The 144179-nt window shown below is 37.6% G+C and overlaps 1 protein-coding gene and 1 non-coding gene across 2 annotated transcripts; both read right to left on the reverse strand.

The window, feature by feature from the left end:
- Positions 1 to 20510: 20510 nt before the first annotated feature.
- TRPA1 (transient receptor potential cation channel subfamily A member 1) lies at positions 20511 to 90713 on the reverse strand. Its single transcript, XM_004588111.2, has 27 exons — positions 90442 to 90713; positions 82307 to 82463; positions 80157 to 80332; positions 76862 to 76969; positions 72777 to 72885; positions 72110 to 72255; positions 71013 to 71149; positions 67631 to 67679; positions 64980 to 65079; positions 64281 to 64381; positions 62589 to 62758; positions 62339 to 62503; positions 53962 to 54076; positions 52927 to 53093; positions 51709 to 51802; positions 49311 to 49370; positions 48700 to 48798; positions 38699 to 38769; positions 38027 to 38189; positions 37206 to 37295; positions 32391 to 32560; positions 30892 to 31021; positions 29441 to 29623; positions 26554 to 26622; positions 23741 to 23854; positions 22028 to 22125; positions 20511 to 21423 (listed from the first exon to the last, which is right to left on the reverse strand). Exons 1-27 carry the CDS (start codon positions 90547 to 90549, stop codon positions 21219 to 21221), a joined length of 3354 nt encoding a protein of 1117 aa, XP_004588168.2. The 5' UTR covers positions 90550 to 90713; the 3' UTR covers positions 20511 to 21218.
- Positions 90714 to 118427: 27714 nt separating this feature from the next.
- On the reverse strand, positions 118428 to 118592 carry LOC118757568 (U1 spliceosomal RNA). The gene has a single exon (XR_004995273.2). It is a non-coding gene; the product is annotated as a U1 spliceosomal RNA (small nuclear RNA).
- Between the last annotated feature and the right edge of the window lie 25587 nt (positions 118593 to 144179).

A 144179-nucleotide genomic window follows, 5' to 3' on the forward strand; every position in this document is an offset into this window, starting at 1 on the left:
GAGAATAAGAGTACTATTATCCAAAATTACTGGTTGGGGAAATATAAGAAATTAATACCCTGCAGCTTTAATATTAGTACACATTAGTATTTTCATGTTTTAAAACTTTACAATTTCTCAAGGACATTTGTTCATTTTGTCCTTATCAACATACTTCCTACTCAATAATAAAATAGCTGTTAATATTTATTGAACATTCACTATGTTAGCACAAGTCAACTAAGAAACCAGAGCTTGATTTTTGCCTATTAATATCAGCCTACAAAATATGCATGAGAAATTTTAAATTTATTTCAATTAAAATAACATTCTCCTTTGTCAATACCTGGTTCAAGAAAACTAACATTAAATATTAGTAGCTGGAAACATTTGTGGAAAACAGAGTTGAAAATTATTTTGGTGAAAAATTTGTTTAAACCCATTCATGATGTTATCATCATATGTATTTCCATGAATATTTTGGAAGATCCCTAAATGCATCTTTTATTTCCCTAAGATTGTCACTTTCTTAGAACAATTGTAACTAATGGTTCACATTATGGTTGTGCCTCAGGATCACAGGAGAAACTTCCTAAAACTCCAGGTTAACATTCCAGATTTCTGATCACTAAGGCCAGGTCTCAGAAATCTACATTCCCAGCAAGAAAGTTTCTTAGTTTTTTGGTCCTTGGACAATGTTTGATTTCCTTGATGTTCAGGAACTAAACATTATAATTATGAAGTTAATACATCTCATGTTATATGAATTATGATTCATATAATGGGAAAAGCAAAGGAAAACATACATATATAAACTTATATACACATATATATACAAACAAATTAATAGCAAAATAAGGAAGAAATATCCATGAGAGTTAAACCTCAAGTCTGTCAATAATCACATGGTTATAGTTGATAATCATAACTAGTCTCTTCATCCATTCATTATTCCAGAAGTAAATGGTTTCTTAAAAGCTAAGTAACAGGGCCCGGCAGTGTGGCCTAGCGGCTAAAGTCCTCGCCTTGAAAGCCCCGGGATCCCATATGGGCGCCGGTTCTAATCCCGGCAGCTCCACTTCCCATCCAGCTCCCTGCTTGTGGCCTGGGAAAGCAGTCGAGGACGGCCCAATGCATTGGGACCCTGCACCCACGTGGGAGACCCGGAAGAGGTTCCAGGTTCCCGGCTTCGGATCGACGCTCACCGGCCCGTTGCGGCTCACTTGGGGAGTGAATCATCGGACGGAAGATCTTCCTCTCTGTCTCTCCTCCTCTGTGTATATCTGGCTGTAATAAAATGAATAAATCTTTAAAAAAAAAAGCTAAGTGACAGCATATTCTGTAGGGTCTTTTAAATTACAATTTATTTGATCTTATTTTATTTCAGTAATCAAAAATGTTCATGCAAGATGTCTTCATGTGGACTAGCCTTTTTCCCCTTTCAGGCTGAACATTAAGTTTGATTTTAATAAGAAAATTAATTCAATTATTAGACTGGAAGGAACAACTTGAGACTGTTGTAACTGTAATTAGGGTTGCAAGAATATTGTAGACCTTCTGTGTTTCAGGGAGACAAAGTAGGCATAACCTTGACCCTAGAATCATCCCAGGGGTGAGTTCTGTTCTGATCACTTGTATAACAAGCCTCAGGATGTCTCTAGATCCATTCCACACGTTCCCCCTCAGGTGTTCTCCAATGGGCTACCCTCTTCTGCCAGCATAACCTCAGAATGCATATTCAGGGCCATTTCCATTTCCAAATAAAGACCGGTTTTTCATGTGGAATAAAAAAGCAATCTCTGAAAGAATACAGGCATGTAGTTCCTCAGAGGAGTTTTTTGCCTTTGTTTCAAATGAACGTGGTCAATATAGCATTATTACTTCAAGATATGTACTTGTTAGGAAGGACATGAAGCATTTAGCTTTTCCTCTGCAATATGAGTATCTCCGAGTTGTTTTCACAGCTTAAGGGAGCAAGTGGTTAGTTCAGCAGTTAAGATGCTTATGTCCTGGCTCATAGCTGGGTTTGGTTCTTGGCTTTGGATTGTGCCTTTCATTTTCTGTTAATGTAGACCCTGGCAGACATCAGTAATGGCTTAAGTAATCAAACCCCATATGGAGACACAGATTATATCCCTTGTTCCTGGCCTTGACTGCTACTCAGCCCTGGCTGTTGTAGCCTGTTAACCAGTGAATGAAAGATTTTTTTCTGTCTTCCTATGTGTCTTTCAGTTCCTCTAATGAATTAAAAAAATAATAGTAGTTTAAAATTGCTAACTCTAAAGTTTGCCACATTTTCTAACAAAAGAAATTTTATATTGTAAACATTATTCTCGGCTCTTTACTGTAACCGTAAATTATTTTCTATACTTTGTCATAATTCCTAAAAATACATGTCTGAGGTAAGCAGACATACTGCTTATCATTTAGAGTTCTGAAGCATTAATCTGCAGTTTCTGAGAGTGTTGCAATCCTCACTGTGAAGACCAATAGGGAGCAGGGTTACTCTGTCTTACAGTGCATTCCCAGTTTACAGTTTCCTGTTTATGTGAGGTTAGTCTTGCTAACCTGGACTGGAATCAGACATCAGCCCTTTGCATCCATGAGAGCTGAAGTCCAGAAAACCATCTCTGTTTGTGAAACAAACTGTGTTTACTTTACCCTCTACAGAGTTTAGCCCTGCCTATTTCCTTCATGATGTTTATGCTCCGTTACTCTATTTACATATTTCTTCAAAAATTGATTCTGTGATTGCAGCTGCACATGCTGTGACCTCTTTCCACTGAAAGGCAACATCCTTCCCTGATCTTCACCTCATGCCATTGCTCTTCTACATAACTGCCTCTATTGATCATCCAGTAAAATCTGAAGTCAACCTTAGGGTAACAATGGTTGGGTTATAATATCAAGAAATAGGACAATTCCCTGAAACCCCAAGTTTATGAATCATGATTCATGCCACCAAACCCAAGCTTAGTTAAATTGAAAGAAGTATGTGAGCAACTTGACTAACCTCACAGCTCCTGTGGCCGCTCACCATGACAAGCACAGTCAAGGGCCCCACAAGGCTGACTCACTAGGTTTACACTTCCAGCTATGTGATTGGCAATTAAGTCCCTTACCTTCAAAGTGATTACACAAGAAATGCACATTTTTCATTCCTGAATAGTCTTCCTATTATTAGATATAATGCTATGTGAACTTCAAAAAAATGTAAAGAAAGGGGATAGTATAAGAAGCAGCAAAGGCCGTTTAGTGAGAAATGGAGTTTGCCTCAAAGAACCTTGATGTAACATCAAAATGCTAGGACTCATTTTGAGAATATCTTACAGTCTTATAACTAGATAGATGAATAAGCCAAGGCACAGCAATGGGGTTGGGGTGAGGAATGGGCCAGATGATCTGGAAATTCTAAATACCAGTTGAACAATGACCCTTCTCAGTTTCTGTTTCTGTTCTGATTAAGTTTTAACTCTTGTTATTACAGACATTGGCAGAGTCCTGAGTGTTGCTCTTGTAATCCTCTGCAAGTGCCAACCTTAGAGCTACTGACACTTGGGCTGAATAGTTCTATATTGTAGAATTCTTCCTTGTACTTTGGAGTAAGCTCAGCATTAGCCTCATTAGATGCAAGGGGCATTTCCCATGGATAGAGAGGAAAAGTGACCAGTAGAGAAGACAGCTCCAAGCAGGGAGCTGCAGTGAGCACTTCCCCACAGAATCCAACCTGAAACGCACCAAGGGTCCCCCAAGACAGCTCTGGATGTGTCTGCAAGGGGTACCAGTGTTAGATTGGAGTTGCACAGCCTTTCCTTCCTCCATTCCTCTCCTTGAGGAGCCACAGGCAGCAAGCTGAGTGTGCATTAGGGATGGATGAGGAAATAGAAGAGAAGCAGGTCATGACTCATCCTCTGCAGAGCAGGCTGGGAGAAGAAGGAAGCATGTTAAATTAGGTGAAACCTTTTGGCTTCCAGACTGAACACTTTCTTACTTAACCGTGACCAGAAGAGAAGCAAGTCCATAGAGTCATCTTCATGGTTAGACTTAAGAAGAGTATAAAATTCTTTCAGTCTATAATTTACCTAGTATTTAATATTTCAATAGTCGCCTGGCCAACTTTGAGATCTCCAAACGAAATAAAATGAAAACAAATCCTGAATTTAAATTGTCTGTATGGAATTGAGCAGGAACTCTACAGAAGAGTAACATTCTCCATGATAGAAAAATAACTAGTTTCTGTCCAGAGAAGGCTCAAAGATTGTCCCAGCGCCTTCTTTTCTTGGCTTGCTTTCTAATAAGTAGTTGGATTCTTTGAACACTTACATTCTTGCTGATTTTGCTTATTTTTACTAAAGATTTTAAAACATCTATTATTTTAGAGATAGAGAAAATAAGACACACAGAGAGAGAAAGAGAGACAGAGACAAAGACAGAGAGGGAGAGAGAGAGTAAGAGAGAGAGAGAGAGAGAGATCTCTCATATGCTGATTCACTCCCCAAATGCTTACAATAGCAAGTAGCTGAGGCCAAAGCTGGGGGGCAGGAATTCACTCCAGGTACCCCATAAGCTAGCAGAAATCCAATTACTCAAGCCATTGCCACTACCTCCTGGCATCTATATCAACAGTAAGTCAGTGTCAGGGGCAGAGACAGGTATCAAACCCACACACTCCAATGAAGTCGTCTTAACTAACGTCCTAAATGCTAGGCCAATTGTCTGTTCCTTTGATTTGCTGAGTGACTATCCTATACTTTATGGTCCTGGGACATATTTTTGGTCCACTACTCCCTAGTTGTATTGAGGGAGGAACCATAAAGCTCCTGCATGGCTTGAAACAAGCCTCTTTAAGGACGCATTAATAGGTGGTATTGTAACTCTAGAATAACACCAGGATGTTGAGGGATCTAGATAGAATATTCCATAAAAATTAACTGGGGGAAAGAAGCATATGTATATGCAGAAGGTGAAGAATAAAACAATAGAATGCACAGGAGGAGTCTTTCAATTTACAAAAGTAAGAAAGGGTTTTTTTTTTCTATTGAAAAGTTAAACTGAGGCAGAGCTTATAGACAGTATAAGGTTGAAATATAGAGAAAAGAGCTTTCTAAGAGGTCATATGTAAAAATGCCTGGATAATTTATTCTCAGGAAAATACTAGAGGATATCTTGAATGAGGAAAAAGAAAAATGTGTATGAAATTATTATTGTTGTGGTCAATTCATTTACTGATAGTCCTTTGGGTTCCAGGGGGCTCTAGGGCTGGTCTGGGGCAGCCTTGGCATCTCTGTTCATTGCCATCTTCATTGCCAATTCTTCTTTTCAGTACTGAGAGAAACTCGGTCTCTATTGCTCTTAATATCCAGCTTTAGTTTGCCCAAGAGTGATAGGCAGGACTGCTGAGCAACTGCCTGCCTGCTGAGTTGTTGCCTTTTCTCTGTGCTATTAGATAGTGAATGAAAAAGTGGACTTTCAAAACTCACGTTGCTCTTAGGAGACATCAGTCATGAACATGAACTTCAGCACCTGTTCTCCTTCTGCTTAAGGAAACACTGTTTTGTAGAATTGATGACATCACTACAATTATTTGTAGTGCCAGAGTTTGGGGTTTCTTTGGACCATAAGTCAGGGAAATTCACATGGTGATCTTTGCAATTGATTTCATATTGTAAGGATTATTTATTGAATGAATGAGCCCAGAAAGCTTAATTTTATGTTGTTTTTATTTGTGAGAAATTGTCCAGTTACCGCAGAAGCCTGGAAATGACTTACAACAGTGCCTGATACATAACGTACTAAGTGACCTTTTAAGATCAGCATCATAATGATGAGAATGCTGCTGATGGCCATGTATATCATCCTTAGTGATCATTTTAAATGGTGTTCAAATAAGATGCTATATTATGTCAGATCACAATTTGATGATGATATTTCCTATTTTGATATTATTCTTCTTATTCTGGCTATCACAAATGAAAAGTGGTATCTGTATCTCACAGTTTTTCTGAGTAGACTGTATTTAAAAAGCACTGTTTTTTTCCACTGCACTTATTTTTATAAGTTTGTAATATTACACAATGTTGGTTTTTATTGATGGTGATGTTGAACTTTGCATTTAAAATAGTATTTATCTTTATTGGATAAAGCAATACCATTTAATGAAGACAGGAATGGTAGACAAAATTTTCCCTGTGGAAGTTAGGTATGATGTCTGTGAAAGTGCCCTGGGGTATCTACTCTCACTGATCAGTCCTCAGTTCAAATATTTCTGCTCCAGACAAACGCTATGCTACATGTGGGTGTCCTCTGCCAGTATTTGGGCACAGGTGGCCCAGGAAGTAATCTTTCCTGCTTCAGATCACCAGCGTAAAAGATGGAGCCACACCCACAAAGGATTCCATAACCATGGTTTCACACACTTCACTCCCTTCTCTCTACTGCCATCCCATTGGCAGGTTGGATAGACTCACTGCTCAACGTACCCAGTGGGCCTGCTGCCTGTTTTTAACAGTGGTTTGCTCCAATGGGTGTGGTGGTTCCTAAGGAAGGGTTGGTTTACAACACTAGTTGATTTAAGTGTGTCAGTGCTTCCATCTCAGCATTGATTCCAAACTTGGATGTATCCAAACACAAGCTGGCAGAATTCCTCAAGATTTCACAATTGCTTCTAGGGAGTTAACATGAACAGGCTCTAGCACACACTATGTTATCCACCGTGTAAACATTTGATCATGAAAACCTTCTGGACCGTGACTAGCTTTCTTTTAAACTTGAAGCTCCACAAGGAAAAAAAAATATGCCTGGCTTATTTTCTATGTGCTCCAAAAACTGATAGGTGGCTATTGAATAAGTGGGTGATCCTGGATTAAAAAGAGTTTCTACAAAGGCCTGCAGACTCCCCAGATTTCTGGAACCTGGAAAAGTTGTTGATATTGTGTTTATTTTGAACATCAGACAAGCCAACATGACTCCTCCATTTAGAACACAGGAATATGTTTACATAACCCCTGTCTAGGGGCATTGGGAAGAAATAAGCAGAGCTGACTAAATCAAACCAAGTGTCCCAGCACCTCAAGCCTGTCTCGCCGGCCAATCAACCCAACTGCTGAGTCACCTAACTTCCTTCCCTGTACCCCTCTGCCAATCTGTTCATATATTCTCTCCAGGGTCAGAGGACTCAGGTGGCAGTAGGTCCTGGGGATCTGAGTGTGGGAACCTGGGGAAGTGGTACATAGAGTTCAGTTGTGGGCACAGGATGTTCCTTTGCAGGTGCTCTAGGTCTCGTTGCAAGTGGGAGTGAGGAAACGATTCACTGCCGCCTCCTTGCCATTATTTGCCTTAGAGCACTGGCACTTGGATGGTGACAGGTGCTTCCGCCTTTCAAATTCAGAGTCCAGAATCACTTTTTGCATTCCAGTGCAGGACTGTGATACCAATTTCCTCCGGAAGGCAGCAATGTTCAACCACCTGTGCCCAACCTTTGGGATGGTGGCTTCTATGGCTCCATGGGCACCTTTATTGACTAGCCTGCCATGCACAGACAGCCTATGTTGGAGTTTTGCCTTTCCCCTGGGCTTCAAACCCACAGAAGGAGGTGAGCAGGCAGAATGAGGGTAAATGTTAGTGCTTTTTCCAAATCCTGTGTCCCAGCCTGGAGTGGACCTACGTCTTTCATTCAGCACCTTGGTTCTGAGGAGCAAAATGGTCCCAACTAGAGATCAGTATGCTCAGTGAAACAAGTCAATCTCAAAAGGAAAAATTTCATGTATTCTCTCTGACATGAAGCAACCTTCATATATATAATATATATGACATGTATCATATATGTAATATGAAGCAACATTAACATATATTTTATGTATGTTTATATATATAAATCATCTAGAGAAACTGTTAATGGAGACTACATACCGAGAAGTGAAGATACATTGCAGTATGCATCTCTATGCTCAAACAAAAGACTGACTCAAAATGCTGTTAAATATATCTTAACAACAGGTGTAGAATGTCAGGATATAAATAAATAGCAGAAGGATGGTGTTGTGACTGTTGTTGAAGGGCTATACTATTGTAATAATACAAGGGGAAATTGGAAGGAGGGGTTGGAAATGGGAAAGGTGGGAGGGGAAACCTCTGAGACTAAAGTACTATATCATCTGCTCTGGCCTGGAGGCCCCAGATACTTTGATTTTAACCCCTGTCACATTATTACTAATGTGTTGTGTGACCTGTCAGCTTGTACCTTAGTTCCTGCATCTAAAAACAATCATTCGATTATTAGGGTCCTTTGACATTGGAACCTGCCAAGATTTTTGCTCCTTGAAGTGCTAAAAATTTCACACCCTCTATTCTTAGGATTATTGAACACGTTTAGTGAGCAAGACTAAGATTTTTGAAAACCAATGCAGCATGCTTGTTCACATCTAGTGAAAAAAATAAGGAAGAAGAGGAAAAGAAGAAGGAAGGAAAGCAGAGAAAGGAGAAAGAGAAAGAAAACAAGCTTAAAATATTTGGTATTTTAAGGGACTTCCATATGCAGAGCATTTAACTAGCAACTGATGATAAAAGGGAACTAAATAAAAGGACAGCCCTTAGCTTTCAAGAGCCTAGAAATGCTATGAATGAAACATACGTGAAAAACCTTTATACTAAGGTAGTAATCACAGTGAAAAGTAGGGAAAGTAAGCATAACACTAAAGTTACCCTCAATGAAGTAAAATAACAACAACAACAACAACAACAACAACCATGGCTTTTATACTTTATTTGGTTTGTAGTTACTGTGTTCCAAGTGTATCTCCCTAAAAGCACGTGTAGGATACTTAATCCCCCAAATAATAGTGTAGGAAGATGTGGCACAGTGGAAAGCGAATGGATTAATGTCACTGATCAAAGCGCTTGAGGCTGTGAGCCTGAGAATCCTCTGGAGTGTCTTCTTTTTATGCCATACTGTCTCTGTGGGATGACATAGCAAGAAGGTGCTCGCCAAGTGCGCCTCCCCGGTTTTGTGTTTCCCTTTGTCCTTATAAATTGAGACAATTTATAATGAATTTCTGTTCATTATGAATTGCTATTCATCTTCAGGTGTTCCATTATAGCACACAAAATGGACTAAGACAACAGCTGAAACACTGAAAAGAGGCAGAAGTATATAAGCTGATTCATTAGTTTCTAATCAAAACAGTCTGTTAATGAACCCAAGGTCTGTGTCCAAATAATTATTATCAATCACTGCCATCTAGTGTTAACTAGATGAATGTGCTTTTATTTTCCTATAAAATGTGTTAATTTCAATTCTTTTCCTGTACCCTGTATGTTCAAATTAAAGCAGAACATTTGAACCCTAAACTTCTTCTTTTGTGCTATGATGAGTGTGTCCTGACTCTCAGGATCTTGACTCATTCCCTGCTCAGTCTCCCTAACTCTACCATCATTGGTTCTAGCCCTTTGTCTACAACCTTCATCTTTCGGATATATGCAGTGTCATAGGTCCAGACACCTCAGTTGCTGAGAAGAAAGTCTGTGGAAGAAAAACAAACTCTGTAACTCTCCCAATAAATCAGACAGCTGGCTAGGGAAACTGCTTCTCCATTTCTGCAAGTGAATTTAAACATTTACTTTTGCATGCCTCTTACTTTTACGTTAGAGAAATACTCAAATTTCAAAGGCACTGAGATGATTTTCTAAAAACCAGCAACAAGCTATTTAGGGAAATATCCAGTTGCTTTCATGTTTGTCTTTTAACTATAGTAAATGTATCTCTGGAAATTATATGTCCTTAAAAAGAAAATGAAAAGGCCTTGTTTCAAATGCTGCCTAAATTACTGAGCTGCTCACATAACACTATTATAGTTGCTTTGTGACTACCAAAAAAATCAGTGAAATATTATGTTTAGCTCATGAGGGAACAAAATAAAAAGTAAATGATATATTCCTAATTTTTTATTTACATATTCTGCACTTGTAAAATACTTCAAAAATTATAATTCTATCAAGTTTCATTTTAAGTAAATGCCTAATCCACTCACAGAAGTGAAAGTTTGAAGATAGAGATCATTATTGCTTTGTTCTGAATCTTCCGAAGTAGACTTACATGAAGAGTGAGTCAAGAGCTACTTCCAAAGTATAGGATTAGAAGAATACATCTTGTATTTGTTGGAAATACATTCATTCTGTTCATGGCATTATATTAGAGCAGGAAAACATGCTGTTTTGGCTACTTTATTCTTCTTTCCTTATTTCTGCCTCATATTTTTATGACAAATTATGTATGTCTTTATTTGTGTGGTAGAGTGAGGGATATAGAAAGATATTCGCTTCTCAAACAGTTTCAATAGACAGGGGCCGGGCCAGTTGAAGCTAGGAGCTAGGAACTCAGTGTTGGTTTCCCATGTGAGTGGCAGGAACTTAAGGACTTGAGGAATCATGGATCATCACTGGCTGCCTCCCAGACACATTAGCAAGGAGTTGTTTCAGAAGCAGAGTAACCAAGGACCTAACGAACACTCTAAAGCGGGATGCTGATATCCTCACCAGGGATTTAACCTTCTCCTCCACAATGCTTATACCCTTATTTAGACTTGTTAAGAAAACAATTTTATACTTTCCTCAAAATGGAAATTTTCATCTAGAGTAATCTGAATATATGTCCCTTAAAAACTCATGTTGTGATTTAATTGTCAATAGTAATAAGAGACAGGGCCTTTAAGTGGTGATAAGGCCTTAAGTGTTATATCCTCATATGTGAAACTGGTGCCACTATAAAAAGATGAGTTTTGTACTCTCTTAACTTTCATATTACCCTCTCACCTTCTGCCACATGATAATATGGCAAGAAAACCCTTGCCACATTCTGGCACCATTTTTAAAAAGTTTGTTTGTTTGTTTGTTTATTCCAAGGGCACAGAGTGATAGAAAGAGAGATAGAGAGAGATCTTTCATCTGTTGTTTCACTCCCTAATGACTGCAACAGACAGGGAGTAGAAGAGACTAAAGCTATAGGATCTAGGAACTCCATCTAAGCCTCCCAAATGGATATCAAGGGCCTAAGTACCTGGTCTGGCTTCCACTACTTTCCCAGGTGCATTGACAGGAAGCTGAATGGAAAGTAGAGAAGCCAAGACTGTGTGTTGCTATCTGGGAAGCCAGTGTTGCACCATAATGCCTTTCTTCATGCCGACAGGTTGATCCCACATTGCCCAGCCTTCAGAGTTCCAAGAGGCAAATTTCCATTTTTTATAAATGATTCTGTCTGTGGCATTCAGTCACAGCCAAAGAAGATGGAATTAAGATATCACCTAAACACTCATTTAAAAAAAAATTTACTTTTTTTTTCTTTTTTTTTTTTTTTTTTGGAAAGGAAGAGAGACAGAGAGAAGGATCTTCCATCCAGTGATTCACTCTCCAAGTGGCCACAACTGCCAGAGCTGAGCTGATTTCAAGCCAAGAGCCAAGAGCTTCTTCTGGATCTCCCACATGGGTGCAGGATCCCAAGGCTTTGGGTCATCCTCGACTCCTTCCCCAAGTCATAAGCAGGGAGCTGGATGGGGAGTAGGGCCACTGGGATTAGAATTGGTGCCCATATGGGACCGAGGTGCATGTAAGGTGAGGACTTTAGCAGCTAGGCTACCATGCCTCGCCCCTAAACACTCTTATGGCTTCTGTATTGTAGGACAGATCCTATAGGGTATCAGCAATTTTATAGAAATAGATCTAGTATAAAGGATTGGAACAAATGATTATGGAGTCCAAGGATGCTTCAGACCTGCTATCTACCAGCTGAAGGCCAAGAAAACTGATTAGGGTAGTGCCAGACCAAACCCAAATGCCTGATAACATGGCAGCTGATCGTGTTATATCTTGGCCTGAATCTGAAGGCCCAGTTGGAGGTCTGGTGTCTGAGGCCACAGATAAATGAATGGTCCAGCTCAGAGAGCAGTTTCACCCTTTATCTGCCTTTTTCTTCAATTCAGGCCTGTAATATATTGGGTGGTGCCCTTCCCAAGGCAATCTTCCTTTCTTGGCCTATTGATTCAATTGCTAGTATCCTTTTCACAGACATACCAAGAATAGGCACTGAGGATACACTCCCCATCTCCAAGGTTCCTCCCCTTTCTACTAATCTCCCATCCAGTTTTACAATGGATATGTTTCGTGAACTTTCACAAGTCTCTCATGCTGCCACTGAGGTGTCTCCCAACAATGTAGGCATGGACAGTGTTGGAGAGTTCAACGTTCAACCATCAGTCATTTCACTGTGAGTCTATTCTGTACTGCACGCAAGGAAACATGTTTCTCTTTGTTTCCATCCATGAATATACTAATTCCTGCTACACTTCCATCATGCATCTGTTTAAATACAGAGCCGGTGCACACAGTCCACCACAGGAAGAATAAATAGTGAATCTTTGTCCACATAAAGTTGACAAACATGTAACAAAGGTATTAATGTGATGCTAGGGTGGATAAAAAGAGTGTCAAGAATCTTCATGTAGGAATAGATGCCAGCATGTGTCCCATGTGGCACCACTAAAAGTACAATAAGGACTAAATTATTGTTTCTTTTTTTATTAATTATTAATTATTTTGCATTATGTGACAGTTTCATAGGCTCTGGGGTTCCCCCCCACCCCTAACCATGCCCCTCCCCCATGGTGGACCCCCCCCACCCCGTTGCAGTATTACAGTTCAAATTCAATCAAGATTCTTCCCTTGCAAACAGATGCTAAGCACATAGTCCGGCTGCTCATTGTCCAGATGGAATGTACAGCTTCTTGGGGAGACTATTTAGCTGCGATCGACCCCAAGTGGTTTTAATATTTCTCTAGATATGAATCACTATCAGTCTCGCCACTCCCATTTTGATGAGGTCGTTGTAGAGTTCACTGGTTGACACTGTCCATCATAGAGTCTTCATTCGCCCGGTTTTCGCTGCCAACATATATCTGAGATGGTTGATTGACCCATTCTGTCCATTGTGGAATGTCAGGGCGAGGTTACCGGTACTGGATTTGACTGCAGCGCCCAACCAGCACACGTGAGAACCAGGAGCTGCAGAGCCGGCATCGGAATTTAGGGGCTGGTCCCCTCACCGGACGGCTGCTCCCACTGAAGAGCGTGGGCTGGTTTGGGGACAGACCACACTAGGTAGGGCTGCAACACCTGTGTGCCGCACAGGAACTAGACCAGGGAAAAGTCAGACTGAGCAAATTATCCCATACTGGGGCAAACATAGATCAGAATGGATGAGGGGTAAAAGGACTTGGCCGCTGCACTGGCTGGCGGAAGCTGGCTCTGGGGACTGATTCTGTCAAGTCAAATCGGAACCACGCGAAAAATGCATAAACCGGGACAGTGAACGACCCAGGAGGGAAACAATGGGTTCCCCCCTCCTGGGTCACTGCTCCCGCGGGAGGACATGATAACTTGGAGAGGGGCTGGGGTGGCTAGACAGAGAGGAATGCAACAACATCTGTGGGGGCTGGATGGCAGAGCTGCTTAGTCAGAACTAAGCTTTGAAACCCAGGGACAAGTGCAAGAGCTAGATAGGATGTGGGACAGACTGGACTAGTCTGCTATACACACAGGCGGACCAGGATAGGGGGCGGGCCAGGTGGGGGTTATTGTGGGTCTCCCCGACTAGGCTGCAGCCCCCACTGGCTGACGCAAGTGCCGAGTACGTGCTGGGCAGAACCAACCTAGTCTGCAGCACCCACTGGTTCCAGAGCAACTCCAGTCCGAAAACAAACCAGCCCAGGAATTGCACCTACAAGCTAATTGTGGCGATGACCAGCTGGACTCAGAACCCTAGCCAAGAAAAGATAGATTATTGTTTCTTAAGGGCAGTAGCAATAGCAGTGATGGAAGGGACATTGACAATCTCTGGTGATTACAAATAATCAGTCTCTTACAGATGCTTGATTAATGAATTACATCACAAAATCTTATAATGAAAGGTACAAATGACTAGGAAGTGCAAAAAGGTAAAATTCACAGTTAACATTCCTAGATTTTACATCATTTTACTGTAAATTAAGATAGGAAAGAGCCATAACTTCTATGTGATCACCATTATGTTTTAGCCTCCACCTAGGAGTGAGATCATGTGGCTTTTGTCTTTCACTTCTTGGCTTATTTCACTCAACACAGATTTCATCCTTCCTTCTGGCTAAGTAGTCAACAGTTCCAGTGGGGCAAGTCATATTCAGCTGAAGTCTAGGAGGTGAAGAAGTTAATGAAAGTGAAGAGATGCTTCAAGCATCCCTCAGTTCTCACATAGGCTATGGGAGATCTATTTTTGTCATAAAAATCCGACAGCAGAAGAAAACCAGGCCACATATTGGTTTAAATTTAGTATTTTCTATTTACAAACTTGAATTTTACAGATTTTGAATGTTTAGAAATTCTTCAGTTAGTCAAAATATATGAGTGGTAGAAATTGAGAGGACAAATGGGAAACAGAGAAAGAGGGCGCTCTTTGGTATCATGTGAGAAAGCAACACAACTAAGTGCATTCAGATTATTTTTAAGTGCTCTATAAACCTTCCCATCTCATGGGCACCTAGGTACCTGAACTTTTCTGCTCTGGAAACAGGGTTTTGGCACCTGTGCCACGTTAGAAGCTACTGCTTCCTAGAGTCCCCTTGGCCTAGAAAACTCTTCTCTGCTGGTCTCTTGGCGACTGTGTTTTAATAACCTTTGGAGGTCACACAATTTGTAAGCATAGAGCTGGGATTAGGCTAATGGAGGTGTGATAAGAGTCTCCCACAATAATTCTACCAATGATTCATTTATACCAATTTATAGGTTGACATATTTTGATAACTTACTTAAAGCAAAAAAGCTAATAATTCATGACTTTCTCCTAGATCAAAGCTTTATTGTATAAAGCAATAATATTTTATTTTCCCCAACATTCTTTATTTTTGTCACTCTTGCTAATATGTTTCTATTTATTCTTTGTTTTTACCATGATATTAATTCAAATTGTCCTCTACTAATTAAATTTTCAATCCAAATGAGAATTGTTTTTATTGAAATTTAGTCTTTTTCTAAACTGATAACTTTCCTTTTATTTGTTTGATTTTCTTTATTATGTTTCTGAACTTTTGGGAGTCTTGATATTTTCCTATATTAAATTTTCTTTATCTTTTTCTGTATTACCTGTTTTATTTGTTTTTGTCTATTGTATATATTCATCTTGATATGTATTTTTGTTTAATATATAATCTTGAACAGTTAAGTATTTTAAAAATAAATTGTCTATGCTATATTTCCTGTTTCAACTGCCAGGTATGGATGCTATGTCTTTCATTTGGATAGAATTGACTCCTTGCTAAGAGAAATGATTTAGTATTTGTCACCCCCATTCACCACCTATAACTGAAATACATGAAGGCTTTAAATACTTGCCATGGATCAGTGCTGAAGGTGTCATCTACAGGTACAAAACAGCTGGATTGATTTTTCACAAATTAAACAGTAATAAATTATGAATGGGCCAGTTATCCTTCCATAAATATATGCCTGCAGGCCCCGTGACACAGCACATTCATGTTGTTCCTTTCTGATGTCTTGTAATGTTTGTTACAGTGGTTCATGTTCCATTGCTTGGATTCAGCTATGGTCAGTTAAAAATACAGTTCTCCAGTGCCCACAGGGAGTTCTAAGAAATGTTCCATTTCCATGTGCCAGTCCTGTGTCTTATTGTGCTTGTCTTATCTAGTGGGAATGCCGTATATGTCAGGCAGTGCTCCTCATTACGATGAAAAATGAAACAAAAGCTGCTTTCCCCCCATTACCTTGTTTCCTGAAATAGCTAATGTAAATACCCAAGGCATCAAAGGAACAGAGTGGTTTCTATTTTAATCATGTGGCTTAAAAAGTGCCATAGAAGCACATCAAATCCATCTGGGAACTCAGTGTCACCGTATTATTAAACATGTAGTGCCAAGAGCCCTGTCTAGAGCTGACTCTTGAGCATAGCTACCAATGAAAAAAAGCTTATAGAACTTCATCAAACCTTTGAAAGTTGAAACATGCAAGTCTGATAAAACAAAGAATAAATTGTCATTAAGGAGTTCTTTCAAACCCCAGTTTTCACAATTTTCCCTTAATGACACCCTGGATCTTGCAGTTACTGTGTTTGAGTACAGACCCTGGGTTATCAAAGTTCCTAGGTTTCCAACTTCAGCTCTGAGACTCTGTCAAGTAGAATCTGCATAATCTGGCTACATGATTTTTAAAATCAAGGGTTTGTTAGATGTGTACGGTGTCCATTTCACTTAAATTAAGAGAAATAATTTTCCTGTTTCATTTTTTCCAGCTTATGCAATAACATTTATGTCTGATGGAGTACAGTCATATCAGGTGCATGAATTAATTTATATTTGAGAAATTTTGGAAATAAGCTGGGAGGAAATGCTGTATTATGCTGTGATGACTGAACTTTTAGGATAGTTTGGGTTGGTTCTTAGAAAGAGTTAAAAAAAGAATTCTTTAAATAAATGATTATTCTTCAATATAATTCCAAACAATATACTATTCCCTGTGGGCTTTTATGAAGTGCCCACTTAGTGCAAGAACACTGTTCCAGCATTTTACTAGCACCAGCATATTTATTCTTTCACACACACAACTTTATGAGGTATATACTCTTATAATTTTCATTTCACGTGATTAAGTATCTTGTTTAAGGTTGCACAGATGGGAAGCAGTTAAACTGCCTATTATTCAGGCAACCTTCCATTTACTTATATTATCTGATTTTTATTTTAAAGAACAGAAGAGCTGGATGAAAAGAATATAAAACCCAGAGGCAGAAGACCCGAGTCACATCTAAGTAATGCGGTTCTGAACAAGGTACAGTGTCACAAATTCTTTTTCCTAAAGCAAGAATGAAAATACTAACTAAATAATATGAATAAGCAAATAAAGAAACTAAAGCACCTACTACATACAAGTTTTGAACCAAATAAGTTAAAGTTTGGATTGGTGCCTGATACATTGGATAAGACAAATTGGAGCAGTCTGCTGAACATACTGGCATGCACAGGAACCAGGGCTAGGGACAGGCCTAGTAGGGATTACTGGGAGTCACTTCAACTGGGCTGCAGTTCCTGCTGGTGTACATGAGGACCAAGTGCGTGGTGGGCAGGGTTGGTTGTGCTGCTGCGTCCATTAGTTTGCGTAAAAGATGTGGTTGGGGGCAGAACTGACCCAAATACTGCAACTAGCAGCATGTGCATAGGCTGATGTGGGTAACAGACTCAACTGGACCTAATACTGAAGTACACACAAGTGTCAAGTCTGGGAACACCTCAGATGAGGGTTTGGGGGATTTCTCCTCAACTGGATTGCTGGACTCAGATCTCCAACTATTGGGAGAATCACAGAATCTGCAATCTGACCATGGAATGCATGTGTCACAACTGGGCCTCCTTAGTGGCTAAGACAGAGCAGTTGATGGCATATGCAAAATGCACAAGGAGGATGTGGAGTCCAGTGTGACCTGCAGAGCACATCTGGTACCATAGCAGAGAATAGGGGCAGAACAAATTGGACAACTACCCCAGCCAAGCGTTGACAGCAAATATATGATGAAGTATATCTTCTAAGGGTAACTATGTCAATCAATGAATCTTGGAAGGATTTTCCCATCTTTGGATTAGCAAAATCAACAGCATTTCAGATCTCTCAAAACCACTTGAGCAGAACCCTTGGAGCATGCTCCACATTGAGGACCCTGGAATGACATCAGGCAGCCATTCCCCATCCCTGGGTATTGAGGCAGTTGGGATGCTCAGAGCTGATTCTGTCCTTCTCTCCCCACTTCCTCTAGATATAGGAAGAAGAAAAATAAAATTTGGAAACGATGGTCTCACCCAGTTTTCCCTAATCCTTGACCCTTCCCTTCCTAGTCGGTTCTCCACATAGCATGCATCCTTCTCAACTATCTATACATCATCAAAAACAAAAACAAAATTTAAGAGTAAAATTCCAGTGGCATTTTGGTGGGATGGTGGTATTTTGGTGGGGTAGATTGGTTTATTATATGGCAACTTAAGGTGATATGCATAAAATGACCTTCCTTTTGTGAAGTTTCCTCCATTATTTCTTTCATCAGAGTTTTATAATTTTCATATACATAATATTGACTGTTTTTCAGCTTTTAAAAAGGAATAAAACCCGCCATTTTAAGCAGCACGGATGGCACTGGAGGACAAACAGTACCACATGCTCTCACTAACTGGTAGAAGCAGAAAAGGTGATCATGTAGAAATAGAGAATAGAATAGAGGTCACTAGAGACCACAAGTTGGAAGACTGGAGATGATAGTGAAACTGTATGTAATAGGTGTTCAGACAGGGAGGCAGTACTTTTAGCAGCATAAGAGCAAAGGTATAGTCTGCAACAATTAATTATGCATTTCAAAATAGCTAGAGGAACAAAGATCACAAAGTTTCACAGTACACAGGTACACAGAAATGCTATATTTAGAAAGGTACAAATGCTAATTATTCTAATTCAATGATTAGGTACTGTATACATGCATTGAATTTTTATATTGTACCCAACAAATGAGTACACATAAAATACATAGATAAAAAGTAAAAATGCCTAAAAATGTGGGGCAGAGGAGAATGTGCTATGATGGTTCTGTGGTTAAATCCTCACAGGCCCTTGGATCCCATGTGCGTGCCAGTTCATGTCCCGGCTGCTCCAGCTCCCATCCAACTCCCTGCTTGTGGCCTGGGAAAGCAGTGGAGGATGGCCCAAAGGCCTGGGACCCTGCACCCCCATAGGAGACCCTGAAAAATCTGACTTTGGACCAGCTCAACTACAGCCATTGTAACCAATTGGAGAGTAAATTAACAGACGAAAGATTTTACTCTCTGTCTCTGCTTCTATCTGTAAATTTGACTTTCCAATGATAATAAATAAATCCTTAAAAAAATCTAGAAACAGGTGGGCATTTGGTACAGTGGTTAAGATTCCACATAGGATGTCGATATCTCACACTGGAATCTCTAGGTTTGACCAGTTCCACTCTCAGTTTCCGCATTTTGCTCAAGTGCACTCTGTGAATCAACAAGTGATGCCTTCAGTCGTTTGATTCCTTCCCCACAATGTGGGAGATTCAAATTGAACTCCCAGCGTCTTGCTTTGACCCAACCTCAGGTGTGGTGGACATTTGGAAGTGAAGCATCAGATGTAAAATATCTTCATTTTTTGTCTCTCTTTTTCTGTCTATCTTTCAAATAAAATAATGAAGAAAATTTTAAAGAAATAAGAAAGAAAAGAATATTCAGGGTGCAAGATAATCTAGTTAGACATAAGTTCTGGAAACTCATTAAATGTTTTTTGAAACAGTTGTCTTGATTTGAATGAAGAATATATTATCCAATGCCAGAAAACTTTACTCTTGTGTTTTATTTTAGGAGATTTATATCTGTATCTTATGATTGGGCCTGCAATCCATTTTGAGTAAATTTTTGTATATTTTATAAGATAATGTCCAACCTCATTCTTATGAATGTCAATATCTAGTTTCCCCAGCACTATTTTTGAAGAGATTTTCTTTTCCTTAATAAGTAGTTTTGGCACACCTGCTAAAGAACATTAAGAGTAAATCAAATCAAGGGGCCAAAAGATTAGATTACTTACAAATAAAAGGAAAACGTGCTTAAAGCAGGCATGTGAAGACTCACAGTCCTACCTCAAGAAGACTAACTGGGAAGAGTATTTTAGTTTCAAGTCTAGATCCTAGGGAGCATGCAGGTGCCACTGATATAAACATTCCCCTGTATTGGAACACTAGTTTAAGTCCCAGCTTTTCTGTGTGGGATCCAGCTCCCTGCTAATGTATCAGGGAAAGCATTTAAAAATAACTCAAGTACTTGGGTCCTTGCCACCCAGATGGGCGTCCCAGAAGAACTTGCAGTCTCCTTGGTTCAGCTGGGCTCAGCTAGAAAGTTGCAGGTAGTTAGGGGGGTGAACCAGATGATGGAAATTCTCACTCTTTTACACACATACATTCACACACACACACACACACACATTCGCTCACTTGCTCTCACTTTCAAGTAAAGTTTAAAAAAAATTTTTAAAGACGGACACACAGCAAAACAGTTGAATCTTATTAACTTAATATCCTATGGAAAGAAATTAGAAACAGAAACAACAATATCTATGTGGACAAAAGCATTCAAAACAATATCATTCACATGCAACACAGGGGAATATACATGGCCAAAGACACAATCATTAAAGTAACTAACACCCAGAGGAAATGAGAAACCAGAAACCGGATGAAAGAGGAAGTAAAATAAAACAGGAGGAAGACCTCGCTAAAAGCATTGATGAGGTGTTGATTAAGTTATACTTTGTACTAGAAATCAAGAGAAAACAAAACCTAAGTGATGAAAGCATTTGTGCAAATCTAAAAAAATCTAGATGCAACAGATGGCTCAAGAAATAAACATGGAGCAATGAAGACACAAATTTTACATTTATTGCGACCATCAACAAAATAAGACAGAAATAGCATATTTTCTAGAATAAAGTGAATGCATCCCATAAGGTTTACTTATTGAATTTTAGCTACATGACTTAATGCGGTATCAGGTATACTGAAGCTGGCAAGAAGTGTAGAATTGTTTATTAGTAGAAACAAAGGGCATACTGTGTCATCAATAGATTATACTAACACCAGAAATCTTTCCACGTGAGAGTTCTCAATCTAAGAATTGAGATCATTCTATAAGGAAATATGATTTTTGGAACTGTTGTCTAAGACATTACATATTATACAGTCACCAAGCAGGAATTCAGCATTGATATTTGCATTCTAGCTTAAGATTTACACTTATTACTCCTTATCATTAAAATATATGATCTTGCAATTTAGTTTTCTACGCATTCACAATACTGAAATTATCTTTTATAAATGTAAAATTGAACTTGAATATAGCAACAAAGAAATTACCAATACATACATAACATACATAACACATAATGTTACCAATACATAATGATTGACAACACATAATGAAAGTACCAAAACATGATGCAAGAGAGAGAAAAAGAAAGAATAATTTCCAATCTACCTAGAATGCAGGAACAAGGATTTTCCATGTAGTGACATCAACCAACTTTCTATGTCTGCTTCACTCTTTCCAACTTAAAAACTAGATCCAGCTAGTTTTCCCTGTAAGTTCCATGGCAAGTCTGCATAACTAACACTAAGCATTGTGCATTTTTGTCTTTACTGCTCTCAACACAGAATTCCATTTGCTATTCATTTGCTCCAACTGCTCTCTCTTGAACTTGTCTTGAAAAGAACAATGATTATCTTCATCCTCTGTCTCAGAGATAATTTCCATCTTCTGGATGATAAGCTTAATGAGCTCGTGCTGTTTTTCCAAGAGAGAAGTTAGATCCTTTAGCCTGAAAGAACAGACACATTTCAGGGATTTTTTTTTCAGTTCCTCTTCTAGTTTCAATAATTTTCCCGAGTTATGTTATCCGTTAGGTGCTAATTTCTTTTTGTTTCCAGTTTACATATAATAAACTATTTCACAGAAAGATTAAACAAGTTTTCTAGGATCAGAGGTTTAGTAAATAGTTGAATAGAAGCTTAAACTCAGGTTAACTAGCCTCATGCTTTCATACTTAAACAATATCCACTACCTGATTTTTCCAGGGATCCTAAAAATCTTTCGGAATTTGTATTATGAATTCAGACAGTTCATGAAGAATGAACTTGATGATAATGACCCCAGAAGAAAGCACATCATCACCTTAATTTCATTCATTTAGTCTTAGGAAGGCAAACCAATTGGTCAATAATTATATATATACATATATATGTGTGTGCTATTGAGTCTAAACTATATCCTATAATTCTCAATATGCTGTAACATCTGCCAATACAGTGTGATTTAATATACAATGTAAACAACTAGATACAATATAATAATAATATTATACCATGCATCATTATTTAGGAATTTTAAATTTCTCAAACATAGATAGAAGGAAAACTATATACCGGTATTTCTGCTTCAGTATTTCTATTTCTAAACATTTATCAGTATTTGGCACTTCTTGTCTGGTTTCTTTAGTGCAAAAAATATATTGAAGTATACACTGTGGGATAAAACATAATAGTTACTCAAATTGAATTAAATTCAGGAACTGTTTCTTGGGCAGGTGCCAGCATTCAGCCATTAAGCCAGGTTCTCTAATGCAAACGTCTCTTGCCACAGCCTTCAAGGGGTTTACAACCAACTAGAGGAAAGAGATCTGTAAACAACCACAAAATGAAGCCATACATTTTATAAAAGAAATAGTACATAGGCAGTTAATGTGTCAGATGGTTGTTTAAAAGAGAGCTTAAACAGAATCATTTTTATAAATTCCCATGAAAAACCGCTCATCCTAGGAGGTCATGTTGCAGGCAATATTAGTTAATTTCTAAAAATATTCTCTATCATTATTGAACATAACTGAACCAATCAACATCTGTTACTTTAATAAAATTTTGCTTTAATTTTTTAAAAACAGTAAGTGGACTAGGAAAGACTCAAAGGCATATGTAAAATGATCAAGAAGGAAATAGTTCTGGTAGTGAGGGTAAGAGAATATGCTGATGTGTAAAGGCCACCTGGGAAAGCAAATGGGCCAAATACAGTCTGAGTGGACTTGAGAAAGGGAGCAAGGAGGATGGATGCCAAGGACAGCTCCTGGGTAATTAGCTTGCACAAGAAAAAGAACATGAATGACATGAACTGCAGTGAGAGACTTCAAAGAAGGATTGGATGTTTCTCACACTTTTCTGTAGGAGATGCAGGAGGAGGTGAAATACTGGAGGAATGAAGGTTGGTTTTGAACATGCTAAATTAAAAGCAGGATGATACAGGTCCATGAATGTCAAGTAGGCACAAAAACATACATAGAGACATAGAATGCAAAGGTGAGCACTGAACTAAAAAATTCACCTGTTGAACTCCAGTCTGAAGTAAAAAAAAATTCAGTCATAATAGGGATATGACTGAAATGAAATGTGGAGATATTGTAGATTATGAGTTAGAATAAAGCCCAGCTACTACCTAGGTCAATTTTATCATTTTATGACTGTATAAGGGGAAAGTGTCCTGCCAAACACTCGTGAAGAACAGAGACGGGATAGCCCAGCATGATTCAGTTTAATGTTCAGTACTTCTGACTCTTCATGTGTTCATTCTCCATTATAACACAATGGCCTTGCTCTGTCTTTGCTCACTTTGTATCTTTTTAATAGTGCAAGTGCCCCATGCAAGCATACGCATGCATATGTGTCCTTTATCATATGTTCTACACTCACACTTAGGCACACATATTTGCACAAAATAATATAGGTAGATATAAATAAATGTAAGTGACATATGCCTGGGAAAAACAAAGTAAACCTGTACTTTTAAAAAGGTATTGAAATGGTATGTTTTGTTCACTCACCTACCTGCTCTAATTGGACCATGGTGTGTAGTTAACACAGATTCCATAGACAACCCACCTGAAAGAGGACATTTTGTTTCTCCATCCCCACTGCCTGTCACTTTCACATCATGGACTAATTCTATACATTTTTTAGGCACAAGTATTTATTTCTCACTCAAGTATCAGTCTAAAAGGCTACAAAAGGGCAAACCTAACAGATACACAACACAACACATGGTTATCAAGTAGTATTAAGCTATTTATGTTATTTGCCAATTGTACTTACTGCAAACATGCCCTCACATCTGGGTCTGTTGGGATACACGATGGTGGATTCTTGATCCACTTTGTGTAGGAACCAGACTGGTAGCTTTTTCTCTAAGCTGGTGTGAAGTTCCACCTAAAGTGCATTTTGAATTTATTGGCAAAGTCATTTATTAGTATCTGGGATTCATATACCACAAAGAGGCAATCATTAACACAGTAAAATGAAAACTTAATTCCTATGTCCTGATTTTTATATATAATAGTTAGGCTGATCAGGTTTCCTTAGTCCCTAACTCTGTCAGCTATCCACATCTTTGACAAGCTGATATCCACTGAACACATTCATTTGAAATCAGCAAGCATTTTTTGCTTAAAGAAGTGATTCACTTTAAGTCAACAAAATTTTGCTATTCAGGGTTTGTGATAGCATTGGAGCTGTCACAAAGAAAAAGACAGTCCATAGTGTTGGTGTTATGTTATTGCAAAATATTTTCCACTGAAAAGTCTGAAGGACATGTACACACACCTAGGACAGGAGAGAGGGTGGAGCGCTTGCTTGGAGGAATTCAAATATAAAAAGCAATAAAAGAATGAGAACTAGCGAGTCTGATGGTAATTAACATGTTTTGAATGCTGTAGTCTCAGGTAAAAACTGATTTTCTAAAAGATTCATTTGTTTGAAAAGCAGACTGGCAGAAAGAGAAATACACAGAGAGCAGTATCTTTCCTGCAGTCTCCCCTCATAGCCTCAACAACGAGGCTGCGCCAAGTTGAAGTCAGAAGCCAGGAGCTCTCTCATGGTCTCCCATATGGGTGCAGATGGCCAAGCACCAAGACCACTGTTCACCGCTTTTCTAGGTATATCAGCAGGGAGTTGAATCAGAAGTAAAGCAGTTGATCACCCCAGCATTCACATGGATACTAACATTGCAGGCAGCAGTTTTAACTCCCGCACCACAATATCAGCCCCAAACCAAATGCAATATGATACAACTACCGAATATGCTGAGCATAACTTTTTACTTTCAAACGTCTAACACTTTATTTTATTTACCTTTGAAATTACGTTTAGTTTAATTCTATGTTGTTTGAAACAATTTTTCTGTTGGCTACATTTATTTTTGATCCTTCTACAGTGCTTTGTTATCTATTTAATTGTATTTTCAAAATGAAATTTACATTCTTTTCCATATAATGAGATTTGACTCCTAATTTAAGACTTCTTTTCAATAGATGAACATGTAAGTCATTTAGAGTCATAAATGGTGAGATGGTGAGAGCTCCCCTGACCATGTTGTTTAGAATTGTATCCCACTAACCCCCAAATAACACTCCCCATCTGGTTTCTATGCTATTTTGATTGTACTCACTATTAGTTAATGTAAGGTATATTAGTTCCAGTTTCAAGAATAACTTTGTATTCTTACAATTTGTGTTAACAACAGCAGGTAGCTTTCTTTGCTTTTCTAATAATAATTTTCTTATTCTTCTCCACCCCCTTGACTCTTTGCCTTATCTTTGTCGTATATGTTTATCAGTGGTCACAAGCTATTACTCATTTACTCAAATTTAATTGAGAAGAGATTTATTTATTCAAGCACAGTGTTTGCTGACAGATGAAGGGTATGGTGTACCTTAACCCTGTTCATTGCCTACATAGGAGCTTCCAGATTGCTGCTCCTAAATACAGTCATGAGGGAAGCTGGCAAGAAAATCCCAAGTCCAGTGCGAGTCTGATGAGACCCATTGGAAAAAGCAGCATCTTTACTCTCCCTAACTGGGTGTTCCATGCTGAAGGATTTGTCTTTCTAAACTGTGACAGCGATATAAACGGTTATAGACTATACATTGCTGTCAGTAATGTGGTATGAAGTGCAGATTCCAACTGGCATGATGGCTTCCCAACCAGCTCCCTGTGGCCTGGGAAAGCAGTGAAAGATGGGACCCTAAAAAGCCTTGGAATTCTGCACCCATGAGGGCATCCCAAAAGAAACTCCTGTCTCCTGGCTTCAGATCAGCTCAGTTCTGGTTGTTAAAGCCACTCGGGGAGTGAATCAGTAGACAGAAGATCTTTATCTCTGTCTCTTCTCTCTTTAAATCTGTTTCCAATAAATCAATAAATAAATCTTTTTTAAAGCAATCAAACAATTCCCAGACCCTCCAAATACATCTCCTGTAGGAAGCATCAGTAGTTGTCATAATGAACACATCATTCTTGCTAATATGGGACCCTGGGAGGCGATAGGTGATGGTTTAAAGACCTGGGTCTCTGGCACCCACATGCAAGACTTGGATTGAATTCCAGGTTCCTGGAATTCAGCTTGGCTCAGTCCCAGCTGCTGTTTTGGAAAAGGAGAGAATGAATCAGAGGATAGGAGATATCTCCAGCTGGCTATCTCTGTCAAATCAATTACAATCTTTATTTATTTTTTTTTTTTTTAGGAAAAGAAGCAATTTGGGGAAAAATAAGAGAATAACTTAACAGTTTACTAGTCAACATTGTTGTTTTCTTTTTTTCTGAAAATAAGAGATTTATTTTACTTAGTTAAAAAGTAGATTACAGAGAGAGAGGCCTTGAATCTCAGGGTTTACTGCCTTGTGTCTGTAAGAGCTGGGACTGGGACAGCCTGTATCCAGGAACCAGGACTTGATATTTTGTAACAGAAATGTTACAGAGATCATACAAACAGTACTGGGGTGTTACTCTTCAGTAGTGAGAACACATCTATTTAAATATTATGTTTGCAGAAAATAAAGTGATTCTTCTAAATTCCCCCCACCCCTGGGGATTGAAGATGTTGTAGGTTCAATCGATTTTAAATACACACCCACCTGCATGGCAATTCTCTTCAGTGATGCATGTTTTTGGACCTCAGCAATGTCACCAACTGCCAAACCAATCTAAAATAGGACACAATTTTAATCATTTTGCTTTATTAATCCAAGTACAAATGCATTTAAACTCTGTTTTAGTCTATGAAGGCTGCTTTAACAAAATACCTCACACTAACTAATGTGTAAATAACATAAACATAGGTTCTGGAGACTGAGAATCTGAAGTCATAGAAAGCAGATGTGGTTTCTGGTGAAGTCCAGTTCCTCATACATGATGCCTTTTGTGTTTTTTCACATGACAGAGGACAATAGCAACTCATAAGCAAACATATACCTCTTCCATTTAGACACACAGTGCTGTGCCCTGGATACAAGTTTGGATATAAAATGTCCCCAACAACCTATGTGCTAAAGGCTTTGTCCCTCAGGTAGCACCTGGTTCAGACCAAAATAATGGTGACGAGTTGAACAGATAGTGATTGAGTTGAATTTTGAAAGATTAGAAGGCAATAATTCTGGTTACAGGTTATTCCAGGAAAAAGAAGCATCTTTACAGATATTTCCCAAGTGGTACAATTATGGGAATGGTGGAAAGTTGGGCAAGAGCTAAGAACCAGAACAGAGAGAATATTGTGTACCTTACTGATAGATATAGAATGCATTGAAGCTATCCCAAAGCGACAAATATCATATGTTCTCTCTGATACAAGGCAATCTTTATGCAAAATATAAGATCAATAGCCCTTTCAATACTGTTTTTGCTACATCCCAGGGGGTTGATATTTTTGTTTTTATTTTTTCTTATTAATTTTCTCATTGATTCATAGGTCACACAGTAGCATCATTTACTTCAAGATTTGATTTTTTTAAATTCTTGAGCAACATATTGGTCATTTGGTAGCATGTTATTTAACCTCATGTTGTTATTAATTTTCTATTTTTCTTCCTGTTGCTGAGTTTGTGTTAAGGTTTTTCATTTAAGGGGATGTACAATAACTGTGTGATGGAGACTATCATATCCAGATATGAAGATACAATGCAGTATGCATCTCTACTTTCAAATCAATGAAACTGTTATATATATCCTGACAATTGGATGCTGGACTCTGTGCCATTATCCACATCTACAATGTGAGAATACACTTAAATAACAGAATGATGGACTTATGGCTGATTATAAAGATCTAAACATTTGTAACGATATAGGGAAAATCAGTGGGGAGTGGGGAGCTTGGTGAAGGGGGCAAGGGGAATCCCAGAGCCTATGGAACTGTGTCATAAAACAATTAATTAAATAAATCATAAAATTATATATTAATATATTTATATTTGTGTGATATATTATGTAATATACACACAATATTGTACTAAATGTTATATAAAACACATGGGTATAAGTGTTACATTTATATATTAAATATATATTGTACAATTGCATATAAACTGTATTTATATATTTGTATATATATATATATAATATATTGAAGCTGTTGAAAAATAATACTTATGAGAGCCACTGGTAAGCCAGCTATATGATCAGAACATTACTGTGGGAACTATCTGTAGATAATTAGAGAAATGAGATAAGGTAGAGAATTTCAAGGCTAGTGGGGCAATTTAGATGAGAAACCATCAGAGCACAAGCCAACTCAAAGCAGATAGAAGAGGCAGACAGACTATTATGGAAAGACCTGTAGGAAACAGAGGGGAGGAATCTAGGATGTCTCCTAATTGTCCGAATAAAGCAACTAGGCATTCCTACTGAGAGGAAATAGTTCTTTTGAATGAAAAATGAGATCAGTCTTCGCTCCACTGGGTTTGGCTTTCCTCTAGAACATGCAGTAGAGATGCTCAGGCACTGGGTGTCAACGCTGCAGGTCACTAGCATGGTGTTAACCTGAACTACTGCTACGTCAGACTTCACCTGTTGCTAAATAACCAGCAAAACACAGACAATCAGAAGAGAATAATTATTTGGATTGCATGCCATTCTTTATTATTCCTATTAACATTCTTGTTTTTTCAGGTCATCAATATAAAGCACTAGAGCTATAACAGATAAGTAGATCAGAATACTAGAAAGTCTATATTATTTTCTTGATTTCCAGAAATGATGCCTACTACAGTTTGGTTTGGAGTCACTCAGAATAAGTGTGCTGAGTATATGCATGTACGCATAAAGCTTCATAATGCCAATAATGGCTCTTCAGGGTGCTAGAGTTGAGATGTACTTCTGTTGATCTCAGTCAGGTGCCATGATTCCTGGAGACATAGACTCCTGGAGAGAATCCCATGTGAAAACACCCTCTTATGTCTGCTGCCAAAGGTAGTATGTGAGTATCTTAGATGACCTCTGCATGAGAAGTCCCTCCTTACCTAAATCTTTAGTTAATGAGAAATCAAGGGAGAGATAACACCTCATAGTAGTCTCCAAATAACTAACTTCTGACTTTCTATCCAACCCTAAAGTAAAACACAAACACAAAACAAAACAACAATAAAACTCACCTTCATCTTTAATGTTTCACTCAGGTTCCTAGTTCTTAATCACATTTATCACTCCCACAGCATCATGCTGTATGTATGTTTATTAGGTAACCTCTTGACTAGCTGATAATCACATAAGGACTGAGTATAGGTCTGGTCTGTTACCCACTGTTCCCCAGAACTGCAACAGTACTCAACATTCAGTAACTTCCTAGTATTTGCCAAGTGAATGCATCTTTGCATCATCTAGATCTCTAGCTTGGTATACTCCATTCACTAAACAAAGATTTAATGAATAGATTTTGTAATGGCTCCTCTCTTCTCCCCACTGAAGAATAATTATCATTATTAAATTATCTCAAATGAGCAATTAGAAAATGCAAGATTAATTACTTACAAGTAAATTCATGAGGACAATTGGGACTAACATTGTGAAGGCAATAAGTTGTGCAAAGGACAGAGATGGATATGTCAATTCACTTCTCAAATAGGGCTCAAGGAAGGCATCTCGATAATTGATATCTCCTAATGTCATGCTGAAGGTCTGGATTATAGAAAGCAATGGCGTTTTGAAGGCATCCTGAGAAAAGACAAAGAAAAGACAAAGATGAAATGCAAAGCATGCATTATGGGAAGATGTTTTCTGGAAAGCAACCTATAGTATGTTAAAATTTCATTTTTAGGAAGATTTATACATTTATTTGAAGGTCAGAGTTAAGAAATGGATAGACACACACACCAAGAGGTCTTCCAGCTGCTGGTTCACTCCCCAAATGACCACAAGGGTCTGTGCTGAACCAATCCAAAACCAGAGGCAAGGAGCCTCTTCCAGTTCTCTCAACATGTGTGGCAGGAGCCTAAACATTTGGACAAGCTTCTACTTTTCCCAAGCTGCTAGCAGGGAGTTGAGTCTACAGTGGTGCATCTGGGACATGAACCAGTGCTTGTATGGGATGCCGGCACCTCAGATGGTGACTTAACTTGATATGCCACAATGCGAGTCCCAAGAATTCACTTAAAAACTCACAGGCATCTAACTATTGAAATGCAATAATGTGGCAAAGCTATCCAAAAGGTATTTTCCCATGTATATAACACATCACTGTGCATTAAACGAGAATATTTCAAAGTGTTTGTGGAACAATGGAATTTAAATTATCTAATTTTTATGCAAAAACCTTTGAAATCCATGCATAATTTGTTCATAATTTGTAGTTTATACATGCCATGAAAATATATATAGCTTAAATGTTTCTGAATTTTTAAAACATTTGTGTATTTATTTGGAAGACTGAACGACAGAGAGATCGCTCATCTCATGACTCACTCTTCAGCTGCCTGCATCAGCCATTGTAGGGCCAATCTAAAGCCAGGAACCCAGAACTTCATCCAGGTCTCTTACATGGGTGGCAAAGACCCAAGCACTTGAGGCATCATCTGTTTCCCAGTATTCACAGTAACAGGAAGCTGGATAAGAAGGGACAGGGAGGATTTCAGGACTCCAGCCCAGGCACTGTGATGGGGAAGGTAGGCCTCCTGGGTATGCCACAATGCCTGCATCTGTAGTTCATTGTTTTACATCAAAATAAACTCATACCCTTAATGTCATTCTTTCCCACATACTTTTTGAAGATTCTCAAAGAGAATCTCTTTATAGCAAAAGGTCATTTAGAAAGATACTGTTTTTTCCACAATAAAATTCATTTGAAAGACAAACCAAATTAAAAAAAACTTTAAGTATTCAAGTATTATTAGGCTCCTATAAATTTCTAGTCTGTATATTTAAGTATAAATAAAAATTTCTAATAGTAACAGTGAGAAAATGAACTGTTGGTATGACTGCCTCACCTGTGTACTCAGGAGGACGTAAAAACTGAGTCCAAAAGCCAAAAGGAGGAAGAGCAACACCACTGTAGACCTCAACAAAGTCTTCAGAATTACCTCTAACATCACAATGAAAATTCCACAATACTCAAATCTATAGGATTAAGAGCATAAAATAGTTACTCACTCTTATATTTCCCTCAGTGGCATTATGTATTATGCCTTAAATCAGGTACCAGGATTTACAAATGAACTGAATAAGGGCAATCTTTTAGACATTACATTAATCAAAGTAGGAAAAAAAACACAGCTTCTGAGTAACAAAGAAAATGTTTAAAATGCTTTAAAAACAACTAGAAATAGAAATTGTACGGTACACCAAGTAGAATTGCTCACACACCTACAGACACCTATGGTAGGGCATTTGATTCTTGGGGTCCATTTTTTTCTCTGCTATAATTTTATTTCCCTGCATCCTATGATTTATCCTGAGTGTCTTAATACAAAGTAAATATTTTCCAAATAATATCATGAAAAACAAGAAGAGCTAATGCTTTGCCCCTTAATTAGTCCTCACATTTAATCTAAATGTGGGTCCTTGACCCAGGCTAATTAAACACTCAGGACATTTGTATCCTCTGGCCATGGTTTTGATTGTGACAAGTGAGATGGAGAATGCACAATTGGCATCCAGCAGGTGGAAGGCAGAGATGATGCAATCCATTTTCAAATGCCCAAGACAGATTCTATTCTTCCCCAAAAGGAATTATCTGGCAGAAAATTGCAATAGTGTTAAGGCTAAGAGACTCTCTTATAAACTATGAAGAACCAACTGGCTTGCTTAATAGGAGAACTACAGTTCCTCACAGACTGAGACTGGCTGCTCTACTTTCCATCCACTTCCCTCCTCAAGACTTAGGAAAAGACAGAGAATGCTCTAGGTGCTTGGGCCTCTACCATCAACATGAAAGACCAGGAAGGAACCCCTGGCTCCAAGTTTGGCCCAGCCCAGCTCCCAGCCATTTTAGCCATTTAGCAAGATGGCCAGTGGATGAGAACCTCTCTCTGTTCACTGCTCCCCTGGATGCTTTAGAGTGTTATGCTTGATGCAACCACCCAGTCCTAAACAGGCAAGTATCAAATTTTCCCTGATTTCAGAGCTAATATATAGCGTATATGTATAGGAGCAAAATTTACATTTGAAATTTGATTATTGTTTATAACCCACTGACTCATCTCATAAGGAACAGTGTTTTTCTACTTCTATTTGTTGGCATCTTTAGTCAGTGGAATGTTAAATTCAAGATTATAAAATAAACTGAAAATATGTCATTGCAAAAATTGAAGGAAAATAGGAAGGAAAGGAAGAGTCAGGATGGAAATGACAGAAGGCAGGGAGGGAAGAGGGGAAGTATCATGACCTTCAAACTTTCTATTTAAAATACATGAAATTTATTCCCCTTAAGTAAATTAGAAAATTGAAAGTTCCCAAAGGATGTAGAAATCATTCAAGCAGGCTTTACCTTTGAAGATACATTAAGAAGTTCATCCAATATAAGAATATTGCAATTGCTCCACACTGCCACTGAGCATAGGCTGGGATGCTAACGAACAAGGGCAACACAAAAATCATGCTGGTTGTGTAGATAATCCATTCAACTGCATTACCATAATCCATAAAGTAGTTCTTTTTCTGGGATTGAAAAGAATGAAAAATTGCCACATGTAGAGATCTGTGTCTATGTGTGTATGTATATTCATATATACAGGAACAAATTTTTTCTGACAATATAGCCAACTTGAGACAGATTTAGCCATGGAGGTATCCTGGATTGTCTTCAGTTTCCTTGGGGTCTGGGTCAATGGTAGGGATGGCCTAGGGTCACCTTTTGAACAGTACTATGGCATGCTAATCCCTATAAAAATCCTACAAGCTTCTGGAATTTTCCAGTGGAGTCCACTCCATCTTAAAGCAATGTCTAGAAAACCACATTGATTTAATTCATGAGAAAATTATTACTACAATAAGAACACAGATTTCTCAGGATACCTGTAACCAAATGTGAGCTTAAAATGATTTGAGATCTATACTAAGACTTAGTTAGGAAATGAGAACAGATCACAATGATATTGTTAAAGTGTCAATGTTTTGGTGTTAAATTTTCTATAGATACTATATCTGTATACAAAATTTCCCATGAATATTAAATTTCCCAGAGGGGGATTAAGTATTTCAAATTTTGGATATTAAAATTGCCATGAGGCAGGCAATTTAAATGTCAATCAGAAGTTGTGGAAATCAAATCTAAGAGAGAATTAATTCACCTTTATAGTTCAACTTAAATTCTAATCAGTCCTTTTCAGTTTAGGAAAATGAAAGTAATTACCATAGAGATTAAATAATACTTCCAAATCAAATCATCTATAGTAAAAGCTGAAAAACGCAGCATAATTCTCAGAACTGTGACAATTTAATATACATATATGTATATATACATGCAATACATATGTTGATCATATATATTATGTAGTATTAATATCAAATACAAATTATTTTTCTTATTGTTAAAATTCTTGAATACAAATACCCATGTGTACATATAGTGTAAACAAAATTTAGACAGATGAAATGTTATGTAAAAAATATGTCATATAAAATGAAATTCATAAGAAATGTATGAAAATGTGAATAATAATGGAATAAGGTGCCACATTGAAAAATAACAGATCCATGGCATCTGTTAACCAAAGATAGAACCTACAAATAGTTTACATAATTCTTGGGTTTGTTTTGAACTTGATTAACCCACTTTAAAACAAAATGCAGATTAAAATTCACACTTAAAAAAACTTCCCAAAGTTTATAACTTGAAATTTTGTTCAATAAAGAAATAATTTGAGAGAATCAAGATGATGGAATAAGGTAAGGACATGTTGAAAAAGATGGAGAAATATTAGCTAGGGTGAGGCAGAGATTGCATCACAGTAAATAGCAAAAGGAAGAACAACAGCAGAGGGGTACGTGGAGACTGACAGACACGGGAATACAGCAAGCACAATGGTGTGGTGTTGCAGTGACTGATACCCCAGTAGCATTCAGCAAAAGGTGTTCTGAACTCCACTGGCAGGCAGAACTCCACCAGCAACCAGGTGGGAAGGGACATCTACCGGGAGCTCAAGCAGTGAACCCAAAGAACTGCCCAACCTGCTGTTTTGTTTGGTTTGACCAGGAGCAGAGGCAGAGCAGCAGGTTCCTGACTCACAGTGCAAGAACAGGGTGGATTTCACAGCCCAGTCTATCCCCTGGAGCCATATTGGGTGTCATTTTGTTTAAGAAGGCAAAGGCTATGGAGAGTACTGTGCATGCACTGAGCTGGGAGCGAACACATTTCTGGCTCAGCAAACTGCAACAACATGGCATCCTACAGGTTACACCCAAGACAGTCCGGGTAGCTGTCAGACCTGACAGACATCAGATCAAGAACTTTAGTAGTGGCACATCAGGCACCATTTCATAGAGTGTGGCAAGATTTTAAGACTTCAGGGACAACACTGAGCTGCTCATGTGCTGAACTCGGTAAAAACTCACTAAGCTCAGTGCATTGCACTGGTGCCACAGGAAAATAAAACTGATAATAATGGCATTGTATGGGTCAAAATAGGTCTGTGTGGTCCTCAGACCTAATGGCCAACAGGTTCTGGCAAGATCAGCACCACCAACAAACTAGCTACATAGGACACCTGGTGTCTCCCTAATCCTGGGAACTGCTCCAACCCAAACGGGCAGAAGGGTTGTACGGACAATGGTGCAGCCCCAGCACAATATCACAGGAGGTGGAGACTGGTGAGCAAGGAACTGGAGCTTTGGAGATCATGGTGGAAATCTGACATAAGAAGCCAGACCTGGAACTTGCTGGAAGGAGTGGCACAACTGACTACAAACAGCCATGTATCAAGTGCAATAAGTAAAATCGAACTGTAGACCTGTGGGTGACACAGCTTAGAAACCTGCCCCAAGGAGAAGACGCTGATAACCAGAAGTACAATGACTAAGAGCAAGAGAACAAGGCACAATGAATATCAGTGAAGACTCCCCTGCACCGGAGCAAAAGCCTTTGCCAATCTCAGAGTTCACTGAGGAAGACATCAAGAAAATGGGAAATACAGAATTCAAAACACTTGTTATAAAACATCTTATCAACAACGAGAAGCACATAAATCAGGCATTCAAGGAATTTAAGGAATATGTCACACCGGAAATGAATAAAACGAAAGCTGATGTATCAGAAATGATGAATACAGTGGAGCAAACTTAAAGTACAGTGGAGAGTCTCCACAACAGAATGAAGGAGCAGAAGTAAGAATCTCAGAATTGGAAGATATTTCCTGTCACCAGGGGAAAACAAACAAAAAGTTGGAAGCAGACCTGGATCAGGTTAAAAAAAGATATTCAAGAATTGAAAGACACTGTTAAAAGGCCAAATATAAGAGTTATGGAAGTCCTAGAAGGTGCAGAAAGAGAAGCTGGGATTAAAGGTGTATTCAATGAAATAATAAAGGAAAATTTCCCTAATCTAGAGAAAGAATTGGGAAACAACATCCAGGAGGGGCACAGAACTCCCAACAGGCTTGATCAAAAGTGATCTTCACCATGACACATAATAATCAAGCCCCCTTCAGTAGAACATAAGGAAAAGATCCTTAAATGTGCACATGAAAAAATCAACTGGCATATAAAGGAATGCCAACTAAACTCACAGGAGACCTCTTCAAGGAAACTCTATTTGCCAGAAGAGAATGGAGCGAAATATTCCAGATTCTAAAAGCAAAAATTTGTCAGCCCAGGTTAACATACCCTGCAAAACTTTCCTTTGTCTTTGAAAATGAAATAAAATTCTTCCACAGTAAAGAAAAGTTAAAAGAATATGCTTCTTTCAAATCTGCCCTACAAATGATACTTAACAATGTTCTTCTTGATAGAGAAAAGGAATAGCACCCACCAAAACCAAAGATAAATGTGAAGAACATCTCAGTAAAACAACAACAGAGGACTAAATCAGTGAACAACCCATTGCTAAAACAACATGACTAAATTACCACCCATTCATATTAACCCTAAATGTAAATGGCTTAAACTCATCAATCAAAACAAAACCCATGTATTTTTTGCTTAAGGAGACACATTTCACCAACAAAGATCAGCAGAAATTATATCTCATGGATGCTGATTTTTTCGTTAGTTTCACCCTTCAAAACATTTTCTTCTGAATAAATTCTTCAATGACTTATACATCATACAGTAGCATCATTTTCTTTAAGAAGATTCTTGATTTTCTTTTTCATTTCTTCAGCAACACATTAGTCATTTAGTAGCATGTTATTTAAATTCATGGCATTGTTAATTTCTTTTTTTTCTTCCTGTTGTTGATTTTGTTTTGTTGCTTTTCATTTAAAGGGATTTATAGTAACTGTGTAATGGAGACTATCATATCCAGAAGTGAGGATATAATGTGGTGCGCATCTTTACTTCCAGAGAAAGATGTACTCCCAATGAAACTGTTTACTGCGTCCTGACAATATGATGCTGGGCTCTCTGCCGTTGTCCATGCCCGCAATAATGGATAAGTGACTGTGTATGAGGAACTATACTGTAGTAATGATATAGGGGAACTCAGTGAGGGGGGATGGAATTGGGGAGGAGATGGGAGAAATACCAGGGCCTATAGAAATGTATCATAAAATGATAATAACAAAAAAAGTTTAAAAAAAGAAATAATGGGCTCGGCAGTGTGACCTAGTGGCTAAGGTCCTCGCCTTGATCCCATTTGGCCGCTGGTTCTAATCCCGGCAGCTCCACTTCCTCTCTGTCTCTCCTCCTCTCAGTATATCTGACTTTGTAATAAAAATAAAATAAATCTTTTTTAAAAAAAAGAAATAATTCATGTTGATAAAAGAACTAAGAAAATTTATTTTAAATGGAATCTGGGTTCAGATAAAGTTCTTCATAGACACTTAACATTATCAAATTCATATCTATTATGCTAACAAGATAATTAAATGGATATAAAACAGGGAAGTCATTGGTAACAATCATTTGTAGCCAGTCAGATCCATCTGAGACAGTTAAAATAGAACATTCATTTTTCAGATACATTATGCAGTGACCTGAGTAAAAGCATATAATTTCTGTATGCTGAAACATTTCTTATTATTTCTAATTTGTATCTTAGATATGCTTTATGAACTTACTATAATATTATTTTAAGTAATAGTTTGTCAATTTTTATTCTGAATAGTAAAACATTAAAAATTTTAGAGATACAAAATGTATTATGTACCTGTTGGAAAATTTGGGCCACTTCTTTGCAGTATCCAAATATACTTGTTAAAAAAACTAAAATCATACAAACTTTTATTGGGTATGAGTTCTGAAATAAGAAAATAAAACACCACTTAAATTATTTGATTATTTTCACTATTAGGTGCTTTGCTCTTTTGCTTCAATTCTATGTAATGTCCACATTTAAACAGAGATTGTGATGCCAATTTTATGTAACTTAGTAGAAATAATCATATTTATTCCATGATGTTCTTGTCAAAAGAGGTTCAAAAATTTCTAATTGAGATCTAAATAATCAATGTGTAGACCTGTACATTTCAAAAAATTATAGTAGAATACAGGATAGCAAATGTGTTAAAACTTTCACATTTCATATGTACATTTACATTGTCAATGCAATACCACTATCACCACCTTTTATTTTCACAATTTATTCATCAGCCTATGCAAATGCTCCCTGCCCACTAACCGTCTCTCCCATCCCATGCTCCCCACAGTTCTTAAAAACTGCAAATCTGTTTTCTTACAGGCCTATTGTTAAAGTGTCATGCTTCAACATTCAAGCTAAGATATCATACCATTAATTCCTGTTAAGTTAGTTTTCAAATGTACGTATCAACCAATTTGTTTGCAGTCCTCTTATTCCATAAAATGTTAAGAGAAATTAGCATCAAATAAAAATTCCATAGACTAGTTACTATTATCTTAATCTATACATTTTTGGTTATTATCTTAAAATTTCAGATATATTTACTTAGCTATTCCTAAAGAAAAGAAGTCTGTATAATTTGTTTTTAAAAATTTGAACTTTGAAAATACCGTGGTATCTAGTATTTCTGAATGATCACTAGTTTCATTAATGATTCCGGTTGAGTTAAAAGCCATTCCTGGCTGTATGTTGACAACAAGCATAGTCATGGGTATAAGACCGAGGCAGTAAGATCCAAGATTCATCATATGGGCTCTAAATCCATAAGCAAACCTGCCAAAAATAAACAAAAACATTCATGTGAGTTATCTGTGAAAAATAGATATAATCTCTTTCAGAAATGTGTTTCACTGACTTGGGGGATCAAGAAAATATTTTTAATTCACTTTTTCATTTTCAGAGAAAGAATATCAGCTTTTGAGAAAATCATGACTGAAAGTCAACAAATTAGTGGAAACGGAAAGATTTTAGCCCTAATATCCTGACTCAAAGTTGAATATTCCTCCTTAGAACACAATGCCCAGTGTTGACTAAACAGCAGGCCCCAGGAAACTTTCTTCACGTCTTATACAGATTCCCTCCTACATCACACATATTTAATTGAGCATCACACATAAGCAAAGCCAGCTTTTGATTGTTGCAAAAATTGTTTTGATACATATTTCCTACTCTAAGTTTAAAATGCTACAATATTGAAAACAGAAAAATTAAAAGAATTTTTTTACTAAACTTTTAATGCTTTTAATGTGGATACCATTAAGGAAATACTATTGGATACTCACCATTTCATAAGCAAATATTCTTTACACACAGGATGATTGAGAAGTTCTATACGGTTATGCTGTACCATTACCTGAGAAATAAGGAGAGAAATAAAAAAAATATTAAACTACTGCTTTTATGAGATTTTTCTCCTTCAATAGCTTTACTTTGACATTAGAAAAGTAATTCTTTGAAAAATTTGAGAAATCAAATTAAATGGATTATAAATAAAACAAGCTAAACGGAACTATTTCATATAGTGAAACTATTTGATTCAATGTGCCTCTTTTTTATCTCTAAATAGTAGAAACAACATAAGCTTTTTAATTTTATGCAGGTTTGCAAGAGGAAAGAACAGTAAAGATAAATTATACCTTCATTCTGCACTTGTAGAAACTAAGGATTATCTTTATGAGAGGATTTTAAATAATTGCATATTTATAAAAATTAATCTGCAAATTGTAAATTTTCATAAATATCATTAGAATGTATCTATATAGAATTCATTTTAATTATTGAATAAATGTATTAAGAACTGATATCGAGAAGTTAAAATAGGAAACTAAAGGCATTCTTTTATTCTCAGAGACACCTACTTAAAATGGATTATTTGCCTTTATCACCAATTCAGAACCCAACTCTAAAAATCCTGCCTGCAGTCCAGGTTAGCATAGAGCCAAAATAACTCTAACAAAGACAGCAAGAAAATATATTGCATTTAATTGTCACATCCTCTCCTAACAGGGCACAGTATCATTGGGAGAAAAACTCCAAAGTCCTAGTTTCTCGCTGATAAAGAGAAGAAAGGTACACCTATTATTCCAACTTTTGGAGTTGAATTGAAAGGGAATATTGGGGCCCGGTGGCGTGGCCTAGCAGCTAAAGTCTTCGCCTTGAATGCACCAGGATCCCATATGGGCACTGGTTCTAATCCCCACAGTTCCCCTTCCCATCTAGCTCCCCGCTTGTGGCCTGGGAAAGCATTTGAGGACAGCCCAAAGCTTTGGGACCCTGCACCCGCATGGGAGACCCGGAGGAGGTTCCTGGTTCCTGGCATCGGATTAGTGCAGTACGGGCCGTATCGACTCATTCGAGTAGTGAGTCATCTGACGGAAGATCTTCCTCTCTGTCTCTCCTCCTCTCTGTATATCTAACTTTATAATAAAAATAAATGAATCTTTAAAAAAAAGAAAAAAAGAAAAGGAACATTGATAGGAGCAGCTCCACACATGATTACTGAGAATGAAGTAGATCACCAGGGCCTGAGCCAGCACCGCGAAGGCTGCAGTATCACACACAGACACTAGGTAGTGCTCTAGCATCATCGCATGGTACAGCATCAAAGGAGTCTGAACAGACAAACTTCTCCATTCTACACAGCCATTAAAAAGAATGAAATTCTACATGTGACACTAGAGTAGTTCAAACTGGAGACCATTTTGCTCAGTGAAATAAGCTAGTGCCAAAAGGACTGATACTATATGTTCTTTCAGCCTGCTTGCAAAATGCAAAACAAATATTATATAGGTAAACAAGTATGTATATATATTCTCACTGATGAGCTGTATAATGAAAACTAGCATACCAGAAAGTGAAAATATAGTGCAATTGGCATCTCTACTCATGAATAAAGAATCACTCCTAATGAGACTGTTAAGCATACCTTGGCAATTCAATATTAGATTTTCTATCATTGCCTACACCTGGCATGACATGATACAGGTAAAAAGCAGAATGTTAAACTTGTGACTATTACTAAAGGATTATACTACTGTGATAATATGGAGGCAATGCTAGAAGGGAGAAAAGGACAGGGAAGAAAGAAAAGACCTATACCTACAAAACTGAATCACAGAAAATAACAATGAAACAAAAAGACTTCAATAATATTATATGTACAAGATCCAACAAAATGAATCCCAGCAAAATGCTTGTGATGTTCATAGAACTAGAAGCTAGTATAATTGGTGACAGCCTCTTATACAATGAGTAAAGACTAGGAAACATGATCTTTTTTCTTCAAATGCCAATTTGCAACAAAAGATAATAGGACATTCAAAGATACAGGGAAATATGGCTTATCAAAGAAGCAAAACTGACATCAAACGAGGAGATATAAATATAGATTGCCATAGATTGAAATACCTATTGTAAGGATGCTTGATGAATTACAACAGAACAGAAAATAATCACTAAACAAAATCATGGAAGTTGTACATGAATAAAATGAAAATATTAATAGACATAAACTATGTTGCATAATCAGACAGAAATTCTGGAGCTGAAAAATGAAATAACTGAATTGAAAAACTAACTGGAAGAGTTCAAAACTAAAATTTCCCAGCGAGAAGAATGAGCTTAAAGACACAATATCCATAAGCATCAAATCAGAGCAAACAAGCAGGAAAAAGAAAAAGGAAGGCCTAAAAATAATGGACTCAATCAAGCAGAATAACATATACATTATGGGAGGCTCTAAAGAAAATTAAAAAAAAAAACAGCGATTATATTTGATGAAATAATAGCTGTAAACTTCCCAATCTGAGAAGAGGAATGGAGACACTCATTTAAAAAGCTCAAAAAGTCAATTAGCATAAATTCAATGTGACACATTATAATCAATCTGCCAAAAGTCACCATAAAAGAATATTGAAATCAGAAAGAGAAAAGTAATTCCTCATAGGCAAGGGAATCTCAGTAAAAATATCAATCAATTTCCCAGCACAAACCTAGCATGCTGCAATGGAATATAGTAATACTCATATATTCAAAGTGTGAAAAGAAGAAAATAAAACACCTACCCAAAATATTACAATTGATCAAATTTTTCCTTAAAAATTGGAGAGGGTAGTTCATTGACATAGTGGATAAGCCATTGCTTAAGATACCTACATATTACATTGGAGTCTTGACTCTACTTTCCATACCAGCATCCTGCTTTGGGAGGCAGCAGAAAATGGCTCAAACCGTTGGGTTCTCACCACCACTGGGGAAAGATCCTTATTGAGTTCCTGGATCCTGGACTTCAACCTGACTCAACTGTGGATGCTGAAGGCATTTAAGGGAGCAGACCAATGAAGGGGAAGCTCCCTCCATTTCTGTCTCTGCCTCTCTCTTTGCCTTTCAAATGGGTTTTTAAAATTAAAAATAACTAATGCAAAATAAAAATGAGATTTGCTTTCCAGATAAACAAAAACTATGGTGGTGGGGGGAGGTGCTCAGTACAGCGGGTAAAGTCAGCACTTGGGATGCCCATATTGCATACCAGAGAGCCAGCTTGCGACCCAGCTACTCTGTTTATTATTCAAATTCTTGGTTGTGCCTGGGGAGGCAGAAGATGATGGCGCAAGTACTTGGCTCCCTGCTACCTTATGGGAGATAGAGATGCACTTCCTGGCTCCTGGCTTTAGCTTGGCCCAACCTTAGACAATGTGTGCATTTGAAGAATGAAACAGCAGGTATATGATATCTCTCTCTCGCTCTCTCTCTCTCTTTCTCTCTCTCTCTCTTTCTCTTCTTTCCTTCTCTCTCATTATTCCTCCCACCACCTTCACTTTTTTTAAAACATGAGATTACATCACCACCTCACCTGCTTTAAAGAAAGGATAAAAGGAGTCCTTCAAGTTGAGATAGAGAGCTGCTAAATATAAAAAATGTACAACAGTATATAAAACACTCTACTAAAGGTAAAGATATAGGTAAGTATAGGATTGTAATACAGGCAAATAAATCACGTTTTTAAAAACAGTAAACTTGTTAAACAAGTACATAGAAAGTAATTGTAAATCTATGTTAACATATGTACCATACAAAAAGTGGAATTGTGTCATCAAGAACATCAAGTAGCAGATGGAGGAACTTTTCTAATGAAGTAGTTTCTATAGCAATTAAATTCACATTATCACTCTAAAACAGACTATTAAGTTTAAGATGTTTTATCTAATTTCGATGTTAATCACACAGAAAATATCTACAAAATACACACAAAAGAAAATAAGAAAGAAATTGAAATATGTCACTACAAAAAAGTCAATGAAACCCACAAGAGGAAAAGAAAGCCAAAAGGTAGCAATGTACAGAAAAAAATAAAATACAAATATTTAATCCTTGTCTGTCAGTAACAATTTTAAAGGTAAATCAATTAAATATTTCTGTTAAAATATAAAGTTGAATTGAATGAGGGAAAATAGAATTCAACTATATGCTGTCTTTGGAGATTCACTTTATATATGAAAATACATACAATTGAAAAATGAAAGGATAGAAAAAGATATCTGATGCAAACAGGAATCTAAAGTTTTTTTTTTTATTAGACGAAAAAAAAACTTCTAGGCAAAATTGTCAGAAGAAATATAAAAAGAACATTAAGGACCTGGCACGGTGGCCTAGCAACCGCTGGCCTATGGGCACCGGTTCTAATCCTGGCAGCTCCACTTTCCATCCAGCTCCCTGCTTGTGGTCTGGGAAAGCAGTGCAGGATGGTCCAAAGCCTTGGGACCCTGCACCCACATGGGAGACCTGGAAGAGCTCCTGGCTTTGGATCGATGCAGCTCCTGCTGTTGCAGCCACTTGGGGAGTGAATCATTAGATGGAAGATCTTCCTCTCTATCTCTCCTCCTCTCTCTATATATCTGACTTTGCAATAAAAATAAATAATGAATCTTTAAAAAGAAAGAACATTATATAATAATAAGGTAAATTTATTGTATTTTCTCAAAGGTATAGTCCACAGATCAAATTGAGGGAGAAATAAAAATACAATAGTGGACTTCAATATCCAATTTTCAATTTGAATGGAACAACCAAGGACCATAAATCATTATATAACATTGCTTAGAAAGTAGAAAAAATTACAATTATATGTAAAGAAAAACTTCCTTTGCATGTATTACAGTATTAATTGCTAAAATCTCCCTATTATCCAAATTGATCTATAGAGTCAATGCAGTCTCTATCAAACTCTCAATTTTTTAAAATAGAAAAATATAGTCTAAAAATCACATGGAACCTGAATAAAAACAACCTCCTTTTGAAAAGGAGTAAGTTAAAAGTCTTATACTTTTTGATTTCAAAGTCTATTGCAAACCAAAAATAAACAAGGTAGATGGTATTGATATGAAAAGCTACACAAATCAGTGCAACATAGTAGACAGCCCAGGAAAAAGCCTCTTCAAATACGTCAAATGGTAGCCAAGAAGAGTTCTGGGACAGCACACTAGGGAAAGCACAAATCCCCTCAAAAAATGGATAGCCATACACAAATGTATAAAATTGGACCTTATTTTACATTAGATGCAAAAATTAACCTTAAAATGAATTAGAGACTAGCACATGAAACCTAATTATATAAATCTTCTAGAAGAACATACATGGGAAGTTTCATAGTAATAAATTTCACGGTGATTTCTTGGATGTGACACAAAAAGTTGAGGCAGTAATAGAAAAATAAGACCACATGAAACAAAAAAAATTTCTATAGCTCAAAGGACCAAAAATGAACAGACATCCCACGGAATGGGAGTAAATAATCTGATAATTGGAACACACGAGGACCTCCTATAATTCAACAACAAAGCAACAATTTGCACAATTTAAAATAGACAAAGGAATCAGCATCATGGTATAGGGAGAGTTAAACTATGCCCTTAGATACTGGCATTCCCATCAGAGTGACAGTTGAGTTCTGGCAGCATTAGTTCCAATCAAACTACGTCTAAATATCCTTAAGGATGGCAGTTCAAGATAATCCAAGTATTTGGCCTCTACCCACATGTGGAAAAACTGGATGGAGTTCCTGGCTGCGAAGTGAACCAGCAGATGGGAGATCTCTCCCTCTTTCTTTGTCACTTTCTCTTTCAAATAAATATTTCTTCAAAAACATGCAAAGGATTTGATTGTGTGATTCTCTAAAGATTTACCAATGGCTTACAAACATATGAAAATATTCTCATCACTAATCATAAGAGAAATGAAAATTAAAATCACAAGCAGGTTCACCTCATACTCATTAGGATGGTTACTAGAGGCGGAGAAAACAGTAAGTGTGAAAAGATGGGGAAATGGGAAGGTGCAATCATGGAGTACAAAAGTGCCTCAAAAAATTGAAGAGCGTCACATGACTTGGCAATCCCATGTCTAGGCAAATATCTGAAGAAGTTAAATCAGGGTTTTGAAAAGCACACCAATGTTAGCTGCAGCATTATTCACAACAATATACAAACAGCCCAAATGTCCAGCATCAACAAGTGAACTGATACAGCAAATGTGATACATGCAGTGTGACATTATTCATCCTAAAGACAGAAAATATTAGCAACAGAGATGCATCTTGAGAAAGCAAGAATGAATTAAATAAACTTGTCACCAAAGAACCGCTGCTATAGCATCCTATTCATGTGAAGTATCTATTGTTGCCAAAATCATATAAACAAAATGTAGAAAGGTGTTTACCAAGGGCCTGGGACAGATGAGGAAAATAGGTTTTTAATGAATGTGAGTGGGTTTTGCAAGATGAAAATGTTCTTAAGATCTCTTTGGTATACACGTAAATATATTTAACACTACTGTATTTCATACTTAAGAATGGTCAAAACAAATAAATTTAATGTTGTGTGTTTATCACAATTAAAAATACAAATATATAAATGAACTGTCCTTGAAAATACTGAAATGTTCGGATAGGCTATGGCTTTCTTTGCTCTAAATTCCAAACATGGTCCCATTCCTTTTCCCCATGAATATTATCATCGGTATCTTGTGCTTCTCCCAAATATATGCACAAAAAACACAATAATATGCATAGCTAAACATATAACGATTTCGAAAAGATTTATTTATTTTTAATTGCAAAGTCAGATATTCAGAGAGGAGGAGAGACAGAGGGAAAGATCTTCCGTATAACAATTCACTCCCCAACGGCCAGTGCTGCACTGAAACAAAGACTGGAGGGAGGAGCTTCTTTTGGGTCTCCCTCCTGGGTGAAGGGTCCCAAGGCCTTGGGCGGTCCTGACTGCTTTCCCAGGCCACAGCAGGGGGAAGTGGATGGGAAGCAGGGTTGCCAGGATTAGAACCAGTCAGTGCCTGTATGGGATCCTGGAGCATTCAAGGTGAGGACTTTAGCCACTAGGGCACTGTGCCGGGCCAAAGATATGACTATTTTACAAATATGTTATAGTCTCTGTATTTAATTTGCCTTTTAAAATTCAATGGCAAGATTAAGAAATCTTCAGTTAATCTTAATGCTAAGTAAATATTCATCAGGAACATTGTTCTATTATGGAATTACAGATTTAACAGTTTATTTAGCCTATAAGCAACACTTCTATTTCCCACAAGGAAGTTTTTGTTTTTTTAATTTAGTGAGTCATATATTTAACTTCTAAAAAATTCTCAGGAATTATCCTTTTTTCTCCCTGTCTTTTCCTCTTTACAAATAACATCTCTCTGGAAAAACATTTCGAAAAAGTTGGGATTTCCAGTTTTAGCTTCTTAATTTAAATAGATTTGTTTGTACTTTCCAAAATCATAAATCAATATTGTCTAGTCTTTGAACTGAATACTCACATTTTGAAAAATCTGCTACTAAGTTTTTTCAGCATCCTAACAGAGCAATATATGTATATATTAAAAAATATATATGTAAATTTTAGTGTTGAAACAATTTAAGGTTTCTTTTGAAAATTTGATCCTGTGATCCACTCCCAGCACTTCTGAGTAAGTAAGCCTAAGTTGGGTTTAGAAATGTTTATTTTAACAAGTGCTATAGTAATTCTGACATTATTTTAGAAAATACTAGATTACAATTTTAAGAAATATTGTTGTGAAATCACCAACTGAATCGTTCGGCTTGTCCTTTTTTCCACTGTATTTTCATCTCAGCAATTTGAAAAATGAATTGAAGCCTATGTGTAAATAATATTCTGAGGGAATTAAAGAACTCTTATCTGCTATAAGCCCAATGGGCCCACACAGCTACAAGTCTGCCTATTTCTGGAAAAGAAAATGCATACATGATCTACTGAAATGTCATTTAAGCTTCCATGTAGATGTGAGTATTTCCATGTTTTAAATTAGGTTTATGCTCTTTCAAACTGAAGAGAAATCAGGGAAAATATTTTTGAGGACAATTAGTTTAGTTAAAATTTATATTTTAAAAAATATGATAATGGCGATATTATTTTCTAAGCATCTCAATTAAAACAATGCTATGATATTCTAAAACCTTGCAGATCTGCTTAGAGTCCATAGATAAATGGATCAAAAACTACCATCTTAACCATATGGACAGAATGAACTTCAGCAATCACCTAAATTAAGCAAAAATAATACTTACAATATCAAGTGTGCTTGTAGCTGTTGTTCCTAAAGCAGCCCTTTTCTACATGTGCCTTTAATAAAGTAACCTTTAATCAGTTCTTGTTTTAATATCACTATCCAATGTCATATATCCCCTATTTATTTGATCTACCTATACTTTGACTTGTGTGCACCATAAATTCTTGGATGAGACCAGCAGCCTCCTTGATGAACCCATTCAGGTTACTAATAACCTCACTGTGTTGTGTTTATTCATGTGAATCTGCTTCATATAAGGTACACAGGTTCTATTACTATAGTTTTTCTTTTCCTGTTTAGGCACTACATAGTTTTTTCACTCTTACTTCCGTTAGTGAAGATTTTTTTACTTTCTGAAAGTTTTGTCTATTCTTTAAATAGAAACCTGATGAAAATACAAATTTTTAAGTATAACTATAGAATGGCTATTATTATCAGTTCCCTTGGCTATTGATTCTAACCTATTTTTCAACTGAAAAAACATGATCTAATTCAACAAAGCTAAAATCCAGGTAGCTTCAGGGCATTATAATCACAGAAGCCTGTATCCTTCATTCTCCAAGTGCTCAGAGAGTCCTCTAGACACTATTTAATGTGATGATTGGTCTTTATACAAGGCTGCCATTTAAGCAAATGAATTCACTTAAGGTGAGTGTAAATTCCTCATTGATCTAGATGTTGTCCAATAGAATTGCATGCAATGATAAGAAAGTTTTTCAATCCATGTTGTCCAATATGGGAGCCATGAGCCAAAGGGATTCCTGAATACTAGCACCACTAATAATATATGATTAGTAAATGACTAGTATATGACTAGCAAATATGACTAGTACCACTGAAAATAAGAATTTACTCTTTTACTTCATTTCAATTAAAGTTGCCACCTCTAACTGGTGATAATTACATTAGATTGCACAGATCTACGACAAAACACTCAAATCCTATCTCCAAATGTGGTTTTAACCACAAAATGTTAGTTTGTTGCAGTCACACAATGCTTGGTCATCATTTATAATTGACAATTTTGAGGGGGGGAGGTGGGGTTGAGGACTAACAGCCATTGTCCATTTAATTACAAATCTATGTTGTTTTCTCTTCCTTTATTTTACTTTGAGGCCCTTGGTTCAGGCTGAAGTGTATAATTTGCATGCTATTCATTCCTTCAATAGCTGAAAATGTAAAATTGTCCTTTGGAATAAGATCTGATTTAGGGCAAGTATCCTGGTAAATCAGCATTAATATTATATGCTTAGAGCTTGCTTCTTAATTTAGGGAACATTCTCTGGAGGTATCTGAGAGTCTTTGAAAGAGCAATATACCTGGAAGCCCCTTAGCAGCTGCAGCTGTAAAATGTCACTGTCTACATCTTCCTATGATTTACACAGCAGAAAGCTTTAGACAGTGTAGGTGGATGGAGTATGGCAGCACACCCTGACCATGCTGCTCCTGGTTGATCTCATTCTGGACTGAAGCAGGTCTTACATAATTATGTGCACCTTTCAGAAAACACAGTTACAGTAACAGTAGAAAACAATCACTTTGCTGCAACTCTGGTAGACATAGGTACAGACTGTAAAACTGGAATTCTTTCCAGGGTCCTTCTAGTATTAATAAGAGGAGGAAACTTTACTGAAACATTTTAAGGTTGAAGTAGGAACTATCTGGATGAAGAAAATACTGAACTTACATTGAGGATTGGAAGAGGCTCGTACGTAACATCCTGCACAGGTGCCTTTTCCTTGGTTAATGCTAATGGGCAGTGAAGATATTTAAAATTATATTCGATCTGTAGAAGATAAAAAATTTTAATTAGACTAGTATGGACTCCAATTAGTTTGTGACAAATCAAATCTGCAAGGCTATAATTCTGCTGAAAATTAAGCTACTCTAGCAAAGCTGAGTTTTCTAAAGTGGAAAAAATACATTATATTACACATTAACTACAGAAAATAAATATCTTGGAAGGTATTTTTTAACTGTTTTATAACTCAGAGTCATGGAAAAAGAGGCATTCCAAAAAGATTATTTAGACCTCTAGACTTTTAGTCTTCAGGCATAACTATTCATGAAAATATAAAAACTACAAACAATACTAAAAGCAATTTCAAAGGGACAATGAAGTAAGGGGAAAATCCTCTCACAGGTGGATGATACAATATGACAGGTTATATCTGGATGCCACAATAGATTGTAGAACTTTAGTGACACTATATTTTTATATTATACTTACATATACTATATTTATATTGTAAGTTCTTAAAAATAATATCAAAAACATTCATGATAAAATAAACTTACATGATAATCTCGGCAGGATTTGTCCCCTGTGGAAGGTATAATGCAGAAGTCTAAAAGAACCTTCAAGAGAGAGAAAAAGCTATTAGGGTAACAAATTACATATGAGAAAAGAGTACATCGGATTCCTAAAATAATAGAGAAGGTAGTCTCATTTTTTTACATATGAGAAAGGAATGTATCATATTTCTAAAATAATAGACAAGGCACTCTCATTTTCTTTTGGTACCCCAATGATAAAATGTAATCCATGTCATTAAAGAACAAAGTTTAAAATACAAATGTGCTACAATTGCATCTGTTTGCATCAGAAATAACAAGTGACTCAGAAAAATATAATTTGCTGGAGAATGAAATTGCACTTATTAATCCTGCAAGAGACATATCCCACCAGTTTACATAGTATTTGATGTCATTATTAGATCCTACAAATTATATAGGTTATTAAGGATTCCTTTGCTCAGTATTTTACAGTGACAACTGAATGTCTCTCATTGAACTTTTCATCTTTTTTTTACCCCTTGGCTATTTTCTGGCTTGGGCTCCATTTTCTGTTTGCTCCAGCCTGGGACATTGAACTTGCTTCTGTGGCTCACCTGTGGACATGAGGAAAGGAGTCCAGAGTGGAATGCGCAAGGAGGGGATAGATAGTGTAATGATACATCCTTGAAGACACTTTTGAATGCTCATCTCAGGTAAAGAACACTTCTCAGGTCATTAAAGTCACCCACAGGCGGCATGGGAAATAAGCATTTTTATGCCGTCCTTGTTTATATAAACAATTTGAATAACACCAAATATGAAAACCCAAATTTGTGAAAGACAGATTGTCAGGCCAGGTTATCCTACTGGGATCAAGACTTTGAATCAGATAACAGCATCAATATGGGCCAGAGTTCCTGGGCCATCTGATCAATGTCTAGTGGATGTTATAAAGGAGAAAATGTACACGTAACATTTAGCACTCTGTGTTCACTGAGTAAATAAACACAATATATGCTATAATGGTACTAATGACTTCATGAATAGTATAAAAACTGTGAGGTGTATTATATATGAACAATTATTCTTATATTTTACGTATGTAATCTGTTTTTATTTATTATCACTTTGTAAGACCAACATCAACATTAGTATTTCAGAGATAAAGAGAATAGAAAAATGAAGCTCAGATAGATTAAATGAGTGACCTAGACAACACAGCAAGAGGCAAAGCCAAGATTAATCCTAAAACCTCCAAGCTCCAGAACTTGTTCTCTGTTCTTTGTGTCACTATATCTTACAGCCTTCTACCATGTTTGAGAATATTTTTCTCTTTGAATATTTGAAGTCACCATTTTTTCTTGATTACTCTATGTCTATCATTGTCCTTAAATATTGATTTTTCCCAGAGATATTTAATTTACAATCTTTAACATGCTTGTGTTTAACAATGTGTGCATGTTTGCTTGTAACAGGCATTCAGTCATGTGTTGTGTGTGGATTTAACCTAACACAAGGAATCACACATTCAAAGACCCAGAAAGTTCAAGCAAGTACAGTCCTGTTCAATGATGGATCACATATATAATAATGGCCCCACAATATTATGGCACCCGATTATGTGGTAGAAAGCATAATTTATATAGTCTGTGATGTACACACAATGATATCCATCAATGACATGTATCAGAACTGATTGTGTCATTGACAGATCACTGCTATATCTGACCCATGCCAGGTGTAATATGAGCTCCTTGCCATTATTCTTAAAATGTTAGCTATCTTGCTCCAGCTTTTATCTTAACATTTTGGAAAGAAGCACATGTGGAGAAATCTCTTATCAAAAAGAAAGCAATCACACAAGAATGGCAATGCAGGTCAGCTAACACTTGTCAAGGAAGGGTTGGGATATGGAGCATGTCTAATGGAAGAATGGATGCCTTATCCAAAGGAAGCAGCTGCTTTTGGTCCAGCATCCCTGCCTGGCAAGAAGACCGGGCCAACACAGATATTCAGAATTTTATAGAAGGTCAGATGTCTGGATCCTTAAAGATAGCATCCTGGTTTAAAATAATACCAATGGAAGTAAACATGAAACAACAATAATATGTGTGCAAACAAACACAGCTAGAAACTTTATTCAACCAGCAATGACCAGTCTGTAGTTTGTGATAGACTTGCATCCTTTAAGAAATGTTTATCATATTTTCCTACATTACATAGCTACCATGATTCTTTGATTCATATGAGAACTGACTTAATGCCTCTTGACTAGCATAATTTTATAGACTATGGAAAACTAGAAAGCATATTTACAAATGGAAATTACTCTTACAATATTGCAATTACAAGAATACATTCTCACATCATAATAAATGCCAAACATAAATCCATGAAGAGATTTGGTTAATGAGCTTACTTTCATGCATTCAGGAAGATATTCTACCATTTCCATGATTGGACATCTATTGGTTGGAGAATAATGACTAAATACCTTTAAACATTCATCCCATCTGTAAAAATATAAATAAATAGGACAAACAAACCAATATTTATTTTCTATTTAGCAGTTTAAGCTCCACAAGATTTTATCCTCAGTAGTTAAAATCAATTCTTTTAACTTAATTTTATTTTATTTACAAAATTTAGGGCCACAGTGGAAGTAATAGGCAAATCAAGAGGAGATATGCTATAGAGTCTTCCCCTTTCTTCATCATCTCACTATTTGATTGGATAAGATAATGCAATGTAATCAATAAAAAAAAGAAAAAAAAGAATGTGATTATAATAAAATGGAGGACCTAAATCTACAACTGACAGTAAGAAGAACCCCTTTGTAACCATGATGTTATCTGAATAATTTTAGTTTGGCTTTTAATAAAAATTGGACATATTTTCTCTTAACTCTATCAATAAAATGTATATAAAGTATTTGTGTCACACACTTTTGTCAATACATCATTCAAAGTAAGAAGGAGATTCTTGAAACTGCCCATGCTGGGAAACCCAGTCTGGATCGGCCTGAAACAAAATTACTCAGCTCTGTAGGTACTACTGGGTGACCATGGGCCCTTGAGCATATCTGTCTATAATTGTATAGAAAAGTTTATGTGTGTGATGTTGGAGAAACTACCTTCTGTCTTCATCATTAAAACCTCTTAGTTTAAATACTCATTCTGGAAGTATTGTGCACTAAGGGAAATTCCACTAAAATGGCACTGGTAACAGCATGATTCACCTTGCAGAATTTTCTCACCAGCATCTGGCTTTGAGTTTCCATTGGCAAGGGTGTGTAGGGTAAGTCCAGCAAAATAGAGTTTCTTGACAATGGTCACAGTGCCAGATACCATGAGGGTACTTCAAAAAGTTCATGAATATGGAATTAAAAGATACGTTTATTTTGGTTTTAAAAAAATCAAAATTTATTTAGCATTTTCTCATAATACTCCCACCCATCAACTTTTAGAAGACCTTTTATATGAAGAAACTTCAAAATCTCTGACAACAAAATAAATTTACCGCTTAACTCAACTTGCCACCAATTTTCTGATATACCCTTGTACATGTGCCCAGGCTGTGACAATCCCTGACATCACAGGATACTAAATGACAGTGAGAAGAAAGGCACTGAGTATACCTTTTGTTTCTGATGGTCATGAGAACCACCTCCTTCCTTTTATTGTGAAGTGCCACGTGCAGAAAGGAGGCCTGCTGCTTGTTCAGAACTATGCTGGCATCATATTTCAGAAGAAGTGCCACGGCTTTGGCATGGCCTTCCCTTGCAGCAAAGTGAAGAGCTGTGTTCTTTGAAAAAGAACAAAACACAGAAGATGTAGAGACAGTGGTAAAAAGTCCTTTGGGCATTTTGCCACCTTGTTTCATGGTTGAACTGCTTAAAATACATGAACAGAGCTTGCCATTTAGTCTCAAAATACATACAACTTAAAACTGGTGTTCAAAAGCAAGTTTCAAAATAATGAGCTTTTATTTCAAACACAATAGGAAGTTTCTGTCTGTATGTATAAACTTTCCAGGAAGTTAATTCTACAAGAATAATGTTTCAGAAGCTCCAGTGTTTTCTCAGAAGAAAACACTCCTGGGAGGTTTACTATGTAAACCCAGTATAGCACTGTTCTCCACCTTTGAGATTTTCAGGAGCTGGTAAAATGTTTTCTTTTTAAGTGAGAGACTGTTCCAAAGTTGTCATTTTTCATTTTGCTACATAAAATCTTTAACAAAAACCAACTATAATCTTGCCTGCATCATCTTTGAATAAATGTGCATCTCCTCAAAAAAGAAGAAAGGACATAAGAAAGGACAGCCCTTCAGACCAATATAATTTAAAATAATGTATTGTGTGTTAGGAACACACACACTACATTTCCCTGCTTTCTGCTCTTCTCTTCTCTGGCTTCTCTAGGGGAAGAAGAAAACTTTCCAATGGAACCACAGTAGCCCTGGACGAATCTCTGTGAGACTAGAGCAGTGTTCTCAATATACACCTAGACTTTTGTCTTTCTTTCATTCCTCACTGCAAGAGATTGCATATTAAAAACCCAACAAAAATCTGGAATAGGGCCACAAAAGGAGAAGCATGTAGAAGAAGGTAGCACTTTGGCATGTCTGGCAAATTTAAGAGATTTTAAGCAGGCCTGAGCCACACAGGACCTACCCCTTCTTCATCTAGCCGATCTGTACACTTCAAGTTAGTGTCAAGAATGACCTTCATGGTCTGAGTGTAGCCACCCAAGGAAGCATGATGCAAAGCAGTCCAGCCATTGTGGTCACTGTTAAAGAGTTAAGAAAAGATATTGATGTTTTACAGATGTAATGGGGGAAGGAACCCGCTGCAGTTCATTGCAAGTGTATCTGATGACTGAAGGGGAAAAAAAGAGCTGCCACTGTGACTTGGGATTAAATGTTTCCTCTATATTCATAATATATCAGCTAATTTCAAACCCAAGTGTCTTCAATGATCTATCTGTAATATCATAAACATTAATTGTTATTAGTAGGAAATATATAGCGATAGAAGCACATTTCCAAGTGATTCCAGGTGCAGGAAAGTAGAATTAGAAAAGTAAAACAATACACATTTTTATCAAACTATAACATACATACTCTTTTAAAACTTATTGTAATGTTGTATTGAAAATGGTGTCAAAAATTTATAATTGTGGTACCAATCTTCACAGTCAGTAGTTAGTGTTAATACAAGTTAGAGATCCTTAACTTGAAAATCTGAAATCTGAAATGTTCTAAAATCCAAAACGTTTTGAATGGGTTGATCTATGTGAATATTATGAAATTCATAAAACTTGGAAATCTTAAGCACTTTTGGGAAAGGCATGTTCAACGTATAGTAGTAGTAATAATAATAAATATAGTGCATGGCTATATTTAGATTAATGTCATTTATTCTTCAAAAAGCTAATTCTGAAAACGTTCTCCTCTTGTGCTCTCAAAGAGGCTTACTCGTTTTTCATTCTTAAAGAGAACAGTTTATTCTTTCTCAAGACATTAAGACAATGAGTGCTTGCTATAACCAAAATGCTTTTTAATGTTAGACATAGAAAAAAGTTTCCTGGATCCACTTGGGCTTGTTTCCACTGTTGCTTGCTGCTCCTTTGGAAGTGTGAAGGAACGAGGTAAAGCATTAATACACAGCAGCATCACTAACTTGCTGGAATCAGTCTATGCCCTGATGTAGAAATGTTCTTTTTGATATTATCCTCATGAAATACAACCTTGGTGAAACTGGAATATATCCAACTGTACCTTCAGAAAATTGTTTCCAGGTTTTCTTTCCTTTTCCTAAAGATGTTATTTAATTATGACATATTTTACTATGCTTACATGGTTCTGTTGTTTGTGGTAAATTCCCTGTAAGTATGTGGAGAGTTCAGAAAGTTTTTGGAAAGAATGAAATTTAAAAGTAAGCTTATTTTTATTCAAAACTTTTGAAATCTATGCATTCTTTTCATAGCATGCATTTTCCGTGAACTTTTGGAAACCAAACGAAAGGTTATCTTAGAACTTACGTGGTTTTCTGTGTACAAACAAAATGAATAAGAAAAGAATAAATAAGAAAACAAATAATAAGAACAAATAAATAAGGCAAAATAATAAGAAGAAAATAAATAATAAGAACATGGCAGCACGATGAGATAAAATGTGAAGAACTGTATTTCACAGGTTCTAGAAACATGCTATACAAAGTCACTTATTCCATAATCTTGAATAAGGTCTTCAACTCCATAAACTCTTATGTTTTTATTTGTCAGTTGGTAAAAATATTGAATTCCCTATGAATAGGTCAGAAGGCATGTATGTGCTGAGGACTAATCAAAATCAATATGAGTACTTAATGAGTGATAAAAGTGTATATCATAGGGAGACTCGCAAGATGGCCGACATAGGAGGAAGACTGTGAGAGAGCTCACAGACAGAGAGGGCTAGAACGCGACAAAAGCGTAAGTGGAGCAGCATAGAACTACAGGGAGAAGAACGTGAAGTTCCCTGGACAGTGTGGAGCCAAAAAAATCCACACAACTCGGAAGAGCAACCAGGGAAAAACAAAGCAAAGGACAGGGAAGACGACTTTCCGCTCCTGACCTGCTGAGTCACCTCTGAGGGCAGACGCTGAAAGCCGCCGAACCCACCCAAAGACCGACCTGAAGACGCTGTGGCCGTGAGGACCGGAGGTGATTGGGACCCGCTGGCATCTGCTCACCCTGGTCACCAGGACTCGCCAGGACCTGCCCCGCTGCGGACACCAGGACCCTGAATCACCGGGACCCGCCGGCATCTGCCCACCCTGGTCGCCAACCCCCGGGACCTGCACCAGCCGCAGCCTCCAGGCTCCATCGCGACCCGCGCGGAGACCAGCAACGGACGCAGCAGTCGGGAGACGCACTGGCGGCCAGGATTCCCACCAGAGGAAGAGGCAGACTGCAAGAACCTGAGGTTTGAGTGAGTTGGGTGGGGACAGTGGTGGGTTGGAGGCTTCGGGAGTTGGCCCCCCAGGGGCACGGACAGAGCCTGAACACAATTGGCCTCCCCGCCCCTCCCCCCCCCAGGCTCCAGCCTCTAGAGACACAGGGCGAGTGCCTTGAGACTGCCAAAACTGTGTCTGGGAGAAAGGCAAAAGGCACACTGGATACTCCCCTGTGCCTTTGCGGTGTGGCACTCAGCTGGGCGGTGCTATCCCACAGGAACCCAAGCACGCCTCTGGGCTGGGCAGTTCCCTGCTAGCGCAGGGGCGGTCGGTCCCCTGCAAGTGCTGGGGTGGGCGGACCTGCGCAGGAGGCGTTTCCAGAGAGCACCTGGAACACGCCCTATAGTCCCTTGCTCCGAGCCCTGTGATCCAGTAAACAGGGTGCGCGCACAGAGAGTGCCTTCACTCCCCCACGCCCTGTGGTAGCATACCTGTAGGGGACGAGCTGAGAGTGTGCTTTGAATCCGCTGGGCCCTGGAAGAGGCGCCCTGAGGTCCAGTGTTCTGGAGACGCACCAAAAGTGCCTTGAAAATTCCCACACCCTGCTACTCCACGCCTGCAGACTCCGATCTCTACAGGATAGTGCTTGGAGACCCCTCAGCACACTGGTGCCTAGGTCTCTCAAAAAAGAAACACTAACACAATGGGAAGAAATACCAGAAAAGGTAATGATCCAGATGAGAGTGCCAACACCCTACCAATAAAGGATCGAAAGCCAATGTCTATTTCGGAGATGCGAGATGAAGACATAGAAGATCTACCAGACAAGGAATTCAAAAAAATAATGTTAAAATATGTCAGAGACAATGAGAAGAATTGGGAGGACTTCAAGGAATTCAAGAACCACATAGCCTCAGAAATACAACAAATGAAAAGTAAAATCCTTGACTTAGAGCACAAAATTGAGAGCCTAACCAACAGAACAAATACAGCAGAAGAGAGGATCTCTGAAACGGAAGACACACAAAACGAACACACCCAGTTCATGAAACAGCTGGAGACAAGTCTGAACAAAGCCAATAAGACCATACAAGAAATGAAAGACAACCTCAGAAAATCAAATATTAGGATTATTGGCCTTCCTGAAGGAGCGGAAAAAGAATCAGGAATGCAAATGGTGCTCGACGAAATTATACAGGAAAACTTTCAAAACACTTGGAACATGAATCCAGCTCAAATCCAGGACGGTCAGAGGACTCCCAGCAGATATGACCCAAAGCGATCTTCACCCAGACATATGGTGCTCAAGTTCCACTCCAACGAAGACAAAGAAAGAATCCTGAGACAAGTACGAAGCAGAGAAAAGATCACATACCGGGGAAAACCAATCAGGATCACGGCTGACTTTTCTGAAGAGACCTTACAAGCAAGAAGAGAATGGACAAAGATCTTCCAAATCCTGAATCAGAACAACTGTCAACCAAGAATATTGTACCCAGCAAAGATCTCATTCGTATTTGAGAACGAAATCAAATACTTCCACAGCAAAGAGAAATTAGAAGAATATGCCAGCACAAAACCAGCTCTACAAAATCTCCTTAGAAATGCACTAATTCCAGAAAAAAAGGAGGTGAATCATAAGCAAAGATGGCAAACAGGAAGGTCTCCCCACTAAAGTCCACACAAGGAAGGGCAATAACACAGATATCAACACCCACAAAAACAAGTATGGCAGGGCAAAATCACAACCTCTCAATTTTAACTCTCAACACAAATGGCCTGAACTCACCAATCAAAAGGCATAGATTAACAGAATGGATTATCAAACAGCACCCAACTATCTGTTGCCTACAAGAGACACATCTAACCAGAAGAGATTCAAAGAAGCTGAAAGTGAAAGGTTGGAAACAGATATTTCATGCCAATGGACGAGAAAAAAAGGCTGGGGTAGCTGTCTTAATTTCAGATGATGTGGACTTCAATCTGACACACATCAAAAAGGACAGGGAAGGACATTATATATTGGTGAAGGGACTGATCCATCAGGAAGTAATTACCATTGTGAACATATATGCACCAAATTCAAACGCACCTAGCTACGTGAAGCAATTACTCACGGACTTAAGGGGAGACATAGATATGCACACAATAATAGTGGGTGATCTTAACACCCCACTAACAACTATAGACAGATCAACAAAACAAAAACTCAACAAAGAAACAACAGAACTCATACAAACAATAGAACAACTGGACTTGGTTGACATTTATAGAATTTTTTACCCTAAGGCCACAGATTATACATTTTTTTCAGCAGTACATGGCACCTTCTCCAGGATCGACCACATGATAGGACACAAAGCAAACCTAAATAACTTCAAAAAGATAGGAATCATACCATGTACCCTCTCAGACCACCACGGAATGAAGCTGGAAATCAGCAATTCAAAATGCCCCAGGAAATACAGAAACTCTTGGAGGCTGAACAATATGCTACTAAACGAACAATGGATCAGAGAAGAAATTAAAGATGAGATCAAAAAGTTATGGAAACCAATGAAAACTCTGACACAACATTCCAAAATTTGTGGGACACTGCCAAAGCAGTGCTACGGGGTAAACTCATCGCAATTGGAGCTCATGTCAAGGCCCAAGAGAGGCGCCAAATACAGGAACTAAACACACACCTCCAGGAACTGGAAAAACAACAGCAGAAGAGCCCCACACACAATAGGAAACAAGAAATCATCAAAACAAGGGAGGAAATCAACCAGATAGAAATAAAAAAAACCATACACAAAATCAATGAATCAAAAAGCTGGTTTTTTGAGAAGATAAACAAGATAGACACTCCACTGGCCCGACTGACAAAGAAAAAACAAGAGAAGGCAAGAATTAACAGCATCAAAGATGAAAAAGGCAACATAACAACAGACACCGCATCCATTAAGGCCATAATCAGAAATTACTACAAAGCACTGTACTCCAACAAATCAGAAGATCACCAAGAAATGGAAAAGTTCTTAGACTTCTACCACTTGCCAAAACTTAGCCCAGAGGCAACAAACGACCTGAACAAACCCATAACTGAAGTAGAGATTGAATCAGTGATTAAAGACCTCCCAACAAGGAAAAGCCCAGGCCCAGACGGCTTCACTCCAGAATTCTACAAAACATTCCGAACAGAGCTGACCCCAATCCTCTACAAACTCTTCAAAACAATAGAAAAAGAGGCAACCCTTCCAAACTCATTCTATGAAGCCAACATTACCTTAATCCCAAAACCAGACAGAGAACTAACAGAGAAGGAAAACTACAGACCTATCTCTTTGATGAACATTGATGCTAAGATTCTCAACAAAATCCTAGCCAACAGAATTCAAAAACACATCAGACAGATCATTCATCCAGATCAAGTAGGATTCATCCCTGGAATGCAGGGATGGTTCAACATTCGAAAATCTATAAATGTGATACACCACATCCAAAAACTGAAAAACAAGAATCACATGATAGTATCAATAGATGCGGAAAAAGCTTTCGACAAAATCCAACATCACTTCCTACTAAAAACCCTAACCAAGGTAGGCATAGATGGAAAAATCCACAACATAATTAAAGCAATATATGAAAAACCCAACGCCAGCATCATACTGAATGGAGAAAAGCTGGAACCCTTCCCACTGAGATCTGGAACAAGACAGGGATGTCCACTTTCTCCACTACTATTCAACATAGTCCTAGAGGTACTCGCTGAGGCCATAAGACAAGAAAAAGAAATCAGAGGAATCCAAATGGGAAACGAAGAAGTCAAGCTCTCACTATACGCAGATGATATGATTCTTTATGTAGAAGAGCCAAGAGACTCAATACAGAGACTGCTAGAACTTGTACGAGAGTTTGGTAGAGTGGCAGGGTACAAAATTAATGAACAAAAATCAACAGCCATAGTGTATGCGAACAGCCCCAAGATGGAAAAAGACTTAACCAGCAAGATACCATTCAAAATAACAGAGAAAAGTATGAAATATCTGGGAATAAATCTAACCAAAAATGTAGAAGACTTATTTGAAGAAAACTACAATCTGCTTAAAAAAGAAATTGAACAAGACCTCAAAAGATGGAGTAATATCCCATGCTCCTGGATAGGTAAAATCAATATCATTAAAATGTCTATACTGCCAAAAGCAATATATACATTCAACGCAATCCCAATCAAATTGCCCAAAACATTCTTCACAGATCTGGAAACAATGATCCAAAGGTTCATCTGGAAGCACAAAAAACCACGGATAGCTAGAACTATCCTGAAGAACAGGAAGTTAGCAGGGGGAATCACAGTTCCGGACCTCTGGACATACTATAGGGCAGTGGTTATCAAAACAGCGTGGTACTGGCACAAAGATAGAGAGGAAGATCAATGGAGCAGAATAGAAACGCCAGAAGGAAACCCACACAGATACAGCCAAATAATCTTTGACAAAAAGACAAACGACAACCCAGGCAAATGGGAAGGTCTGTTCAATAAATGCTGCTGGGACAACTGGTTGATAGCCTGCAGAAACAAAAAAATAGATCCACATCTCTCACCATACACTAAGATCAGATCTAAATGGATAACAGATCTAAACCTACATCCAGAAACCTTCAAACTTTTGGAAGAAAATGTTGGAAACACACTGGAACACTTAGGGGTAGGCCCTCACTTCCTAAAAAAGACTCCAGATGCAGTAGAAATCAAGACCAAAATAAACAATTGGGACCTCATCAAACTAAGAAGCTTCTGTACAGCTAGAGAAACAATCAACAAAGTAAAAAGGCAACCCACAGAATGGGAGAAGATCTTCGCACACGACATAGGTGATAGAGGGCTAATATCCAGAATATACAAAGAGCTACAAAACAACCAAAATGTCAAAACAAACAAGCCACTCAAGAAATGGGCACGGGAAATGGGCAGACACTTCACAAAGGAACAAACCCAAATGGCAAATAAACATATGAAAAAATGCTCAAGTTCCCTGGCAATAAGGGAAATCCAAATTAAAACATCAATGAGGTACCACCTAACGCCAGTAAGACTGGCCCACATGAATAAAAGCACCAACGACACTTGTTGGCGAGGTTGCGGGGAAAAGGGAACCCTACTCCACTGCTGGTGGGGCTGCAGGCTGGTACAGCCTCTATGGAAATCAGTATGGAGAATATTCAAACAACTCAAATTCAACATACCGTATGATCCAGCAATAGCACTCCTAGGAATATATCCAGAACACTTGTTCTATGAGAAACCAACATGTACTCCTATGTTCATAGCAGCACAATCAGTAATTGCAAAAACATGGAAACAACCAAAATGCCCATCAACAGAGGATTGGATAAGAAAGCTATGGTTCATCTACTCCATGGAATACTACTCAGCTATTAAAAAAAACAAAATGCAGTTCTTTGTGGCCAAATGGGCCAAACTGGAAACCATAATGCTAAGGGAAATGAGCCAATCCCAAAAGGTTAAATACCACATGTTTGCCTTAATTTAAGATGATATGATGTTATGTATAACATGTTATGTTTTGAATGTTATATGTTGTGTATAAACTAAAATTGAAGTATAGGTGAGGTGGTCACAGAAGGTGGCTGGGAACCCGCATTTACTTTTACCATATTGGTTACTCATTACTATGTCAATTAATTCCATAATGATGTAAATTTTTGCTGATGGTATGTTGGAGCTTTCAATTGACTGGGATGATACTCTGCTGGCTCTGTCATCAGACCAGAGAGGGTATACCTAAGAAACCGTTGAACTTGACGGGACAATAAGATGCTGGACTCTATGTTTGGTATACGCTTGCAATGGGGAAATCTCAACTGAACTTGAGCTGTGGTTATGCAATAAAGTGGAGGAATCCACCATGGTGGGAGGGTTTGGGGAGGGGTGGGGAGAACCCAAGTATCTATGTAACTGTGTCACATAATACAATGTAATTAATGAAGTTAAATAATAAATAATTAAAAAAAAAAAGTGTATATCATAATTAAATTTTAATAGAAAAAGACTAAACACAACTAAAAACAAAATACAAATCGCACTCTAGCCAAACATTCTTACTTGATAAATAATGCGCCTTTTTTCAAGAGAAGCTGAACCACTTTATCGTGTCCATTTTTCGCTGCCAGATGTAGAGGCGTCATCCCATTAAGATCACCTTCATTCAAAAGCCGCGTATCACTGATGCCTTGGAGCAGTCTCTGACAGGTATTGATGCGTCCGTAACTTGAAAAAAATGGATGTCTTATTTTCAAATTAAACTTTCAACAGGAAGAAAACATGCAGTTATGTTGCCTAGAACGACTGTTACCTGGCTGCAAAGTGCAGGGGTGATTTCTTATCTTTGCTCTTGGAATGAATCGACACATTGAAGCCCAGTAGGTTATTTACAGAGACAGGGACGCCCTGTCTACAGGCATAATGTAGAGGAGTACATCCATCATTATCTTCATCCATCACCAACTCTTTAATATGTTGCATCTATGGGAAAGTTAGTACTCTGCCAATAACTCTGCTATTAGGCTAAAATCATGATTTATAACAAATATGAAATAAGTTCCATAGGATCCTTCCCAACATGTACCCTACATCATACCTTAACATAGAAGAAGCTATGAGAGAAAAACATACTGCAAGTAGAAAAACGTACTTAACATTCTCAGTCTATTATTGCCCACATATATTTGACCACGCATGCCCTCTGCCCTTCTTAATTTTGTCCTCAAATAATAGTTAAGAGCGTAATCATAATATAGTCTAATACATAAAAGAATTGAGATAAATTGGGCTTATATGTTCAGTAAATAAAAACTTGAATAGGAATGAATGACTTAGTCAATTAATGGTTATATTATTTAATATTTTAAAATAACCATCTATTTTTATTATTAAAGGCAGTTGAAAGGTTAAAATATGTTCTTTTTTGTAACTGTACTTTTCATGTCAGTTGAGAGAATACAAAGAGAACAGATTCACTGTAGTTCATAGATATAATTCTGAGAAAATAGCAATATTCTCCTCCTGCCTTTCTTTCCCCTTCAGTTTTCTCTCTCTCTCTTTCTTTCTCTCTTTCTCCTTTGTCATTTCTTCCTTGTCTTTTAGGTTTCAAGAAAACATTTTTAATTAACATGACAGTCAAGGCATTAATGCTCTACTAAATGTATCAGCAAATAAAAAGTAAAAAGACACTATAATTCAGTAATTTTTACAGGAGACTTGTAAACAATACTGATCATCTGACAATGGACACCTAGGTTGATTCCATATTTTGGCTACTGTGAACCATCTTGCTACACATGACGCTCAGTGTTCATATTTTGTGTATTTACACAGTAGTAGGATTTTTGGCTCATACGGGAAGTCTATTTCTAGGTTTTAAAGAAATAGCCATACTGTTTCCCACAGTGGTACAGTCCCACCAACAGTGTATGAGTGTTGCTCTTCTCCACATCCTTGTCAACATTTGTTATCCTCTTTCTTGGATAATTGCCATTCTGATGAGAGTAAAGTTATAACTCTTTGTGGTTTTTCAAAAAATATAGGGATTTCATATACATCCTAGTGACTCAATGGGTATTAATGAAAATAAATACAAAATATGAAAATAATACTTTCAACATACCACCAAAAGTTAAACATATTAAGTTACCTTTTATTTTTAAGGTGATAGTTAAGCATGGCCAATTTACTCAGGTACTTGGCTTTTCCTCTGATACACAAATTAAGAGTCAAAAAGTGAAGGAAATCAGATTGCTTAAGGACATAATTATACTACATATAAGGATATGTGAAAAACCCCTGTAATTTAGAAACCCAAACATAATGTAATCATCATCATCACCCTCATCACTACCACCACCAAATTGAAACATTCAAATATGACACCTCAATTTTAAAGCATTTAAAAATGACAAAGTCAGCCTGCACAACAGTAACAATGGCATTAATAAAAGTTTACTCTCTGCTAGACAATGCAGTTTATGGAAATTCAGACATAAATTACCTGCATAAATTCAGGTTGCAAATTTTTTAATCCATAAGGTTGCTGCACAGTCAAATGTAAAAAGTTACGCCCATGATGATCTTTTATGTGTACATGAGCACCTAAAAAGCATAATATAAACATAAATTCTACTCAGTTATTTAAAGCATGGCCTATGTGGATACGGACTTTAATCAAAGAGTTTGACTGAAAAACATCACCAAGATATAATGCACTTTAAGCTTTAATTAGCTGGAAAAACTAAGCACATGTTAGAATGAGTTACATATTTTTCATGTGTAAAGTAGAGAATATATGATGCATTATATAAAAGCATAAATTATAAATGTGGCAAAATTAGAGTTAAATAAATAGCAGAGAGGATGCTACTTTCATTATAGCACTGGGTTAGAATATGTCTTCAAAATCATTACTACATGTAAACCACATAGGACTGATTCTTAGAGAAAACTGGTAAAATGTTTGTCAATACACTGGGGTATAGCAATATCTTATAAGTGCTATCTATTATCATTCTATGAAGCCTTTTATACCTCTGCCTCAAAGCCACTAGCACTGAAGATAAATTGCACCGATACTGTTTATCTTTGTGTACACAGCACCTGGCCCAGTGACTGGCACACAATAGAAGATTAATAAATATTTATCTAACCATATTGAGTTGTAGTTCCTAAGCCTTGGGTTGGCCTCTACTGGTACCTTTAGAAAGCAGTAAGTTTACAACATTCCAAGATGCAGAAGCAGTTGCTGACATAAGCGGAGAGCGTCCTTCAGCGTCAGTGATATTAACATCAGCTCCCTAAAATAAGCCAATTAACAGAGTTTAAGAACAAATTGAATTACATTACCATCTCTAAATGATATTAATTCATTGGAATAGAATATCTATGTTACGACTAGTGCCGAAGCACGTAACTATCCAATTGCTTGAGATTTCCATGTAATTTCATTGTTGTAACACCAGAAATTAAGGCATTCTTTCATAATGTCAACAATGATATTATTCTCACATGGTAGGCTTATAACTTGCTAAACCAGTAACAGCTCTATTACTACCTAAACCATAAAAATAAAATCCTTGCATTTACAGCAATAATTATTTCTCATTGTGAGAAATGATTTTTAAAAGTCTATCATTTACCTTCCAAATGTATATGGAATTTTTTTAAATTCAAGAGCAATTAATTATATTTTTAAAAAATCCACCTCATCTGAAATAAATGAACTGAAATAACTGAATTGAAATAAATCAAATCCTGAAGTAAAATTCTAGGAAAACATTCACTAAGGAAAAGTTGAATGTAAAAATCACTATATATAAATGACCAATCTTTTTTTTTCACATTTTTAAATTTGATTACACACAGAGAGAGAGAGAGACAGAGAACACACTTCTGTTCCCCTGGCTCATCCTTCAAGTGCCTACGACACTGAAGGTTGGGCCAGGACAAAGGCAGGAGTCAGGACCCCCTCTGAGTGGCAGGGCTGGATTTACTTTGGTCATTACTGCTGCTCCCAGGGTCCTCCTGAACTGAAAGCTGGAGTCATGTAATCAAATACTGAATCCTGCTATGTAATGTGGGATGCAGGTGTGTTAGCAGGCATCTTAACCTCTAAGCCATACATGCATACACTTGTTGCACTTTTAATATGTTTTGTTTGATTGAGTAATAGTAATGAGGATAATTTAGAAAAGAGTAAAAATGGTACTCAAAATGCAGGTAGGGTAATACAGGAATTTTGTATCCTGGATAAAATATTCAGATCTTGTGAGTTTTGAAAACTACTAGCCATGCCATTCCTAACCAAATTTCCATATCCTTTTAGGAATGTGTTTGCTTACTTGAGACTCTACTCTGCTGTTCACCAATAGTCACTGAGTACGTGGGTCTAGCCAAATTCTTCCTTCCGTTTCTCTCTCTTTCTTTTTTCTTCTTTGGCATTTCATGGATTTTTAAAAAAAATTTCAACTTTAAATTAATGTTTAACAAATTATATAAATTCTGTAAACATAGATATTTCATATATATATAACTGTATTATTGACAGTATACATATTTGTATGCAGACATACATATCTGTGTGCAGTTTTAAGTGAATGAAACAATATTTATCGCTAGAGCTACTTTTATTTATGTGGTATGATAAAAAGCAAAACACCTTTTACTATTTTACAAGAAGTAGTCTATACTTTGGAAAGGGCAATAAAAATAGCTTAAAGTTCAGTAGTGGTTATTTCTCTATTCTCTTGAATCCATTCAGTATGGCAGACAATGGCACCAGCATCCTCTTTGAATGCTGGACAGTTCCGCTATAGATCTCTTGCTGGGTAAAGAATTATTACATTTGCAGGAAAACAGGCATGGCATGAAACTATGATACATAATGAGCATTCCCATAGCTTCAATAGTTCTTACTGATATCACATATGTGCTGAATACTACAAAGGGAATATATTCAGCGTTGAGCTAATGGGCTTTAAATAAATTCACCATAGATTTAGCCACACAAGAGCTCAAAAAGTACTTGATTCTGGCTCTTAGGAGAAACAAGGTACTAATGTTTTCAATTACAACAAACATTTAATAATAGTTTTCAATTTCTCTGTTTTTCTTTGAAAGTTGTCATCAAGGTTGCTTTGTTGGTGGCAAAGGTGACATATGCAGCCTGTTGTGTCTCTACCTCAAAGGCAGCAGAACTGAAGGAATGTCAGTGGAGTGGTCCAAGCCTAATTCTCCCTGAGCACCAGCTAGCTCACGGTGCAGCAGAAGAGATTTCCTTGGTGCAAACATCTGGCTTAGCAGTTAAGTCAGTGCTCTGCTTGTCTGCACCCTCGATTGGAGTGCCTGGTTGGAGTCCCCACGTCCCTCTTCAGATCAGCTTACTACCCATGAGCACCCTGGGAAGCAATAAATGATGGTGAAAGTTCTTGGGATCCTGCCACCCATCTAAGGGGACCCATATGGAATTCCAGGCTCTTAATTTCAGCCTGGCCCGGGCATGGCTATTATAGCCATTTAAGGAGTAAACTAGCAGATGGACAATCAAGCAATGCCTCTCTCTTTCTCTCTCTGCCTTTCAGATAAAATGAAAATAGATAAGCAAAAAAAATTGTTTCCCTTGTATTAGACAAACTACTGATATTACAGATACTATGCCAGAAACTACCTTTTGTTATCTCAAATTATTTAGTCATATGTAATACTCTATTTTGAAAATCTGAAAATTATCCATGGGTAAACATTTTTCTAAGAAAGAATTTAAAATTTATTTCCTTTTTAAAACATCCAGTTTATGTAATTGTGTTATTTTTCAGTAATAAACAATAAAAAACTGAGTCGAATATTTACCACTGATACTAAGTATTCTGCCAGTTCATAGTGATCAAATAATGAAGCTCTGAAAAAAAAACAGAATTAAACTATTACTGATAAAAGGTATAAAATAAAAATTAAGGAATTACTGATATAAACTTGGGAAGTGATAGAGTCTAAAAGGGAACTTATCTGGCCATTGAAAAACATACTTAAACATTACTGAATTAGGAGGCTTTCAAAATGTATAGTTGATTCTGATTAGCATAGTATTTTCAAAGTACAAACAATAAGGTAATACCACATTTATCACAAAATTTAAAACCACATTTATCACATTTTTTTAGCAAATACATTTGCTCCTGTAAATTCCTCATGAAGTGTTCTGAAGGGATAGTAACATCTCTCCCAAGAAAGAAAAGACAACACATGGTTGGTTGTGGGAAATAGCAGGCTCTAAAATGCTCCCCCATAAAGATGCTCTTTGGCAAAAGGTAACAGAGAAGCAGTAGGCATCCTCTTTTTGATGAAACCACAATAATTATGCAGATAACTGAAGTCATTTTTATATCACTGCAAAGCCAGTCATAATAAAGCCAAGTAAAATTTTTAGTTTTGGTAAAACATCACCATGAAACAAAACTATAAAATCTTGTTTCCAACTAAAAACCCCACTTTCTCTATGCAATACAATACTATCTCACCCATTCTTGGCCTTCATATATACATTTCAGAACTAGGCGGACAGTTTTTATAAATAATCCAACCTTCTTGTAATATGATTAAAGTATACAAGGGGACTTAAAAGGTTCATTAAAAATGGGATAATTCGAAGGTAAGGTTATTTTGACAAAAAAATTAATTTTTTGTAAAATTCACTTTATCTGAGCTTTGTGAAAACCTTTTTCATTAATTAATTTTTAATAATTTAGGAAATGGATTAAAAAATTGAAGCTACATTTTCGCAACAGAATTCCTTCTTACATATATTTTTATATTAAAATTGTGTTCTAAGGAAACACAGTATCTATACTCAAATCAACAGGTTTTCAAATTGCCAAATATTGGAATAAGAAAGAGGTGTTTTTTTTTTAATTCCTAAACCTCATCCCAGGGATTCTGATATAATCTTGCCTAAGAACCAGCATTTGGTGTTTTCTATGCTTCTTTATGTTCTAACGTGCAACAGTTTAAAAACCTCTAGAGACTTTAGTAAAAATTGAGGTTTTTTTTAATTGTTTACTTTCATTTGAGTGGCAGCTTTTACATATAAATCTTCCATCCACTGGCTCACTCCCTGAATGGCCACAGCGGCCAGCACTGAGCCAATCTGAAGCCAGGGGCAAGGCATCTCTTCTATGTCTCCCATGTGGGTACAAGGGTCCAAAGACTTGGGCTGGTCTTCACTGCTTTCCAAGCACATGAGCACGGAGCTGGAGGGAAAGCAGAGCAGCAGGGATGCAAACCGGTGGCCATATATATGCGATGTCAATATTGCCCGTGGAAGATTAGTTTGCTCTACCACTGCTCAGGCTCCCAATTTATTTTTTTTCATTTCAATGAATATTTTCTTTCTTCATTTAGATTTCCAACTGAATTTTTTCATATAAAAAATCCTGAATTCACATATTTCATTTTAATTTTAATAATCCTCAATGACCACAGTGCATTTTTACACATCTAGCTATTCCTTGTTTTATTTTTGTGAATGACTTAGATATCTTTATCTTAGAATTGTTTTAGTATTGACCACTGCTTCTATTTCCTTAGAAATAAATTAATCTGGGGCCCAGCATGGTAGCTTAGTGGCTAAAGTCCTCACTTTGCATAAGCTGGGATCCTATATGGACACATGTTCACATCCCAGCTGCTCCACTGCCCTTTCAGCTTTCTGGCCTGGGAAAACAGTCAAGGATGGCCCAAAGCCTTGGGACTCTGCACCCACATGGAAGACCCAGTAGAGTCTCCTGGCTCCTGGCTTCTGACCAACTCAGCTCCAACCTTTGCGGCCACTTGGGGAGTGAACCAACAGGTCTAAGATCTTTCCCTCTGTCTCTCCTTCTCTCTGTAAAGCTGACTTTCCAGTAAAAATGAATAAATCTTTAAAAAGAAATAAATTTATCTTTTACTGATTGTGTTGCTTTTTTGTAAAAGTTCAGTTTGAAAATCATCCTAAATTGGATAACTTGCTGCACCTGGTACTTTTATTAATTTCTCCATGCATCTCCTCCTACTCTGTTTAAAAATAAATCTTATATCAGTACCTAGAGCTTCTTTTTCTCTTGGAGATATTATATGTTCAGTTAGTTACCGGAAGTATCAGTTTTTGTCTGCCATTTCCAGACTTCCAGCTTGCTCACAGATCTGTGATACATGTGTGCTTGAGTGCATGCATTGGAGGTTAGGGGTGGGGTGAGAGAAAAAAAACAGTTCATCTCAGCCATCATTTCATTCAAGCAGAGCATTCAGTCTTTGTCATCCCAAAGAAACAGAGCTGCCTTCTGTTCCAGTATCTAGTGAATATACAGATTTGGACACTCCCCTGACATGTGTCTGTATTAAATTACATAGAAATATTTCTTTCTTCCAGTGACTTGGTGATGACTTCTTAAAATGCTGTATGTGTTGAAGATAAATGTTTAGCACTGTGGGAATGTTCAGGATGGATTAGGGTGATGGATAAGGGTGATGTTGAATTTGAAAATGACCCCTAGAACTCCTTTGTTGGAAATGTGGTCCTTGATGCATCAGTGCTCAGAGGGGGTCATGGGGATGGCACTGAGGGCACTGCATCACCAGTGAGTGGTTTTGCCATGGAATTGAGGGCTCCTTAGTGCACTTGCTCTGTCTCCTCACATGTCCCCTCTGTCATGCAGTAGGAAAGCCATCTACAGATATCCACACTTGGTGGCTTACTTCCAAATCTACAGAACCTGTCTATGGTCAAACTATCCTGAATGTATCCCATCTCAGGGCCTGGTTAGTACTTGGATGGGAGAACCATAACCTAAATGCAACCCTAACATTTGTAAGATACTCATATAGTCACAGTAACATATCACAGACTTAGACACATGGCAAAGGTGAAACATTCAATTTGTTTCTTCTCCATTGCCTTCACTAAAACTGGAGTTAAAGCATGGAGAACTGAAATCGATTAGAAAAGATTTGGGAACTAATCTTTAGTCTGCATTCACTGAGCTAAAAACAATCCAGAAGATACTATTGAAGATAATATTTTTTGAGAAGTTATTTCACTTTCTACTTTGATCCCCATGGGACACAGAGATTCCAATTAACTCTGCTCACTACCTCTGTTTTTTTCTCTTTCAACTATAGAAACTTTGCTATCACACTTCCAACTTTTTCCAGCAACATAAATAGATTTCAAAACTAAAAACAGTAGGTAAAAACTTGCCTATGAAGTAGGGTCTCATGATTGCCATCGACTGCATTAACAATGTCACTGGTACCGGAATAGGATGATATCATCAGTTTAACAATCTCAGTGGCTCCTTGGCTGGCAGCAAAATGAAGGGCCGTGCACTTCGCATTCTGGAAAGTTTGGATACCAGAATCAATATTTACCTCTCAGTTCAAATATACAACATTTTTAGTTGTGATTCTCTTTTCCTCAGGTGAATAAGTTTAAAACATCAGATATACGACGATGATGAATTCATTGAAAAGCACTACTAAGAAAGTGTAGCTAACAACATGATTCAAGTTTGAAAGCCTGTGGCACACAATTCTGGCATCATTTTCTAAATATCATTCATACACCTCTGGGACTATTGGGACTGTGTTAAATTCATTGCTGTCAGCATTTGGTGTATAATGTGATTGCAGGAGTAGCTCTGATGGCTACTCTTCACAGCTATACTAAAAGGAGATAGGGACACGGTCAAGAAGCAACAGAAAATTTAAAAATGAACCTACTCCATCTCCAGAAATCACAGCACTTTCAGGCAGGTGTGAAGGGAGAATGTGATCCCCTGAAACTGAAGAGGCTGAAGGAAGGAAGACTTGAATCATAGAATTTGAGTCAGAGATGCCAGGCGTGAGGTCAGAACCCAAGCTCAGCCAGATACATATGCTCAGAAATCAATTAAGGGGTCCTTTGGTTCAGACAACAGTGCTTCAGAAAGGAACTATAATCATAGACATTAAAGATTAATCTTATATGTTCCTGGCTAACGTTAATTATCTATCATTGCCTTTTGAGTGTAGACTTTCCTCCATTCATTTACTGGAAGTGCAATGCAATATAGCTTTTTTTTTACAAAAAAAAAAAAAAAAACTGAGTCTACAGTTGCTTGTTTAGCTCTCAAAAGCATTCATCTGGATTGAAATTTGAGTTCTACTCCTTCACCTCTGCATGAACAGAAGGGAAGATCTCTTTTGTACAATATTCCTTCCCCAAATAAAGCAGCTATAAGACAGCTATAAAGCCTTTGTGAAAATATTCTATGATGATACCAAAGTAAATGTGTCATGGAGAATATAAACCACCACCTCTTTTTGGTCTATGCGCGCACCATTGTCCAGGCACAATTTAATCATTTCCAAATCACCACTCTGAACTGCAAAATGGAGCGGGCTGGCATTTCGAGTGTTCACAAAGTTTATCTGATACTCTCTGCGATATCCAAGTTTTTCACCTTTGGAAGAAGATAATATTTAAGTCAAATACTTAAAATAAACAATATTTTTTTAAAGCAAAGACATTTAGACTTACACAAAGCCTGGGTGTAAATTCTATTAAATGTTTTGAGAAGTAATAGCATCTTCACAACAAATATTTTTAACATACAGAAAGTAGAAAAACATGTACTCAAGATCAATGTTGCGCCAAAGCATGTGAAATAATATCCTGTGATGCCAGCATCCCATATGGACAACGGTTTAAAAAATGGCTGCTCCACTCCTGATGCAATACAGCTAAGGAAAACAGCAAAAGATGGTCCAAGTGCTTGAACACCTACAATGTAACTAACAGACCCAGATGAATCTCCTGGGTCCTGGCTTCCACTTGGCACAGTCCTAACCATTTAGATCATGTGGGAAGTAGACCAGCTGGTAGATTTTCTTTTTGTCTCTCCCTCTTTCTTTGTAACTCTGCCTTCCAAGTAACAAAAACCTTTAAAAAAAAAAAAAATATATATATATATACTTTACTCACCATACTCCAGTAATAATTCCAAGCATTTTTTAGCACCTGAAAATGCAGCGTGGTGAACAGGGAAACATTTCCATTTGTTTGCTTTGCATATCCTTGCACCCTTTTTTAACTGGAGAAGAAAGAAAAGAGAGAATGAAAAATTCCAATAACAGATTTTTAGCCCAAATCATAATGGTAAAAAGAATTCATGCACCTTGCTATGGTCATTTCATTAGTCTGTGCCTATTTTAAAGTATGTAGAAAACTTGATTGTATGAAATCTTTGCAAGAAGATAATTTTAGAATTAGGATAAGATTGTGAAATGGGAGTACTTTACAACTTCCAAATAGGAATTAAAATCAAATCACAATAATACCAATCTTGATATCCCAGCAAATTAAAAATCAGCTCATTTTCAATAGGATTAGTGATATTTCTGAAAACATCATTTATGGTTGCTGTATTCATTCTGAATACATAATTGGATATGTAAGTGCAGAAAAGTGAAACAAGGCTTCCATCTTGCACATTAAATAAAAGTCAATTCAAAATAGATCAAGGATATAAACATACCATCTGATACCTTAAATCAACTAGAAGAAAATATCAGTGAAATTTTGCAAGACACAGGTATAGGCAAAAAAAAAAACCTTGGAAAAGATCCCAAAAACATAGGGACTAAAAATTTTAAAAACAGGACCTGGAACAATAGCCTAGCAGCTAAAGTCTTTGCCTTGAACATGCCAGAATCTCATATGGGCATGGTTCTAGTCCCGGAGGCCACACTTTCCATCCAGCTCCCTGCTTGTGGCCTGGGAAAGCAGTCAAGGATGACCCAAGGCCTTGGACCCTGCACCCACCCACATGGGAAACCTGGAAGAACTCCTGGTTTTGGTTTGGCTCAGCTCCAGCCATTGTGTTCACTTGGGGAGTGAATCATCAGACGGAAGGTCTTCCTTTCTGTCTCTCCTCCTCCTCTCTCTCTATCTGACTTTGCAATAAAGATAAAATGAATCTTTAAAAAATAAAATAAAATAAAAATTAAAAAAAAACAAAATGGGATTACATCAAAGCAAACAAGCTTCTACACCACAAAGCAAACCACCAATAAAGTGAAGAGTCAGTTAACAGAATGTGAGAAAATATGCACAAACTTTAACCAATAGAGGATTAATACATAGAAAATAGAAGGAGCTCACGAAACTCAACAACATTAAAACTAACAGTTTAGTTAAGAAATGGGAAAACCAGGTGGGAAGAGGAGTTTCACCAGGAATGAAGGAGGTGAACACAGGAAAAGAATTGTCCAGCCTGCTGATTTGTTTGATTCAACCAGAAGCATAGACCGAGCAGCAAATCCCAAAAAGGCAGTACAGGAATAGGGTGGATCTCACAGCACAACCCCCACCAGAAACACATCAAGTGCTACTTTGCATAGGGAAGAAAAGTCCATGGGACAGGACTGAGCATGCACTAAGCTCGGATTGAACTCATGCCTGGCTCAGTACATTGCACTGACATGGCAACCTACAAGTTCCACCAAAATTAGGTTCAGGTAGCCCCCAGACATAATGGCCAGAGAATCAAGAAATCCACCAGTGGCACACCAGGCACCATTTTGTACAGTGAGGCAAGGCTTTGAGACTGGAAGGTACTCACTTCTGGCTCAATGCACTGCAATGGTCCCACAGGGAAAATAATCCCAACTTTGGCAATATACAGATCAAAATAGGTCCAGGTAGCTCTCAGACATAATGGCCAGCAAAGTTCTGTCAATAACAGCACCAACAACAACCTAGTTATTTAGGGCACCTGGTGTCTTCATATTCCTGGGAACTGCTAGAACCACAGTGAGAAAAGGTTGTACAGACAATGCAGCAGCCACAGCACAGGATCACAGAAAGTACAAAGTGGTGAGCCAGGAGCTGGGCTACAGAGACCATGGTGGAAGCCTAACATGAGACTAGATTTTAAAATCCCTAGAGGGAGTGCACAAGTGAATGCAAAGAACTCAGTACCAGACACAATAAGTAAAACTGAACTGCAGACCTATGGGTGACACAACTTAGAAACCTGCCCTCAGAAGAATCTGCTAACCAGAAGTACAATGACCAACTCCAAAAGAAGAGATAGAGACACATGACTATTACTGAAGACTCTGCTGCAAAGGAGCAAAATCCTTTCCCAAACCCAGAGTTAACTGAAAAATACATCGAGAAAACAGGGTATACAGAATTCAGAAAACTCATTATAAAGCTTCTTATCAAGAAGTACATACAAGTTCAAGGAATTCAAGAAATATGTCATGCAGGAAATAGCAACACTGAGACAAAATCAAGCCAAATTATTTGCAATGAAAGACACAATGGAGCAAATTAAAATTTAGTGGAAAATCTCCATAATAGAATGAATGAGGCAGTAGAGTCTCAGAATTGGAAGATATTTCCTTTCAAATTTGGGAACTGATAAAAAAATAACTAGAAGAGAAGCTGAGTCAAACTAAGAAAAAGTATTCAAGAATTAAGTGACATTATTAAAAGGTCAAATACAAGAGTTCCTGGAGTTACTGAAGGCACAAAAAGAGAGTCTGGGTTTTAAAAAAAAATGTATTCAATGAGATAATAAAGAAAAACACCCCTAATCTGGAGAAAGAATTGGAAAATAACATCCAGGAGGGGAACAGAACTCTCGATAGGGTTGACCAAAAGTAATCTTCACAACAACACGTGATAATCAAGCTCTCTTCAGTTAAACATAAGGAAAATATCCTTAAATGTGCACAAGAAAAAATCAAATGACATCTAGACAAATGACAACCAGACTCACAGCTGACCTCTCACAGGAAAGTCTATAAGCCAGAAGAGAATGGAGAGACATTCTAGATTCTAAAAGGAAAAAAAAAGTCTGCCTGGAATAATGTACCTAGCAAAGCTTTCCTTTGTCCTTCAAAATTAAATAAAATTCTTCCACAGTAAAGAAAAGCTCAAAGAATCATGTCTTTTCCAGATCTGCCCTACAAATGATACTTAAAGATGTTCTCTTGACAGAGAAAAGGAATAGCATCTACCAAAATCAAAGACAAATGTGAAGAACAACTCAGTAAATAATAACAGAAGACTAAATCAAACAATGAATAATCCATTGCTAAAATGACAGGACTAAATTACCATCTATTCACATTAATCCTAAATGTAAAATGGTTTAAACTCATCGGTCAAACCCCAGATTGGTAGACTGGATCAAAAAGCAAAACCCATATATACATTGCCTACTGGAAACACATCTCACCAACAAAGATCAGAAGAAACTATATCTCATGGTATTTGATGTGCAGGTAGTATATGTTAAAACTTACTCGTACATTTAAATATCAGGTAAATATTATTGGAATAATTTTATCCCATTTTCCTTCTCTCTGAGATTAGTGTATATAAAAAACTTGGTGACAAAAATATGTGATATGGCCCAGAAAACGTAAGAGGCTAAGGAACATTGAAAGGGAGACATGTACTGGAATTTCAGAAGTATACTTGGGTAGTGCACCACTTGAAGCAGGGTATACTGCTGAGTCAGGCCTCTGATTGGCTCACTATAGTCAGGGATGCTCACTATAGTCAGACCTCAAATCATTAAATCACATCTGTCCTTTTTGAGAGTTCACTGCAAAAATTTCTTTGAATCTTGGGAACAGAAATGACAGTTATACTTTTGGCTTTTATGTTATAGGCCCAATCTTCATGCAACTGACTACATTCTGGTGATCATCTGGAAACTCAGAGTCAAGTTTATGACCTGGCTTTATTAAAATAGAGGTTATCAGACTTTTGCATTTTATATTTTGACCACAAGCATTGCCTTAATCTTTTCTACCAATATTTTCATTCATTTCAATTTTCTAAAATTTTCTTTTATTCTATATTGTTAGTCTTCTGTAAGCAATCTAAGATCCACTTAGGATTTAAGTGTTGCATACATCTACACAAATATACAGAATATTTTTCTCATCCCACATTCTGTATTATTTTCCCAAGGTGAGAAAATGAAGGGAGATTGCAAATAACAGTGTTGAATTCATGTAAAGAAAAAGAATGGCCCATGTACAAACCAGAATCTCCAATGCTTCACTGTTATCTTTAGAGCATGCGGTTATCACAGCTGTGTTTCCATTTTCTCCTTCCAAATCAATATCTGTTCCACTGTAGTCAGTCAAGATCTACAAAAAAGGTGGGGAACAATCACCAAAGAATCAAAAAGCAACTGTCATATTCTATCAGGTCAAGCTACTGCCTATGATGCCAGCATCGTACATGAGTTCAAGCCCCAGCTGCTCCAGTTCCACAGCAGTTCTAATCCCTGTTGCTCTGCTTCTCATCCAGCTTCATGCTCATGTGCCAGGGGAAGCAACAGGAGATGGCATTCCAAGCTTCTGACCTTGACGTGGCCATTGTGGTTGTTGGCCATTTGGGGAGTGAACCAGCAGACAGAAAGTCTCTCTCACTCTCTTTTGTTCTTTCTCTCTCTCTTTTCCTATCACTCTGTTATTTTAAGATTTATATTTTTATTGCAAAGTCAGATATAGATAGAGAGGAGATGAGACAGAGAGGAAGATCTTCCATCCAATGATTCATTCCCCAAGTGAACCCAGTGGCTGGAGTTGTGCCGATCCAAAGCCAGGAGCCAGGAGTTCTTCCAGGTCCCCCACGTGGGTGCAGGGTCCAAGGCCTTGGACCTTCCTTGACTGCTTTCCCAGGCCACAGCCAGGGAGTTGGATGGAAAGTGGGGCCCCTGGGACTAGAACCAGTGCCCATTTGGGATCCTGGCATGTTCAAGGCAAAGACTTCAGCTGCTAGGCCATCAATTACTTTGTCTTTAAAATAATTAAAATAGTAAAATTAAATCTTTACACAGAAACAAACTTGGAGATTTTCAAATGAGCTCCTGGTCTTTCACAATATTATATTATCTTGATTGCTTGAGGCCCTGCATTATTCCTCATTTCTCATGCCTCTCCTACACAAATTTTTGCACAGAGGGTACAAAATGTATTCAACAGATGGATGAATACATTTTAGCATTGCATCAATTAAGACAATATTGATTTTTGGAATTGGAAATAAGAAATGCAAATAATTGTTAACATAGTCTCAATTTTCTCACTTATATTGAGTGAGATACCTCAACTAATATATTTAAGAGCATAAATATCAGGAGCCGTTTGAAATGTAGAGAAGATAAATAGAAAAGAACGGGAAGGAGAAGAGGGGGAGGAGATTATTGCCACAGGCCATTCTGATCAACTCCTCAGACTTCCGTGAGGTTTCTCTGCTGAAACAGGTCCTCAGCACTCCCCTTTCCCTTCACTTATTTATTCATTTAGTAGTCAAAAATTACCAGAGAAGTGTTGAGGACTGTCTGTGTTCATATTAGCAAGATATAGTCCCTCCTTCAAGGATAACCATCCAGTGGGGGAAGAAAAGCACACGAAGGTTTGTTGACAAAATCATGTAGTACAGTGGATTAAGCAGCTGCAAGCAGGGTGGCATTCTATATGAGTGCCTGTTCAAGACCTGGTTACCCCACTTCCATTTCAGCTCTGTGTTAATGTGCTGGGTCCATGCAGTGGGTGTGGAGGACAGGAAGGTGTGTGGAGAACTGTTCCCCTGCAGGCAAGGCCACGAGGAATTTTCTGCTGCATGGCAGGGCCCAGTGGATGTCTCTGCAACCACCTGAAGGCAGTTCCACCTCTCTTTGCATGGACACCTGACTACCCCACTAAGAATTATGTAATCTATTTAGGCATTGTTTGCCACTGCAGAGTTGGCTTTTACTATCAATGTGAACTTGGAAGTTGATGTTGCTGATAAGGTCTTGCAAAAGGGCCTTTTATAATTCATGCTGTCTCTGTCTCTGCTGCCTCCATTTGACCCTCTTTCTGTGATGCATTTCCTCCCTTAACTGATTCAAGATTAATTTGTAGAAAGAGGATTGTAGTAGGGATATGTTACTGATTGATACGTACCATCTATTGAGAACTTCCTGACCACAGGAAAATAACATCCTGCTATAAGGTGAAACAAGAGGCAGAATTATCCTTGGAAGCACCCACTTCACCATGATAGAAAAAGTCTATGCCAGAGCTTGTGACTGCTTCTGTATAAACAAAGGGGACAGCTTTCTTGCATTGTCCATTATGATCATGAAATCATAGTGGGTCTGTTTCTTTCCTCTCTATGCTTACTCCATGAACTCTTCTCAAGTTCCTAACTCGGCTGGAGCTGGCCTCTGACACTAATGCTTCTGAGGAGGCAACAGAAGACAGCCCCAAGTGCTTGGATCCATGCACGCATGTGGGAGACTCAGTAGAAGCTCTGAGAACCTGGCTTCAGCCTCACCTGACCCTGGCCACTGCAGTCATTTGAGAAGTGACCATCTTTCAAATAAACAAATCTTAAAAGAAATCTCACGCTTGAAATTAGGACACAGCTATCACAATGAGCAATAGGTTCCCCACTACTTCCATGCTATATTTAAGGGAGCTAAGGTCTCCCAGGGGCGAAGGGTTTTCAACTAAGGATAACATGGATCTCATGAATCTCTGTTGAGTTGCAGATAATTAGGCTTTGTTGTGGCTGCATCCAATAGCCAGATCATTATCAATACTCTTTCTGCAGGAAACCCTATGTTCCAGGTAGACTGCCTGGGAAGTGAACCTCTGGAAAATGATCCACTTATAAACTGCAGTTTCGTGTAAGGAGGCATGTTTGCTTCCTAGTAGGCCTATGAGATCTGAGGCAGAGTTTAAAAATCATGTCTTGAATCTTACCCTTAAGGCATTTATCAGCGTTTCCTTGATTTGATCATACTTATCCTTGAACATTGAAAAACAATGAGAGTTCTCATTAGTAAGTGTCCTAATCATGGTGTCAGGTCATCCAGGCTGACAAAAATAATAAATCCTGATTGTTTTTCTGTTTTCACCACCTTCTAGTTATCAAACAAGTTGGGTAAGACCTGAACTTGAGAACATAAAGATGAGAACAAAGTTCTCAATTCTTGTTTTCATCAGCGAAGTGACATGAACCAAGTTATTGAATTCTCTGTATGCTTCAGTTTACTCAGCTGTGAAACGGGGATATAATAGTCTTACTGATTTTTTTCAGTGATTACTTACTATACTAAAACACACAGCTCTTAAAAAAGCTCTTGGTAGATAAGCATTATCTGATAGAGACAGGGCTGCCATCATCATTATCACTTGGTGGAGAGCCATGTGAATGTTGTCATCATTGCATTTCAGTTGTCCTGGATGCTTGCAATGGCTATTCTGGACCAGAGAGAACTAGACTGGAAACCTAGACCTTCATGGAAGACCAGCCTCTGGGAGTCACCGGTAACCTCACCTTCACCACCTCGTTGTACATGTTCTGCACCGCTACGTGAAGAGGCGCCATCATGTTGTTGTTTTGGACATTCGGGTTTGCTCCTTTGCTGAGAAGAAACTTAATACTTTCAACTTTGTTTTTTTCTGTGGCCCAATGCAGAGGTGTGTTTCCATAATCATCCATCATATTCACCGCTAGAAAAAGATGCCAAAATCTGGATTAGCTTTTTGCTTGGCCTGTGTTCAACAACTCCTGAGTGCCTACTCACACTGCCAACTGCTACTACTTTTGGCTGCAACTTCTTTGTGAGGAATAAAAATAGAGCTTCGATTCTGAAATGTGGAATAGTCAATGTTAGGGAGCATACTGAAGTATGACACTGACTTTATTTGTTAAATTTCTTTCTAGCTTACAGAGAAGGAGGTCCTATTGCTACTGCATGCTTTTATTTGCATGAGTTGGAGAACTGTTGCTAAATATTGAAATTAAATAAAATCAAGACTACACTATTGTAACAAAATGGGAAAAATCTGATGGGGGTGGGAGTTTGGGGGGAATCCCAGCCTACACAAAATTGTACCACACAATCCAAAATTCAAAATAAAAAATTATTAAAAAAAGAATTATGTCAGGTACTCTACTAGTTTTCACATGACAATATTTCACTCAATCATTCAAGAGCCTGCAGAGTACCACCACCATGGTCAGTTTACAGAAAGACAAAATGCTGGGGATGAAGGTGCTAAAAAGGCTTGACAACGTCACATAGCTAGCAAGGTGTTCTGTTAATTACTACAATCTCCTTCCTACTTGATCTCTTTGTGACAACTGATCCTTCTAACTCATTTAACCCAGCAGTTTCTCCCTGGCATACGTGTGTATCACCACTGTCTTCACCATCCTCTCCATCATTTCTCTGACTTTCCCTATGCTATGTACTTTTTTATGTTGTTGCCCTACTCTTTCTTATCTTGGCTAGCACAGTCTCTGAAAGGATTTTTCCACAATTCTGTAATCTCATCAAGTTTCTGTGCAGTTAGGGCTCTGGATGGATGGACCTTACCTTTTATATATCTAGTTGTTTTCTGCATATTTTCAAATACGGACCTTTTAAACTCAGTATGGCCAAGTCTCTCTTACTTACCATCTTTTCTCTTTTATTCTATGACTCCTTTTAGGAAGATGGGTATGCAATTAGCAAAATCTGAACTAGGACTCTAAAAGTTGAACTCCATGCTGCTTACTCTTTACCTTTTTATTCCTCTAAACACTGTTGCTACTACATTCAAATACTTCTTAAAATTCTCTTTCTGCTATTCCAAAAATCTCACAACCCTGAAAGATTTTCATCTCTTTACTGTTAAAATCGATCTTCATTTAGGCTTCTGTTACTAACCCACCTTCCACTATGTCAGCAAAATCATAAATCAATCAAATTCTCTCTCTCTCCCTCTCCCTCTCTCTCTCTCTCTCCCTCTCTCTCTCTCTCTCTCCCTCCCTCCTTCCCTCACTACCTCTCCCTTTCTCTTTCTCTCTTTCTTACACACACACACACACACACACACACACACACATACACAGACCACTTAAGTCTTAGGTCTCTCTGGCATCCACTTTTCTTATCATCTACAAATTAGCATTAAATTTCTCAAATAAATCTGGATTATAGGACTTGGATTAGGGGATATAAACTGAAAAAAACATTGAAATCATATAAAAGTACACAATTATAATAGTTTAGGTGTTTTTCTAGGTTCCACATGCCCACTATTTCATTCAAGCCTCCAAAAACATACATGTAAACATGACTAATTTTTCAAAAAGATATAGAATTAAATGTATTCAATAATTATCAGTTTAAATGTAGAACAGCCTCATGAAATAGTATAGAAGAATCCATTAAAAGTCCATGAATTTTTATGATTTATCTGATAATTCTATGAAAGCTACTGGTTGTTGTGAAATATCCTACATCTCTGTACTAGTTGTTTTCAGTGGAAAACATTAAGACAAAGCCCTTTGTAGGGAAACTTACTCTCTTCAATGAAATAGTCAGGCCCTTTGTAATCGGATACTAATCAGTCCTATAGAATTACTTTATGCTGCTCTGCTCAGTGAAACAAAAGGGATGGTGGACTTCTAAAGCTCTCATTGCACGAGTGTGTTACCTTCAAAAGAGGAGTCACTGATGATCATCTCCATCAGCTCCACTCGCCCTTCTGCTGCTGCGTGATGCAGGGGGTAGTCATTCTCATCCTGTTTGCTTAATTTTCTTCGGTTCTTGATAAACTTTTGGAATCCACATGCATCTCCTCCAAACACCACCTGAAAGTACATATAGAAAAAACAGTCGCCTTCAAGTAGATGTTGCAATTCAGTGGGTTAAGTCACTGTAAGCAATTCCAGCATATGTATCAGGGTGCGAGCTCAACTCCCAGATTCTCTGCTTTCTCGAGCTTCTTCTTAATGCAACTGGGAAGTACGTGAATGGTGTCCCAGGTATTTGAGGCCCAAACGCTCATGTGAGAGACCCAGGTAGAGTTCCTGATTCTTCAGTTGGCCTGGATTCAGCCTGGCCCAGATTCTGATGTTGCAACCATTTAGCAAGAAACCAGTGGATATAATACCTCTCTCTCTCTCTTTCACATACCCCCACTTAATCTCTTCTTCCCTCTCCTCTTTCCTCATCCCTCATCATAATTTTTGCCATTGAAAAAAATTTTTTTGTAAAAACTACCTCAAACAAGGTTATACAAAACTCACCATTTTGCTCAGTTTATATCCCTGAACAAATTGCCACCAGGGCCAACACTGTGGCACAGAAGGTGAAATCTCAGTGCGCATGATTAACATCCCATATTAAGTGCCAGTTCCACTCCCAGCCTAGTTCTGATCCAGTTTTCTGCTAATGAACTTGGGAAAGGAGCAGAAGACAGCCCAAATACTTGGTTCCTTGCCACCCACATGACAGACCTGCATGGAAGCCCAAGTTTCTGGTTTTGGTGTAGTCATACTCCAGTCATTGTGGACACTATGAAATGAACTAGTATGTGGAAGATTTCTCTCTCTCTCTCTCTCTCTCTCTCTCTCTCTCTCTGTATATATATATATATATATATATATATATATATATATATATACACACATATACATATATGCTTTCTCTGCAAATCTATCTTTCAAATAAATGAAAAAAAAACTTTTTAAAAAGTTTGTTATTGGGCCCGGCATGATAGCATAGTGGTTAAAGTCCTCATCTTGCACTCCTGGGATCCCTTATGGATGCCGGTTCTAATGCCGGCGGCCCCACTTCCCATCCAGCTCCCTGCTTGTGGCCTGGGAAAGCAGTCAAGGACGGCCCAAAGCTTTGGAACCCTGCACCCGCATGGGAGAACTGGAAGAGCTCCTGGCTCCTAGCTTCGGGTTGGCTTGGCTCCAACTGTTGCAGCTGCTTGGGGAGTAACCATCAGACGGAAGATCTTCCTCTCTGTCTCTCCTCCTCTCTGTATATCCACCTTTCCAACAAAAATAAATAAATCTTTTAAAAAAGTTTATTATTATCAGGCCTTGCACAGTAGCCTAGCAGCTAAAGTCCTTGCCTTGTACACTTTAGGATCCCATATTGGCACTGGTTCTAATCCCGGAGGCCCTGCTTCCCATCCAGCTCCATGCTTGGTGGCCTGGGAAAGCAGTTGAGGATGGCCCAAAGCCTTGGGACCCTGCACCCATGTGGGAGACCCAGAAGAAGCTCCTGGCTCCTGGCTTCAGATCAGCTCAGCTCTTGCTCTTGCAGCTGCTTAGGAAGCAAATAGCAGATGGAAGATCTTCTTCTCGTCTCTCTTACTCCCTGTATACCTGATTTTCCAATAAAAATAAATAAAGCTTTTTAAAAAGTTAATTATTCTTTATATTTACCTATATATCTATTGATCTCATAATTTGCATGAAGGTTGTCTTACACAAAAGACAACATATGACATTGGTTCTTTTGGGGTCAACTTATTTCATTGAGCAAAATAGTATCTAGTAGGAACCATCTGGTTGCAAATAGTAGAATGTCATTCCTTCTATTGGCTGAGTAGTATTTCATGGAGTAAAGGTAACACAGTTTCTTTAGTCATCTATGGGAACTGTATAATAGAGTCTGTCATGTTGGGATGAGAGGATACAATGCACTATGCATCTCTAATTCCAAATCAAAGATAGACTCGCATTGAAACTTGACAACAGGATGCTGAATTCTGCCATTCTCCATACCTACCATGTCATGATATACTTAAATAGCAGAACAATGGACTTATGATCATTTTCTGAAGGACTAAATTATTGTAATAAGATAGGGGACATCAATGGTGCAAGTGGGGAAGTCCCAGAGCCTTTGGAGCTGTATCATAAAATTAATTAATTTAAAAGGTTTGTTATCCAAAATAACTTCTCATGTTTACAGTATGATAAAATGTATTTTGAAGAACAAAAAGTGTTAACAGTCATAAAAACGTATTTAACCATTAAGGAGCATATCAAGTAAAGATTTTGATATTCTGATCACACTGTTTTGCAGAAGAAATAAAGGTATTGAGAAAACTTCAGAAGTAAACTTAAGGGTTACAATCTAAGTAACAAGCAAAAATATAGAGGAATTTGATTTCTTTGGAAAACTGTACTTAAATACATGAGGGGCTTGGGTCAGATCAATGGGTTTACATAAATGTAAAATCACGAAATCTAAATTACTTCCCCTCTGTGGCTTTTGTGTCTACAGGCAGTCCCCACTCACTCTTTCCGTATACACTGAAGCTTGCATCCCTGTGAAACATTGTTGTGTAACTCACTTACGAATCTAGAACAGCTGCCTACTCACCCAGCAATGAGTAGCAATCCCTCTTCTGGCTACTGCACCAGAGTAAGCTGGGGAAGCATGCACACCCTCTTGTTCTCTTCACACAGGAAATGCTAGCACAATAGTACACATATTTAAGGCCAACCGGCAGGCCATGGCAGTTTGAATTACCGACCCAAAGGTATGCTCAATTTGGCAAAGAATTTGAACACCAGGTACATGAGATATATGCCCTTTTGGCTGCATGATAAATGTTAAAAATCAATGTGCAGAAGCAGAAACTAAGGTTAAACACCCTCATGGGAACTGTGCAAAAGCAGATACTATAAATCATTAGAACAGACATCACAGAGGGGTTCAGTGTTTTTAGCCATCAGCTGCTCTGCCTAGCTTGTAAATGGGCAACACCACAAAACAGCTCATGTCAACTGGCTTCAGCACTAGCATGAAAGCTGCTGTGGCTGCCTCACTTTTCTCTAACGCTTTCTTCTTCTCTTTCTGCCCTTGGTGGCCTTGGCAAAGTGGGGACTGAAAATAACTTGTCACAGCTGACATTGTGCTTTCTCCTCTTAAAATCCTGAAGTGGCAGTGTTGGCTGTTTTGGATTCATCATCACAAAACATGAAAAAATGCCAAATAAGGCTTTCTCTTAAAAAGCTCATAGTCCAAATAGAATTACTAAATATTAAGCAAAACTTTAAACATTTCTTTAATGTGATTAAACTGTAGTAAACTTACAAAAATCTTCATATGCTTGACTACATTATCCTTCTTTGTATTGCTTAATTTTATAAACATATGAATCAAAAGGTGTATAAAGTTCTTTAAAATAACTACTGAACCTCTTGTTATTGTTATTAGGTCACCATATATTTATTTACTCAATGATTTTGTTTGGTCAATGATTTAGTGTCTATTTTACTTAGAAAATTAGGAATTTGTAAACAGAGTATTACTTAAATATACATCAATTAAATGATGTGATTTATATTCAAAGTTGCTTCCAAAGTTAAAAGTGGTTATGTATTAACAATAAATGTAAATGACAACCCTTATTCTATTAATATTTTTACATTATATATAATGTAATTGGATCATGTACCAGAAATGACATTGTTAGTTGTTCTAATAATTGGCCACCAAAGACAAAGTCGAAGCCAAAGCTGAATTGCAGATTTTGGCCTCATACAGACTGAACCCAAATGCTCACAAATACTGAATCTGAACACCTATGACCTTCTCTGGAAGCCATACTGTATTGCTGTATTCAGGCCATCCTTTGACCTCCATATGGCTCACAGGAAGTACACTTCCTTCCTGCTTCCTTCTCTTGTTCCCTCCCCACCCAGTTTCCATTAGCCCTCCTCAATTATGCCTCCTGCAGGAGACCCTCCTGATGACTACTATGCCATTCTCCAGTCCGACCTCCTGTCTTGGGATCCCACTCCAGAATGTCCAAAGACAAGAAATGTATGGCTGTCACACACTACTGACAATTAGTGGAGAATGCTCTGTACTTTCTCATGATTGTAGTTATACTCTACTTTAATTTCTAATATGGTAAATATTTTTGGCTAGAACTGACATAAGAATGTACTATTCAGGATCCTCAGTACTATTTCAGCTCAAAGGAGTTCTTACTCCAAAATGTTTGAGAGCATCTCATTAATCCTTCAGGGTATACACTGACTGTGTGACTACTCAATGTGTTACTGCTCATCTATATAATGACTCTGTGATAATTTACTACATATAAATAATTTTGCAGAGTAACAAAAATGGAAAGAAGGAAGGAAAGAAATGAGAGAGGATGGGATAAAAAACTAGGATCTGTACAAAATCAATAGGAGAGATTACATGAACTTCTACACACACATCAGCAGTTCTCTACATTGATTGGTGAATTTTAATGTCCTAGATGCTTAAAAAATCCATGTAACAAATATGAAACATTAATGGAAATTCATTCCAGTCCTAGGAAGATTTATAGACTAAATTTTTTTCTTAGTATTCCTCCACATTTCAGTTATGTGACCAAGAAGCATATTTGTCTGAAATTTTCCAAAATTTATCTTACCAAATATGTCATCTCATGGGCCATAAGAAAAATGTTGTACAAGATAACGGATTTTCATGGAGCTCACTGTAAAATGTTATATTCTTAAGATGCTGAAATTAGGGCCCGGCACTATGGCCTAGCAGCTAAAGTCCTCGCCTTGCGCATGCCGGGATCCCATATGGGCACCGGTTCTAATCCCAGCAGCTCCACTTCCCATCCAGCTCCCTGCCTGTGGCCTCGGAAAAGCAGTCAAAGATTTTCCAAAGCCTTGGGATCCTGTACCAGTGTGGGAGACCTGAAGGAAGTTCCTGGCTCCTGGCTTTGGATTGGCGCAGCTCCGCCATTGTGGTCACTTGCGGAGTGAATCATTGTATGGAAGATCTTCCTCTCTGTCTTTCCTCCTCTCTTCATATCTGACTTTGCAATAAAAATGAATAAATCTTTTTTAAAATGCTGAAATTAATTCTACCTTCAACTGTGGCTGGTCAACATTTGCTACATGATAATATTTGTATCAAAACTCCAATTTCTTTTTAAAGTGAATAGGTGTCTCTCATTACTGAAAAGACAAGCCATCTTTAACATATTTAATATGGGTAACAAAGAATTTAGCATATTATGGTTCATTCTGTAAATACCAACTTGAAACAAATAAAATTTGAATTCTCTAAATTTTGATCTTCAGCTTTTATTTCTGTTAACATAGGATAGTGGCTGAGAAATTAATCTGCTATGGTCACCTCACAAATTAAAGTATGTAACTCTTTACCTGAAACACTGAATTCTGTATGAGGTTTATAATTTTACTGACTTCAGGTTATTACAATGAGCACCCAAGCATTTCCAAATGTATATATCTTTGGTGTTAAATTGAAACAAGAGCTTCTTACAGAAATAGGCTCATTTATTTTTAAGATTTTGTCTTGTCAAAGAAAGCATTTGCCTAAATCCCTTTGGAATTGTATTCTCACTTTCATTTGACATATGCATTACATGATAATAACAAGATTACACTATTTACCCCAGAGTCTGAAAAATCAGTTGATGGCTCTGTTGAGCAATGTGCTCTCAGTACAAACTCAATTCCTCAGCTTAGAGAATACATAAAGTTCAGATGCCCATAACGTACTGAAGTCACAGCAAAGCAGTGTCTATACATTTCACATGAACACATAAGATACGCTAGACAGTCTCAATTCAGTACTTGATGTGTCATCAGACTTTGCAGACACTTCTTCAAAACTCCTGAAGGTAGACCAGGGATGCCATTTAGACAAATTATGATATATTTATTCAATATAGTTTCCTATAGTTACAGCAATATTTCACATTGTTTTGGATTCTGAACTATATAATTGGATTGGGAATGCAATAAACTAGACCACTTTTGGGAAAGCAAATTTACAAACTTTTAAAACAGAGATATACAGTACAATTGTTTTTAAATTGCTTTAATTAAGTACACATAAGCAATGGTAGAATTAAAAAAAGAAAGTATGGTCAGAGATTGTAACAAATGAAAAGTTAAATGCTGAAGTATCATCTCTACTAACAAAATAATCTAAAAATTCTAAAGTCTAAATTAAAGATATAAACTTTCTACGTTCCTCCTATTTTGTTGGCATTTCTGAGACCTTGTGTATTTGTTTCTGTGTGTTTTCTGAAGCAAATACATACCATATCTTTTAAATCAGGAGGACACCAAGAAAGCCCTACAGTTCCAAACTCTCCAAATGCTATAGGTGCTGCTTTTTCATGATTTCAGCTCCTGGGGATTTTATGGAATGACCAGTAGTCACTTTAGTTTAAAATGAAATAACAGCTGACTTCCTTAGTCTACAAATCCTTACAAAGATTTTAAAAGCTTTACACAACCGAAATGACTCTACATGTGTTAGGCAATAAAATTACAACCAAATAAACAAAAGCATGGAGAAAAATGAGTCTAGTGTAGAAATACTTCTGTGAATATCTCCATAAGGTAAAAACATGTGGGTGATTTTGGAAATTTCAAAATTTCTTCTATCTCATACTAATTCCAGAGGCATTATCTTAGATCAACACATGACATGGTAAGCCACACGGCCTCAAATAACTTCCTTACATCAGACAGTGGGCCAAAGTCTGTGTTCATACTGGATGTGCAAAAAATTCACCTCAGAAAATTGATTTGCTTTGTTGGTGGACAAGACTGGCAACAGGGCTAATCTGTGCAATATTTCTGAATAGCAATTTGCCAGTTCCACCTAGATTTGTAAATATCTCTTGATTCTGATTCAATAGAGAAATCACAGGCATACTCACAGACACAGTCACATGTGGAATAGCAAAAGAAAACAAAAGCAAAATCCACCTAAGTGTCTGCCAGTGCAGGATGGCTAGATAAATCAAGATAAATCACACAAATTACTCAGAAGCTACAATAAAGACCAAGATAAACATCCACATGCTAATATGAAAAGTATTTTTGAGATATATTTAGAGGATAAATCAATGTTCTTTTCTTTTGTACTTTCATATTTTTGTAAACAAAAAAGGGTGAATATCTGTGTGCACTCATTCAGCATTTTTTTCCTTTGAATGTTCCAGAAGCAATGGTAGCACGATTATGAGGTGGAAAAGGATTGGGATTGAGATTTGGAGAGCCAATTTCATTGATATGTTAGAGCTTAAAGAGAGATTCTTTCTCCAGCTAACACTCAGAAGAAATCCAATGGAGGTTTTTTGAGTTCAGGGCCATCTTTGACTCTTAAACTTGGGACAATACCAGCAGTGAGGTGCTAAGTTAACAAGGTGCTAGGAAACTCTGAATGTGAAGGAATAGAAATCCCTTATCCCAGCCCTCAGCATCTCCAGGAAGCCACTCACCCACCCATCCTCAACAGCTCTCCTCTCCCAGTCTTGCCTGCTGCTCTTATTCCTGGAAGAATTCTCCAGGCCTGCCTGTTTCAAAGGAATACTCCCGGCTTGCTTCATTTGTAGGAGGTGTTTGTTCGTACTGTGTATGACAAAGATGATCAGCAGTAGCACACCTCTAGAATAGCAACAGACAGTCCTCACCCCTTCCACTGCATCCAGACCTTTTGCCAGAGAGAATTAAGTGAAATATACAATGGACATACTACAAACACACCCTGCTTTTACAGTCGCCTGATTCTACTGAATGCCAAACGCACTTTTAGGGTAGGTATGCCCTGACTGCAACCCATATACAGGCGAGAACAAGTTGAAGAAACAGACAAAAATGCATTGGCTGGTTGTGAGTTCGTCCATGCACATATCCCGAGACAGCACCCTTTCGCACATGCTGGCTTCCTGTCCTCCTAGGAGGCCTTCAAACAGATCCCGCCCTGACTTTGCAACCTTCCCTGTTTCCACCCCTCCCCTCAGATTGCCCAAGGTACCTCAAAGTTTTTGCAGTCGTCCACGCCGTTCTCCACGCCATGGTAGCCAACAACCGGCGGCGGCTTCTTCTCCCCAGCATGCAGCATCTTCCTCAGGCTGCGCTTCATTGATCCCACCTGGGACACCACCTGGTACAGGTGTTCCTCACCTGAGAGTGCACCTGTGGGAGAAAGCAAGGTCAGTGGCGCCAACTGCTGGCTACCTGCGCGCAGGGTCCCCAAAGGAGCCTGATCTCTAAAGTCCTGCAAGGTGCCTAGGCTGAGAAACTCTGCCGCTTGCCAGGGAAAACTTCTCCCAAGAGGTTCGAGGGCTTGGACTACTTGCAAAGCAGGACGCTGTCGGAGTACAGGGAGGAGACAAACCAGGCGGCTCTTTTACAAAGGCAAGGGGGCGGTGACGGCATGACTGCCGGGCCTCGCCCCTTTGCGTGGACAGCACAGCAGCGAGTGGCTGACCGCCAGCTGCGGCCAGCAACTCCTGGAGCCTGTTAGATTTCAGTTACATTTCAGCCTATTACATTTCCAAGCACCAGGAGCCCCATCGTCCTGTCTTCCTACAGCCCTCTCCCTCTCTCTCTTTCTCTGTTGGGAGGGGGGAAAGGAGAGAGAGAGAACTGAGATTTTTAGTTATTTGTTTAACCATCGCAAGCTGTTAAGCTGTTCCCATCCTATCTTTTTTGGGGGTCCGCTTGATTAGGAAATAAAGCAAAACTTATGTTTCCAGATGTTTTGGAAAGATGGCTAAATCATAGGTCTGGCTTGAAGAAGCAAGATTGAGCCCTTTTAAATCTCAGGTCCTATCTATAGCTTGTGGGTAGCAGTATTGGTCCCACTCACCCTTTGGTGTTCAGGATTGGTTAATAGATATGACAAATAAAACATAAGCCATTGTTGATAGCTCTAAGCTTGTGTGCCCTTGGTTTTGTTTGAGGGACTTATCTCCAAAGACCTGGGCTGCGTTTGTGGATCGATAACACAGGTGTAAATTGTGTGGAAGGAAGCGTGTTGGTTCTCACTGCATGAGGCCAGGTCTACATTTATGTACAGATAACAGAGCTTCCAAAATGGCTGCCTCTGTGTTTAGGTCACAATGTTAGTGAGTAAAACAGAACAGAGCTGGCTTTTAGCCTATTGCTTAAGACATCACTTCCTATGTGGGGGTACCTGGGTTTGTTTCCCAGCTCCTGACCCCAGCTTCTTTAATAAAGACCCTGAGAGGCAGCAGTGATGGCTTTAGTAAATGGGCTCCTGGTACCCATTCGAGGGACCCGAGTTAAACATCCGTTGCAGGCATTTGTGAAGTAAAGAAGCCAATGAAAACTTTCTTACTATCACCCCGTAAAGTAAGCACCATTTTAAAAAGAAACAGAATCACCTAAAACTTCTTTCCGAACCACACTACTATACATGAGGCAGCCATTAGCTCTGGTAATCTTCCTTTGACAACTAATCTTTTAAGGCCCTAGATTATCACATTCACCTGGTTGTATCCAGCACAAGCCCAATATGGATCCAAGACCATACTGAGTCAGACTCTATAATAAAATTTGGGGACTGCGTTTGCGTGTGTAATATAGAGGTAAGTAAGATGGCCATGAATTGAGGAATTAAGTTCCCATCAGTTCTATCCTTTGATTGAATCATTGATCATCAGTGCTTAAACGCGGCTTGCTGAAACTCTGGTGAAGGACACAGATGTTCAGTTCCACCTCACTATTTGCACAGTTGTCCCACGTATATCCAGTTTAGGGGAGTACAGGGAAAGTGGCTGCAGACCTTGCTATGCTTGAGCTGAGTGGGTGACACAGAAAATGCTCCACTTCCCATCTGCCTCCCCTGCTTGTGACCTGAGAAAGCAGTGGAGCATGATTCCAAACCTTGGGACTCTACCCATATGAGAGACCCAGAGGAGACTCCTGGCTCCTGGCTCATGAATCCTGGTTTCAGATCAACTCAACTCTGGCCATTGCAGCCACTTATGGAGTGAACCAATGGGTGGAAGGTCTTTCTGTCTCTCTCCTTTTCCCTATTAACCTGCCTTTCCAAAAACTAAATAAATAAATAAATGAATAATAAATAAATCTGCATTTGACAAAAATGAAAAAAATATCCAATGAAAGAATTAGGGGATGAGTAAAAGAGAGTGACTTTCATTGAGCCCTTGCTCTATGCCAAGCATTTTGGGCACACCAGGCCTATGCTTTTACAACCTTTTCTTTACTTATTTGGCAGTTGGGGATGGGGAAGAGGAAGAGAGCGCACTCACTAGTATCTTCTGGTTCACCTTCCAAATGCCAGCAATCTCCTATATAGTGCCAGGCCATATCTGAAATCTCAACCGCTTGAAGGACTGCTGCGGAGAGGGACTCAGCTGCTTGAGCCATCGCCACTGCCTCCCAGGAGCCAGAAAGAAGCTGGATTTAGAAGCAGAGTCATAACTTGATCCAGTGCACTTGGATGTCAGACATGGGTATCCCAACCTGCAGATTACACATCCTGCTAGACATGTGCTTATTGTCCACCTTTTTAAAAGGAAGCGCCTTGTGGGAAGATTAAGAATTTGTTATTGTGAGTTTGACCAATTATAGCTGAAAAAGATCAGAAGACAGAGAATAAAGAGGAGTCTCAAATGGTTAATTTTTGGAAGTTGAAGCAGTGGCTGTGTCATGGTAACCAACATCTGACAGACACATATGTTGACCTTCAGAAGGGAACTCCAGCCATGAAGGTGGACTTGGAGGATAGTAACTTGAGGCCAGCAGTCCTCCTTTGTAAAATGCCCTGTTATCAGTGATCAACTTCTAATCTCTACAGAATGTTCTCTCCTTGCTCTGGCATCACATTTGCAAGGGAGGATTACTGTAATTATTCCTGGATGTTTGACACAATCCACTAGAATAACTGTTAAAGCTGGACCTTTTGTTTCTCTTTCTAGCAAGACATTGAATTATTAATTCAATTTAGTTTTGTAAAACTTTTGATTTTGTAATTTTACTTGTGCTAATTGTTAATAACTTGAGTTTTTAAGGTATTTGTCTATTTAATTATTGTTAATTTGTTCACATAAAGTTGTTCATAAGATTTCCTTACAATCCATTACATTTTCATGTTCTGTTATAGCATCTCCTTTGTTATTTCTGATTTTTATAACTTGTGTCATATTTCTTATGTTCTGCTATAGTATCTCTTGTCATTTCTGATTTTTATAACATGTGTCATATTTCTTATAAATATTGGTTTATCAATTTTCTTCATTTTCCAAAGAATCAACTTTCTATTTTACTGATTTATCTCCACTGTTGGTACTTTGGGTATCAGGTGTTTGCAATGATACTTCTTTCAGATTTTTTATTCTAATTACTTTGGGTTTGATTTGGTCTCTTTCTGAAGCTGAACATTAGGTTATCAGTGTTAGATATTTTTTCTTTATCTAGTATAATCATTAAAAGCTGCAAAATGCTTACAATGTTTTACATTAGCTGCATACCATAAAATTGTGGTTTATTCTTTGACTCAACAATTTACTTTTGGAAGTGTGTTGTTTAACTTGCCAGTATGTGAATTTTCTAAATTCCTTTTTGTTGTTGGTTTCCTGTCTAATCAGATTGCGGTCAGAAAATATACTTTGTATGCCATCAAGTCATGTAAATTTAAATGTAGACATGCTGAATTTTGTTTTATGTCTAGTGCATGATTCATCTTGGAAACTGTTTTATATACAATTGAAACAAATATAAATTCTGCTATTGTTTGATAAAGTTTTAGAATATGTATAGGTCTATTAACTTAAAGGTGCTCAAGGTTTTTATATTCTTAATGACTTACTATTTTGTTATTACCTACAGAGAGAGGAGTATTAAAACCTCCATTTACAGTGGTTCAAGGATCTGTTTCTTCTCACCTTTCTGTTAGATTTGCTTCCTGGGTGAGCTAGTGGTTTCTGTTCTTAGATACATGCATATGTGTAGTAGCTCATTCCATTTCTTCTTTCACTTCTATAAAGTTTTTTCGTCTTCATGAATATTTACTGATTTGAATCCTATTTTGTCTTATCTAAAAGCTCAGACCCCATATCTTTACTATTTATAAAGAAAATATCTTTTTATTTTTAATTGCTTTGTAACTTTAAGGTGACTTCTCATAAATTCAGTTATATCTTACTCTGTTATTAGTATGATAGTTTCCCCCATTTTGATTGCAGTATTCTGCCACTGAAACATTAATATTTATTGTAATTGATGTGGAGCTGATGTTTTGTCATTTTTATTTTGTTACATATCTTCTTCCATCACTGCGTTCCCTTCTTTGGCAGTCAATTTTTTTATCAGACTATTTAATTAATTGGAAGAATTTTTTAGATGATTTAAAGTAACTTTTAAAGTTTTGTTATTGGCAATGTGTAAGTTTCATTTGTTAAAATCCACTTCGGGCCAAAACATACTTAATTCCAATAAACTACAACAGCTGTCAAATATACACATTTCCAGTGTCCTCATCTTATGTTATTATTGCCATTGGGATGCATTTACACAGATATATTACATCTATGCATGATATACACTCTATATATAGTTATTGCTATACATTTTTTCATATTTTAAATGAAAAAGGGAAAATAGACACACAGAATTTTACATCTACTGATACATTTACCATTACTAGTGTTCCACATTTCTTCTCAAATATTTGACTTGCTTATGATGTTGTTTCCTTTCAATCCGCAGAATTTTATTTAGAATTTCTTGCAAGAGAGCTCTGTTTGAAAAAACATTAAAATATTCATTGAGATCATTTCTGTATGCTTGTGACCACCGACTTGTGTTCAGGGCTGCCCTGCCATTCTGCTCACTGTAAAAATCTAAGCTGTGACTTGCCTTCCTTTTCATAACTCTGTAGGTGTGCCCCTACCCACTTTGTGCTTCTCTAGCATTCTGGAGTTGTTCTAGCCTATTACTCAAAGTCTATCTTACCAACCTATTTTGGAATGAATCTCTCTTTACAAGCAAATTTATTTGTGTGTATTTTATATGGTTTCAGATAGGATGGAAAGGGATGTTAATATGCAATGAGATTCTACTAGTCACCAAACCATGTCCTGCATTGGATGACAACAGAGACGCAGAAGGAAAATTCTGCTTAATTTGCCTATGTGTCAAAGTAAATCAGACATACAACTCCACTGTGACAGCCACCTATGATATGCTTTTTTTTTATCAGGAAATGAGAGTAATACAGTACACCTTGCTGAAGAAAAAGCTTTACACATCTTAGAAGACCAAGTGATTCACAGACTATCCAAACTAACACCATTCTTGGGACCTCAAAAAATATGATCTAAGGTGATCAAGGCAACAATCAATAGAAATGTAGTCTGAAGAGATTGTTTCAAATATATTTTAAATCTAACGAAGTTACCCTCAAGATGAGAAAAATCTTATTGATTCAATTATGTCAGAGCAAATTGTGTTGTAAATTTAAGAATAAAATATGATATATAAAGTTATCTTACTTTTATTGCATAAACTGCATATTTTGTTAGAAACATAATCAGGTGGTAGGTTTTCCATTATAAAATTTTATTCCTAACTAACCTAAAACAACAGTAAAACTGACGAATACATTTTCTTGGTATCTGCAAAATACTGAATGAGAGACATGGAAAATTTCTCATAGATCCATTGTTAGTTCACAGGATTGAGAATTACAATTGAAGCCGTGTATTGATCATAAAACTCTTCTGTAGTACAATTTCAGCTGTTATGCATGTCATTTGTCCCCAGATCATTTTACGTTAGAAAGATTACAAAGCAAAACTCTTTAGTCTTGTCTATTTATGTTAGTAATTCTATTGTATTTGGAATTTTTTGAACACAGAGCTACTTTATATTATTAAATGAAAATATTTTATTGGGTTTCTTTTAAGTAGACAACACAATAATATAAGTAATTAAAGTCTGTTGTCAGTATGAAGAGACAGGTTTATTCAATTATTTCAAAGAAAAATTAATCCAGTCAATAAAGATAAAATCATTTTAGTTTTAATTTACATATCTCAATAATCAAATGATTTCAATAAAACTAGATTTATAATAAAGATTTTATCCGATACAATTCATGATGCAAGCTAATTCGTACTGACACTAAGTATCATCAAATATAAAATGAGAATGTGAACTCTTAGCAGTTGATCCCAAGCATAGAACAATTATACTTATAACATTTATCAATCCCTTGAATCATCTAATCTGAAGTGGATGCTCTGCCCTTTATGAAAATTAAACAAAATTGAACACAATTATGAATTTTATTCAAACTATTGAATAAAAATTAGACTTACCTTTATTAATAAAAAATGACATTCTATTTCAAATGCTTCACAAGCATAAATCACCAAAGAGAGAACTGTTCCTTTTCTCATGTTGTCAACAGATTGCAACCACTTTTATAGCCCCTATAATCATACAAGGGGTGGTTCATTCTAAGAGTCAATATTATGCCTCTTAATTAGACTGACTTTTATAAATGATAGGTAGCAACTACATATTCATAATTTGAGCTTAGAAATTTGATTACTACCTACTCAAAACAAATCACCTAATTTAATTAATGCTTGCAAGTTTTTATCATGTGTTATGAATTGTCTAAAAGGTAATATGTCAAGTAAGTCTACAGTAATAACTGTAGGTGATTATTTAACTTTCACAGAAAGCTAGATACCTTCCTCAATCAAATATACAATTTCTTATAAAAATAATAAGTAAAGGATTGCAACATTGGCAATAACTTGTTCAGATTTGTTATGTGCAAGTAAATTGGGGAAACACTGAGCTATCCAAGCAAAAAATTGTGTTTATCCCCTAGAGATTTGATCTGTAAAAAAAGTAACTTTCCAGAAAGAGTAATTAACAAATTACCTACTAAAATCTCTATGTTATCAAGTCAAAATAACTTTGGACATCACAGAAAGCATAATTGAAACCACCCTACTGACGAATTCTCAATTTTCTGTCACAATAGCATTTTTATTCACTCATTCAATTATAATTCAGAAATATTTATACAAACATAAATACATAGTAGTGCATTAGACTCTTCCATGGATCTGTCAGTTTAATAAGAAATGAAGAAAACAGCCAGATGTGCAGAATACATTACAACGACCAATGATAGGAGTAAGATTTGGTATATCTATTACACAAAGTTCAAAACAAATATTCTGAATTAACCAGAAAACTTTCTTCAAAAGGTGTTTCAGAGACCACTCTTGCTACTCTACAGTGACCTTACCATCTTTGGTTCATGGATTCCCATGTTTTTACATTTAATTGTGTTGAGTCTGGAAGAGGAAAGAGCAAAGAAAGATCTAGGAACTTTGTTCACATCTGTTGTCATCACATAACTGTAATATCTACATGAAAGTGTGGAAAGTATAGTGCCAAGGTAGAAAAAGAAACCATGTGTATAAGTTATGCGCGCTACAGGCACTATACACGTATTGTCATTAGGGAAGACTACAGTAAGAAAGTTTGTGCTTAATTATATCTAATGTGTAATAGTTAACAAGTACAAAATTGGAATTGTAAAGGAAGATTAATGAGAGCAAGACCATTGTAGGCAAAAGGAGGAACATGTACAAATTATGAAAGTGATAAAAGATGATGAATTTTAGGAATTTTAATGTAGAGTCCCATTCAAGAGTGGAAGGAGAGGAGCAAGTAATGCAGGACCACGATGCTTCTTACTCGTTTTTCTCTTGTAGTGTTTAGAATGCCTTAGCTTTGTAGCAGATGATGTAATCAGTTTAAAGGGTAGATCAGTAAACTCAATAAAGGTGGCCACAAGGTCAGAAGGGATGGAATTTGTTCACTGTGATAATGAACATGAAGAGTAACTTAATTCACCAGACATGCAGGATAAATTCACTATTAAAGCTAAAGGACAAATTAAGAGTATTATGAGTTCTCCTGACCTCCTGGAGATTGCAGATTAAGGAGAAAATGAGGTGTGTTCAGAGAAGGTGAGAATTAAAGACTGTCATCAGCAACCCATCTAGTTGAGAATTTTTAAGTGATAGGAAAGAGTAACTTAAAAATCTGCCAAAAAAGGTGAAAAAATTGAGCCTAAAATTAACTTTTTAATGAAGAAACTTGAATCTCACTGAAGACCTTATGAAGACCACCCTTAAAATTTAAATATACTGCTACTAAAATACAAGAATTTAAATAACATTGGGAATAGCAGAATATCACAATTTTTCAAATGTTTATGATTAATGAAAGAATACTGATATGGTTCCTCTTTGTGTGCACTCATTATAGACATTTGAATACAATTCTTCCATGTTCAAGAAAAAGACAAACTGTAGACCATCATACAGAACATTACAAAAGTTGGTCCACTTCCCCAGAAAACCCATGGCTAAATTATTTGGCTGTGTATAGCAGATCCTACTTATGTTCTGCTAGACTAGACTTTTACATACCAAGAGAACAAAAGATTAGGTTATGACACGTAAATTAAAATAAAACTGAAATTTGACTCCCAAACTTGTGCTAGACAGCTTTATGATTTTAAGTTGGTTATTGAATTTCTTTAAATTTCTAATCCCTTTAGCCCAAAATGGGAATAATAAAAGCATTATAATTAAGTTTGTTAAAAACAAATCAGACAACTTGTAAGAAAATGCCTATTGTATTATCAAATGCTACAGGTTTTTTTTTTTTTTTTGCTGGACTCTTAGAAGCAGCAGCATTATAAAACACTCATTTATTATACTAATAGTATTTTCAGTAATCTGAGAAAGCATTAGAAGAACAGTTCAAGACAGATCACTTATGAACCTTTCAGGTGGAGAAACATTGTATCCTGCATTCTTCTACAGCCAAATGTGTTTTATTTTGGCTCAATTTTTGGGTAAATGACTATAGAGTAATTTTTAATTGAGTTACAGTAATAAAACAGCAAATACTGCTTTCTGCTTTCTTAGAACTCTATTACAGAGTCATGAAGATTTTTACAGTAATTAGTGGATACTGACTAGTTACACTTATTGAATGAGCACAATAATCCTGTCTTTACTTACATGCTTTGTGTTTATCACCTAACTGAATTCTCACAACTTCTGTAGCAACTCCTTTATTCTCCCCATCACACAGAAAAAAAAAAACTAAGCCATGGCATGCTGGAATAATTTGCCAAACGGCAATCCACACATCTTTAAAATGTTGTTAGAGATAGAGGTTCTATAGCATTTTTGGTTGCAGATTCTGGTGTTTAACTATGTCCATGTTTCAACCAATTGCCTCACTCTCCCAACTGCAATACTAACGTAATCTTGTTTTCATTTGTAAACATAGATCCTTGATAGTCTGATTCATCCTGAGTATGCTCAACAAATGCTTCCAGACAAGCCGGTGGTCCAAGAAGAAATCCTTCCGGATACAAATATCCTGTTGTGGCTAAAGAAAATGAAACAAAACAAAATTACTCACTTGTTCACTAAAGCTGAAAACTTATCCAAATTAAAGTTAATATTGGTTAAGTTGTTTATTGCCCTCATTAGGAAATTCTAAGCACAGACCCAGGGAAGTTACTGGTTAATTTCTACTAAAGACCAAAGTAAGGTCCCAATTATCATAATCACTCTGCTTTCAATAAATAGTGCTTCGCTGTTGTTGAGACTATTGAGAGGTGTGCTTTCAGGAGTCAAACAGTGGTGGAAAGGCATTTGGGAGAAAAGAAATAACTCAAGCAAAGGATGGAGGGAGGGAAAGAGTGATCATTTATCATCCTCTTAGAGCATAAAGCCAAGAGGTGAGTGGTTGAATAGGTAAGTAAAAGCAAGATTGTTAAAGACTTTCTCTTTGGTCTTGCAGATCGTGTAGGATAACAAAAATATGTAAGACTGAAGTTGGTTCTTAAAAAAAATCATTCCATATTTTGCATGTAGGTTGCTTTATATCAGAGAGACTATACGATATTTGTCCTTTTAGGATTGACTTATTTCACTTACAGTATGCATCTCTACTCCTGAATAGGAAGAGGAATCCCAATGAAAACTGCTAAATATATCGTGACAATAGAATACCATTGTCTATACCCACAATGCCAGGATACATTTAAATAACAGGATGTTGGACTTGTGACTGTTGCTGAAGAACGGTACTATTGTAATAGTATTGGATGAAACAGTAGTGGGGGGGTAAATTGAGAGGGAGAAATGTTTGCTATACCTGTAAAATGGTATCAAGGGAAATGAGATTAATTTAAAAATTAAATAAATTTTTTTTAAAAAATATGTATTATTCTGGTGCTGCTTCAAGGAAGGGATTGGAAGCCACAAAAGCTTAAGACTGGAGGCCAGTTACAAATTCCTAAAGGGTAGGTGATAGTGAGCACCCGATTGGAGGCAGTAGAAGTTAGAATATTGAGAGTTTAGAGCTACAAAATATTGAGAGCAGGAAAAACATCAAGAATCATTAGAGATGTGGTGTGTGATTTTCTGCACTTTGAAGTGACTCTGTGTCTGAGTGGCTGGTGGTGTCATTCACCTGAGAATCCAGAGAGGTGTGAGCCCCAGGAGAGTTAAAGAGATTAAAGGAGGTCCACAAAGAGGAATCAGTCCAGCAAAGTTTGCAAGCCAGGGAAGTATCATAAATGAATAAGGATTGATAGAGAGAGAGGCAAGAAACTGATGTGAAGGGAGTAGAACCTGGTGGACCATGGCCTGCCTGAAGTCTTGCAACTCAAAGTGTAGTCCAATGACCATTAACTTAAACAACATGTGAGATCTTGTTGGAAATGCAGTGTCAGAACTAGCAACTAATCTGAATGGGTTAATGTCAGTCAGAGTCACCTCTGCAAGAAAGGGCTGCTATGATCCCTATATCCATCAGTTGATTCCAAGTGCTATCTTCCTTCCACTTGTAATACTCACAACGAATCTGTATCTCCAGATTATTGTCTTATCTTTTGTCTGAGCTTCCTTTATTCAAGATCCAAATCTCTTTCAGGAGAACAATCTGATTCAGTTATAGCCATGTGTTGAAACAACGCAAGTCTGCCCTCCTAGTAGGCCATAGGATGCTGACAAACTTGCAAGTTGTGACAAGTTGTGACAGTAGATCCAACATACGCCTCAGACTTTGCTGCACACTGTTTAAACAGATGATTTCAATTCCACACAGATATAAATCTTCTCTTATGATCCACATATCAAAGGCTTATTCATATTCCAAGTGTTGCACAGTTGTGTTGCTTCATCAGTATCTTCCAATGCTCTTGTCTAATCACAAAAGCATTTAACCAAATGTAAAATTTAAAACATCAGGAAAGCTATCCTAGCAAATGAAATAAATATTTGGGGAAAAGATTAACTCAGATATGTCTGTGCCAGAATAGAAACTATCATATAATCTCCATCTTAACTTGTTGATTTTTTCATAACACATTGGAATTCGGTGCTGCATTTGGGATTATTTCATGTATTTCACAGTATTACCTTACTTTAATAAATAACTTGGCCATTGTGGCTATAAGATGGACTATTATCAGAAGCACATATGCTTTAATTATTTTTGCATAGTGAGGATGAACTTGAACACATCTTTTGATGTTCCTTCTTTTATCTCTTCATAGGATTGTGTTAAGATTGAAAATATTAATTTAAATATTACCCTGATTGAAATCTACCTATTTGGCTGCAACAAGCTAGCATTCTAATATGTGAGCTCATCTATAAACCTTCCATTAAAATATAAATATTTAAATGATATGCTAATTAAACTCAGTCATTATACATTGTATATATGGATAATCAAGGTGGCAGAATAGGGTAAGGATATGTTTAAAGAGACAGAGAATCATTAGCCAGGGTGTAGCAGAGAGGGCACATTCCAGGAAATAGGGGAGGACAGGCAGACAGAAGAGGGGGTACCTAGATACTGGATGGATATTGGAAAGCAGCAGAAACAATGATGCAGTTGTGCAGTGACCAGACATCCCAGTGGCAGTCAGTGAGTGGTGAACTGAGCTCCACCAATAGCCGGAGCTTTAACAGCAGAGGGTGAGAAGGGGAGTTTGCTGGGAGCTCAGGAGGTGAACCCACATGGAGAATTGTTCATCCTGCTGATTTGTTTGGTTCAACAAGCAGAGACAGAGCAGCATATCCAAAGCAGGTGGTACAGAAATAGGTGGATCTCACTGTGCTATCCCCACTAGAGCCTCATTGGGTACCATTTGTATAGGGAAGAAAAGGCTATGGGACAAGACTGAGCATGCACTAAGCTGGGAGTGAACTCATTTCTGGTTAAGTGCAACAAACTGACATGGCATCCTACAGGTTCCACCCAAAATAGGTCCAGGTAGCCCCCAGACATAATGGCCAACAGATCAAGAAATCCACCAGTGGCATACCAGGCACCATTTTGTACAGTGTGGCAAAGGCTATGAGACTTCAGGGATAACAGTGACCTGTGCATGCACTGAGCTGGGAGTTAACTCACTTCTGGCTCAGTGCATTGTACTAGTCCCACAGGAAATATAATACTGATTTTGGCATCCTGCAGGTCAAAATAGATCTGGGTGGCCCACAGACATAACAGCCAGCAGCTTCAGGCAAGAACAGCACCACCAATAGCCTAGTAACTTAGGATACCTAGTGTCTTCCTAATCCTAGGAACTGCTAGAACCACAAGTGGGAGAAAGAATGTATAGATATGGTGCAGCCACAGCACAGTAATACAGAAGGTGGAGTAGTGAGGCAGGAGCAGGGGCTTTAGAGATCATGTTTGAAGCCTAACACAAGAGACTGTATCTGAAAATCCCTGGAGAGAGTGGCACAAGTGACTGCAAACAAAGAACCAGGTACCAAATACAGTAAGTAAAATCAAAATATAGACCTATTAGAAACCTGACCTCAGAAGAATCTATTATCCAAATGCACAACGACCAAGTGGCAAAAAAGAGACAGAGGAGCAAAAGTTTTTGCCAACCTCAGAGTTAACTGAGGAATACATAAGGGAAATGGGGGATACAGAAGTCAGAAAACTCATTATAAAGCTTCTTATCAACAATGAGAAGCACATGCAAGTTCAAGGAATTTAAGAAATATGTTACACAGGAAAGAGCAACACTGAGACAGTATCAAGCAGAATTATTAGCAATGAAAAGCACAATAGAGCAAATTAAAATTTAATGGAAAGTCTCCATAATAGAATGAGTGAGACAGCAGAAAGAGTCTCAGAATTGAAAGATATTTCTTGTCAAATTTGGGAAACAATAAAAAAACTGGAAAAGAAGCTGAGTCAAACTAAGAAAAAGTATTCAAGAATTAAGTGACATTATTAAAAGGTCAAATATAAGAGTGATAGGAGTTCCAGAAGGCACAGAAAGAGAGTCTGGGTTTAAAAAAATGTATTAAATGAGATAATAAAGAAAAACACCCTAATCTGGAGAAAGAATTGGGAAACAACATCCTGGAGGGTTACAGAACTCCCAACAGGGTTGACCAAAAGGGCCCTTTAGCACAATACATGATAATCAAGCTCTCTTCAGTTGAACATAAGGGAAATATCCTTAAATGTGCAAGTAAAAAGGGGAATTGACACTCAGAGGAATGACAATCAGACTTATAGTTGACCTCTCACAGGAAACTCTATAGGCTAGAAATCAGCAACATATTTCAGATTCTAAGAGTAAAAAATTTGTCCTCCCAGAATAATGTACTTGGCAAAGCTTTCTTTTGTCTTTGAAAATGAATTTAAATTCGTCCACAGTAAAAAAAAAAAAAAAGCTCAAAGAATATGCCTCTTCCAGATCTGCCCTACAAATGATACTTAAAGATGTTCTCTTGACAGAGAAAAGGAATAGCACCTAGCAAAACCAAAGGCAAATGTGAAGAACATCCAATTAAAATAACAAGAAAGAAGCAATGTCTTCAGATTTGATGGGGAGTTCAGCAGTCGCGTTCAAGAGTTTGAGGTAAATCTTAGATTAAGCTGATCAGTGTGTGTGGTCATGTTTTGAGGCCAAGATAGACTTACAGCTTAATGGATGTTGACTAACTCAAAGTGCACTTCTAGCAACCAGTTATTAAAAGGGAAAACTGTCAACTGCTGGTCTGAATTAGGTAAATATTTTAAGTCTGTCACATGCTAACTGGAAAAAATACCGGCAAAGTCACATATGAGTAAAATGAAAAGTGTATCTGCAATAAAGGATCTGATTTAATTAAAAAAAATCCAGAAGACTAAATCAATGAACAACACATTGCTAAAATGACAGTATCAAATTACCACCTACTCACAATAACCCTCAATGTAAATCACTTAAACCTACCAATCAAACATCATAGATTAGTAGACTAGATCAAGAAACAAAACTCATTTGTGTGTTGCCTATAGGAGCTACATCTCACCAGTAATGATCAGATGAAACTATATCCCATGTATTTCAATGTTTTTGTTTTTAGTTTCATTGCTTCAAAATGTTTCTTTTTTTTTAAAAGATTTGTTTATTTTGTTACAAAGTCAGATATACAGAGAGGAGGAGAGACAAAGAGGAAGATCTTCCATCCGATGATTCACTCCCCAAGTAAGCCCCAATGGCCAGTGCTGTGCCAATCCAAAGCCAGGAGCCAGGAACCTCTTCCAGGTCTCCCACGCGGGTGCAGGGTCCCAAAGCATTGGGCCGTCCTGGACTGCTTTCCCAGGCCACAAGCAGGGAGCTGGATGGGAAGTGGAGCAGCCGGGATTAGAACTGGCGCCCATATGGGATCCCGGGGCGTTCAAGGCGAGGACTTTAGCCGCTAGGCCACGCCACCAGGCCCTAAAATGGTTCTTTTTTCATATTAAATTCTTCACTGACTCATAAGTCATAGAGTAGCATGATTTTCTTCAAGAAGGTTCTTGATTTTCTTTTTCATTTCTTCAGTAACATTAGTCATTCAGCAGCATGTTATTTAACTTCATGGCATTATAAATTTCTATTTTTCTTCCTGTTATTGATTTTGTTTTGTAGTTTTTCATTTAAGGGAATGTGTAGTAACTGTAATGAAGATATGAGGTCACAATGCATTATGCGTCTCTACTTCCAGATCAAGGATGGATCCCCAATGAAACTGTTAAATTTATTTTTAGAATAGAATGCTGGACTTTCTACCATTGTCCATGCCCACAATGATAGACTTATGACTGTTTTTGGAGAACTATACTGTTGTAATAACATAGGAGAAATCGGTGTGTGTGGAGAAAGGAATGGGGAGTAGGTCAGGACAAGAACATGTGAAACTATATCATAAAAGAAGAGGAGGAAAAAAAGAAGAAGATGAAGATGAAGAAGAAAAAGAAGAAGAAAGAGAAGAAGAGGAAGAAGAAATGGAAAAATCAACCAATGTAAAAAGAAATCTGACTAGATAGAAGTAAAAAGAACACATTGTATATGTGAAATTTAAAAATCACATTGTAGTCCTTAAATGTGTCCAACTATTACGTGTAAAAAAATAAATTCCTAAAGATACACTTAATGAACTAGTATTTCTGTGCACTAAAAATATAAAGAAATGTTAGATTGTTGGGGTTTTGTTTGTTTTCTTTTTAATTTACTTCCATTGATCCACATCTGGTATTTTACCCATGTTATATAACGCGGTGTTGAATTATTCATGTGAGAACTTGTATTTGCATTGGTGAGTGGCAGATAGCCACAGCTCTGCTTGTGACAGGAACTGTTCCTTACCAATACAATATTAGTGCTTTTACTCTGATAAGACTGTATCACTTGAGCAACTTTAGGAGCTAAGTTACAAATGTTCTAAATTAATCCTATTAATCCCATTTCACTTTGCCAAGAATTGTCTGGATGCAAATATGTAAATAAAACTTTAGGCTTTAGGACTAAAGTTAGTTGGCTAGCTGGTGGCTTTTACAAATGATTTTCCTCCTTGCTTAAAGGAGAGAACCACACAATAACTGCACGAGAACTCCCTGCCTGTCCACTTCCTTTAGTTTCTGGAATTGTCATATAAGGGTAATGCCTGGATCTGTAGGTACTACTTTCTGGTACAAAGCCAATAGCAGGAGATTGAAAGCTGTCTTGTTAAGAGAAGCAGTCCCAGGGATCAAGAGATTTAGACTCTAACACCATTAATGAGCTACAAAAGCAATCTGGAACTGTTTCTCTCTCTCTCTCTCCTCTCTCTCTCTCCTCTCTCTCTCTTTTCTCTCTCCTCTCTCTCTCTCTTTCTCTTGCTTTTCTGTTACTGAAATGATAAATACTATTTTCCCTGTAGAGAAGTGTGCACACACACCAAACTTCTAATATATAATGCCTTCCAATTTCTCACAGAATGTCAATGACACAAAAAAGTGCCAGCTACTTATGACATAAAAAGATTTCACCATTATCTGCTACTTTTATTCAAAATGACACCAACTTAAAAGTCTCAAGCAATGAAAGAAAACACACTGGTCAAAATTAAGCAGATTTTCTTCTCCCCAAATTTTGACTTACATTTTTATTGGATGCAAGATAACTAGTTCATCAAATTTTCTTTTTTATTTTAAAGATTTATTTTATTTATATTGGAAAGCCCTATACACAGAGAAGAGCAGAGACAAACAGACAGATCTTCCAGCTGCTAACTCACTCCCCAAGTGAGCTCAATGGCCAGAGTTGAGAGGATCTGAAGTCAGAAGCTGATCTGAAGCCTAGAAATAAAAAGCATTTAGGAGAATAGAAGTGCTAGCATATGGTGCACTGGGTTAAAACACTATTGGTGATATCAGCATCTCATATCAAATGAGTTCTTCCTGGTGTGCTTCTGATCCGGTTCCATGCAAATGCACCTGGGAAAGCAACAGGAGGTAGCCCAAAGACTTGCAGCCCTGCCACCCATAAAAGAGACCAGGATGGTTAAGATTTGTACGTCATTGATAATTGTATACATTAACTAATCAAGTACTCAAGTGGTGATATTTTTTTCCAAAAGTCATAAATTCCTTTCATAATTTCATAAATACATGAAATGTTTTTAGGAAACTTTAAACACAGATGCATAAAAGAAATCATGCGATTAAAACTCCACGAATGCTTGAAATCCACTGGAACCATGGGACAACAATCCCCCAAGTTGCATAATAATAATAAGGAATGAAGAAACTATCATGAGTAATTGTTTTAACATATTTGATTCCTGTAACATGCTTTATTAAATGATCTCCTAGGGACTGTAGACATCTTTTCTCTAAAGATAATTCTATCCCTACTGTGTAGAAGAAGGAATCCCATTTACAACACTTAGTGTATAAAAAATTGCCTATGGTCATTTTCCTACATTTTCCCTCATTGAAAACTCTCAATTTGTTTATTAGCAAGCTTTATAATTAAAAAGAATATAATGAAACTGTTGACACATTTAGGAAAGAATGAAACATAGTTTATAGTTCTACCATCCCATTAATCATTTTAATGTATCAGTGGAACTTTTTTTGAGAGAGAGGGACAGAGAGATCACATTTGCTGATTCATTCCCTAAATACATAGGAAGGGACCAAAACAGGAAGTGGGAAACTGAATCATGGACATTTGTATTGGGAGGTAGAATTCCAGCCTCTGGAACCATTAACTGCTCTCTCTCAGTTTCTTAAGCAGAAATTGGGAGTCAAGAGGTTAGGGCAGATTTCAACCCAAGCACAAATGTCTTCAACAAATGTCTTCATTGTCATCCATCTTCTTGGCAAGCTTTTGGATGATAAAAAAAAATCTCTCCTTTTAAAGTTCCTGCAATATCATTATTTTAACCTTGCTAAGTGAATTTTTGGTACGTATTTTTCACTTTAAAAAAATAGAATGCACTAGGAGGGAAGAGGTGTCAAATCCACTGACTCATATATTAAAGTTATGACTCAAATTTAGAAAACACAATTGCACACACACATAGGCCATCTGATACATCATTAGCACTTTCGACACATCCAAGGTTTGCCCTTTGTATGCCCTCTGCAATTAGAGTATTAAGCTAAAGAACAGAATTGAAGAACAATGAAATCACATGCTCAATGAAGAAAATGACAATGCTTTCTACAAAATGTGCTTTTAAAAATATTAAAACATGAGATAGTGGACAGTATTACTGAAACAAAAACGAAAAAGACTTTTACGGTAAAAATCTTGAAATAAAATCTATGAGGTCATATCAGTGGCTACAAGATTTGATTTAGTCACATGGGACTAATGGAAAATAAATGTAAGAAAAGAGAAACCAGGAAAAGCAGAGGCTGCCCAAAGATTTTCAAACATTTTTTTTTGTTGTTGTTGTTCAGATCAACTCATCCTTCAAAGTTTATTCAGAATCCCAGTATGCACAATGAATCAGGACAACATCAATCAGGTTAAAAAAATAAATGGTTGAGTCCGAAGTCCTTTTCTAAACATCCTCCAACTTACCACATCAGCCCTTTCTCAGTAGCCATATAAACTTCAAATTTACAAAGAATACTTAAAATAGTACTTAGGTGGAGAAAGGAAGTACAGAGAAGAGTATAATGCATGCCAGTGCTGAGAGAATGTTAGAAAATTAGAACACATAATATGAGAAAAGCAAGACAATATGCAAATCTACTCCAGGAGATTGTTGAATCTGTTCTCACCAAAGACTCAGGTTGTCAATATCTTTTGGCGTTCTACTTCGCTTCCTTTCCAAAAACGTCCTAGCACAAACTGGGTAGTTCCTGCTAATCAGAGTGGTTTTCTAGTGTGTTACAAATTGAAGATGATTTCAAATGAATAGTGGTATTCAAACCATAAGAGAGCAAGTGAAAAAAACTGCAACAAAAGATTTTCTATGAATTTTTTGACATGCCCTTGAAATTCCTCAATATCACAAAGACATAGTCAAATGCTTATTTCTCTGAATCACCAACATCCTCTCAGTAGTATTTGTTTGTCTGGTGACACATCAAGAAAGCAAATCAACAACTAAAATTTCTTCCTGAATTCTCAGACTTCAGAAAGTACCATGCCTTTTTCTATAAGCTATCCATTCAATTATCATTCCAAGCCATCTATAGAATTCAAGTTTATCTCTTTCAACAAAATCAACACAACATACATTTGTTGTCACTCTTAAAATGCTTTATAGAAGCAAATGTTTCACAATAGATATCTACCTCTACTTCTGCCTCTGCCTCTGTCTCTGTCTTTAAAGAGAGAGAATGATGGGTTTAGACACTAACTCCATTGCAAATTTTAGCTTCATGCTAATGTGAACCCTGAAAGGGACAAGTGAGAATTCAAGTTGATAAACCCCTGCAACCCACAAGGGAGACCTGGACTGAGTTCTCAGCTTCCAGCTATTTGCAGAATGAACCATCTGCTAATGACAGCACATTCTGTGATTGCTACTCACACATTCTCTCTAACACACACACATTCTTTCATAATAAATAAGTAAATAAATAAATACATTTTAAAATAGCAAAATTCTAGACACATAGAATCTTTGGTAGTAATGCCATGCTTTACTGTGAAGATTTTCTGCAGTAGAGTAAAATTATTTTGGAAAAAGATAAAAATTTATTCTATGGCTTTTAGAAATATGCATGTAATTTCTTGACATAATATAAGCTGTTACTTTTCTCTTATGTTTTCCAGGCAAAAGGATGTTTATCAGGCCAGAGAAGCTAAATTTAAAAAAAAAAATCTTTTGAGTAAATTTTCTCAAGTTTCAATGATATTTATTGTTTTTTTCTTATATTTATAGAATTCATAATCCGTTATGTTGAACTTTCCACTACTTCAGGTTTTGAAGAATCTTCCAAATTTGTAATTTTGGGTATTGTGTTGTTATGGTACTCCTTTTATTTTTATGTTTAAACTTCAGCTTCTCTTGGTCAATAAATTCAAATTTGCTGGAATTCTGATTGTATTGAATCCATAATTCAACTTAGAAAGATAGACACTCAGCAATATAAAGTCTTGTAATCTACAAAAATGAACTATCTCACCATTGATTTGGATCTTTTATTTCGCTTACCAAGTTATGTTTCTACATATAATCTAGTACATTTTATTAGATTTATACCAAAGTAATATAATTTTAATCCTATTGTACATTTCTTTTTATTTCTAAGTTTAATTTTAATTTTAAATTCCAATGATAATTCATGGTTGTTAGAGAAGCAATTGATTTTAGGATATTGACTTTATATCCTGCAACCTGTTATTCTTAGATTTAGATGTGGCTTTGATTACTAGGAATTTTTTATATATTTGTCAACACTGAAATTTCTGGCCTAAAAATTTGTGTACTTTTTTTTTTTTAGATTTTTTAATTTATTTTTATTGGAAAGGCGGATATACAGAGAGGAGGAGAGACAGAGAGGAAGATCTTCCATCTGATGATTCACTCCCCAAGTGAGCCTCAATGGCCGGTGCGTGCCGATCCAAAGCCAGGAACCAGGAACCTCTTCTGGGTCTCCCACGCGGGTGCAGGGTCACAATGCATTGGGCCGTCCTGGACTGCTTTCCCAGGCCACAAGCAGGGAGCTGGATGGGAAGTGGAGCAGCCGGGATTAGAACCGGCGCCCATATGGGATCCTGGGGTGCGTTCAAGGTGAGGACTTTAGCTGCTAGACCATGCCACCGGGCCCAATTTGTGTACTTTCAAATAGCTATGTTCCCAATCTTAAGAAGAGCATCCATTTTCTTACTATAAAGTGTGATGTTACCATTCAATTTTATTTTTGCTTTTGTTTTGGTGGCATTTCTACTCCAACTTGAGGAAGCTCCTTCATATTCCAAGTTTGCTGAATTATTTATAGTAAACTGGTGATGCATTTTTGTCAAATATCTTTTCTCTATTAACTGACATGATTGCATTATTGTTATGAATTTTGCTTAGCTTTTTTTTTAAGATTTATTTATTTTATTACAAAGTCAGATATACAGAGAGGAGGAGAGACAGAGAGGAAGACCTTCCATCCGATGATTCACTCTCCAAGTGACCGCAACAGTCAGTGCTGTGCCAACCCAAAGCCGGGAACCAGGAACCTGTTCCGGGTCTCCCACGCGGTGCAGGGTCCCAAAGCTTTGGGCCGTCCTCGACTGCTTTCCCAGGCCACAGGCAGGGAGCTGGATGGAAAGTGGAACTGCCAGGATTAGAACCGGCGCCCATATGGGATCCCGGGGCGTTCAAGGCGAGGGTTTTAGCCACTAGGCCATGCTGCCGGGCCTGCTTAGTTTGTTGATGTACTGGGTTGTATGGATTAAGTTTTCAGTGTTGAATTGATCTTCAACACCTGGAGTCAATATGACATGGTCATGTGTATTTGGTGGTGTATAGTTATTTTCATAAATTTTTGAATTGTTTGTTGGTATCTTATTTACAATCTTGGCATCTACATTTATAACATGTATTGATGTGTGATTTCCCAATCTTATAAATCCTTTATTTGTGTTGGATAATTATAACTTTTGAATAATACTCACCTGAAAGATTAGTTAAGAAGTGTTCCCTTCTGTTTTGTGAAGTGGATCATGGGAAATTGTTATCATTTTTTAACTGGTAGACTTCATCAGGATAACAATCTAGGTCTGGTGATTTTTTTTGAAGGTTACTAATTTGTCACCAGGATAATGAATGTCTTTACCCCAGTAAAGGTGACTGCTGTGGTTTGAATAAGAGATGTCTTCCAAACTCATACAAATGTTTCAAGTCCAATATCATAAGTCTCTCCTACTAAAAAGGGGGAAACTTACTCCAGCTGCGACATTCAAAAGGCCTTCAGATCACTGGGGATATGCCCATATACAACACCTCTCTGCAGAGGATTAGATGTAAAAGTTTAGTTGGAATTACCCAATGTCATTGCTTCCTGGCTTTTTATGTGATACTAACCCTGCACACACTCTGCTTTTGCCATCACTAGCCAAATGGACTAATGGGCTTTGCCTGATCTTGGGCTAGGAACCTCAAAAGCTATAAACTGAAATAAATATCCAAGAGGCTTACCTTGGATATTTCTTTGTAATAGCCCAGAGCTATTTAACACAAATACTTACTGGGAAAGGTTTCTATGAAACATTCTTTCTCCTATAGCATTGGATTATGATTCAACATGTATAGAGAAGACTTTTCCTTGGAAAAGTCTTGGAAGACTGATTTTTCACTCATGAAAACATATCACAACAGTGGCTCACAGGAGCAAACTATAGCTGTTAACTGGAAATTGTCAAGTAACTTTTGAGAATGTTGTCCTCATCCCAACTTACTTCCCTCATTACTGCTATTGAACTCTGCAAGGCAACCTTTTCCAGTGTTACCATTGTATCATCTTCCAATTGCTGTTGCTGAATCTATTTACTCTAGGTTTCTACATTACAATTACCCAACAGGGTTGAGGTTTTCCTCTGCGGTTGTCTGAGTGAGGAATCTCAATTCACTGAGAGAGGCTTAAAAATAATGAAAATGTGCTCTCTAAGAGCATTTTCATGATGCTTAATGTTGCCTATTGGATTTCTCAGCAGATGGATATGATGAGCATTTTAAAACCCATTAGCTGTCCACAAATGTTCCTTCTTTTTCTTTGGATTCAGATTATTTTCATAATATGTTTCAGGAAGTGGTACTGCTATCAAGAGCAATAACCCGTCACTGAATTTTTGAAGTTAAGCCCATTAGAAAGAGCTTTCTCAAAGTTCACCTAAATCTAAGCTGCAACTCTGTACAGATATTTCAGTCAGTTTTTTTCACATACAATCATTATGAAAATGTGAAAGATCCTATATCCAGATAGTTGGTCTCCTAAATAAGGCTGTGTTAGAAGCCATTGGAAACAAAATATAATTTTAATTAAAGTGAAAACTTTATAAAACTTGGATTTTAATGTTATAATGAATAAAATAGTATTTTTTCAATATTATAACCAAGCAGCTTTACAAAATCTGATTGAATATTTTATTTTCAATTCCAGTGATTTTTCACATTCATCTGTTATACTACCAATTATGTGGAGAGGTGGTATTATACCACGCAATGAAATGATGCTATATATTAAACATATCAGGAAAGAATTCTATTACCCCTAGAAAGTGAACTATACTTAGCACACATTATAGCAATTTTATCACAAGTAAATTTAAACATTTTTAAATTATTTGCTTATTAGCTTGGAAGAAGTAGAGAAAAAGAGAAAAATCACTCATTTGCTGACCACTCTTCAGGTGCCTGCGATAGCTGAGGCTGGGCCAGGACAAAGCCAGGAGGAGGAACTCAATCTAGATTTCCCACAGGAATAGATGGCAGAAACCCCAGGGACTTCAGCCTTCACCTGCTGCCTCCCAGGGTGCATATTGACTGGAAGTCACAGTTGAGAAAAGAGTTACTTCTCAAACCCAGGTTTTCTGATATATTATACAATCAACCCACCTAATATGTTAACTGTCGGAGCAAACACCCACTACTCAAGATTATTTCTGATTTTTTTACATTTTAAATATTGGTTACATGGAGTCAAAGTAGAGATGTGAAATTTAGTGAACAAGGCCATTCTCTCTATTTTAAAATGTTGAGATTTTTCTCCTCTGTGCTCCTGAGTATGTGCTACTTCTATACCATGGTGATAAGGCTTTCAGAGACAGGGGATTTTACTTCTCATAGGAATGGATCAACATACATGTTATTTTATATATGAACACTTTGATTGACTATAATTTTTTTTCTTAATCTAGATCTCCCCAAATGCATTATTTCATTATTAGTGCAACATCAGTAAGTAACTACTCATATTCCACTAAGTGCCTCAAGGTTTGTAGTTGCTTACAAATGTTTGAATGTGAATACTCTAGGCAACATTCAGTCCATGTCCATATCATCTTATTTCAAAATAGCTTGAAATTTTCTAAAATAGTATCTTTAGCACAATTTATAGATTACACACAGGTAGCATCTCTATTATTTAGAGCAACATAGATTACTTTCTAGAAGTCTATTCAGTACATTCCCAAAGTTAATACAAAAATGGTTAGGTCTCTTGAATGTGTTGCATAGAACTGTAGCATCCACAAAATAGCTGAAATCCCATTTATTTCACACAGTGAAGTTCCTAATTTTGGAAGCTCGTGTTTCCTCTGAGGCTTAGCTAAACCTGGCTGACACTGAATTCACTTGATTTCAGCTTTCTTCCTTATATTTGTGATATAATAGAAAACTAAGGAGAAGCCCTGTGGTGAGAAAGGAAAATCAAGACCAAATTTTATCCAAAAAGTAATAGAAGTTGCAGAGATCTTCAAAAACAGGTGTGACCAAAGGCAAGCATCACTACAGAAGAATTCTATCATGCAGCTATGGTTATAGCAGCAGCATCCAAGACAGCCAAAAGAGCAGGACACTCAGTTTATCATTATTGGATGAATGAATGAACAAAATGTGTCATGTACAAAAACCTGAATAACATTTGATCATAAAAAGCAGGAAAGGTCTGAGACATGAAGTCTGAAGACACTATTCTAAGTGAAACAAACCTCTCACTAAAAAATGATGCTGTTTGATTCCACGTACATTATATGCTATAGTTATCAAATTCATAGAGACAGAAAACAGAATGAATGACTTTTCAGGAGCTGAGAGAATTTGAGAACTGCCACTTAGTGGGTGTGGAGTTTCTGTTTAACAAGCTGAAAAGATTTCTGGGAATTGAGAGCACAATGACTAAACTACACACTTCAAAATGTTACATTTATACATTTAATGTCATGTGTAATTTTCCAAATAAATATAAAAGCTTAGAAAATGAATTTTACTACTAAGGAAATATTAGGGATGGAAAGAATGATTTTTACTTTTTGGGTTTTTATCTAGTCTTAGCTCTTCTAAAGAGCTGCAGACCCTTCTATGTGGTGCCACATATTAGGAACCAACACAGTGACCTAACATAACTCAGTGGTGTCAAAAAGACTGTAAAAACAGGCCATTTATCCGAATTGTCTGGACCCCTTAGGACTAGTGTGGATTATTACTGCCCTTGGCTGCAACACAGGATTTGCTCCCCACATTTTTCTACTGCATGAGCTTTCCAGGGCTGCCAAAACAAAGGATCCCATTGTTTTAAAACAAAAAAAATGCATTATCTCACAGTTCTGGAAGCCTGAAGTCAATGATCAAGTCATCATTCTGGGTTCCTTCTCAGAGTGATTGTTTACTGGCGATCATTGGCATCCTCAATCCCAGTCCTTCTGTTTAAGATTTCTTTATTTTTATTGGAAAGTTAGATACACAGAGAGGAAGAGTGACAAAGAAGAAGATCTTCCGTTTGATGATTCACTCCCCAAGTGGCCACAACAGTCAGAATTGAGCTGATCTGAAGCCAGGAGCCAGGAGACTCTTCTGGGTCTCTCATACAGGTACAGGGTCCCAAGGTCTTGGGCCATCGTCAACTACTTTCCCAGGTCATAAGCAGGGAGCTGCATGGAAAGTGGAGCTGCTGGGATTAGAATTGGTACCCTAGGGGATCTCGGCACATGCAAGGTGAGGACCTCAGCCCCTAGGCTACCATGCTGGGCCAGAATCCCAGCCTTTATCTCGCTTTGGATTCTCCTTCCATATATTTGAGTCATATCTTTATGTTTCTTCAAGAATATTAGTCACATTGGACTAACAAACCCACTCTGCTCTAATATGACCTCATCTTAACTTAATAGTACAGTTCAAAGACACTTTTCCAAAGAATATCTTATTCTGAGGTACTGGGGAATAGGACTTCAGTATATGAATTTTAGAGAGGATACAATTCAACCTGTAACTATGCAATATGCAAAAAGGAATGAACTTGCTTCTGGTAAATTGCTCAAGTTTCAGAAACTAGGTAATTTTAGAAAATTTGTGAAGTAAAACATAGTCTGAAAATACATTCCCAAAATTTCACCACCTAATCGTTCTATGCAATTTCTTTCTTGTGTTGACAGGTAATATAAAGATGGACTGAAGAATCTGTACTAGTAGGATTGGTTGTAAATATGTCTGACGAAAGAACTCACCCTCCAGAAATACTCCTTTCCAACAACACATATATTCATGCAAACCAACTTCCTACTACCATTCCAGAAAAATATGGGAGATTTATTTCTTGGAGGGATAAAATGTAGGCATGCAGTTGAAACCAGAAGGGAAGAAGTACAATAAAAGTAAAAATAAAGAAGTGTTTGATAAAGAAAATTTTTACATATTAAATTTTGAAATTTCAGCTTTCTGCTGCATTAAAATCCAAGAATTCTGAAAGTCAAGATTATTTCCCCAAAACTTCATGTTTAAAAACCATTTTTTTTTTTGCAGATTGAAGTGCCTGGAAACAGACTCTGACATAAAGATAATCATGTAGAGTGTTTACCAGGAAATGTTGTCATGAGATACAGTTATACAGCAATGAAGATGGTATAATCGGGCAGAGGGTAAAACCATTGCCCAAAGCTGCTAGTGAAATCTCCGCCAATCTTATAAACAAATGTGTTGTTGCCTTTGGAATTGTTCCATACTGAGGTAAATGGGTCAGACATTTGTATTCTTAGCCACCATTAAGTTACCACCATCTACCCACTCAATTGGTCTTAGTCTTAAATAGGGCAATTTATTTCGGCTTGGGAGGGGGGAAACTTCCTGTGAATAGCAAAGCTATGTGCTAACATAAACAGTCATGGGGTGTGCGTGGATGCATTGGTAAAGGTTTCTGAGGAATCTGACTAGCTCAAAAAAAAAAAAAAAAAACGGATACTAACAAGGATATTCACAAACAAAATGTGCTCCAACACTTTGCTGTTTTAATGAACTCATAGTCAGCAAGTCCCACAGCATCTGTTCAGCTGCAGCCAGTATATTCAGGGTTCTGTGCTTCAATATGAGTGGGCAACCAGTCATAAAGCACTTAGGAATGTATTACAACATGAAATATTAGTTAGAAGCAGCAGATATTCTGAGAAGATAAGACAGTAGTAAGGAAATATTTATAAAATCAGACCAACATTAATTCTGTCGAAGATTGAAAAGAAGATGTGGTATCTATGGTACACAAATATTCTGAAGAAAATTCTTAGAAATAATATGTGATAAAATGTCAGAAATTAAAAAAAACAGATGTTCTAAATGAAGATGGTGTATTTTTTAATAGTACTGCAGAGGAATAGACAAGAAGCAGCAAGTGAATGAAGTAGATATCAAACTGTCTGGACTTCAAGAAGAAAGGAAAGGAAAATGGAAGGAAGAAAGTCATTAAAATAATTTGAGAAAATTTATTAGATCGGAAGTATATGCTTGTAGATGGAAAGATCTAGAAAACTTCCCTATATAATATAGGAAAAGGAGAAACTTTCCAAGGAAAACAAGAATGCTTTTTTATAAAAAGGGAAGAAGTGGGGCCCAGTGCAATAGCCTAGTGGCTAAAGTCTTCACCTTTCATGCACCTGGATCCCTTCTGGGCACCGGTTCTAACCCCGGCATCCCTGTTTCCCATCCAGCTTCCTGCTCATGACCTGGGAAAGCAGTTGAGCATGGCCTAAAACCTTGGGACCCTGTGCCTGTGTGAGAGACCCAGAAGGAGCTCCTGGATCTTGGCTTCAGATCAGCTCAATTCTGACTGTTGTGACCACTTGGGGAGTGAATCATTAGACGGAAGATCTTCCTCTCTGTCTCTTCTCCTCTGTGTATATCTTACTTTAGGATAAGAATAAATAATATTTTTTTAAAAGGGGGAAGAAGTGATTGGAAAACTTAAAAGAGTTTTCTCAACAGCAATAGTGAAACAGAATATATGAATATCAAAGTCTTCAAAATTCTGAAAGTTTTTATTCAAATTAAAAGTTTTGTTTCCATAACAACTTATCAATAGAACAAATATCAAGCACTCAATAGGCTACCTGTTATACATATATATAGGTGTGTGTACATGTATAGATCTACACCTATGAGTGTGTGTATATGTATGTATGTAAGTATATACACTTAGGGGGGCACACGAATGCAGCCTCTTACTACCATAAATTATACAGTTGAGTTTCCCACAGTCGGGGAAAACGCAGGGCTCAACCCATCTGGAGTGTAATGGATAAGCCCCACCCTGGAAAAACTACCTCTGAAATCATGGTATCTCCCTCTGCCAGGTAAGCCTACCTCTCGCATTTCTAAGCAACAACAACAAAAAAAAAGCTAAAAAAATGTTTCTTTCCACAGAGTATCAGTGCTACCAAGGTAGCAGAGAAAAGGAAGAGCTGGCAGCCCTGGGAAGTGCAGTCACTGGGATGCTGCTGAAGGCTGACATGGTACAGCATGATTCAGCAGCAAGCTGTGTAGACCTAGACAATCAAAAAGTTCTGAGAGAGAACTACCCAAGAGGACAAAATTGATGGAATTTCCAAAGCTGTTGAACGTAAGGAAAACACTAAATACCTAAAGTGGAATTTGGTATTAAATAATTAGCTGCTATGTAGAAAAGTTAACAAATAAAAATAGAACTTTCATAGTTTCTGTGAGCCTAAGAAGTTTGCACAGAAACCCAAAATGGTCATTGCACATTTAAAGTTTGGCTTTGGGCTCAATTGGCTAATCCTCAACCCTGCAAGTGCCAGTGACCTAGGAAAGCAGTAAAGGATGGCCCAAAGCCTTGAGACCCTGCACCCACTGGGAAGAAGCTCCTAACTTTGGATCAGCTCAGCTCTGGCTGTTGCAGCCACTTGGGCGGTGAACTAGAGAATGGAAGATCTTTCTTTGGCTCTGTTTCTCTATGTAAATCTGTCTTTCCAATAAACCTAAAGAAATATTTTAAAAAGGAAAAAAGGTTTAGCTTTTAGTAACATCTAATTATACATGGAAGATTATAAATTAAAGTTTTGGGAAGCATAATTTTTCATGCAGTAATAAGATGAAAAATAATTTTGGCTTCATTTTCCATGTTTAACAGTCAATGAACAACTATAATTGAAAAACCAATAAGTGTAGATTCTAAAATGTATACTTTGAAAATATACAATAAGTAATACAATAATAAGATCATAATAAAAAATATTTATTTTATGGGGTGTTGTGTATGTACATCATACATTTTATCCAGATAAGGACATATGTATAAAAAATATTAGAACATTGATAGCACTATTGATCTCTGCATCAATGATAGTCCTTTCATGAGAAGTAAAATGATTTGTAGTTTCCATTTTAGAAAATAAGCATTTCCACCAGTTTCTGGAACATAATTGTCATACTTAGCTTCCACATCCTCTGCTCTTTTATCGAAGAAGTCAAGAAAGAGTAATCTTGAATAACAATGGTAATAACACAGTACCAACTGAAATAGTCTGGGAAATTTAAACACTTAAGAACATTATACCATAGATTATGGGTAAACATTTTGAGACAATCTAATTGACAGTGTTAGCATTGTTTAATTTCCATGAAAAATGTTTCCATTACATAAGAAGGATGAGTTGAAAATATGAATCAGTTCAGTTCCAGCCTTTACAGCCACTTGGGAAGAAGATCTTTCTCTGTAAATCTGTTTTTCCAATAAAAATAGAAATCTTTTTTTTTTTTAAGATTTATTTACTTTTATTGGAAAGGCCGGATATACATAGAGGAGGAGAGACAGAGAGGAAGATCTTCCATCCAATGATTCATTCCCCAAGTGAGCGCAACGGTCGGTGCTCCGCCGATCCAAAGCCAGGAACCAGGAACCTCTTCCAGGTCTCCCACGCAGGTGCAGGGTCCCAAGGCACTGGGCCGTCCTCAACTGCTTTCCCAGGCCACAAGCAGGGAGCTGGATGGGAAGTGGAACTGCCAGGATTAGAACCGGCACCCATATGGGATCCCAGGGCGTTCAGGGCGAGGACTTTAGCCGCTAGGCCATGCCACCGGGCCCAATAGAAGTCTTTTTTTAAAAAAAGAAAGAAAAACTTTTCTGGGGAGTTATGAAAATTCAGAATCAGATGGTTGATGATTGCACTACATTGTTACTATAGTAATAACCATTGAATGGTATGTTTTAAAATAGTGTAATTTTGTCACATACATTATATGATTTTTAAATGACAAGCAAATTGATTTAGATTTTAAAATTGTCAAAAACATATTCAAAAACATTTTGAGTTTATTAAAAAATTTAGAAAGGAAACTTAAACATGGAAAACTATTGCAAAGAAATTAATATTTTAAAACAATAAAATTTTGAGGAATAAAAAAATTGACTATCTAAAATCAAGAATTTATTGAACTAAAGTAAGTTTAAGTAAGTAGGTAAGTAAGTAAGTTTAACACAGCAAAATAAAGACTTCCTAAATTCTAAACTAAATATATAAAAATTAAACAAACTAAGGCATAAGGATAAAAGACTTAAAAAATAGAATGTGTCATTAGAAATTTGTGGGATAATTCAAGTAGCCTGATTCACAGGTAACTGAAGTTCCACAAGAAAGCAGCATTTGAGGACACTGAAATATTTGAAGAGATGTTTGGCATGAATTTTTAAAAAGCAAAAAAACACCATATTCAGTTCTTAGATAAATGAGACTCAGTGAACCCTATACAGGATACCTACAAATAAAACTGTATTAGAGTGGCCTGAAAGTATAAAAGCAAAATGTAAACAGGGATTTTTTAAAAATAGCTGTTAAAAAACGACAAATTGTGCACTGTTGATTACTGTAAGAACTACTGTATTCACACCCAAAAGAGTAAATCCAGCAGTCTATTGGATGTGTTCTTTCCAGTGCTTAAGCAGTAGGGGGCAAGTGGGAGATATACTGACTTAGAGTCCTATAAACATTGAAAATATCCTTTGAAAAAAACAGCAGAAAGGCCAGTGTTGTATGGTAGCAGGTAAGGCTGCCACCTACAAAACTGAAATATCATTTTGGTATCAGTTCATGTCTGCCCTACTCAACATCCAATCAAGCTTCCTGCAAATGGCCTGGAAAAGCAGCAGATGGTTTCTCAAGTATTCAGGCCTCTACATCCATGTGAGAGACCCAGAAGAAGCTCCTAGCCTAACCTTGGCCACTGCAGTCATTTGCGGAATGAACCAGTAAATGGAAGACATCTCTCTTTTGTCTTCCCTACTCTGTCTGAAACTCTGTCATTCAAATAAATAAATAAATATTTTAAAAATTATTTCCGGGTTATAATAGGAATTTGACCTTTATTCCATATTAAATCAGCAATAAATATTTCTGGAATGGATAAAAGTATTTTATAAAGCAAAATAAATCAATTCATAAGAAAGCCTCACAAAACATGAAAAAATGTTTGGGGAGAGAATGAGTTGGGCTGTTTTTCAGTTGTTAGTATTGATCTAGTTACTATATTCCAAGACAGACATCCATTTTAATGATTTAAAATGCATGAATCTCCAATGGCTCTTTATATTTTTCCAAGGCTAAAATAATTTGTGTGTTCATAAAGCCACTTCACATCAGTCTCAAAAGTTTCATAAAGATGAAAAATATGAACTAGATTGATCCTGGTGATGGAATGCAGAACGTAGAGGTGCTTTTCAGTTTATACAAAGTTAATTACAGATACATCAAATTTAAGGATTTTCCATTAATTTGAAAGCTCTCTATGATAATCCATTTACTAAAAAATATGGGATTCTAATGAGTGGATTCAGATTTCATAATCTTCTTTCCACTGGAATCTTACCATCTGCTTCTTACACTCCATGATTACTTTGGCAGCTCTTTCTATCCCACCCATAAAACAAATTATTTCCTAAAGTAGTTTCATTGGCATATAAGCCAGGAAGTCACTTCTAATTGTAGTTAAATGATGAGGTTTGAAAAGCCACAGTCTTCGGAGGGTCATCCTCAAACAAAGAGATGAGTTCCTTTTATCCGGAAGGCCAAAGCAGCATAAGTGGGAAACTTTCATTAGCAGTGGTCTTACAAGAATGAATTCCGCATATGAAGTGTTTCACAAAGCATTTTCCAGAAAGTCACAAAAAATTAGCACCAAATCAGCCAATAATTATTGTTGATTCTAAAATAAAATTATCTTTAAATCTACAAATAAAAATCCTAGTATAATATTCTCACAAGTGATAAATAACATACATTTCTGACTTATGATAAATTTGTCCTTAAAAGTGGAAAATGTATATTTATATGATTTATTCCAATCACTTGTTATAATAAACAGTCTTTTACCAAACATAGGTAATAGGGCTTCACTCCTGTAAATGCCTAGCAAGTGAGGACACAAAAAGAATGGATACCTCCAGACCCTGCCCGATGACCTAATGGCTAAAGTCCTCACCTTGCACATGCTGGGATCCCATATGTGCACCGGTCCCAATCCCAGCAGCCCCATTTCCAGTTCCAGATCCCTGTTTGTGGTCTGGGAAAGTAATCGATGATGGCCCAAGGTCTTGGAGCCCTGCATCCGTGTGGGAGACCTGGAGGAAGCTCCTGGCTCCTAGCTTCAGATTGGCTCAGTTCCAGCAGTTGTGGCTGCTTCAGGATTGAACCATCGGATGGAAAATCTTCCTCTCTGTCCTCTCTTTATATCTGCCTTTCCAATAATAAATAAATAAATCTTTAAAAAAAAAAAGGAAGTCCAAAAGTTCAAAAGAAGTCCAGTAGTTAGTTGAGTTTTTCCAGGCCTTGGAATCAAGGAATCTATCATAAATTCATAAAGGTCCATGATTTGGCGTCATAATTCATAACTTTCTTTCCATCCATGATATTGATAATGAAAATCTATAAAAGTGATTTATGTACTTCTGTAGAGTTCAATTCAGACATTAATTATTAACATTTGCATTGTGCCCAAATGCCTCATACAGAGCCCTCTATATGGAGTTGCTCAAGAGATTGTTGTTTAATTTCCTGGCTTTGACATGTGATGCCCCCAGCAAGATTGTGGCCAAAGTATTCCTCCATTACAGGTGCCATTTAATTTTCCTGCCTTCCAACTAGCTTATAATGTACTACAGCAAAAGCAAGAAGAAGTTGCAAATGACTGACAAAACTGAAATTGATAAAGAAATCTCAGCACAGTGAACTTAAGTATAAAAGAGAATTAGGTAGCTTTATGAATATGCAGATAGATGTGTAGAAATAAAGCAATTAAAATTAATTAATATTTTTTCCTACCTTTTTTCTCATCCTTTTCACTCAACATCCTGTGAATATGTTATTTAGATACTATACAGTAGTGTGCATTCCAGTAATTCATTTTCAAATCTTCATTAGGAAAATTCAATTCCAATTTGTCATAAGAAGCTGGGAAAAAGAAGATATAGTTTTCCAAGAAGATCAGTACAAAATACTACATATGGGGAGGTTTCAAAAGCAGAAATTTGTTGTCTGATGATTCTGAAGGTTCCAAGTCCAAAGTTAAGGTGTTGATCCTATTAGTTCATTCGGAAGGTTGCAGTGGAAAAATCTGTTCACTACTCCTCTTCTGACTCCTAATGGCTTGATGGTACTGTGTGGTGACTCTTGCCTTGAAGAAACATAACCCCAGTTTCTGTCTTCCTTATCATGTGCTGTTCTCCTTGTGTGTCTCTAAGCCCAGGTTTCTTCTCAAAGGACACTGGTCATATTGGTTTAAGGGCCTAATCTACTAAAATATGACCTCATCTTGACAAGTTCCACCTACAACGATCCTGTTTCCAAACAAACCACCTTATGAGGTCGTTGAAGTCAAGACTCCACACTGCAAATTTTGTAGAGACATGATTCAACCCATGGCAGTAGATGTGCTTGAGGAATGTGCGGTTTAAACCTTTCCCGTGCTATTCGGGCCATGTGAATGCCTTTTGGTTTATCTTACACTGTTCTGTATTGTGTTAAATGTGCCCTAGGAAGGTTGCTGCTTTCATAGACTTCATTTCAATTGGCTCAGCAAAGACCAGATTTCAAGGATTGTCTTAGTTCTGTGTGAAACATTTTGTCCCTGAGCCATGGTGCCCTAGTGTTCTCCTCCCAGGGTGCTAGGGATGGGAGTGTCTTGGTGACTGTGTCACCTCAAAGCTCTACTCAGTGTCAGTCTCCACCCCACTACCTAACGTGCAGTTGAGTAGTGGCCATAGAGAAGAGGTGAACTGTGGGCAGAGCTGGAAGCCTGCTTTACAGTCAACAGTCTCTCGTTGGCATCCTGAATGGGATCATTGATCCACCCCCTGGGCTTTCTCATTAACAATTTCACCCTCAATCACATGACTAATCACAATTATTTTATTTAAACATTCAGCAAAAGTTTCACAATGATCCTGCATAGATGTCATATTTGCCATTTTGTCACTAAGCGTATGAATAGAAAAAGAAACCTCAGAACTTCTACAAAGCAAGGACAATTATGTTATTACATATCCCTTTATCTATGTAGCCTATGACCTGCCAATATTTAAAATAAAAGTTCTCATATATCACATTTTCCCCAAAAGAGATTAGCCAGATAAATGGAAGTGTATCTTATATCAGTCATTTAAATAGTAATCAATAGAATTTATTAATCTCACACTGAGCAAGTTAATAATTAAACAGTAAAATTCCAATTATCTTGGATCCTTGGAGGAAATACGTCAATTTAGAGATCTGAAATTATGGATGACTGATCATTATTGCTTTGAGCTCTAAAACATAAAGAACTAAGTAAACAGATAACATTTGGATATGATTTTTTCTGAAGTAAATTCTATATTTGGTGCTTACTTTTAAATCCTATTAAAATGTGCTCATCTGTATGAAAATGTTTTTTTAGAAATTATTATAACCATTATCCTAGAATCAATTTTAAAAATCTATTTTCCTCTACACTGGATTGCTCACTTGAAATATCATATTTGATTTTGAATGTGTTTTGTCCTTTTCTTAGATGTTGATATTTCCTTAGACAATCAAAATCCCTTTTCAAGCAAAAGCTCAGCCTAACACTTCTCACAATCTCATTGCTAAGGACAGAACAGTATTAAAGATGATGATACTGCCATGTCATTCCCACCCTTGCAACACATTCAGGTAGAACTAACAGTTCTGTATCAGTTCAAAAGGGATCAACATTATCAAATAGGATCGACTATTTGGATAAATCATGTGAAATTACCAATATTGGGGGCCCAATGTGATGGTTTAATTGGCTAATCCTCTTTACTGCAAGCAGCAGGATACCATATGGGTGCTGGTTTGTGTCCTGGCTGCTCCACTTCCCATCCAGCTCCTTGCCAGTGGCTTGGGAAAGCAGTAAAAAATGGCCCGAAAGCTTGGGCACCTGCACCATGGGCAACCCAGAGGAAGCTCCTGGCTCAGGGATTCAAATCAGCTTAGTTCTGTCTATTGCAGCCATTTAGGGATGAACCAACAGATGGAAAATCTTTCTATCCTTTTCATTGTAAATCTCTTTCCAACAGAAATAAAAGTTCTTTAAAAATACCAGTATCAAACCAGATTTGACCTTAAAACTTCCCTAAAGTCTACTTAATATTTTTTATCCCTATGCACTGTTACATAATATATACATATATACTTTTTCTTTGCCCACTAATATGAGATTACCTAGACCAATTCATTCAAAAATGACTTCTTTGGGTGAGTTATTTTGCAATTTATTTTTCAACTTTTTTCTAAGTTTATCAAACTTTATTCCCTACTGTACAGAACTGCTTGTTCTTTCCCAATGAGAGAATTTTCTGTCTCCAAGAATTTCTTGACATGGAACAAGAATTCTAAAATTAAGGAAACATTAGAATAAATTATCACATTTCTTCAACTGTGTGCTCATGGAATACTCTGAAAATTTTTCTTTTGAAGATTCAATGTTTCAACTTGTGTTAAGGCTTGCAATCAAAGCATTCTTTACTACTTTACATGTGAATAAATGGTAGCCATTGCTGCATGGAAGTTTATAAATAGGATTAACAAATCCATGTTATTCACAGTGCTACATCTGCTTATTTTAAAGCAAAGAATACCTGTTCTAAATGCAGCAGTGCAAAAACATAATACTCTTAGATAGTCTGCAATGTTACACAACATAAAAAAACCTGGCTGTCATATCTAATTCACAACAAGCCGATTCTGACAATAGAATGGTGAAAGAAAAGTAAAACCTCATTTTGTAATGTGCAGAGCAAGGGACTAATTCCTGAGCTCTCCCAGGAAAGGTGGCCAATCCTGCAGAGTACAAGTGAGGCTAAGTAGTCGGAGTCCAACTCATATCTGGACCTCTGGTTCCACAGTGCTCTTGGCCTTCCCTTTTTGGGTCAGTGATGGAAACCATTGTTCTTTTGTAATGACAAGGTAAGCCAGGTTTGCTTGGGGTCTCTCAGATAGATAGGCTACTACTTTGGTCAGAATCTGCAATTCTCGTGCAGCGTATCAGAAGAGAGTCTAGCATAAAGACGTTCACTGCAGGGATGACTGAATCGGTAATATCATGTCATGTGTGTTAGTCTTATCCCTGTGACACTCCATTAATTCAATAAGTGAATCTTCAGCAAGAGGTAGAATTGTAACTACAAGCTAGGCAAGAATAATGGGGGGTCTGATAAAATCTCCATTAGAAGCATTAAGAATAAGGCCTTGTTTCTTCAGGAGTGAATTCTCAAAAATTATTGCTTAAAATGATGGAAATTTTCTGCTTAACTGATTAGATTTTTTTTTAATTTTTACTTATTTGTACTGGAAACGCAGATTTACAGAGAGGAGAAGAGACAGAGAGAAAGCTCTTCCATCCATCGGTCCACTCCCAAAATGATTGGAGCTGGGCCAAGTCAAAGCCAGGAGCTTCTTCTGGGTCTCCCGTGTAGGTGCAGTGTCCCAAGGTGCTAGGCATTCTTCTGCTGCTGTCCCAGGCAATAAGCAGGGAGTTGGATGGCAAATGGAGCAGCCGGACATGAATAGTACCCATATGAGATCCCAGAATTTGCTCAATTTAGACAATTGAGCCACCACACCGGGCCTGATTAAAGGTAATTAAAGTCCAGTTTTTAGAATAGTAAATGGGCTTTAGGAAATTAAGAAATCTATCCAAGGTGTATCACTGGTTGGTAGCACTAAGGTTATAACTTAAATATCTTAATCTTACCCAAATCTGCCACCTACCTATTAGTGAAGAGATTGAGCTATGGAAAAGCAATAACAGTCACCCACAGAATGGCCAGTGATCCTTAGAATCATGAACTAGACACTGGCCAGCATCACACAGGCAAGGTTAACCTTTCTGTGTTCTTCCTCATGTTGGAGGCTTTCATGGGAATTCTGGATGCCAAGTGAAGTTAATGTTCAGATAGCTTCCTAAACCGGTAAATGACCAAGATGGTACTTAATGTAATGTGCCAAAGAGAATGAGACCTGGCAAAAGCATGCCTTGCTTGTCTCCTGAGAGAGGTTCAGAGATCCATGGAATTTCCTCAATTGTGAGTGCATGCATGGTTAGTCCGAGAAAGCCTTCTGAGCTCAGAGAAGCTTTTATGCAATTTTTGTTACTACAGCTGCAATATCTGAAAGGAGGTGATTAGAAAGCAAGTCTGTTGATTTGGGCTTACAGTTTCGGTGTTTTACAGTCCAGGAACTGGTAGGTCCAGCATCTGATGTGGGTGCGGTGGAGGCTAGCAATGGTAGACTGGATTTGGGAGTACAGTCTCAGGGTGTGAAACCAGGAGCAGAGGATGAAGGACATGCAGGCATGAAACTTGATAGACTTTACCTTCCCTACAGCTGTAGATCTAGAGTGTCTTTTTCTTGAGGAAAACCAGCTTTCTTCTTGCTTAAGCTATTGCTGTTGTTTTAATCAAGTATTAAAATTAATTTTTAAGCTGCGCGATACTTTAAGCATCAGTGATAATTTGCTCTGTGGAACTCTCTACGGACACATACCACATTTAGTAGGAACAATCATACTACTGTTAGCCTACAAATCGAGATTTGCATCATTTCTCTACTATTAGGATGTCTGTCTCATTTATCTTTTTTTCATGAGGTAGAAAACAACTGATCTTTCTAGTCAATACAGCTATAAACTCCAAGCACACATGATGTTTCTTTGCAAGCTAAATTGACCACACACAACCCCCCCTCTTGCAGGCAGTTTGCCACAACTGGCTCCATTCAAGGTAAAGAAGCCTAAAGTAATCATTTGAAAACAAACTTGAATCAGCAAGTTGTTTGGCAGTCTACTCTGTCCTCACATCTCATCTGGCTTTATCAATTGCTAAACTGAGAACTACTGTATTCTGTTTCTTAGTTGGCACTGATTTGCATCAGAGAGCTCTTTCAGTTGATTCGTGCTTTTTTTCTGCTGTAACCACATGGCATAGACGAGGGACTTACAAAAAAGAGTTTATAAGGTTCATGGTCTTGAAGACTGCCATGTTCAAGAACAAGATGGTACCCTCTGGGGTGAACTGAAACTTGGGAGAAATCAGGCATGTGAGAAAAGAGTGGAGATGGTGAAAAAAATCCCTTCATATCAACAATCCACTCATGTGATGGTTAACCCATTTCCCTGACAATGTCATTAATCCTTTTATAACGTGACAGACTTCTTGAACCAATTACCCTTAAATCTTCCATTTTTAGATATTGCTGCAATGGCAATTAATTTTCAATATGAGTTTTGGAAATCAAAACTAAGAAGAGAGTGGATTACTCACCATTCTCAAACACTAAGAACCATGGCCATTAACAGAATAGTTATCAATCCAATTTTTGAAAGAGATCTGAGTACTTCTTTTATTAATGATGTCACGTAGCAGAAGTAACCTAACTACCCTTGGATTGCATGTAGGTGTTAGGTGACAAAGAGAAAATTCATATTGCTAAGCTATTAAATCACTTTAAATGAACTGTATTTCATCATTATTTCATGTAATTGTTTTTTAAATTTATATTTATTTTTATGTGACAAGCAGGTTAGACAGAAGAAGAGAGATGTCTTCTATTGACTGGTTCACTCTCCAAATGGCTACAATGAGCAGAGTTAACTGATCTGAAGCCAGGAGCCAGTAACATCCTCTGGGTCTTAGACATGGGTGCAGAGTCTCAAGGAGTTGAGCCATCCTCTACTGCTTTCCATAAGTAAGAAACTGGATCAGGAGTGCAGCAGCCAGGACATGTACCAGCACCCACATGGGATGCTGGTGCCACAGACGGAGGTCTTACCTACAGTGCCATGGCACCAGCACTACACATAATTTTTTTCTTCTCTATAAAAATGTACTTATTAAATTTCAAATTTAAATCTAGAACTAGGCAGGTATAGCTTATAAAAAAATGATTGGGCCCGGCGGCGTGGCTTAGCAGCTAAAGTCTCGCCTTGAAAGCCCCAGGATCCCATATGGGCACAGGTTCTAGTCCTGGCAGCTCCACTTCCCATCCAGCTCCCTGCTTGTGGCCTGGGAAAGCAGTTGAGGTCGGCCCAAAGCTTTGGGACCCTGCACCCGCGTGGGAGACCCAGAAGAGGTTCCTGGTTCCTGGCATTGGATTGGCATGCACTGGCCGTTGCGGCTCACTTGGGGAGTGAATCATCGGACGGAAGGTCTTCCTCTCTGTTTCTCCTCCTCTCTGTATATCCGGCTTTCCAATAGCAATAAAATCTTAAACAAAAAAAAATGATCGGCCCAGTTGGGGCTGGGTCGATCCAAAGTGGAGAAGTGGGAACTCAACTTTGATTTCCCTCCTGGGTGCCAGAACTTAGGAATCTGAACCATTACCTGCTGCCTTAACAAGAAGCTGGAAACAGAGAACCCAGCCACTCTGATAAGGCAGGCATGTGCCCCAAACGGTGTTTTAATTGCTACACCAAATGACCCATTCCATTAGAAAGGATTTTCTTTAAATCTAGATTGATGGTTGAAGACCCATAAGAGGGTATGATTATTTTCATAAATATCTCACAAGTCACATATGGGAATTTTGCCATATAATTATAAACAATTTGGGTTTTAAAACAAACTACCACATTCTCCTCTTTTTTTGACATAAGCATTATTGTATCTCTCATTGAAAACACTGAATTTAAGCAATTTTTGACACTTTTTTTGAAAAGCTGGAATTATTAATAGAAAATTTCTAGATAATTTTATCTCATCATAATCTCTGTTAAATACTGAAATAATTTTTGATGTGTTTAAATTTGACACTTTGTTACTAGTCCACGTATATATTATACTTCAATCAATTTAGTGACATGTGAGTTTTTATTGTGGCTATGAAACTTATTAATGTATCATTAGACATAGGATTTTATGATAATATTAAATTCTAAGTCTCTGTCTTTGCTTTATAATTTTTCCCTCTAGTTATATTTCCAAAGTTAATTTCTTTTTTCTCCAGAAACCTATATTCTGTTACTTTCTAAATAATCAGTTCTAAGATTAAATAAGCTTGTAATTTGTCTATTACAGCAATTCCATTGAAATAAATACCTATATTTCATTAACAAAAGGTGTTCAAAAGGTTTTGAATAATGTTAAAAACGATTATTTCACTTTAATATTTTTTCTTAGCTTTTGGAGTTGACAGTGCACAACTGCTCTTCATTGCAGTAAGGGAATTACTGATCCAGAAGGCCCGTCAGACACAAAAGAAGATAAACATATCAGATACACATACACAGCTCATTGGGACATCAGCTGGTAAGAACATCTGAGACAGGCACGTAGGGAATATCAGAGACATAGGTCTGGGTTCAGTTGTTCAGCTAGGACTTGGGGAACATGGGAAGACCTCTTGGATAAAGTGACGTGTGAGTTTTGTTTTAAACAATATACAAAATATTCTGAAGCAAAGCCTGAATAGGGGAAAGGTCAGGGCATTCCAGGCAGAGAAGTGAGTAGGAACAGAGACACAGGAGCCAGAAAATGCTTGGAATAGACCAGCACCCAGAACAGTGTGAGGCCAGGGAGATAAAGATAGAGCCACACACCCTGCTTAGGAAATGATCTCTAGCCCAAGAGATGAAAGGTTTAAGCATAAACAAAAAGGTCAGTTTTCTAATTGGGTAAATTTTCCCTTGAGTCATTTGGAGGATGTATTTAAGAGATGGAAGAAAGAACCATATTAAACAGTGTGGAAGAGAGAATGTGAGATGAGAAACTCAAGGTAAGGAAGCATCGATAGTCATTTGAAGAAGTTTGGATAAGAAGACTGTTAAATTGCATTAAGGTATAGAAAGCAAAGGTCAAGGAAACTTTGGAGGATTTTTAGAATGGAAAAAAATTGGGTACCAGTGCTGTGGCATAGCTGCTCAAACTGTTGTCTCCAGTGCTGGCATCCCATATGGGGGCCATTTCTGTATCTCAACTGCTCCACTTTCAATCCTACTCCCTGCTATTGCACATGAAAAAAAAAAAAAGCATTAGAAGATGGCCCAAGGACCTGAGTTCCTGCCACCCTTCTGGTAGAAGCTTCTGGCTCCTGGCTTTGGCAATTTGGAGAGTGGATCTCTTTCTCTCTCTCTCTCTCTCTCTCTCTCTCTCTCTTTCTCCTTCATAAAATAAAAATAAATATATTTTTTAAAAATTGAATATCTATGCCTACATGTTGAGATGAAGGAAGCAATAAGGAAGGGAAATTTGGAGGTGAGAGAAGTGACGGGAAGAAGCAAGTCCTGGAGGAAGCCAAACTTTTAGACACAAGGTCATGGGCAAGTCAAGGACACAAGTAGTGCAAGGCCCCTGGTGAAGTCAAGGCCATGCAAAGAGGAGTTGGTCTTGGAGAAGAATGGGAGACTCCTTATTTGCTGAGCAGGGAAGAAGCAAGCTTTGATCTCCCTCAGTAGGTTGAAACCTTGATGAGGGCCAAAACTCTTATAGCAGATGGCAAATTTGGCATCACTTGTTGATGAGTAAGAGGGACAAAAGTTGGCATCATTGACAGGAGTCTGTTAGGAGTATTGAGAGATCACCCCACTGCTTCAGTTTCCTTTGTCAAGTGTCATATCGGCAAGGTGATGAGTGTACATTGCTTTTGATTACCATCCATCGTTTCTTCAAGGAAAACACCAGAACCATTGTTTGCCCTGCAACTCCACAGTGGCCAATCTGGACACCTTCACAGTAGCCTTTCCCTGAAATGTTTCTGTCAACCTGGTTATGACTAAGGCAGAACCTGGCCATGAGTCAGTCTTTCTCCATACCAAGGGAGAGGGGTACAGTCCTTCATGACCAGTTAAGAATGCCCTGTGTAGGGGCTGCTCATGAAATTCTAAACAATCCCTGCCCCATGGGATGATGTAATTCCTATCATCAAAACTTCAAGAAAAGTTCAAATTAGCATTTTGTTCAGTGCTCACCATCTACATTGTTTCCCGTTGAACTTCTCACCATTCAGCTAAGTGACTAACTCTTGGCATTATGGTCCTTGAAGTTCAGTCCAAACTACATTTACTTGCACATATTTAGTGCTTAATAGGGTGTTGAATGGAGAAATGATCAAATTTATTTAAAGGTATGTGTTTCCTCCAACACTTTTTGATCATCATGAATGTTTCTACTTGCATTCCTAGTTCCCCTGCTTGGCCCCACATCTTTTCCTCTGACCATTTCTGAAGATGACAACCCCAAGCCTTTGCCTGCACTTTGGGATCCACGCGGCAACTTAACTACAGGGATGTACAACATACTCCTGAGGATTTGGCTTGCGTTGCTTTAAGGAATCCTGTTGTGCAGCTCACATGAACAACCTGAACACCATCAGCAACGGTTCTAATTAGCCTATCTCTGCATTTGCATCTCATCTTCCTTTCATCACTGGCTTTCTCAAGTGTATCATGAAGTTCTCATTCTGGCCAGAGGTTGGCACACTGGGGCCATGTCCATACAAGAGGTTCCTCCTTTTATGCATATTGCCTGAAATACTGCTTTCAAACCATAGCTTCTGTGCTCTCAAGCTGCCTGCAAGGGTTTCACAAAGCCATAGGAGATATAAAGTTGTTCTTCCCCTGGTGGCCTCTCCTAACATGGAGAGCAGTCCATTTACTCCCTTGTCAAGACTACCCTATTCCTACCTCATATCAACCTCCCTCCTTTGCAGCAGATGCTGTATGTTTCTATACATATATTTGAAAGAAACTATTCTCAGAATGAAAATATAGTGTTGCTGAGGATGTTAATATTTAGATTGTAATTCTGGCATCGCGTCATACAGAGAAATGGCTAATTAAGGTGATCTAAAGTGTGTGTTCTTGGTTTAAAACAAGTTCTTGGTGGCTGCCCACTGCTACCACCTGCTGGCCAATGTGAGAAGCAGCTGGCCAGCATTCCCCTTGGGTAGCTTCTGAATTTCTTGGACATTTCTCCTGTTTGTTTTTCTTTCTTATTTCTCCGACCTCTTATTGTCACTATGGCTCTTTTAGATTTCGAGAAAGTATTTAATGACTTTTGTAGACACATATGCACTATACTTGGGCAACCGGGCAAATAATTTGAAAAATGAACTCTTTGCATCAGTTATTTGGATTCTGTCTCCATTATTTTGAAGCCATTCCCATGATATGCATTAATTTTAGTTTAATTTGTACTATAATGTTACATAAATAAATGGTGCTTGCTTATATATAATACATGCTGCTTATCAATATGAACCTCTAGTATGAGGAATAAGAAAGACACAAGAATTTAAGCAAATATTTTAACATAAGCTACATTTTCCCCAGTGAAACAGTATTTGGGGGACTCCAAACTTTTTTATAACATCGAACAATGCAGTTTAGATGACTGGCTTGGATTGGAGCTGTTTGCTGATATTTTTTTTTTTTTTTAAGAAAAATGTAAGTACATAAAGTTATCTGCTGTTTTGGTCAAGTGCCAGATTTGGGGAAACTAAAGATGAACTTAAAATTCTTATTCAATTTTCCTAGTTACCCAGGTGATGGCAGCATATCCAAATTTTATTGTTTCTATACCTGAGAGGAAAAGGGATTCATCTCTACCTACAAGTCCTGTTCAACAGTAATTTCCTGTTGTTATGTTCATGTGTTAGACAGGAATAGTGGGAATGTTCTCTGCTCTCCTGCCATTGTCCCTGCCTAATATTTCTGCTCAGTCACAATTCAAGCAGCATTTTCAGTACCAAGCCTGCTTTTAACCCAAGGCTAACCCAAAGAACTCAGCTCAGTTTCATTATGTTTCTTGCTCATTGCAGTTATGAATGTTCATCTTCTCACTTAGCTATTTGAATGCAAGTATTTTATTATATTCAAGCATTATACCCAAAAAATGCTACCCCCCCAAAAAAAATCAAACTTCACAATGAAACATCAAAGTGTAAGAGATGATTCTCATTAGAGAATGAGAAAGTGGAGGGTGAATGTATCTAGAAGAAAATTCTGCAGTAATTCTGGATACCTTTCTATATTCAAACTGTTCCGATCTCTGACTTTCCAATCATCATACGTGCCTGTACAAAACCATCCCAGTGACCTGGTTTTCAGTTCGAATGCCGTCGGTGACAATGGACACGCAGATTGCTGTAAAACAGTTTCATAAAGAGAGCAGGGGAGTTCCAAATGTGTCAACTTTTACGTCCTTCTGATTCCAGAGACACTGTACTCGATTACATGATGCAGCAAAGGGTTATCGGATTCCCATCACTTCCGGTGAAATATGAGGAAAATGGCTGATATTCCTAGTTATTCCAGAGTTAGAGACACACACATGATATAACAGATAGTTATCAATTGTCTTGATTCATAAGTTTGTCAAATGGTTGTAATTCTATCAATATCCATAGCATTCCTGTCTTATTCTATTTTGATCAACACTGCTCTGTGACCCTCCTGTATATTGTTTCCTAATTCTTTCTCCAGATTAGGGGAGTTTTCATTTATTATTTCATTGAATACACCTTTAATCTCAGTTTCTCTTTCTGCAGCTTCTGGAATTCCCATAACTCTTATATTGGGCCCTTTAATTGTATCTTTTTATTCTTGGATATATTTTTTTTTTTGCTTGATCCAGCTGTTTTTCAGCTTTTTGTTTGTTTCCCCCTGCTGACAGGAAATATCTTCCAATTCTGAGATTCTTTCTTATGCTTCATTCATTTCATTTTGGAGACTCTCCACTGTACTTTTAATTTGCTCCGTTGTATTCTTCATTTCTGATGTACCAGCTTTCATTTGGTTCATTTCCTGTGTGACATGTTCCTTAAATTCTTTGTACTCCTGTATTGTGTGTTTCTCATTGTTGTTCAGAAGCTTTATAATGAGTTTTCTGAGTTCTGTGTCCCCCATTTTCTCAATGTCTTCCTCAGTTAACTCTGAGGGTGATAGAGGCTTTTGCTCCTTTGCCGGAGAGTTTTCAGTAACATTCATAATGCCTCTGTCTCTTCTTTTAGCTTCTGTCATTGCAATTCTGGTTGGTTGATTCATCTCCTTAGAGCAGGTTTCTAAAATGTATTACGTACAGGTGTACAAGTTAATTTTTGTGTTCAATCAGTGTCTTGGATTAGAAAAACACAAGCTGTCATGAGTAACTGGGTTATCGGTAGTGTTCATCTTGCCAATATGTGCTGGCCATTAAGTCTGAGTGCCTGGAGTTATTTTGGGTGGAGTCTGCAGAGTGCCATGACAGAACTGTTTTCTCTGAGGTGCCTGTGTGATGCAATAAGCTGGAAGTGATTTGGTTCCCAGCTTAGCTCTTACACAGCTCAGCTGTCCTCCCTTTAGTCTCACAGTGTCTGGTCCCAGTGTCACAGCATCTTAATCCTGAGGGCAAATGCCCACCCCGATAAGCCTGTCTCAAAGCATTTTTTCTATCTTCTAGGGATATATGTACTCACAGGGAGTATGTACTCACAGGTCCTTCATACCTTACAGAACTTGACACAGTCATGGAAATAGATTTTTGAAAATGTTTTTACTCCTCCTTTTATGGGAAGAAAGGTGCTACTGTTTCCTTCCCAATCAAGGAGCTCGGCTATTGTAACTCTAGCTCTGCCCTTCCTTACTCTGGCCTTGGCAGTTGGAAAACCCACCTGACTAATGAGTGTCACCTTGGCGGAGGCTATGCTTCACAAGGGATAAACCAGGCACTCTGGACCCAGCTCTGCCTTCTTCTTAGAAGGAGGGTCTCCACCTTAACCTCTGTCATAAAACATTTTGTATCTTACTTCATGCTTTATTTCTCAGCTGACTTAGATCTCAGATGGAGATCAAAGTGCATTTCTATTGTAGCACCTGTCCTATACTCTGATATTTGGGGTGTGAAATAGGGACATTGAAAACTGCAGTTTGTTTCTATGATGGAAGTGGGAAAGAAAGGCTGTGGGTCGAGACACAATTTTGTGATTTTGGACTTTGCACTACAGTGTGTATGCAAAGATTTCAGGTTTCATAATCTCTAAGTATTATGTTAGATCACATGGGCTTTTAAATTTGTGCATTTGAGGAAGCATTACAGAGCAGTAGGATAAGCCATTGCCTGTGATGCCACCATCCCCTGCCTGCAAACCAGCTCCCTAACTATGCACCTTGGGAGGAAGCAGGTAACAGCCCAAGTACTAAGTTCCCTGCTATCCGTGTGGGAGACCTGGATGATGTTCTAGGCTCTTCATCTGGGTCTGGCCCAGCCTGAGTCTCTCTCTCTCTCTTTCTCTCTCTCTCTCTCTCATTCTTACTTTACCTTTCAAATAAATAAAGTTATGTCGTTTTTTAAATATATGTAGTGATATGGAGAATTTATCCTCAATTTCTGACAACTTTATGTACAAACAATTAATAACTACTGTATGTAGAGAAGTAGGACTGTACTTATCAGACTCAAAGAATTAGTGCTTGGGCCGTTCCTCCAGGTTCCAGCCACTTGTGCTGACTGGGCTCGAAGTTTGCAGCCACCCTGATGTACAGGTGATCAACTGTGAAGGCGTGAGGGGTGGCTGTAACTGCCTGTGTGGCCCCATTTATTAGCAACAAAAATCACAGGGGCGCTCAGCAGGCCTGGTCCTGCTGAGCCCTGTGCACCCTCAGCCCATGGGGGTGGGTATCTCCAGAACTAAACTTGACCTTGCACAAACCTGCTGCAGCTCACAACGCTGAAAGTGTCTACTCACCTTCCACCAGCATGACCGCATCATCCCAGTACCGCCAGTTGCTGAGTGACCACAGGAACCAGTCCCTGGGCTACAACCAGACAACTGAGAGTAGCCAGGCACGCAGGAGCCAAGTATGCAGAGCTGCAAGCCATTATCAAGGAGCTGAGCAAACAGATCAGAACCACCTACGCCAGCAGCAAGACCACCATGTGGAGGCTGGAACGAGACATTTGCGTGAGTGAGGACTGGTCCCAACTGCTTGGTTGAGTCTGAATGGAATGCCTGCTCCTAGCTGCTTGGCTCTGAACCTATAGTCTACAGGCCTGGGAAGATTCTGTGGTTAATTACCATTTGTACTTTCCAGTGATAGGAACCATCCAGGTTCTTTCCTCACCACCACCACCCCACGCTGGCAAGACCAGCGGGTAGAAGATCTTTCTCTCCATCTCTCTTCCTCTGTGTATATCTGCCTTTCAAATAAAAATAAATAAAATCTTTAAAAAATAAAACATGCATGTAGTTATCTCACAACCAACTGTGCCTGCCTCCCAGACACAGCATCTTCCTTTCATCTTATTTTAAATAAGTTTCTGATCTCCAAGGCCCTCTGTGTTCCTTTCAGAAGCTAATACAGCCCTGGGGATTCCCGCGGACATGTCCCCTGGACCATGTAGATTCTGCTTCATGTAACTTCTTTTTTGTATAAGCGTTTGCATAACTATTAGCACTTTGAAGTCATTTCTAAAGACACACAGTTATAAATACACAAGAAAGAGCAACCTGCCAAATGGCCCAAGAGGCCCAAGCTGTGGACATTTCTTTTCACAGCTTTTCCTTATGTTGACAAAACATCTGGCAGAAAATAACTAAAACCATTAGCACCTTTGTATTTATCGCTTGATAAAACAAAAAGCTTATTTTCACTAACAAGAAAGAGAGAAAGAAAGAAAGAAAGAAAGAAAGAAAGAAAGAAAGAAAGAAAGAAAGAAAGAAAGAAAAAAAAAAACAAAACTGGTGGTTGTGCCATAGTATAGGTAGGTGAGACCACTTGGAAGAAAGCCAAGATTATCCACCCAGCCTGGCAGACACAAGGAACGTTAGTGTGGGCTGTACTGGGTCAACAAGTACTCATTGCCAAGGTGAAAAGGTAACTACTGAGGAGAGGGGCTGTCTGCATTTAGGGCGCCTGATGAAGAGGGGTTGAGCTCACTGGTTTAGTGTCTTCTTGACTTGGTCTGCTAAAGTATGTCATTTGTCCACATGCTACATGAAAGGGTTAGATGGGTTAACTAGACAGAAGAGCCACATGAAGCCTAAATTTCATGTCCAGTAGAACCAAGGAGGAATAGACTATCGTAGAGGTAAGTGGGTTTTTTCCCAGACTTAAAATGCTATATAGGGTCCAGGTGGCAAAACCATTCAAAGAGTGCTGTGTAGGTTTTGCCTGGGGTAAAAGCATCCACACAACTCATGGAACTCAAAGGGAGACACTGTACTGACATTCCCAGGTCTAGGGCCTACTCGTTCCTCATCTCCTAGAACAACACTTCTCAAACTGAAGGGGAGCCGCAGACACCCAATGAGCTTATTAAAATGTAGATTTCTATGCCACCACCCCAGACCTTGTCACTTTGTAGGGCTGGTTGCAGCCTGGGCACTCCCATTCCCAGACAGTCCCAGTGCGGCCAAACACTGCTGATCTAGGGAGGACGCTTTGAGGACCACAGTCCTGGGAGAACAAGCATTAGCAGAATCTATAGCGAGGGTGGTTACTTATAGGTTAACAATTCAATCTTGGCATTTTAGTATTCATTACTGACAGAGTTCAAGGTTTCAAATGCTGCTTCCAAACACGACCAGCCACACACATCTCTCAAATCAATTTTGTGAATGAAGCAAAAGTGTCAACGCACAATGGAAACATCAGAGGTCTGAGACAACCAGGGCAGCTGGTCTGTGAAGAGACTAGCTGTTCACTCCAGCATCCCCCTCACTTGCTGAGAATGGTACATCTGCTTGAGCTGGATAGGAACAGGTGGAAAGCAGTCCATTTGATCTCACAGGACCATTATAGGAAAGCCATCAGTCACTCCAATTCTTGCCTCCTTCTGCCTATGTGTAGATAACACTAGAATGCAAACATATATTGGACCCCTTGTGATGAGTAACAAAGCTTGTTATATCACAAGACGGGCACACTCTTGAATAAAGAAAAGTCAGATGTGTGTTGAACATAATAGACCTGATTTTCTGCATGCACACAAACATTGAGAAAGGAGATGAAACCTGGGATCCGACAGAGAGAGGCAGACCAAACAGTCCACTCAGCTCTGTGGACAAACTGTCTCCTGGGCGCCACTCAGCACTCCAACTCTGAAAAAGTGTTTATTTTACTCTTCAACCAGACTCTGATATTTTCAATGGACACTTGTGAATTTAACTCATTTTTCCTGGAAACATAATGCATACCAGCAGAAGTGCCTAACATTTGTACATGCATTTTCTTTAAGGTGACCATATAACTTATGACCAAAAAATGGGACACTGAGAGAGAATTAGCATGTTATTAATAAACTAACTAGTATAGATTAGGGAATATTTTAAATGTAAATCAATGAATTTATTTAAAACCAACTCTAGACTGTGTACTACCCACTCAAAAGACAGGAGGTGGCCCCAAAATACCTCCTCAGAGTACCTCAACGCTAACCTGACTCAAGTGACTGCTTGTCTTTAGGGTAACAAGTGATACACTTTCATTTACATTTTGCTCCCAAAAATTTTTACTCTCAACAAATGTAGTTCAGTTTTTCTATTTTAAATACTATTTTTTTTTTACAATAAGACTTCTCAGCATCTTCTAATTTTATTTTCCAAGAGACAAGAGAGACAGAGAGAACTCATAACAGCTGGTTCACTTCCCAAATGCCCTCCAAAGAGGAGGCGGGTTAGGCCAAAACTGGAGTGGGCAGTCAGAGAGGACTAAATGACACAGGTCCTTTTCTAGGATGTGGGAATTAACTGGTGCTTTCTCAGGAATTTTAACTTCCACGCCCAATACCCATCCCTGTTCTCACATTTTTAGAAAGTGATTTGCACATTTGAAGTATTTTATGTTGTTTCTTTTGTTTAACATTACATCCATCTCCACACGGCAAGTAGCTGCTATTTAATTCCTTATGTGCTTTTTTTTATTTTTGCTAGTTAATATTTCATTGTATAAATGTGTCATGACTTGTGTGCCCATTCTGTTTTCCAGGATTTCTGCTCTGTTTCCTCTTGCTATATTTTTAGCTGGAGAAGAACATGACCAATGTAATGTTTTTAGGAGCAGTAAGCACATGTGAAGCATCTGAAGGATTGAAGAGAAGTGAAAGTAAACAAACTTCAGTGGAGTGTCTTACAGGTTGACCGAACATGAGGCATTCTTATGGGCAAGTAGAGCAAAATTCAGAGATCCTGGGGCGTTGACAATTGTACTGGCCACAGCCCAAGTGGACCCCACTAAGGGCATGGATGAGTTATTTGTCACGCACAACCGTAAACAGGTAGAGATTCTGAGACCTGTAATAACATGATCCAGACTCCAAGAGGACCTCAGGCACTTTCTTTCCACGCTTAGTGTGTCTCTACAAAATGGCAAAACGAAGCACCTGATACTGGCCTGGTGAGATTGTTGTGGTGATTGCATGAAACCCTGTTTTCAGCAGTTAGCTATTTCATCCACATTCTATCAGGAAGGAAACAGAAATTTAGAGAAGTTGAGCACTTTTATTTGTTTTCTGCTGTGGCTCCTCTATCCCATGCCCCGACCTAGAAGGATTGCCAAAATTCCTAACCCTGAAACATCCAGGAAATCAAACACAGTACAGAAGGGCACCAGAGCCCTAAATAGAACTATTAGGTATAGCTCGACCGTGTCATTTTCAAAATCTGCATTTTCATCATTACAAAGACTTCCTGCTGTTTATAGATAGGTTTAGGATTCCCATGTGTCATGACTACATTCAGATTGTGGCAATAAGAATACCACAAAGATCAGAAATGCATTTCTCAGTTCTAGAAGCTGGAAAATTCAAAAGCAGGGTGCCAGCTGAGGAATGTCCAGTGACAACTCATCCACTGATTCAGAAGTTGTAACTTCTTGCTGTGTCCTCACATGGCAGAAGTGGTAAGTTAGCTCTCTGGGGTCTCGGGGTTCTCAGTTCATTCAGGACAAAGCCCCCATGGGCCCAATCCCTACCAAAGACCCTGCTTTGAAATCCTATCACACTGGGGATACAACATATTTGTTTGGGGAAAGAGAACACAAATATTCAGATCCTTGCCTCAGGCAAGGTGCTTCTCCAGAATGATGGACAAGGGGGCCAGGTGCTATGCCTTTTTATCTCTCTTTGAATCTAGAGCATCTGTCTAACTGTGGCTACAATTTGTGTCCTTTTCCTCTAAAGCTCTTCTCCAAGATAACAACATGGCAACTCAGTGACAACCAAGGAGATCCAAGGAAACTTTTTAAAAGCATCATTACATTTTTTTCCTCAAATAGCAAAAATAGTCCCAAGGTCACATAGATGTCAGCCTATCAGAAAAAAGCACGGAGATTGCCTCTAAAAATGCGAATAAATACTGTCAGAGAGTCAAAACAAAATTTTGGACGGGTGCACATCTGGCTCACTTCTAATCATAAGGGATTCAATTTGATCCTTAGTGTTGCTGTAAATGCAGCTGTGAATTCAGTGCATCTGTATGGGAGACACCGGTGAACCATTAGGCCTATCACTCCAGTCAAGCTTGCTATAGCCAGCTCTGTTGATAATCTAAAATTCTCCAGTAGGTTTTCTTCAGCTCAGATGCTGTTGTGCTGCCATAAATTAATGTGCCAGCCTTCAGTCTTTAAATCTGAGAATGGCAATTCATTTTAGTAAGCTTCTCAGTTCATAAGAAACAAAGTGAAGATTTCAGAAAATGTGGTTTGTTATGAGCAATAAGAAAAAAATGTGAAGGTCCTAGGCCAGTCTTTCCTATGTGCAAGAATATCAAGGGAAGGAAAAAAAGCAGTTAATTCTATAAATTGGGCCTGATTTCTACATCATAGCAGATGGAGAAGAGATGACTCACTCTATCTATTTAGAGAAAGGCAGTGAACAGACTGCTATCCTTCCTCTTAAGAGTTTGTTCTCCTTAAACTCGCCTAAGAAGTCTACTAAATTTATTAAGTTGTCCCATTGTAACAGTGACAGTCCAGAGAAAGGCCAGGAGATGATTTCCGACTACTCATTAAAATTTTTTAGAGCTGATTTTTTGGAAAGAATGCTTTTAATATTCCGTAAGAATCATGTACATTTTCATTAACATGTAATAATTGCATATGTTTATGAGGTACAGAACATTTGTATCACATATGATGATCAAATCAAGGTGATTAGCATTTCAAGCTCCTTATCATTCCTTTATGTGTGGAGCCTTTGAGTGCCTCTTTGCTGTTATGTCATAAAATTTAGAATAGATTATTATGCATAAGAATGTTCAGGCTGCGATATGGAATAGTAGAACACACTCTCTCTATCCATATATGCTTTGTTATCAATTATCCAACATTCCTGCATCCTGCTTCCCCAATCTCCCACCACCCAATTTCCACTTCCAAAATCTCTAGTAGTCAGTATTTTACAATCAGGTCATTGATAGTATAGGAGAATATATAGCCGTTAAACAAAGGCAAAAAAGAACACCGTCCCTTGTTAGCTGCTTTTCATGTAACACATTGCTCATTTGCTTATGTGATTGCTCTCTTGCAATGCCTGCGTCACAAACGCTGACAATCTCAGCCCATGTGAATTAGCAGAGAACTCAGCTCTGCCCGTGCCTACAATTTGAAGCACATCAAGCATTAAAGGAGACCTGTAGGATCCCATTTCAGAGCATGTTGTCCTAAAATTCCTCTACGATTCTCTTTCCCATGTCCTATTTCTTAAGCTAATGATCATAATCTACCTGTCAACTCGCCTCTTTCCAGTGCCCAACTTACCTTATATTGCTCATTTCCCTCTTCACAATTCCCATGCAGTTGCACTGTAAGACAAGTCATCTGCCCCAAGTCACTTCAGACACAGGTGCTACCATCCTCTAGTCTATTTAGCATTCTGCTTAGAACATCCACTGTTTCTGGAAAAAAATCACATGTTCCATTTTTTTTGTTTCATTTACATATATTGACATATAACCGTGAATTTCTGCACAGCATTTACCAAGAATCTTAGCCAAATTTTTGAAGTCTGTTACACAAAGACTGGTTTTCATTTTTTTAATGCACCTGGGTAGAAGATACATTTCCCATATGCACTTCCAAACCTAAGAAGATCCATGCCTACTCACTCCATGTTAGGAAGAACACACACTAGAGTATCTTCATAGTGTTCATGGAAAAGGCAACTGATAAGCAAGCTATATATGAATTTCAAAGTGTTTTACACCAAAGTAAACCTGTCTTTTAATTTTGTGTTATGTGGACTCTCTGAAACATCTGCCTACATATAGAGAAAGGCGGAATAAATTGGAAAAAATCTGTATCCTTGCAGGACTCCAAGCCTAAAGATAAATAATAAGAATAGGACGAGAAAACAGCCTGGAGATTGTTTGCTTAAGACAAATATAATGGTTTACATAAACTTTGTATGTAAGCCAGGTCTACTTTGTACACACAAGATAATGTCACAAGTCCTTCACCCAGATAACTT

Source organism: Ochotona princeps, chromosome 9, assembly GCF_030435755.1.
Source record: "Ochotona princeps isolate mOchPri1 chromosome 9, mOchPri1.hap1, whole genome shotgun sequence".
NCBI classification, from domain to species: domain Eukaryota; kingdom Metazoa; phylum Chordata; class Mammalia; order Lagomorpha; family Ochotonidae; genus Ochotona; species Ochotona princeps.

Coding starts and splice junctions, on each gene's coding strand:
- TRPA1 (XM_004588111.2), bottom strand. CDS start 90,549: ATGAAGCGCAGCCTGAGGAAGATGCTGCATGCTGGGGAGAAGAAGCCG. Junction 72,886..76,861: donor GTGAAGCATTGGAGATTCTG/GTTTGTACATGG, acceptor TTTCTTCTCCAG/TTAAAAAAGGGTGCAAGGAT. Junction 32,561..37,205: donor TGGCCCAAATTTTCCAACAG/GTACATAATACA, acceptor TTTCAATCCCAG/AAAAAGAACTACTTTATGGA.